The sequence below is a fragment of the Cucumis melo genome, chromosome 2 (assembly GCF_025177605.1).
Source record: "Cucumis melo cultivar AY chromosome 2, USDA_Cmelo_AY_1.0, whole genome shotgun sequence".
In the NCBI taxonomy this organism is placed as follows: Eukaryota; Viridiplantae; Streptophyta; class Magnoliopsida; order Cucurbitales; family Cucurbitaceae; genus Cucumis; species Cucumis melo.
The window spans coordinates 13,198,481-13,327,376 of record NC_066858.1 but is presented as its reverse complement, the minus strand read 5'-3'; the positions used below and the strand labels follow the sequence as shown (position 1 = coordinate 13,327,376).

Sequence of the window (128,896 nt, the reverse complement as noted above, 5' to 3'; positions counted from 1 at the left end):
CATGGAAATGGCGAGAAGTATGCTAAAAGCAAAAAATCTGCCAAACGAATTTTGGGGAGATGCTGTTGCATGTACTGTTTACATTCTAAATCGAGCTCCAACAAAGAGTGTTCCAGGTATGACTCCTTATGAAGCATGGTGTGGTGAGAAACCATCTGTTAGTCATTTGAGAGTGTTTGGGAGTATAGCTTATTCTCATATTCCAAATCAGCTAAGAGGCAAGCTTGATGATAAATCTGAAAAATGCATTATGGTAGGTTATAGTGAAAATTCTAAAGCTTATCGATTGTATAATCCTGTGTCAAGAAAAATTATTATCAGCAGAGATGTGATTTTCAGTGAAGATGAATCATGGAACTGGAATGACGACGTTGATGAAGCTAAAAGTCCATTTCATGTTAATATTGATGAAAATGAAGTTGCTCAAGAATTAGAGCAAGCAGAAATTCAAGCGATGGAGTCATCTTCGTCCTCAACGTCATCTTCCACAAGTAATGATGAAATCTCACCAAGGAGAATGAGGAGTATTCAAGAAATTTATAATACCACTAACAGGATTAATGATGATCATTTTGCTAATTTTGCATTATTTGCTGGTGTTGATCCTGTAACTTTTGATGAAGCCATCCAAGATGAGAAATGGAAGATTGCAATGGATCAAGAGATTGATGCGATAAGAAGAAATGAAACATGGGAGTTGATGGAGCTTCCGACAAACAAACAAGCTCTTGGAGTAAAATGGGTGTACAGAACAAAGTTGAAGTCAGATGGTAATGTTGAAAAATACAAGGCAAGACTTGTTGTAAAAGGCTACAAGCAGGAATATGGTGTGGATTATGAAGAAATATTTGCCCCTGTGACAAGAATTGAGACCATTCGATTGATTTTGTCATTAGCTGCTCAAAATGGATGGAAAGTTTATCAAATGGATGTAAAATCCGCTTTTTTGAATGGACGCTTGAAGGAAGAGATATTTGTTGCACAACCTTTGGGCTATGTGCAAAGGGGAGAAGAAGAAAAAGTGTACAAGTTGAAAAAAGCTTTGTATGGATTGAAGCAAGCTCCGCGAGCTTGGTACAGTCGTATTGACAGTTTTTTTCTAAAGACAGGATTTCGAAGGTGTCCATATGAGCATGCACTCTATGTCAAAGAAGACAAGTATGGCAAATTTCTCATCGTTTCTCTTTACGTTGATGATTTACTTTTTACTGGAAATGATAAATTTTTGTGTGATGATTTTAAGAATTCCATGAAAAATGAATTCGAGATGAGTGATATGGGTCTCATCCATTACTTTCTCGGAATTGAAGTTAATCAAAATGAAGGAGAAATTGTCATTTCACAGCAAAAGTATGCTCATGATTTACTAAAAAAATTTCGGATGGAAAATGCTTCACCTTGCAACACTCCCATGGATGCAAATTTGAAATTGTGCAAGAATGATATTGGAGAAGCAGTCGATCCAAGTTTATATCGAAGCTTAGTTGGAAGCTTAATGTATTTGACAGCAACAAGACCTGATATTTTATTTGCCGTAAGTATGTTAAGCAGATTTATGACAAACCCGAAAAGAAGTCATTGGGAAGCAGGAAAAAGAGTTCTTCGTTATATTCTTGGCACCATTAATTTTGGAATTTATTACAAGAAAGTTTCAGAATCAGTGATGTTTGGTTTTTGTGATAGTGACTGGGGTGGTAATGTGGATGATCATAAAAGTACATCTGGTTATGTTTTTAGTATGGGTTCAGGTGTTTTTTCATGGATTTCAAAGAAACAATCTGTTGTTGCCCTTTCTACAACCGAAGCAGAATATATCTCGTTAGCTGCAGCTGGATGTCAAGCTTTATGGCTTCGGTGGATGTTAAAAGAATTGAAGTGTATTCAAAAATGTGAAACTGTTTTATTTTGTGATAATGGATCTGCCATAGCATTATCAAAGAATCCAGTTTTCCATGGAAGAAGCAAGCATATTAGAATCAAATATCATTTTATCAGAGACTTGGTTAAAGATGGAGAAGTGATAGTAAAATATTGCAAGACTCAAGATCAAGTGGCTGATATTTTTACAAAGGCGCTCAAGTTTGACTTATTTGTTAAATTCAGAGGAAAACTTGGAGTTGCTCAAGTTTAGATTAAGGGAGGATGTTGAAGTTAAATTAATCTAAACTTAATACATGAATTTGCATTATTAAATATGCATGAATATGTGAGATACATGGAATAGTTAATAATCACTAAATACATTGATATATGAATAGTCACATGTATTGATATTTATTGTTAATATACTTTTCTACTAGTATAAATATGTGTAAGGTTTCTCATTTGTAAATAAGAAAGAAAGTAAGAAATTCAAGTTTAAGAAATATTATTCAAGTTCTTTCTTCTCAATTGTGTGAATAAGAGAACAATCTTCTTCTCTTGTTTCTTGATTTGTATTGTAAGGGTCTATTACGTTTCCAACAGTTTTTCACCTGTAGTTCGAGCCGCATTATTCATGCGTGAGTCGAGCTCCCCAGACCCCAGCCGCTTCTCCATCTCCTAGCCGTGGGAGCCACCCTTCTTCTTCCCTTCTTGTATAGCCTAGCCAAGACAGTGCCTCATTTTGGTGCTTTTTGGTGAGTATTTGATTGGTTTAGGTATGCCTATCAAATATTAAATTTTTGGTCTAACTAAATTGATATTGGGTTTTAGTTGAATTACTTATCTTGAAGTTGGATTATTTTTTCCTTAAAGGTTCCATTGGCTAAATTAGAGGATTTATTAATGCTACATTTTCAACCTCAACTTTAGCTAAGTTGATTGAAAAGAATTTTGGAGTCAATAGTCAATAAATTTTATGAATTTTAAAATTACTTATTTTTTCCCCTACTGTTTAGGTTTTGTTTGTTGGAAAATCTGTCAGCTAATAATTAATTACTTTAGTTAATCTCGAGGCAAGAGGTTCTACTACTAGACCTTCGAATTGATTTTAAAAGTTACATGTATTTTGTGATTATGCATTGATAGTAGCTGAGAATGCAGAATGAGATGTTATGGTTGTTGACGGATGTTACTTAAGTGATTTATGGATTTCATGCTTTATGGACTATTTTGATTGATGATTCATGTCATGTTATGTCGACTGTTATATGCTTTTGGATTGTGGTGTATCTGTTAATTTTGTTTGTTAAACTTGTTACTCCACTTGTATTGTGATACTATCTATGGGGTCACTCGTACGACTAGGGGCATTTCTACGGGACCACTGCACGATTTAGGAATGTACCTACGGATCACATGCACATTTAGGGGACAATTATATTGTGTATACGAGGTCACTTGCACGACTTGGGGTGTTTCGACGAGACCACTCGCACGATTAGGGGTGTACCTACGTATTATAGATATGTTTATGGAGTGTGTATCTACGATCATTCACACAACTAGGATGTTCTCACGGAATCACTCGCACAATTTAGGGGTGTTCGTACAGTCTCACCCACCCAAGTGTGCTCCATTGGACACACAATGTTATGATTAAGTTCCTAATGGAAAGTTAATAGATCACTTAGCGGGACTAATTGTGTTTCCCTTATTGGGTATATTTTTATATACTTACTCTTTTCTATGTTTTAGGCAATGGTAGAGAACTTGGAAAGTTGGCGAATGACAGAAAGGATCTGTGACATACTATAAGGGGACATAATTCACCTTTCGCATCTATTTATATGTTTTTCAGTATTTTAAATTTTAGATATTTTATTGTCTCATTTATTTATCTTTATTTCTTTAAAAAGTTTTAAGAACCCGCATATCACGTTTTCAAATTATTTTTGTTAGTTTTAATAATCTTATGTTTTTGAATATTTATTTGGTATTGATTTTATAAGAATTTTAGTTGTCCGTTTTTTCAAGAAAGTGTCTTTTGATATTTATCTTGTGAGTAATGACCTTCACTTAGTTTAAAAGTTCGGATCATTACATGAATAGCCTTAAATCTTGAGAATGAGAATGTATGGATTGTTGCCTTTGGTAGTGATACTGCTGTTAAAGAAGGAGATATTGTCAAGCGTACTAGGTAACATGTATACAATAGAAACGTCTAGGTAATGAGTGTTAATGTTTCATAGGTTGACAAAATCCTTAGGTAATATGTATACAACACAAACATCTAGAGTCAAGTTCAGAAGTTTAACCATAGCAAAACATGTCTAGCTGTGCAAGTGCTTTTGCATGTGTACAATTTCACTGTCAATGCAGAGATGTGAAAAGATGGAATGCAACAAATTGAAAGAGTAAGGTAAGGGAGTACAACAAGAGAGATGCACAGTTTTACAGCAACATTTTTTGCAAAAATGAACAAGTTGGAGCATGCTAAATCTACTGTAAGTTACAAAACCAAATAACTAATTTCTCGATCTTTATTCTATCCTAAAACAAATCTTTTTGGACATAAGACATTGTAATTATGGATTTTGCATAATTAAGCAATAGAAAAATACTAATCACCATTGACAACAAAGCCTAATGGCCAATAAAGTTCGATAATTTATCCTTCAAATATCACAATGTGGATTAATAAAATGTAATGTTGCATCATGTTTTGGAGAATATATAACATTGTATTGATGTCTTGTTTACATTTTGTATAAATAAGTCAAGTGTCTTGAAGGGTGCTTTTGCACTGCTTTATGCATTCTCCTTTCAAATAAGGGAAGACAATAAAATTATATCCTCCCTTGTGTTTTGTATTAATTGAAATATATTATTTTTATTTAATCATTCAATCTCATTTCTCCAAGTAATGAACTATTTATTTTGAAATGTTTTAGATTTAAAAAATACAACCAAATATAAAAGTGGCAAATTACTCTTACTTATGACAAATAACTTACTTTATATATTTAATGATTATTTTTTTTAATTTATAATAATTGTAATGATTTTATATCTACCAAAACGTGTTTAAGTTTTAAAGATGACCAAACAATGCTTAAAAAAGTTGTAAATCGCAACCTACTAACATTTTAAAAAGTGTGAAAAAAGCACTTCAAGACCCAACATGTCAACCAAGTGTATAAGTGCAACAAACTTAATTTCAAACAAACCTAAAAAGTGTTTAAAACGACCTAACAATGCTTAAATGTAAGTTTTTAACTCATAACCTACTAGGAAGTTCAAAAAGTGTGAAAAAAGCACTTCAAGAGCCAAAATGGTAACAAAGTATGTAAGTGCAACAAACTTAGCCTCAAACCATCCTAAAAAATGTTGGAACCGTGTCTAAGTATCATTTGAACTTTGAAAACGATCTAACAAAACTTAAGTGTAAGTTTGCAACTCATAACCTACCAAAAAGTTTAAAAAGTGTAAAAAAAAAACACTTCAAATCCCAAAATAACAACAAAGTATGTAAGTGCAACAAACTTAGTCTCAAACCAACATAAAAAGTGTTTAAACCGTGTCTAAGTATCATTTGTATATTGAAAACGACCTAACAAATTTTAATAATGACCTAACATTAGTTTCCTTTAATTGTGAGGTTAAGGTCATGACATAGGTTTTGGAAGTTACTTTCGTTGTTTTCGTAATGTTTTGATGCACACCTTTGACCAAAAGGCCTTAGAAGAGAGTTTCACATATCTACACATCTCTCTCCACACTCCTTAGAAGAGAGTTTCATCTAACTTTAAAAAATAATAATGAATTTCATAACATTTAAAAAAAATTAAATATAAAAAGAACCTATGAATGATAGACCATGATGTTGATAGACACCTAACTACGATCCATTTTGCATTGCACATATCTGCATTTTTTTTTTGATATAATTTGGATCTAATAGCACTATCGCAACGTGTATCAATGACTCCCACCAAAAATATATTCTATTGTTAATAGACATACTGATCATCATGTACACCATCCGTGTTTCATCTTATTGAAAGTTAATTGAGTATCTCTAGGTACACAATATTTCAAAGATTGAGGTAGTAAAAAAGTTATCCAAAGTGATCAATTACATCTACAATTCGTGTTTTAATGAAAAAGAAAAGCAGTTTTATCTTTTATGAGAAGAGATGCTACAGAATAAAACAAGAATGGAGATGACGACAAAGGAAAATTCGTCAAGAATCAAATTGATTGTAATATATGTATATAGCAGTGTCCAGCTCCGTCCTTGGTGGGGGAGGCCTGAAAGTGCCAAGAAAAGAATGAAATTAAATGAACACTGACAGATGGCTACTCATATTGAGTCCTAACTCCGGGAACCTTTCTTCTTCTCTTTTTCTATTGCGCTTCCGCATGTTCTTCTTTAGGCACTGCCTAACCAGCTATTTTGGTTTCTGAAAAGACTTGAAGGGACCTGCATCAAGCCATATGTTTCCACAATTAGGTAATGTTTGACCATCTCCAATACAAAAAGGAATATATATCAATGTAGAACAGCAGATAGAATCGCAAATAATGAAATCAATTTTGCCTCCCCCCAAAAAGAAAAAAACTACCTTATAATTTGGCAAATGTACGTACGTAGTTATGTTTATGGCTAATTTTGCAGCTTAAATGTTTCAAGGATCGCTTAGACTTGAGAAGTGAAGAGCGCACAGTTCTCAAGGATTAAAGGTGTAATTACCTTCACATGATGTGGCATGATCTTGATATCAAACGGTACGTGAAGCCATGCCTCGGGTGGATGGTACAAAAAATTATCTGCCTTGCTGGTATAAACATCTGCATATTGATGAATGTGATATGCGAAGGCAGATTCTTGGCCAGTATCCGTGAGAAAGGTTGCACCAAATGAGCTATTAAACATTTTCTTCATTGTATCTCGTGAATTCTGCCTCTCCTGGCTCAGTTCTTGCAACAAAGATTTAAAAACATCACTTCTCCGACTATTCCCCACGATGGCATGCAATTTACCGAGAAGTTCTTGGACTATATGGAATTTTGCCTGGCGAATGAAAGAATCAAGAAAGTTTTTAGCGTGAAAAAGAAAGAAAGAAAAAAAAAATAAAGGATTAAAACGTCAATAACATGGTTGGGATGTAACTTCCAAGAATAGAATACAGAACAAAGCTTAAAATGGTCATCAACATGAGAGAACTAAGAAGCTTGTTGTAGATTTAAAATATGACATGAATTCTTGACGTGAACTGCTGACATTGGGAAGAAAAATCTTTGCATAATGATGTACAAGTACCACAGCCAAGAAACGATGTAACTGAAGTGCCTCAATTGCAGAATATACCTGTTCGAAACGGTAGGAATCCTCATTTTGTATACGTATTTCATTCTGCAATACAAACAAAAAATCAGGAAAGGCGTCATATTAAAAGAATCTGAATAATACTTTATGGGTGGAAGAAAAAAAAATTGTAGATAACCAAGTTCAGTAAGCTAACTGGTTATATATGGGCATCAACTTTAGTCCCAAAACCTTCAATGTAGTGAATAATAAATAGTCTATGAGTTTTAAAATATATCTAATAGTTGTATTATTTTTTAAGTTTGGATTTTGTGTCAGATAGGTAGTTGAATTTCGAGAAGTGTCCTAATAAGTATCTGAATTTTAATGTGTTAATAATAAACTTTTAATGTTGTGTTTAAGAAATCCCTCCACTTTAAAAATATCTAATAAATTGAATTTTCAATTAAGATTCATGAAATTTAAAAAATGAGTAACATGTCGTTAAGCATAGATTAGCAGTTAAAGAATCTCCTTCTTGCTTTGAGATCAATCAAATATTCAAATTTCTACCCTCACATTTTTCGCAAAAAATAAAAAGAATAAAAAATAATTAAAAATAGTAGGTCAAACAAGACAAAAAGCTCAGTGACCCGACAAGATTTAATACAAAGTTAGAACTTCTTGATATCTTTGGGCTTGTTTGGGAGGTGGAATGTCGTCAGGATTACTAAGAATTTGAGGGGTGTTTGAATGAGTAAGAAATCGAGGATGGAACGAAAATGGGATCGTGAAGTGTGAAAAGGGTGGGAAAGAGAGTTGAGTTGAAGACGGTGGTAATAAAATGAGTTCGGTATAACAATTTGAGCTCAAAACACTGTCTTCTAAGACCAAAAGGTCAAATCTTGAAACCACACCCCTTGTTGCACCTAAACAGAATACATACCTCCAATTCATAGATGATAGCAGCAGTGCGCCAACCCGCTTTTGAAGGGCCTCTCAGATCGCTAAAAAGGTGATCCCCGAAGTATATAACCTAGTCGGAAGAAACAAATACAAAATGCTCAGGCTACGGCCTGTGGGAGCAATGTCATCCAGATAACACAAAACATTGGTCTGCTTTTTGTCAAACTACCTCAGGACCATTCCACTTGGTAATCTGAAGGAAAGACTTCAGGCATCCGTGGTAATAAATTTTATTTGGAAGGAATGCATCCACCTTTGTAAAAGTCAAAGTGTCCTTTTCTGTGTCATAACAACTAATATTGATGTTTTAGAGAATAAGTAGAATGAAAATAGTCAGTACCATATCTTCCATTTCTCTCTAGAAACATAGAAAAGTAAAACTCTGTATGCAATAGACAGAGGAAAATATAATAATAATAATTGTCTTGTTATCGAATGGAGAAAATACACTAACAGTACGGACTTGCAATCATATTATCAATAAAGTTTAAAGTATTACCATTTGATGCATTTTTATCTTAGGTTTAGACCATTAAAATGTTTAAAAAATAACATCCATAAACAAACGTGGCAGGAAATAGTCATTCAGTCTTGAAAACATTTTACATTCATGATTATATAGATTGGTTGTACAAATGAAACGTATTTCTGACTGTCACTTCACACACGCAAGAGCTTTAGAAAAGAATGACTATACTAACCGAAATGGATGCTCAGATGTGTAAAATTCTGGCTTATTAGCCTTAGCTATCACAACGTCAAAGATTTCTCTCCAAGAATCCTTGAAACCCATAGAAGCCTGATAACAAGCCAAAACATTTTATGCGCAAGATAATGATTACCATACTAAATTAATAAAAACTATCATTATATCTTAAAGTTTGAAACTTCAGTGAAATAGTAAACGCCCAACGAAGATTCTCCAGATTAGACCAACTGAAAATAGATTCCCCTCCCAAATCCTATATGTAGATCAACGTACAATTTTCTAGACTCGTTAGTAGCGATTAAGCCAATTATCTAGACTATTTCAGAAAATTCCTTCCAACCCTATTTTCCTCCTTAAAAACCCTCTTACTCCAGCCTAATCAAATTTCCAAATTGTTCTATCTTTTTTTTTTTTTTTAAATCAAATCCTTAACCTACCATTCAATTTCTCTATGAGTATATTTCTTGTTAGATACCGAACTAATTATACTGGCACCCTTTAATCAAAACCCAACAAGTACTGAATAATTTGAATACATTAACCCAATATTCTCAAAGCCTTACAAACTCTACGTGTCCCATACAATATCAGATTATCATCAAATAATTTAGGCTGTTCGGAAGTTGAAAGTCCATACACTACAATGATGGTAAAAGATCAGTTTACCTCCAACATATAACGCATTCCACCATCCACAAAGTAATATGGAGAGTTCGTCAGTAAAAACAGTTTCTTCCCCTTCTCCTTCAGCATTGTGAGTAAACGCAATAATCGCCCCTGTAGTGTTCAGTCATCACACTTAAGAAACAAGAACACAGAAACAAGATTGGAGTATGCAATTGAAACAGATCATGCTTAAAAATAATTTCCATTCAACTAGAATCGATCCAGAAGTCAAATTTTACGATGGAAGTAAAAACAAGATCCATAACCAATCAGACTAACATTGTTGACTAGGTAAGCATGTGGGTCAGCTATTATTTCTTTATGGGCTAGGCCACTTCGATGAACATACTGAATTGCACGGTTCACATCTTGATAGATGTAGCAAGCATCAAATTCCAGCTTTGCGTCGACGAAATGTTGCACAACATCCGCAATAAGGCATGCCTATTAACCAAAAGAAAAAATGATTATATAAAAATATGACTACACAAGAGAAAAGAAACATTGCCGAAAAAACTAGAAAACTAAGCAAGACTACAGATTTGTGTACAATCGTCAAAAAAGAACTCTTCTTTGAGGGTAGACCAATAATATAAACTTTCTAAATGTGAAACAAGACCTTTAACTAAAGCAAATAAAAAGCAACAAAATGTTCAAGAGATACAAGCTCCCGAAGGAAATGGAAATAGAGGGAAAAAGAAAACTAAATTGGGACTATGAAGCTTATCCATACAAATAAATAACACGCACAGAGAAACATACAAATATGTAGATGAGGAACACCATTTTAATCTGGCTAACTACAGAGCAGAGAAGATTGATTATAGAGGAAGTACGAAGAAATCATTATTGAGCCAGTCAAAAGAAACAGTAGGGAAGAATCCAGAAACAAGTACTAGAAAACGAGACTCCAAATCACCTCAGCTTAAGAGGATTTACGCCATCCACTAAATTTGATGATAAGTTATACAAGAAAAGGTTTCACATGGAAATTACTCTTGAGTATGCAATCTTTAAGCCATTCAGAACTTAAATGTCTATCAACTAAAGTTATCTGATCATTCAAGATAATTTATGCTACTTTTTCTATGACAAACTAAGAGATAACATTCATTACTCATGATTTCCTCACCAGTATATGTATACTTCTCATTGGTTTAGTTCATGAATGACATAACATAGAACTGGAATGGAGCAGGGAAACTGACAAACCTCACTGAAGCAAAAGAAATCCATCAGGCCAACAAGCCCGCCAGCTTGGTCACGCCCAATATGCCGTGTGCCATATATCTCTTTGATTTCTTTCGGGCTCAGCTGCATTGTGCGATTGAAAAGTGAAAAACAAAATAATATAGAGCAACTATCATCTCTAGAACCTTTTGGTAAAAGACCAACTTTCAATGAGAAAAATACGAGGGCATCCATAAAAATAAATAAAGCCCACAAAAGGAAGCAACCCTATATTAATGGGCCCCTAGTATTGTCTCTAGAACCTTATCATTTGATGTCCAGTTAGTGTGATGCCAATCTCAGTTTATATAGTTATAAACTAAATAATTAAGCATGCAAGAGGCAGTTCCTGTTCTATGAAATATTTTGATTTACAAGACAATTGCAATGAAAAAAGTATAAACATATTAAAAAAGAAACATATATTAACAAAACAGGAAATGGATTGTTGCACAATAAGTTGATTCATATACTGGACAGATCTGAAATCACGTTTACTGAAAGAATGGGCATGGTTCAGCCTAATTCATACTAATACAATGGGAATGCTCTTTTTGATCTATTCTTCCTTTTCCTCTGTACTTTTCATTTCATTCGTGTGGCATGATTCTTGAAATAGCTCCATTCCACCCACCCCTCTCCATTTGCAATATTTAAAGTTTATATATTCAGCCAAGGAAAACTTCTCCCTTCAAGTCATTAGTATTTAAATGTTCTCCTTGTTAACAAATCTTCTTCAAATGAATCTACGCTGCTGTTTATGAACAGAAAAGGTTGCAATTAATAACATGCATCTGGTTTAACCTTCTCTGCAGAACTTAAGGGTATTACAAGATCCAGCAAGATCAATAATATCCACAAGGTATTTATTGGAATAATTTCTGTTAGAGGGATTGACAACTTTATATTAATATATTGGTAGTACCAAGGACTTACCTTCCGACGACCAAAGTAGCAACCATCCGGCTCAATGGAACCAAAAAAATCTAACTTCAAGAGGCAACCTTTAAGTTTATCATAGTAAAGGCCTCTAATGGGGAAGGTAGGATCATACTTGAACTTCATGCAAGATTCAGGATATCTCAACTGAAAGAATCAAATAAACTATAAGCAATGAGGAAAAAAAATTGATGTTACAAAACATACAAGAAATGGAAATGGAGACATAGACTAACCTCATTAACCAAATGTTCTTTTGCAAGATCATAAATCAAGCTCTGCAAATTGGCCGAGTAGTGCGCAAGAGTGTAATCGTAGTCAAAACCATACACCTGAATGTTGTCTAAGCTCAAATTTTTATTCACATAGATGCCTAGAGAATAATGACAGTAAGAACAGAAAATTAATCAAGACATCCTAAAGATACAAAATTCAAACATCAGAAGCATCAAGAAAAACAAGTAAAAAAAACCTTCAGGATTCAATTTCGGCATTGACCTGAGGGCCTCGGGAATCTTGAGGAAGCTAAGTTTAGCAGCGTCAAATTCCTGACGGATCCTTTGAACTTCCTCACAATCAGGTTCCACCTCAGCTCCCCTGGTGTAGTCCTCGATTTTCAAGGATTCTTGTTCGATAGATGAAAGTACGCTATGGGTTCTAAAACCTCTGCTAAACCCTAAAGAAGAGATAATTCTCAAAAGAAATGGAACTTGATGTATTTAGCCACTACATTTGGCGGAAAGAGGTACAGATTAAGGGAGAAATGGATGGAAATCAAAAGGAAGAAAGAAGGCATACCATGGGGAGCTCCGGAGCCAAAGTTGGTTGAGTACAGCCGGGAAAATGTGTTAATGGAAAAAGGAAGTGTACGGAACTTGTGAAAAGAGGCCATGAGAGAGAGAGAGAGAGAGAGAGAGAGTAAGTTGTTTGGCGTCAGCAGTGCATAAGAAATCCAAAGATTGGAATGTGGTTGGAGTTGCTTTAGTGGAGGCCTCCGCTGATGAAGGCAGAGGAGCGAGAGAATGGAGAAAGCAGAAAAGAACTCGGTTAAACAAAAACTGGACATAGGGCCAAGGCCAATTTATGTAAATAGCCGCCAAATTGAACTATCGAGTGCCGCCCTTTGTAACCGATCTCCCACTTTTCTTTAATTAAGAAAACCAGTTTTCTTTCAAAAATCGAAATTAATTTAATTACTTCATTTTTGTTTCTAATAAAACAAATTAAAATCGTTACCCAAGGAGCCTAATTTCTTTTCTTTTTTCTTTTTTCTTTTTTCTTTTTTCAAATACAAGAAGAAATTTGAAACATTTTATAACTCAATTAACTAAAAAAAGTACTTACTACCAAATTGAAATTTTATCCGTATTTTATAAATATTTTTGAATAGTTTTACCTTTTGTAATAATTTTTCAATAAGCTTTGTTAAACAAAGAACCTAAATAGAAATAGCATAATTATTCTAAATACGTGTTAATTCAATCCTAGGTGTGTTTTATGCTCAAGGATGGATGGTCAAAAGGAGCACATGCCCCTTCAAATGATTGGTTTTGAACATATGCATACTATAGATATGTATTTTGGTCAAATTTTTTTATCACACATCTTTGTTCGTTGATAGGAATGGCACTCATGGCTTAACCTACAATTTTGAGTTTCATTCTATTAGAGGGTTTTGTTATTATAGTTTTGTAATTAATATACTTATTTTAGATGCTATATTTATATTCTTCTAAGGTTTATCGATATGAATGTTAAATTGCTAAACTAAGTCCATAATTTCTTAAATGGTTGTCTTTTATGGTTCGCTAAATTTTTAAGAGATATTTTTAAATACAGTAAAATAAACTAAAATATTTATAACATATGGCAAAATTTTAGATTCTATTAGTGATAAACATTGATAGACTTTTAATAGTGTCTATCAACATGACTAATAGAAGCATATCAGTGTCTATCATCGATAGATCTACAATTTTGTTATATTTTGTCAAAATTTTCATTTTTGACAATTCTCCAACATTTAATTCTATGTCTAATAATTAGTTTTTAACAAATGTATAAAACATCTACAACTCCTTAGGTCAAGCAGTAGCTATCTCTCTTGTCGAAATAGAAAGGCCGACAACTCTATTAATTGGGATTACTGTTCAATGCTTGTTTTCTTCTTTATTGTTTTTCTACTCTTGAATCACTCTATTCAACATTCAAACTAGTTTTTTCAAGCGCGTAAGTATTGAACAAGAGTTCCCAACAGAGCTCCAAATAAATGAAATACATGCGAAAAGATACAAAGGCTTCCCATTGTTCAGTTCTTTCTGCGGCACACGGTGGAAAAATCCACTTTCTTGCCCCAAGTCACCCAAACCCTAAAGATGGGTGGGATAGTTTTGAAAAGAAAATGTTACTTTTAGGATAATTAAAATCTTTCACGTTGTTTTATTTATCCGAATGTCATTAAGTTAAAAACTTATGTTTTTTTTTTTTTATTTTCAACATTTATATATATAAATATATGTATCAAGTGTGTATCAGGTGTAACATGTGTATATCAAATGTATCAGGTGCATCACTTGGGTTGAACTTGTTTTTCTATCATATCTGCAAAATGGAAAAAGTACACAATCCACATGCCTTCAAATCTCTAAACTCAAATGTAACGACCCAACTCTTTATACTGAGTTGAGGTCGTTACTATTTAAAGGATAATAAAAGTTTCTTAAATCAAAATGAAAAATAACTAATTTTCATAAATAGAAAAAAACCTCAAATACTCATTAAAATTATAAATAACTAATATAAGTTGAAATAAATCTCTAAAAATGAAATCTTAGCTCGGGTCCTATCTAATTTTAAAAGAGTAATAAAAAAAATATACCGAAAAATACTGAAATCAAACTGATAGCATAATGGCGAAAGCAAAACGTTTCCCTATGGCACGCCACGGTCACTTCTTGTCATTTGCCAGCTTCCTTCTACCTTTACCTATAACTTTGTCTAAAAAATTAAACATTAAAGAGTGAGTATAAAAAATATACTCAGTAAGAAACCTACTACTAGTCCTGCTAGATGTCTGTTAACTTCCTATTAGAGTCCTACAAAGTAATACCCTTAAACTGGCACGTTCCCGAACACGCTTATTGTGATCCCGTAGGAACATTTCTGGTCTTTGGTGAACCCAAAGGAACACCTAGGACAAAATTGGTCTTTAGTGAGCTCGAAAAAGACATTAAGACAATTGGGTTGTGAGTGACCCCGTCGAGTCCATCATATACATATCACCTCATACTAGACTGGTGATTTCTGTTGGAATTAATGTCCTAAAACTCGTAGTTTGTAATCATATTCTTTTCAATAAAGTCGTTATTGAGAATTTGAAAACTATATTCTTAAATCCAATAAACATAGATCCCAAGACTATTTTTGAGTAAACTTGAACTTTATGTAGAGACATAAACATGGATTAAGTTCGAGTAAATAGTCTAAATAGTCTATAGTATATGATTAAAGGTTGGACGCTTTATTCAGAAATACTATCGATGCGACCCACTTTGTAAATAATACTAACGATGTATTCCTAAATCGTTCATGTAGAGACATGAAAGAGGGGGCATCATATGTAAAAGGTTTACATAAGACAGAACCATGAAATAGTCATTTTTACGTAATAACGCCGTTTACCGTTTAAAACTGACTATCTCGTATATTGATGACCTAGGTAACTTAATCTTAATCCTGAACTAACTGCGAACTCCTGTTTACACGAGATTATCCTTAGATCTGCACAGATGAAGGTAGCTCATTAGCATTGGCCCTATAAACCTCCCATTTCAGGGATAATATCAGGTGAATAGTTGGAAACATAGGATGCAATACGGAATTCACTCCTACCCGCTTTAGGGTTAGTAGGTAGGTTGTTCCCTTAAAAATTGAATCCAAGTCTTGAACATAGGGGCCCCAACCACTCATTGCCCTGAGAGGGATTTAGTTTATAGATTGGACCTTAAACCAAATGTTCAATAGTGGATCAGTGGAACTTAAGGAACAAGATGTAGTCTCAAGGGTAAAAATGGTATTTTGACCCAGTCGAGGTTACGAACAACCTGTGAAGGATTAAATTACTGATCATGGTTATATCAAATGGACAAAAATATATCTATAGTGAGGGGAGTGCAGCTACGAGACTTTAGTGGAATGACTCGTTAGTTAACGAATGTTGATTAACTTGGTCTAAAAGGGTTTAGTCAGTTAATCCCGGATCGTTGGAGCCCATGATCTATAGGTCCATTAGGTTCCCCTGCTAGCTCATGCGGTTTTAACTTAGAACAACATGTTGGAATAGTTCGAATTGTTTGAATTAGGTAAAGAGAGAAAAACTGATGAATATATGTGATATAATCATCGATTATAGGACTTTATATTCAAATATGATTTGAATTTCAAGAAAATGGATGCGAATTCATGCTCGGGAGGTCGAAATTAGTCAAAATGGACAAAATAGTTAAAAATCAAAATGTTGATTTTTGACTTGAAAAGTCAAAGTTTGACTTTGACTAAAAATGGTCAAATGACCATTTCGCCCTTGACTAAAATTAATGGGAATATTCAAAAAATCTCATTAAATGGAATAGTGAGTAATTCCACTCAATGCTAGTGGAATACGAAGTGTTGAAAAATTATCCAACTAATTACATGCAACTTTGCATGTAATTAGGTTATAAATAGTTCTTCTTTTTCAAGCTGAACATGATTATTTTTTTGGCTATTTTTTATCAAAAACTTCATTCCATATCTCTCTTTAAATTCTTTCTTTCGACGGGTACCACAACCCGATTCTTAGTCTGGAGTATAGCGGGTGAACTCTAGTGGTGATTCCGGGTGTGCGATTGTGAGAAGGTTTGGAGCATTAGGGAGCTTCAAGGGTAAAGAATTTTCTTTTAACCTTAATCATTGTAATTAGGGTTGTCTTAAGCATGTTAATTACTAAAGTGTTTAGTTGCATATAGAGTAATTTTTCCGATCCTGTTTCCACTGCGTATGTATGTTTTCCATCAATTCCGTCGAACTATACAATCATAAAAAGGTAGTGATCCCGAGGGACAACCCATGTGGGTACGACTCTAATAGATAAAGTTAACTAAACACCATATCTATAGCATGTAGCATAACATAACATCATAACATGAATATTAATCACAACATACTTAATCATGAGATTAATATTTCACGTAGTAACATTAACATCATCAATCATCATCATCAACAAAAACTCAATCATAACTATCAGTCATTATCATCATCAACATAATATTAGTCATAAATATCAGTCATCAACATCAACACATTATGCATCTTAGCTACATCAATGCATAATGGAGAAATTACATGCAAGCTCTTAACTTCAATTCAAAGGTCTAGTAGAAGAATATCTTACTTGGAGATTAGCTTAACCAAGTTCTAACAGCAATAGTCAAGCTTTCCCAAACAATGAAGTCTTAAACAGTAAGGGAAAATACTAAGTTCAATAACTTAATTAACAGTTGCCTAAAGGCCCAGAAATCATTTAGTTCAACTTACCCAAAATTGAGGTTTTAATCCAATTCAACCTTAATTTAGGAAAAATTCCAAAGCGCACGATTTCCAGCTAAATCTAACCAAATTAATCCAAAATTAAATATTTAGGATCCAATAATTAATATCTCATGGGTATTACCCAAAACCCATTTAATACTTACCAAAAATAAGGGAAAAGACCAAAATATAGGCTTGCGACTCAAACTAGCTTGGATAGAGAGGAAATCGGCTTGGCTAAGGCAGAAAACGACTGGGCGCGCCTGGCTGAAGGGAACAAGTGGCTCGGGCGGACGACTTGCAGGACTTGCAAGGAAGGATCGGCTACCGTGCGGTTTGGGTTGGGCTCGGCTAAGGCATGGCTCGGGACGAAAAGGAATGGTTCAACGATGATCTCTGATGCGAATTGGACGGAGTTTCGACGATGGTTGCACTCGACGATGGACGGAGCTAAAACAATGTGGAGGTGCGAGGGACATGAAGCGAAAATGGGGTTGACATGATGAACTTTGAAGGGCTTGGCTGAGCCACTTGACCGGCGATCGATGATCGTAAAGACGACGCGATCGGTAGTGTTGACGACGACGGCGGCGGGTGCTTATTGGCGGCTAGGGTTTTTGTGAGGTTAAGGTTTCTTGAAGGAGGAGATGATGAATAGTGAAATTTCACGCCTTCTAAAGAGTCTATTTAAAGCATAATGATAATAATAATAATATAATTATCATTATTTTCCTTTCTTTTTCCCTATTCTTTTCAAAATAAAATAAATCTTCTCTTTCTTCGTTTAAAATTCATCAAATCTCCTTCTTAAACTCAAACACTCTCTCTCTCCAATAACTCTTCCCACCAAATCATCACCTTTATCTTCTTTTATTCTTTTCTCCCAAAATAATATATATCCTTAAATAATTATATTATCTTTATAATATAATTATCTTAACTTCATAATTCAATTAATTATATAATCATATATATAATTAATCATAATTCCCTCAAATACAAATCCACCAACCACAATTCACTTAAAACAAACGATTTCAATCGTTAATTCAAATAATACCAACAATAATTTCAACAAGGTCAAAATTAAACTTAAGGTAATTAAACTTAAAATTACTTAGTGTAGACCATTACATCAAATTTCCACCCACTATATTTTCCCAAATATTCATGTTTTAATTTTATAAAAATTATCAAAAGAAATAGACAATTGAAATATTTTTTAAAAAAGTTATATTAAGTCATTAAATAACCTCGAAATGTTTTAAAAATAAATAAAACCAACCTCACATTATAGAGTTTTCTTCTAATTAAAAAATCAATTATTTAAAAAATTATCAAAACTTTTAATGATATAAATAAGATGTTAGTTTACATGCGTTGATATTCAAGTCAAGAAAAATAACTTTTTTTAAAAGAAAAAGTAATAAATATAAAATATATTTTCACGTGTCAATTCCATGTATATTAGTACCGCTAATAGATCTAAAAGTATTATGTATGATGTTTACAACTTTATCAAATAAGAGAATCACTTTTCCACTTATATATGTATCTTGATGTTGTTACTATCCTACTTCTCTAAAACAAAATTTACATAAGATCACCAAGTATGCATTTGGAAAACAATTTAAGATAGAGAGAAGATTTTTCTAGAATCAATAGTTTCTCTTCCACATACATTCTTTGCACGATAAACAATTTGCAACGTGTTTTATGATGCCAAAATTGTTTGCACATATGTTAGATCTATAAAAACTAGCTATTATCTTTGCATTTTGAAAACATTTAACTAACAAAAATAACATTGAAAAAAATAAATTATCTCTACTTATACAACGATATAAACCTTAGGTAAATTCAAAAGTTTTTGAAAAGAAAAAAAGATTTGGAGTTGATATAAATAATACATCTATGCTTTCTTTTTTGTACATTTAAATCAAACAAGTAAGATCGACATCTTTTAAAATAAAAACAAAATTTGCCACTGCATTATAAGGTTCTGTTTGACCATGTTTTATGTTTTATTTTTTAAAAGATCATCTATTTTATTATTGACATAAATAGAAAGTCAGTTTATTATTTGATGCCCAAGTAGAATATTTCACATACATTATTATTTAACAAAATAAATAATTTAGAGTAAAAAAAAAGGAGGCAAATAAAAAAGAATTCCCAAAAAAAAATTGAAATTGGAATTTAATTTGTACAAAAATGATTATCATACAACAAATAGTACATCTCCTCCACTTGACTTCACGGATTTGCTTTGCATTATTTTCCGTGTTTTCCTTTCACATTTTTTTCCCGGATTAAGAGCGGTAATAAAACAGCCCTAAACATAAATGTGTATATATATATATTAAAAGGAAAAGCAATAAACACCAAAAAAATATATATATCTTTTTTTCCAATGAAACGACGTCGCTTAATTTACAGGCGTCCCGTGTTCGTAGCCGTAGTAAGACAAATACCATCGAACGAATTTCTTCAACCCGGTTTGCAAATCGGTCGTCGGTTTATACCCGAATTCAATCCGGGCCGAACTTATATTCGCATGGGTGAACGGTACGTCGCCGTTTCCAGGCATATCCACGATGTTCTTCTTCGCCGGCGTCTTCAAATGCTCCTCCAGGATACTCACCAACGCCGGCACTGTCACCGGCGACGTATTCCCCAAATTGAAGATCCGATACGGTGCCGGCCCTTTCTTTTTCCCACCCGATCCGGTACTTTTTCCCGATGTATCAAGCGATCCCAAACACCCTTTCACAATATCATCAATGTAAGTAAAATCTCTAGCCAAATCCACCTCGTTCTTCCCTCGATAAACCGTAATCGGCTTCCCCTGAAGAATATTCCGGGTAAACGAAAAATATGCCATGTCCGGTCTTCCCCATGGGCCATAAACGGTAAAAAATCTTAAACCAGTAATAGACAATCCATAGATGTGATTATAAGTATGAGTAATTTCCTCGCCGGCTTTTTTAGTAGCAGCGTAGAGACTCGCGGGTTGGTCAGTACGATCCAATTCGGAGAAAGGGACTTTCTCGTTGAGACCATAAACAGAGCTTGAAGAAGCCCAAACAATAGAAGGTTGAGGATTGGCCGATTTACAAGCCTCGAGAAGAGTGACGAGACCTGCAATGTTGCTATGAACATAAGAATGAGGATTCTCCATTGCGTACCTGACACCAGCTTGGGCCGCTAAATGCATGACGTGAGTAAAAGCGACAATGTCGAAAAGCTTATCCAGTAATCGGGCATCGTTGATATCGCCTTCAATGACGAAGACACCATGGCGGTTAACAAGCGCCTTCCGAGCTTTTTTAAGGGAAGGATCGTAGTAATTATTGAAATTATCAAGTCCAACAACGCCATCACCACGACGTTTGAGTGCTAAAGAAACGTGGGTCCCAACGAAACCGGAAGCACCGGTGACGAGTACAGACATACCACCGGAACGGCTGATCTCGGCGGATGTACGGACTTGTTTCTCCCATTGGAGACCGCCCCATGAGGCGGAGAGATAGCGGGTACCGGAATCGACGAAGCTTTGGAAGCTGAGATAGGAGACGGTGAGAGCGATTAAGAAGAGAGCCCATAAGAACATGGTGCTGGTTGAAGCGAAGAAACGGTAGAATTGACGGTTGATTCCATAGCTTCTTTGTTCGATTTTGAATTTACCAGGGGTGGAAGGGAAGAGTTCTTCATCCAATGTTGGCATTTTTAGGATTCTTTTTTCTTTTAATTTTAAAATTTTAAAATTTTTAATTTAGAAATAAAAAAGTAATGGGGAAATCGGAAAGAAAAGAAAAGAAAAAGAAAAAGAAAAAGAAAAGGGTCAACAAACAAACAAACTGGAGGAGAAAAAAATGGAATAATAATAAATGGATGGAAATGCTAATTAAAGGGAATGGTAAAGAAAAGGGTTATATTTATAGGGAATGAAATGATGTGGATCATTTCCCGTGAAGGCGTTTAAGGCCTCTCACGATTAGGCTGGCCGGTGGAGGCAAAAGATTGATTGATTGATTAATAACTCTTTCTTTTTTTCCTTTTTTTTTTAAATTTTTATTATAGATAGAGAAATGGTCCGCCATTCAAATTTAAGAAACTTTATCAAAATTATTTAAATTATATTCATAAATAATTGATAGGATTAAATTTTGAAACAAGTTTATTGCCGGTCTTGGACTGCACAAGAGAGAGATGCAAAGATGAGATGAGATGAGTGATTCTAGGAACTACCAAATGGATTTCATCAATTTAAAAATAGAAGTAATACTACACATACTATCCATTCATTATGCTAATTAAAATATTACCAATTTTATTACTATTATTATTAGTGGCGATACAAGTACGAGGGTGTCCTGTGACATCAATTCGTTTCTTTCTGTGTTTGTAACACACACATATATATAGTTTTTAAATTTAATTTAACTTTATGGGGGAAAGGAAATTAGGAAAATGTAAATGTGGGATATAGAGTATAGATATATAATAAGATAGAGGGAGTGGAGGGTGTGGGCTATTAATTAGTGGAAAAGCATTGAATTCATAGGGTTGCTCCATTATTGGTGTGTGTTTCTTTTGCTAAAGTATATAAATTGAATTTGAATAATAATGAAGAAGAAACGAGAATTGGGCTTGACTACTCTGCACAACTGACTGACCCCCATAATGCTATTTCACCTCACTTCCCTCCTTCACTATTTTTCTTAATATTCAAATCAAATATTTTAAATTTTCACTCCATAATTATTTTAAATTAATTTATACATCACACTCCACAAATACGTATGAAACGTGAAAATCTAATCAAAAGTAGATGTTTCTTTTTATATTAACAAAATCAAGATTAAAATAATATAAAAAATTCTAAAGTTACTTGACTTTTTCAAACATGAAATGCTCGACACATATCTCGAACATAGTTGAGCTTTGAGTTAACTTGAAACTAATCAAAGAAAAAAAAGTTAATCATATACATTAGGGTATCATCGAACCATTGCAGTTGATTTTTTCACCAAATTGTCACTGAACTAACTATAGTCGGTTTAGTAAATACTTAAACCAACTTCAATCGTCGATGAACAAAAACCGATCAATTTAACTCTTTAAAATATTTTTTGAAAATTCTCGATTTGGAACTTTCTCAAATCGACACCGACTTATTCCTTTCGTTCTTCTCCGACCAACAGACTTCAGATTCATCGGTCGCTTGATCTTTTTATGTATCATACTTATCTCTAGTATGTGTTAGGAGTGAGGGGCAGAGCATTTGATTGTTTCAAGGTGTATATTCCACCAAGTTGTACACATGATCATAAGTTAATAATATTTATAGAGAATTGAAAGGATAGAAAAGGGTGAATGTCAGGGTATAGATAATATTAAGAAATGGAATAATATAATTTTGATGAAGAAGGTGTGGAGCACATGCGAAAGAGTGGGGTAGTGACCAGTGGGTGGTGGGGGGGAATGGGGATCCTTCTACTTTACGTAATATCATTGTGAAAAAAGACGATGCATTCTGACTTTATCTACTTAGCTTATGCATCCTATCAAACTATGTGAATAGTAAAAAAAAAAGAATGTAATTTGCTCAAGATATATTATCCATACTAAGCTATCGTATTCTTCATTGCTTCTAGTTTGAGTTCAGTGGGTAATGATTGTTTGCCTTAAGTTGTTCAAATTCTTTTCTCTTATTCTTCTTCCAAATTCCTCTGCTACGTGTGTATTATTAATTTGCATACCAAAGTACTGGCGGAAGGTGCATGTCTGTCTTATTTTATTTATAAGCATTGATTTGATTTGTTCTTTTCTAGCTTTAAACATTATCAACTTAATACATTTTAAAGTTATCTCAAGATCGAGATTGTTAAAAATTAGATGAGTATTAGAATACATGAAAACTAAAGATAGAATGAAATTAGGATTATCAAGTGCATGAATATGATAGAAAAAAAAGTTGGATTGAAAATTGTGGGTAACGAAATGAATTTAAACATACATTTTGAATTACATTACATCCTATTTTTACTCTGCCATTATAGTTAATAAACGTGTATTTAATTAAAAAACATGTTTAGTTAGTTTAAGGAATGTTAAAACGATAATTTAGTCTTTAAATTTTGTTGTTTTGATAAGAATTTAGTTTATATACTTTCAAATGTTGAAACAATTTAGGCTTTGACTTCATGGATATATGGATTAAATCGGTACTAACTAAAGTTAAAAAACTAATTAAACTGATTACTTGATAAGTGATTAAAAGTAATTTTTAACCTACAATAATTTTAATTTTAGAATAAATTTATTATCAAATTTGTAAAATATAAAATACACGAAAGAAGTTTGATAGTAAAATTTAAAACAGATATATTTGTTTTATATATTAGTACATTTTATGCTATACTCATTTAATTGTGTTGTCACATGTCGAACTTTTTAGGAAAATTATCAAAAATTCAACCAGATATAATAAATTTTGTTTTAGAGTGGTTTTGTCCCATAGAGTTTAAATAATTTATCAATTTTTTCTATTTTTGAAAAAACTCCTACTTTTTATTCTTATTATCTTTATAAAAAAATTCTATCTTCTTCTAGCGTGCGTGATTATAGTGTGATGAAAAAAAAAAGCATTTTAACTTACATCCATTCACTACAAGGATTTGAGGAACTCCTGACACCATAAAACGTCGGTCTTTGTATCCAAAGGTATCAAGACAACCTCTTTCAACGTCAGACGCGTTGTTGGAAAGAACGATAGGATGTATTATGTCGAAAGAGGAATTTTCAACCCTCAAACCGGACAACATCGAAAATGCTTTATTTCCAATGTTGTCAATACCAACGGGTGGTTTACGTCGGCAGTGGTGTGCATTTTTTTTATTAATCTCTCATCTCTTCTTTTAATTTTTTTGTTGATTTTTTTCTTATATGTTTTGGTAATAGTATAATGCAAACTGAAAACAAAATAAAATGCACACAATTACATGTAATTCATTTTTTTTTCAATAAAACAAAATGCCAAAAAAAGAATAAAAAGAAGTAAATCTTTTTTGGCCTTTTGACTATTCAAGGTTTAGGATTAGTGTGATTTTCAAAGGGTGAATTGACACATATTATTATTTGTTAGGTTCTTCAATACCACCCTTTTAGTTTTAACCATTAGTCTAAAAGCAGTGTGAGAATGCATTATGAAACTCATGTTTAAAATATAAAACAAAAAACATATATTAAAATGATTTTTAACAGTCCTAACTTTGTTCTTCTACATTAATTAAGTTTAACCACACACTTCCACTCCAATATAATAATTTCCTTTGATGTGTGTAATTATTTTTCAATAAATATTTGTCTCTTCAGCATCTCTATACCCTACGTGTTTAATTTTATTTAAGTATATATTGCTAGTTTTGGTTTCTTTAAAGCAGCCACTTTATTCTAATTTTAATACTTCAAAATTGTTCCTAAATAATAATCATTCCAACCAACATATTTTAGCATTTCATTTTTAGATTGACTTTTTTAATTAAGTGTTTATAAGTGTAAAATATTTATTTATAAATATTTAGAAAATCAATTCAAATACATACTAAATTTCTAATAATCTTTAAGAACATTTGTAAGAAACGAAAGAAAGAAAGAAAATACATATATAGAATATAATTATTTTCAAATTTTCAAATGGTAGAGACGGAACGTGTGAGTTGGAGATGACAAACAACTTCACCACCCACACACACATATATATAATCTATATGTTACAAATATGCTTTTATTAATTTGTGGAATGTAAATACAATACGTCGTAGAAAATTTCATTGATCATAGATACTAATTCATTACATAGCAGCCATAATTACCATTATATATATATATATATATATATATATATATATATATATATATATATATTTAATTATAATCAACTTGTTAATTGAAAAGATAATAACATCTCATTTTCCATGCCCCCCACCATAACCTGATCCATATCCTCCACCATAACCCGACCCTCCACCTTCACCTCCACGACCACTCGATCCAGAACCCGCTCGAGACCCTGCATATGAACCTGCTTCAGATCCAGAATTAGAACCTGATCCAGAAGAAGAAGAGCTAGAACTAGAACTGGAACTCGAACTCGATCCAGAGCCAGAGCCAGAGCCCGATCCGGACCCTGAACCACTCCCACCAAGTCCAATGCCAATTCCAGTTCCAACCCCAATACCCACCCCACCAAGGTCAAGGCCCAAATCTTTCCTAGCCACTCGGCTTTGGGACACAACAAAGAAGGAGGAAACAAGAAGAGCAGCAAGAACCAAGGATTTCAAACTACCCATTGTTATTAATCAAAGAGGTTTAACTAAGAGAATGAGGAAATCAAAAGAGTATATATTATTGTGTTAAGTGAAGTTAAAGTGAGAAGAAGTATTGGGTATTTATAGGGTTATATGAAGGAAGAAGCAAGGTTGAATATGCGCCATGTGGCATGCGCACATAGATTGCGGCATGGACTAGTGGAGTAGCATGCGCAAGCCGATCTCTCGAGTGTTTTTCTTTCTTCTTTTTTGGCCACTATCTTTTGCTGTTGGTTTGGATTATTTTTAGAGATATATATTTAGGTTCTAATTTGACATTGTGTGGTGGGTAGGACTAGGAGGGCTACATATATCTTACCATAAAGTTGGATGGAAATTTCGAGAAGGTGGTGACTGAGATTTGCATTAAGAAAAAGCAGTGCTAATAATACACATAGAGATATTATGCCTATATATCATAGTCTGCTTAGGTTTGGTCGGTCTGCCCACTATTTATTGGTTTTTTTTGTTCTAACACGATGCAAATGGGTAGAAGTGATTAGTAATTATTGGTAAATTATTGGGCTGTAAATTTGCAATAAGTTTTTTAAGGTATTGAAAAATATAAGGAAAAAAGATAAAATTTTATGAGGAATAAATCTATTCTCTTTTTATGACACAAGGGAAAGAATACTATTCCCTCCAATACAACTATTTTGTTTTAATATAATTTAGATTGAATTACAAACTACAAAAAAATTATTTTCTTTCCCTTGTGATCACAAGTTCTTTATTCAAAAAAAGAATTACAAACTACAAAAATTATCTCTTTTATATAAAATTTGAGAGATGTTTTTAAAAATAGAAATTAAATAATTCCAACGTATTGCATTGTTAGGAAAATGTATTATTTGTTTTTCATTTTGTATGAAATTTATTTCAAGTTATATATAACTTAATTTTGGTCTAAAATACATTATCTCAAAATAGTGAATATGAAAATTAAATACACATATCATAGGTAGGAATTCATGCCTCTAACGATTATAAATTCATATATATATATATATATATATATATATATATATATATATATATATATATATATATATATATATATATATATATATATACTTGCATAGATACATGTGTAGCTTGATTAATTTCTAATAGGCTTGTGATTCAAAGTTCAACCCTATATGTTGTAATAAGAAAGCTTTTATAATATGAATTTAAAAACATTACTCATCGTTTTTTTTTTTTAAAAAAAAGCATTAGTTAATCACCATATTTATATAATATATTAAACCAACAATGCTGTAAAAATATCTATGGTTGACATCTCTCTTTACAAGAGAAGGAACCATTGAAATGTGAAAAGAAAGAGATAAAAGATGTTTTTCAAATGATGGTCATTCATCCAAAATTGTGGTGAAAAATGGTTTTAAATCTATCCACACAACATAAAGCCAAAGTGTTAAAAGATTACCCACAATACTTTTACTGAAAATTTAAAACTAATTAATAAAGATTATTAATTCTTTTGGTTGGCAGTAAAAAGTCTTCTTTTATATATTGTTTCAAACTTTCCTTATTGCTTTGGTCATATTGTTGTGTGTAGTCTATATGGCCGATTGATGGTTTTCCTTATTTGTATGGTCCTTTTTTTTTTTAATCATGTGTGTTTTGTATTTTATAACAAAGAAAAAGAAAAATTTCTAGCAAGTGTGTGTTGTGACTGCATGTTCTTTAGGTTTGTGAAAAAAACTTCTGAATTGCAAAGAAAGAATCACGACTGTTAGTTACTGACATGTAATACAACATTGATTGAAAAGTTGGAATATAATGCTTATGGAGAGTCTAACCACACTATATTGCTGGAGTTAATCAATTCAGGGGAGTCTGTCTTTACAAGGACAGTCAAATCAAGCATCAACTACTAAGGAGCCTAAGTGAGATCTTTTAGTAGAATCCTTGTATCTCAAGATAATCTTTCAAAAGAAAGTTATATACTTGTAATCTATTTATACTCTGGTGAATATATCTTCTCAATTGGGTGTAGTCCCTAGACGTAGGTGTATTGCATTGAATTGGATTACTAAAAGTCTTGTGTTATTACTTTTTTTTTTTACTTTGTTAAATTATCTTGTTATAACATTAGATCCAACGTTATTCCCTTAATCAATATTTATTGTTTTCGAGAGATCTAAATAACAAATAGAAAAGAGCATAATGTTATGACTCATAAAATTTACTGCCAATCTATTATCAGAGTACAAGAAACATGATACATCTAAAATTCAAGTCAATGAAACGACAAGATGCGAATTTGCAATAAAAATGTTCCTATTAATTTCTCAAGATTGATCGAGTTTTTTGTTTTCCATAAAATATGAAGTATTTATTATGCAATCATACACTCAAATATATCCTTGGCCAACTTTAACCCTATATTGTTTTTCCAGATTCATACTTGATATCTAATTTCATGGAAAATTATATTAATATTAATAAAAAAAATCAGTCCCTTTACATTTTCAAGGAATAAAAGAAAGACTATTTACCAATATATGATTGGATACAAATTTGAGTAGACAAAAATTAGACGAAGAAGGATATATATATCTTTGTTACTATAATATGTACCTATATTTTATCCAAGCATAGTTACAGTCTTTTTCTAATTCAACAATATATAAATGTTGGAGAATTTGAACTCCAAACTTTTTTAACTAAAGTTAGATCGGATGATGTCACTCTAGGACAATTTCATTACTTAACAATTTTAGTCCAAACACTTAGAAAATTAAAGTTGTAGACAAGTCGAAGCAAAATATTAACAAAAGTAGTCATCCTTAAAACTTAAAGTGAACAAAATCATAAATTTATCGATACCATGATACAAAGTACTATGCCAACTGTAATTAAAAAATACTTATATGAATTTAAAACATCATTTATCTTTATTCATCCTACCAAATTATCTAATTGACAATGATAATCTTTTATTTTAGCGAAGGAATTATAAAGAGAGGTGATACTGAAAATGCATACAAGTATTACTTGATACCACCGGCTGTGGTTTTTATTCAATATCCTAATTTTCATCCTTTCCACCCTCTTTGCTTTCTTTCAGTTGTTACCGCCTTCACCATAACCATGTCCCTCGCCGTAGCCATGAGCCTCTCCCCCGCTGGCGCCGTTTCTTCTGTCAGAACCTGACCCAGCACGTGACCCTGCGTAAGACCCTGCATATGAACCAGCCTCAGAGCCTGCACCGGACCCTCCATAGCTAGAGCTTGATGAATGTGAGGACGAAGACGAATAGGACCCAGACCCAGAACCGGATCCGGATCCAGACCCGGCTCCAGCACCCGACCCACTTCCACCGCCTACGCCCAAGCCCAAGCCAAGGCCAAGCCCAACTCCCAAGCCACCAAGATCAAGGCCCAGGTTCTTCCTGGCCACACGCCCTGCTTCTGATTCAATCACTGACATACAAAGTACTAAACAGAGAACACCAATAGCTTTGATAGAGGCCATTTTAATTTCGAAAATCTAATAATATTGGAACTTTGAAATTTAGGAAATGGGTTTGTGAATTTGGTAATGTGTTTTAGCAAAATTGGTGGAGGTATTTATAACTTTGAAAGCGTTTTTTTTTTTTTTTTAATTCGTAAACTGTTTGGGGAATTAAATAATTTATAATGGAGAGGTGAGTGTAAATCCTTGTTGTACCAATTTTTGTGGGTGAATGTGGTCGAGGTTTCTTTTAAATTTTAAAAAGATTTCGGCTAGAGCTTGCAACTCCACTAATTGATATGGTGGGTTAGTGTGTTAAAACTAGTTTTGTTATTATGTGTTCTCATTTATTTCATCTCATAAACGACCCAAAAGTTTTGAAGTTGTGTTATTTTTCTTCTGTGTTCTATCTCAATAGATTGCCGCTTTTCATCATACAAATTTGGACAAAGTTGTGTTTGGACAAAATAGTGGGAAGTTAACTTTTGTTTAATTTGATGAACTGGTAGAAGTGGGGTGTTCTATCTCAAGGAGAGAAGGTTATACACTAATAGTAAAAAAGGGTTAAGTTATTGCTTATCTTTACTTAATTAATGCGTTGGGATATTTGTTTTGTTTATAATTAATTAGAATCGTGTTTAATTTGGTTCAATGACATCGTAGATATATATATATATATATACACACACACATATGCGGTTGATGTAATAGAGAGAGAGAATAATTTAGATTAATTGTGGAATAGATGGTGGGAAGCACCAGAATTGTGGTTATGAATTCACAATGTGTTGATAATGGTTATTGATTGCTAATTAATAATTAATTACGGGAGGATAGGCCTTCCTGCATTGACTTAGACTTAGTGGACGACTCACGTTGTATGGATTGATGTTAAAATTATATATTCGATCAACAAAAACCTAATTAAGGCCAACCTTCACGTGGCCATCTTGCTTGATAATTTTGCACACATTGGACTACTGATTGGGTTATTCTTGACTTGGCTGCTATTTCTTCCCTGGCAATAAGGGCATATAGGCAAACAAACCCGGTTCGAGTTTGACTTAATATCCATACAATTATTAGTCAAATTAGTTCAGTATATAACTTAATTGACATGCAAATGTGTTAATGATCAAGAGATTTTTAGTTTTTTATTGTACTAAAAAAAGTCTAAATACCGATTGATATATATATATATATATATTGGAAAGTATAATCCAGCTTCCCACACGTTTTCAAAGATGTCTATACGTGTACCATATAAAACTAATAAAGGGGATTAATTTCATCTTGTATACATAAACATATTTTCACTTTTTAATCCAATAATCATTGCATAATGAAAAGTCTAACCATATACATTCATACATTTGTAATCGCAGTTGTTCTCCACGTCCACTCGATTATATATAGTACTCCTATTGGTGCTTAAATATTTCATTAATTAACAAAACAAAACCTTTCTCATTTCGTTTAAGAACGTGATCAGTAATATATCTATAGTATAAATATATCATGCACACTCGTATAGAATATAATACACAATTTTCTTGTGCATGTAACAACTTCAACTTGAATAATTGTAATAAGGCAAAGTCTTGATTGTCTATTAAAACATATAATCTTATCTACTGATAGATCACAATTTCTCATACATCACATCTATACACGATAAGATTTACCATTTCGATTGCCTCAAATATCTATATTAGAGCAAATGATGTAGATCACATCCATGTACAAAATAATACACCACTCCACGTTATTAACCACTTTAATAAGAACAATTGCAACAAAGGACAAAAGATAAATTGAAGATAAATTACAATGACAAAATAAAAAAACAGCGATTCTTGGTCATAGCTCATTTAGAAAAGAAAAAAGAATATATACATGCGTGTGTTCTCTAGAAACATATAAAAAAATAATGACAAACAGGTGTTCAAATCCAGAATTTAGTTTTTCAAAAACAGTATAATTGATAGCAGTTCTTAAAGAAAAAAGAAAATTAAGGTAACATAAAGAGAAAATGAAATGGAAAATGTTGATGCTATATTCTGAGATAAATACTAACTCAGTCCTCTTGTGTGCAACACCTATAGTTCGAGGTGAAAAGGCTATATACATCAGTATAGTTTGGTACGCCACACAAGCACCGAAGTTAGCAAGAAAATTAAACTGCTTAGGTATAAAAATTTAGTGGGTGAACTTACTACCTCCAAAGTTTACTCTTTAATATTTATAGTGCCGGTCAACTTAGGTCTTTCCTCTTTCCTTTTTTCTTTTTAGGTTTTTATTATACTGGTTTTTGTAACCTAATCTCTAGTTGAGTCTTTTTCGAGATCGGATTTCCATTAGGTTTCTTATGGTCGACCCCAACTTGAGTCCCAGATCCATGTTCACCTTTTTTGGACCCTAATCAGTTTTAAACTTCGTAACTTTAGTTCAAACAATCATGCTTAACTTGGTGAAGCCAATAATATTTAATTAGCAATACATATATACTATTAATTATTACTTAAAAATTCTATGTCAAAAATAAAAAACCAAAAAGTTGAGTGGTACGTGCACCTAGTCTCTACTTTGAATATTCGTCACTGGTTATATAGAACACATCACAATCAAATGATGGAATATGTTTGAATGGAAAATCATATTTTTTACTTTTTTAGATTTTAAAAATTTATACTTGGTTCTCTTTCAACAGTTATATGGGTGCATTTGGGTTAAACAAGTAAACATTTTTTATGTATTAAAATAAAACTATAAATTTCATCTGATCACATGTACATGTGTTACAAGCTTAGTATAAAAAATTTAATTTTTTATAGTGTGAAAACAATTTAGGGGAGTTTTAAAAAAGAAAACTATATTTAGAATATAAGTTCTACTAACTCTGCATTCATATATAGTAAACAGTAACATACGCAGGAAATTGCCTAAAAGCAGAAATACCATGAAAATTCATCACACACACATGATTTACAGCAATATTTTCACGACTGCTAAAACACACAGACACTACGAAACAAAGCTTCCATCTTCTCTTATCTTTTATTTAAATTTAAATACATAAAGTTAGGATCATGACCTAAATCAACTATGCGTAACCCTAATACTTTTGTTATACTTCCTCTTATGATTTTCTTTTTTCTCTTCAGTTTCCTCCCCCATATCCATGACCTTCACCGTAGCCATGACCTTCACCATATCCTTCACCATTACCATTGCTGCCTCCTCTGCCCGAACCTCCACCATATCCCGAACCATACCCCGACCCTCCATTCCTATTTCCACCTGAACCTGAGCCGGCTCGAGACCCTGCGTATGAGCCAGCATAAGAACCAGCTTCAGACCCAGCTCCAGACCCCGAGCTTGAGCTCGAAGAGTATGATGATGAAGATGAACTCGACCCAGATCCTGATCCTGAGCCAGAGCCAGAGCCAGAGCCACTTCCACTTCCACCAATGCCTAAGCCAATTCCAGCTCCGAGTCCAACTCCGAGTCCTCCAAGGTCAATACCGAGATCCTTTCTTGCCACTCGACCTTCAGAAAGAAAGACAGAAAAAGAGAGTAGAAGGCAAACAACAAGAGCAAGGGACTTGATTGAAGCCATTATTGTTTTAAACAAAATCAAACAATTGTGGGACTGTGTTAAAGCTTCTATAGGTTTTAGGGTTTAAAAGGTTTGTGATGTGGGAATTATCGGAGAGACTTGAGGGAGGTATTTATAGCAAAATTTGTTGAAGGTGATAGGACCATTGGTGAAATGGTACGATGAAGTGGCCACTACAAAAGAAAAGAAAAAGATTGCGGAGGGCAAATTATGTGGCTAAGAATTTGCCCAAAATTGTTTGAAGATTATGGCGTTTGGACAAATGTTTTAATATTATCTTGAAGTGGAGGCCGGTTGGTGCCAAAATTTTTAATGTTAAATGATTGAAGTTCATCATTTATAAAAACTAAATGTACAAAATGAAGTGGTGAATTATTGAAGAAGTTGGTGTGTTGAGAGAGTTTGACAATGGAAAGTGGATTCCATAATTGACTTTTTGTTGCCGACTACTGATCCCTAGTCGGTTTCTCCACTAATTTTAGTGCTCTCCAATTCTACGTCTAATATATTTAGATATGCATGAATGAACTGCATTCATTTTTTAATGTCTCAAATTATAAGAAATAAAAAGTATATATAATATTTAGAAACTAAAACCTTGAATATATCTCCAACTACATTCATCTTCTTACCTCCAATTACACATCCAAAAGTTACCTTTTTTTCTAATTTTTTAAAACTGTGGTTTGATTTATCAGTTATGGTTTAATTTAAATTTATAGCTAAACATTGAAATTCTTAGTCGTATATCAACATAGAAAAACAGTTCTCAAGCAAACATTTACGAAATCTTGAAAACAAAAGGAAAATTTGGGGTACACTGAGTTGATTGTAATGGTTAATAATAAATATTGTACAAAAAATGATTTTTAGAAATAATATTTCACTGTACTAATTGCATATTTTAAATAGTTTATTCATGGTTATTATGTTGTAGGTGTTCCAAACATGAAATGAGTTGTAATAATCCACTCTCATCGACTGTTAAATTGGTCTCTTAATCACCCAATACCGGCCGTATTAGGATTGTATATAATTAAATTTTAGTATATAGTAGTCAAGTTTCATTTTGTTCAACGTATGTGTGTATTTTGATGTTTTTCCTTTACGTTTTTTTTAAAAAAAAGCTAGATAAAATGGTTCATAAATGAAAAGGGTATACTTTTTCTTGTTTTTTTGTTTGTAATTTGTATAATATATCCACTGATTTGATCATTATAGACATTTTAAATAATCGACTTTTTTTTTTCTTTTTTTTAGTAATTATACGGTGTAAGTGAGGTAAGTATAATAGACAAAAAATCAAGTCGGCTAATAAACCGAAATCGATCGGTCGGAAAATCGGTTTTGTAAAGTTTTAAATCGAGAATTTTCAAATATTATTTTAGGTGTTAAACCGACCCGATCGACTCTTTAAGTGTCGATGTCGAGGTCGATTTGACACTTTACTAAATTGACTATGGTTGGTTTGAAGTCGAGTTTGTAAATAAAAATTGACTCCAACCGATCGATGTGTGAATATCTATGTTTAAATTTTAGATTAAAACCAATAAAGTAACAATGATTTTTTTTTTTCCTGCATCAAATAAATCTACTGTTTCAGGATATAGGAAGTAAATGAAAAAGGTCTACTGAGAATGTATTAAGTCTAAAAGAGGTTGAGAGATAGTTTCATTATTGGACTAACTTTTCATATTGAATTTGCCAATGAATGACCACATATAACTTTTGATATGGCAAATATGTTAGATTCACTATCTAAAACTGTTAAAAGGAGAATTAGAAGATATATTTGTTCTAAATTAAATGGACAGCCTATCTTTCACGTGTGTTAAGTAAAGTTTCGAGATATAAATTAGCTGGAACAATTCATATATTTGTCCATCCCATAACATATATCTCTAAATTTAAAAGGTTCAATCTCGTTATTAAAGACAAACCAATATTTTTTTTGTATTTTTATAAGACAAAGAGATTATCTAGTAATTTCAATATGAATATATGGATACTAATAGAAAGAATATATATCATGGAGAAAAAAACATTAATCATTCATTTAAATAATTTTTATTTTATTTATCAACGTTTCAATTCTCGATATATTCTTTTTTGAAAAGAAATTTCACAAAGAAAAGTTAACCAAGAACACTAGTCTTACCAGAGAAAATCAAGTCTAGAATAATACAAAAGCCCCATCCACCTCTTTGGACTGAGAAGAAGAGGAGGGAACAAAACAACCACATCCACCATTCACCATATGGCCACCCAAGCCAAATGATGAGCAAGTCCATTGCTTCGAGTGCAGGCACTACCCAAAAGGAACAGTGTACATGTGAAGACAGAGTTAGGACTCAATATCTTCAACAAACCCAGAAGCTTAGACATATCTAAACTCTTATGAGATAAAGCATTTATAATTTCAATATAATCAGATTCAACCAAAATAGGGTATGAGAGGCAAAGGTAAAACAATTAGGTTTCTACAACCGTCATAATCTCAAGGAGCTTAATGGACCATCGGAACTGCATATCATCGCAACCAACATATGAACCAACTTCGGATTCACTGGCTTTATGGTGTGTGACCGAGAGGAGGCTAACAAGATTAGTTAGGTAGTATGTTTTATCGACATATCTTTTCATACATCCTTAATATTGAAATTTCATATGATATTAATATTAATATTTAATTAATAACCATTTGTCGATCAAGAACCCACTTAATTGAATAACCAAATTAGGATAATGGTTCGTCACAACACAATAATCTCTTTTTATTATCTTTGTAACAACAACTATAACTGTAATCTTTTAAAAATGTTACTCTACATTTGATTATTATTACTAAAATTACTATCTATTATAATTATTCATAATTTAATTAACACTCAATACGAAGAACATTTTTATTCGAACTTCATATCTGTGTGTATATATATATATAAACTAGACTAAAAGAACAAAACAGGAGTACAATTAAGGATTCATCATCTATAGCTTATTCATCTATTTGCAAAAGGAAAAGATGACGATAATCCTTAATTAATTTCATATACAAGTTCGATCTCAGTTTTCGCCACCGTTGCCATAACCATGCCCCTCGCCGTATCCATGCCCCTCTCCGTATCCTTCTCCACCGTTTCCCGTCCCTGAACCGGAACCGGATCCCCCGTTTCTGTTTCTGCCCGAACCAGATCCGGCCCGAGACCCGGCATAAGAGCCAGCGTATGAGCCGGCTTCAGACCCAGCGTCGGAGCCAGAGCTGGAGCTTGAGGAGTGTGATGAGGAAGCAGAACTGGACCCAGGCCCAGACCCAAAGCCCGACCCACTTCCATCTAAGCCCAAGCCCACTCCTGTTCCAACACCAAGGCCCATTCCGCCAAGGTCGAGGCCCAAGTCTTTTCTAGCCACACGGCTTTCTGATACAATAACGGACACGCCAAGTAGGAAAGTGACAACGGCAACACCCCTAATGGAAGCCATTATTTGTGTGATTGGTAATTGAACCAAAATTGAAGAAGGTTTTAACGGGAACTAGAATTTGAGAGTAATGAAATGCTTTGTTTTTTGTTTTGTGTAATTTTTGGAGCAGAGGAAGAAGGGGAGATTGGGGTATTTATATAGATCAAGTTGAAGGATAGATTAGATTGAATCAAAATCATGAAATATGGCACTAGTTTTTCGCGTTCTCTGGAAGATGGAGAGGATTTGGACAAGTGTTCATGCACTCCACTTTAGAGTTTAGTGGAGTTCCAGTGATGTTTGCTTTTCCAATCTTTTTAACATATCCACTCAACTTCATGGTCTATAGAGTTATCTATCATATATATATATATATATATATATATATATATATATATATATATATATATTCATATGTTTATATATACACACACCATATGTGTTGCATTTCTAATTCTAATCCTTTTTTTTTTAGTGCAGGGTTGCTCTGACCTTCGTGGAATCAGATTAAAATCATATCAGCATTTATAAGAATGGTCTGAAAAATTGAACTAGATGTATTCAGTTATAATTGTATATTAGAGTAAGTATACGTTAGTAGTTTTTCATATAACGAAATATTATTGTTTATATGTGATATATTAATAAACAATGATATTTTTTTATATTTAAAAATATTTTCTAACGATTTTACCAACTAAAATAATTATTGTCGAGATATTTAATTAGAGTGAGTATTAATAGAAAAACGAATATCAAGCGATTAATTTCTTTTGACTTTTGCATGTCGTCTAAGAGACAAAGAAAAGTTAGAAAAATATGTAACCAAAATCAAACAAAAAGTAAAGAAAAAAATTAAATTAAGATGAAGGAGGCTGAAAAGGTAATATATGTACAGTGGAGAAAGAGAAAAAAGATATATGCAAAATCTTTAGAAGAAGAGATGGAAGAAAAAGAACTAATAAAAGAAAGGGGAAGACTTAAAGTCGTGGCCAAGAAATGGTTGTTGTTGTTGTTGTTGTTGAATTGAAGTGGCCGTGTAGTGATATTTGCGAGTTTTCGGGTCATCTTGCACGTATACTTCCGCTAATGATCTCAAGGATGATGGAGTGGTAAATTAAACTCGAAACTGTTTGAAGACGGAGGAGAGGAACAAAATGAGATGAGAGATGAAGAGTAAAAGAGAGGCAACGATGAGAAAAACGCCGAGCTTCTTCCATTTAGCCTGAAGAGTTTTGAGAAACCCCGTTTTGCAAGAAATGCAATTATAGCACAAATTTCCTCTGTCGTTGTCCCATAAATTACAATCACTGTCGTATGGATTTGATGGATCAGTTGGTCCTCCATTTTTCCTCCAAAATGTTGCGTTTACGTATTCCATTTCGCAAATCGTTGCTGGCATGCAACATCCAGACTAACACACCAATAATATATATATCTCTTCAATTCAATTACAAACTTATAATTATAATTCATGCACAAAAAAGCTTACAATCAATATATATATATATATAAGATGTTAAGAGATTAGTTACTAATAGTAGTTTATAGGGAGGGGAGAATTTACCTCGATGAAGGAGAGTTTCTTGAGGCTAAAATCATAAGATTTAAGCATGAGAGTTCTTGAGACCAAATCATCACAAGCCCCTGAATCATAAATACAAGTCTTAATATCTTGGGAATGCGCTTCATCAAACACTTTCAATCTCAACCATTTGGGTGATGCAGCCACGGATCGGCTTTCCATTTTATACGCCCCAACAAGCGCAAGCCCAACTATGAACATAAGCAACAACGGCACCATCACAACTAGAAGCCCCAAAACGGGGTATCTAGACCTTAGAAAAACCACTGCATTGCTTATGAGAAACAAGAAAATTAAACCAACCCCAATCCCTATTTGGAAACTCGGCAGCTTCAAAATGCTCTCGCACTCCGAATCTCTAACGTAAAATATCCACACAATAAAACCCAATACTGGGATTGACAGTATCAGTGTCATTGTAGCTAATGCCTTCTCCAAGTTGTTGATTTCCAGAAATGGGTTCTTATTTTTACTTGCTTTCGGAATATCATCTCCTCCGCCTCCACCACCGCAGTCGCCTAATTCTTTGTCTTTGCAAGGAGGTTTCTCTTCTACTACTGCCACTACTGCGCGGGCTTCCTCAGCAACTGCGTTGCCATTGTTGTCGTTCTCTGCCATACTACTGAATTAGTGAATGTATTGAATAATCCACAATTGGAATGTGATTAATTATATATGTATATATAAGTTACAAACTGATGTGTTTAATATATAATTATCACGTGTCTTTGTTATAACAAGTCAAAGTGATGGAGGACAAGACACATATTATTGGGGATCGATTAAGTTGATTAATGGAAAGTGTCATGGTTTTGAAAGGAGAAAATTGAGGGTGAGTTTGTTGTAGATGCATGATGAGAAATAGTAGGAGTAAACTAGTTTGAAGAGGACTCCTAATAAAAATAATTTTGAAGATTTTTTTTCTTTTCTTTTTGCTCTTTCATTGACATAGTCCACTATCTTAACTAAATCTACTTTACTGTCCATAAATTTGGGATCTGCCAAAGGATTTAATTCTTTTTTTTTTCTTTTTAATTATTATATATATACAACCATGCGATATTAACTAAGAAGTTTGACTATTTTGAGATGCAATTAAGGTAAAATTTATGAGGAATAATCATTTTCTTAGATTGTATTTTATCGAATAATGTAAGGTTAAGAAAATGCTGTTACTTAAGTTATGCTTTAATTTAAATATATAAAGTTGTTACAATGCTATTTTTATAATTTATGACTATCTTTGACTTTTTGGTTTGGGTCGCCCTAATCCGACTCAATAACAAAGCTAATAATTATGCATATGTATACATCATGATACTTGTCTTTTGAAATAAGTTTTAAGAGATGTGTAGATATATTTTAGCAATTGAAGTTAGGTTAAAAGAAATAGCAATTGTCATGTTTTTACTTACTTTTGGCCAATACTTTTCTATTTATATTTGTTTACATCTTGTTAATAGGAGTTTATTCATCATGGTAAAACTATAAAATCAAAATATACATCTAGTCATTTTTGTAAAAATAGTGTTAAAACATTAAAAAAAAAAAAAATCATATGGAATATGGAAATATCAGAAAATGTTATGAATGAAGAGTAGATAAATAGTTTTCTTTAGTTTATTCTAATGATTCAAAAATCACAACTATATAAATAAATAAATATAATAGGAACATTCTAAAATGGTTTACACTAAAATTGAAAAATAGGCCGTGGAAACACAAAAACTAAAAGTAATGGAGTAGTTCAATTTTTAAGCTAAGAGGGGTTTGAAATTTTCTTATGCAATAAACATGTGAACGATTTTATAGTTTAAAAATGTGCAGCCAAATTCAACAAATTATTTTTCAATCATGATGATATCCATAAAATTTGAGCAATATGTTTTACGACATGTTTTGTATTATATCAACAACATATATATTTTTTCTTATTTTGTAGATTCTGTCCAGAGATTTATTTTCCTTACATTTTAATATGTTTTATTGTAGTGTAGATTTGTTGGTTTGGTTTCAGTGTGGCTTACCTTCCTTTTTCTTGCGTATATTATTTCTTCCTTCATTAATGATATTCTCAAGGTTGGGCTATATAATGTAATCTTGTTTAATTTTAGGATAAGCACTTTTATTAGAAAATCATCATTAACAGTTTTGAACTTAGGAATGATCTAAGCTTCATAACCTTCCATTTATTCTAACTAAAAAGAATTGTTTTTTCCTATTGAATGTTCATCCTAGAGGTTAGTTATTAGGCTTGTTTGGATTGGCGTGAGTACAGCGAGTCACTTAAGAGTGATTATATATAATTTGAGATGATTTTTTTTTTATTATTATTATTAAGGGAAGCTTATTCACATACTTCTTAAGAAAAATTTAGTTTATGAAAGTGTGAAGATTTGACACGTTTAGAGGAAGCTTAAGTACATCGCACTTAAGAAATTTCATATAAAGATTCGAAGAGTTTTATTACGAAAATGAGGGTCGCTCAAATTCAAAAAGAGTCTATGTCGAAACTAAAAAATAAGATGGACGCGAGACACTTAAAAACAACTAATAATGCATGTAGTTGATATTACAATATTGAACTGGATTATCGATCAATCTCCATGTCTTTCTATCTTATCAACGATTATGATATATTTTTTTTAATTCTTGTTGTGAGGATATATACAAGGAAAAGAATTGAATATATATATATAATCATTGAGATTAGAAGGTTTATATTATATACTCAATTTGGGATTTCATATACAATTAAAGTCAAAGAAAAATTCTAAAATATTTAATCAAACATTAATTGAGTGAAAGATAGAGGTTTGTATATAAAAAGTCACTTTCCAACTATAAATGACATAAAAGAAACAGTTTCAAAATTAGCAATAACATCAAATTCTATTTCAAAAGCATAACAAAATATCTATATATATATAAAAATCCCAAGCTTTTAATCAAATTCATTAATTAATATGGAAAGACTTATTTGAAAGACTTTCTCCATCATCTTTTCAAAGACTTAGAAGACCGTAACTCCTTCTCATTCACAAAAACAAACCAAGTCAAATAAAATATAAATATAAATATAGTTTGATTTACAATTGATCAGTCCAACATTAAGAAAACCCAACCGACAAATAGCTACTATCTAATTCTAATCTAATCTATCCAACCGCGTTCAACCCTGATAAAGTCGATCCTGGTTCTCTCAATTCATATACCCATTCCCTTTTTTTTCCATTGTGTTTGTTTGCATAAAGTTCTCCTCCTTTCTTTCTTCTCTTTTTCTTTTTTCGTTTTTGAAAAAATATGACTTTTCTTTTTGTATATCTTTGATTTTTCACCCACACAATTTCAAGTTCCATCGTCACACATTCCTCATCCCCTTCTATTTCAACATTATTCCATTGTTCCATTTCCCACTCTCTCTTTACTTTTACAAAAAATATCTGTTCTCAATCATTTCTCCTAAGTACTTTCTTTACTATCTTTTAAGGCCTTGTGTATCCTCTTTTAAGTACAATACCGAACTTTTTTATGTCCATACTTATTTGCTTACCCCATATTCAGACAAAATAAACCCAATACGTTTCAAAAGTAAACTTTCATATTTGAAAGAGTTCTACCCTTTGTTTCCATTATAAAGATTAGTCGTACTATGTAACTTTTTGGGTTTAGGGGAGGAACGTGAATGGATCGAGATTACATCTGAATAAGAGGGATCCTAAGAACATGAAGTATGATTAAGAGATGCTTAAAAGAATTGAAACTCATTACCTATACCAACAAGGTACATTTCTTTCTAGTGACTCGGTCATAGGAACTCCAAAATTAAGCTTCCTTATCTTAGATCAATTCTATATTGGGTGATCTATTAAGAGTTTTTCAAAGATTTATGTGAGTGAGAACAAAATATGCTAAAAGAACTCTATAAACATTTAAGAAAAGCAAGGACAATGTTGTTAGGACACTAAAGAATGTTAATTAGGGTCGTTAGTTGCCAAATCTAGATTTTGAGCCCTAATCTAAATCTATATGATACCGTTGTAATATTTTGTAGTTTCATCACATAGACGTAAGGTATAATGTGTCGGTCTAAATTTTTCGTTAGGTTACCCTCTCTTATTTCACACTAAGTTATATAACTTGTAGTAGTGTGGTGTTGAGTTAAGTACACTCTAAGTGTCTAATGCATAAGTTAGTATAACCACGTTAGATCATGTGATGTTTCATATTCATGGTTTAGATCATGCTCCTACTGAAAATGAAAATGATATATACAATTTTATTGTATAACCACTTCCAACTTGGAATGATTATAGCAAGGAAAATTATATGATTATTTGTTCAAGCATATCTCCAATGTTATTATATATCATGATTACACTTATACATGAAAAAAATTATATGTAATCGTGTAACCACATAATTTTTAACCTAAAAAATCCTAAGAGCAAAATGAAAATGTAATTAATATTATCTATATCCATGATTGTTATAGATTTAATTGATTCTAAGTAAGAAAACACTTTTTGCTAAAGAGTTTAATCTCCAAATTTTGATATGTAACAAATTAGTTAGTGTGCTTTCAATTTTGTAGCAATTTAATCCCTAATGTAAAAGAACATCAAATTAATTAAATGTCAATTTTTGTTATTTAATGATTTTAACTTTGTATTTTGTAAAAATAATATAATGTTATATTGAATTTCTAATTAGTATATTGATTCATTGATGCTACAAATCACATTAAATTTTAACCCCAATTTCTATGATAAACACTAAATCACTACAAATTTTAAAATAAAAAACCATAACGGGTTACCTAGTAAAGTTGAAAGACTAAATTATTACAAAATGAAAAGTAACTAAAAATATAAGGGATAAAGAGAAGAAATCCTTTTTCTTCCTTAACTAATCGTTGCCCTTTTCATTTTTTCCTTCCTTTTCTTCTAATCTATATTTGTATGGCTTTTACTTTCTTCGGGTAGGATACACGACGACATCTCACAATCCGTTTGGGGAGATAGAATTAAATTGATAACAATTAGAAGTTTAGAAACTAAATTATTATTTTATGAAAATTTAGGAATCAAATAACATGTTTTTTTAAACCTAATTAAATGTGCATGCGTGATTAAACAACCCCTATTTTCCATGACAAGTTTGTACTAACCTAAAAACCACTTCCCCAAATAGAAAACAAAAGGCTTTATAAACGCGTGGAACAAATGACAGAAACAAGAGTTTAGTTTTTACTTTTGTTGTATTTTACCATCCATTGAAACGCACAACAACATCAGCAACCAGAGTTTGAAAAATGTAAATGCACATCTCCCAATAATCCCAACAAACTACCAAAACCAAAAACCTTCTCTCATACCCACAACACACTTTCCTATTTAAAACCAAAAACCGACCCTTTGCCTACGTCTAAGTAAACAACTCAGAACCTTCCTTCAAATCACAGCCGTCGCTTTTGAAGTTTCAAATCCATCAACTAACTCTTCTTCTTCCCTTCCCTTCCCTTCTCCATGAAATATCCAAGAACAAACCCTTGACCTCACTTTAACCAAACGCGCCTTCCCCACCATATCTCTATAAAACTAACCCATATCCCCCATTTCACCTCCATTCTCCTTTCTTCACTCATTTTCCGTTTCTGGGTTCTCCTCTGTTTTCTCTTATTCCAATATCATGGTGAAACTCAGCAATAATCTCGTCGGGATTCTCAATTTCATTACCTTTTTGCTCTCTATCCCCATCATCGCTGGTGGGATATGGCTCAGCCGACAAGGTACATCCGATTGTGAGAAATTTCTCGACACCCCCGTAATCGTCATCGGTGTTTTTCTTCTACTTGTCTCACTCGCGGGTTTCATCGGCGCGTGTTGTCGCGTGAGATGGCTTCTCTGGATCTACCTTTTCGTTATGTTCCTTCTCATCCTTCTTCTCTTCGTCTTCACCATCTTTGCCTTCGCCGTCACCAACAAAGGCGCCGGAAAAGTTCTTTCGAACAGAGGATATAAAGAGTACAGACTCGGTGATTACTCCAACTGGCTACAGAATCGCGTCAGGAACAACAAAGATTGGAACAGAATCAGAAGCTGTTTAGTCGACGGCAAGGTCTGTGCCGAATTCAACCAGACATTCGCTTCTGAAACCGTTGAGCAATTCTACCAAGAACACTTATCTTCAATTCAGGTACGATTTAATTCGCTTAAAAGGAGGATTCAAGTTCTAATTTAAATTTAAGTAAACCACCCCATAAATAATTTCATAAGTAACGAGAGTTTCTGTGTGAATTTTCTGTAGTCTGGGTGTTGCAAACCGGCAGATGAGTGTAATTTCACGTACAAGACACCGACTCAGTGGGATAAACCGGCAAATGTTTCAAGTTTTTCGAATCCGGACTGTGGTTTGTGGGATAATAGACCTGAAAAGCTGTGCTTCGATTGTGAATCCTGCAAAGGTGGAGTCTTGGATAATCTGAAAAGGAACTGGAAGAAAGTGGCGATTATTAATATTGTTATACTTGTGTTTCTCATCATTGTTTACTCCATTGGATGCTGCGCTTTCAGGAACAGCAAAGAGGAGAATCATTATCCTAGATGGAAATGAAGTTATTGAGTATTGATTTTTATTTTTATGTTCTTTCATTGATGCTCTGTTTTTTTTTTCTTCTCTTTTTTTGTTGTTCTAGTTTCCTCAGCTACTTAGGTTTGTATTGTTGACTATTATTTGCTGTGATATATATGAATAAAATTTAGGGACTTTTGTTCTCCTTTGTAATTTAATAATTTAGACTTTTATTAATATTGATTTTTTAATATAAAGAAAAGATGGGTAGTGGTGTGTTTGGAATTGTTCTTTGATTAGTTTAATTACACTTTTTGACTAATAAAAGGTGATTAGTTTTTGCAAAGAAATAAGTTTGTGTACGACAACATGTGACATGGATAAGCATCAAAAGCCTGATGTTGATGGGTTGGACAAATGTTTTTATTTTTGTTTCATTGAAGAGGCAATTATATATTTGTAATGTCTTAATTTAATAATTCATTGCCAAGATGTCATTGTGTTCGGTGCTTTTTGGTTGCATACAGTATTCAAGCAAATCGCAATCAGTATTTGTAATTTTGGTGCGTGGATCTCGTCTGGGTTAGACTTTGGTTGTGTTGTGGGTGTGGTCTTAGAGACACATAGCTTAGATACGACCCATTCAACTAAACACACACAAAAAAAAAAAAAAAAAAAAAAAAAAAAAATTAAGGTTAGATCCTACTTATCTTCCTTATTTGGAGGAGTACCGATCAAATTGGACTATTTATAAACTTAACTATGATTACATGTCATGACATGCGATAGACTAGCTAGGGTTCTAGGTGCTAGTTCGGTCATAGTTTGTTTAGTTTAGTTTAAGTTGGTAAGCTCAAATCCATTCATTAATTTTATATATGGGTGATTAGTAGTTCACTATGAGCATGATTCTTCAACTTGCATCAAATAATATAGTACAAAATAGTAAAAAGATAAGAAAAATAATATGAGATATTGGAGGTTGCCAAAGGTCATATCCTAATCCTGATGGATAAATCATATCTAACTCAAATCTTCTACACATATATAATTTATGGTTCCATATAAAGTGACCTAGACTCTCAGCGAAATATGGTGTACGCCCTAATTATTTCATTCATTTATTTATTTTTTTTCTAAATTTAATAATCGAAAGAAAAACAAATTATTTTGAATGAATATTTTGAAAAGAAAGTGAAGAAGAATGATTTAATATGTTGAGAATTATGTGAAGAAGAAGAAGAGAGGTACGTATGAAAAGGAAAGACTGGTTTGGTATGAGAAAAAGTGGAAATAGAAAATCAAATTAAAGAAGAAGAGAGAGGTGTATTATATTTAATTTTCAATTAAACCAATAAAGGGTGTCTGTTTTATTTATTTATTTATTTATTTATAGAGTTGAAAGAGAAGAAAAAGTAGGATATTTTGGTAATGGACAAAAATTGATTTGGAGAGGAAAGAATTGTAAACGCAGGGAATTGAAATAATGGAGGCCAGTTGTGGATTAGGGCCCATAGGACACTTGTCTCGTCCCACCCATCACCGTCTTGTCCCCCCTGATAAGATTTTATATGTATTACACGTGTCCACATCTCCACGTTTGATATTATCATTTTACGCCACCCTGGTGTTTCTAATTTTCCACTTCACAATTATTAATTATTGGACAAATGATGATTTTAAACTTCGTACGTTTCGTTTTGTTGCCGAAATGCTCTTTTGGTAATTTCCAACTGTTACGAAACAAAAACTTCCATGTTTTCTATCTTATTAAATTTGTGTAAATTTGTTTTAAACCGTTTTGATCTAAAACTATATAAAATAGGGGGTGGAATCAGGCACATTTAGTGGTGGACTCAAAACTAAATATTTAGGAGTGTTATTTATTTCGTACATGTTTTATTGTGTTTTTCGGTAAAAAGGTTAAATTTTTATAAAGAAAGTAATTGTTATCCATCTATTCTGTAATTTCTTTTTTCTTTTCTTTTTTTTTTTTTTTGGAGTTTTACAATGAATTTCATAGTTTAATACAAGTTTATTATTGTCATGTCAGGATTTAAGTTTGGTAGGGCAACTTGGGAGGAGGTGTGATATAATGAGGAGAATAAGCAATATTATTTGTATAGATTAGTTAATAGGATTTTCTACCGTATACTATAATATATTACATAATATTTTTAATAAAATAATGTACATCTAAATATTGATGGTAAGTGATATTAGGTTGTTTTCTTTTTTTTTTTTTTTTTTTTTTGGGTAAAATTGGACCAAATAGCACAAAGTAGAAAATAAATAAAATTTATAGTACAAGAAAACAATATTTGCATAAATAACAATTTATACTGGACATATTAATAATCTTTTTGAAAAATGTCAAATTTACCCTTTTGTTTCCTTTCTTTGATGCTATGCTATCACTAATATATGCTATTAAATATAGGTTTTAATTTGAAATATTGGAAAAGAACACAAAATGGTGGCAGCATAGGAGTATTTTAATATTTTATTAACTTTTGTACTATTATAGAAAAATTCAGTGGAATTTGTGATTCTGATTTGTTATTTCTTTTTGAATAATAAAGAAACAACTTGGGCTCAAAGTCTGAAGCTTCGCAACATAACAAGAGACTGGTCCATGGGCCTACACAAATGAACAAAGCCAGAATATGGCCCAGCCCAGATTAATTTGTATTATTGAATACAACTCAATTGAACTCAGGAAACTTTTCTTTTTATCAAGAGTGGTTTCGTTAGGGCCCGTTTGTTAACGTTTTTGTTCCTTGTTTTCTGTTTCTGTTTCCATTTTTTAAGAAACAGGGGTGTTTGATAACGTTCCTTGTTTTTCGTTTTAAAAAAGGTAGAAACGTTTCTTATTTTATAAGGAATTATTGGGAACAAAAAACAGTAGTTTCTTCTATTCCGTTTCTCAATTACTTTGTTTGGTTTCATTTTCCTCAACTTATTTCTATTTGTTTTCTTTCCTTTTTTTCAATTATTTTTATTGGTTTTTTTCGATTATTTTTTTATTGATTTCCTTTTCCTTTTTCTCAATTATTTTTATTTGTTTTCTTTTCCTCTTATCTCCATCGTCTTTCTCAAATAATCATCCTCTTCCTCTTTCACTCATCGTTTTCCTCTACACACTGTCTTTCTCTTCACCTCTCATCGTCTTCCTCGACAATCCGAACTCATCCTCTTCACTTGACTGTTCCTCTTCGTCAGATCCATAGTTTTTGCCTGATTGTTCCTCTTTGTCGGATCCATAGTTTTCATCTTCGTCTTTGTGCGAATCTGAGTTTTCATTGTGGGTTTTTCTCTAAAGCATCATAGGTAGTAGAGTTAAAGGTTAATTTTTTTTTTTTTGTTTCTATCAATTCTGAATATTGAAGACATAGATGTCACGAAATAACGATGAGGTTGTTGAAATTGATGAATTAAGAAGTGAGTCGACATCATCTAAGAGAAATGGCCCGAGTGAGAGATGATATTGCCCATCAAATTTGGCAACATTTGAAGGATAAATACAATTTTATGTTTGATGGATACACCTATATTTTTGTTTAATGTTTCATTGAAGTAGATGTGAAAAATAAAAAATAAATCTAGAAGAAAATCAGTAAACAAGAAACAATTATCAAACACAATTTTTGTTTCTATTTTTTTTTTCAAGAAACAAGAAATAGAAACAGTTATCAAATGCATTATTGTTTCTTGTTCTAAAAAAAGAAGAAACAGAAAATAGTAATGTTACCAAACAGGCCCTTAACTTCTTGTTTCTCCTTCTTTCAAACGAGTGTTTGATTATAATCATTCTCGTTTCTTATTCTTCAAATTTAAGAAACGTTTCTATGAATTGAACAAAAGTAGTTTCTTCTAGTTCTGTTTTTATGTTATTTGATTCTATCTCAAATATATGTTTTGAAATCTCTAGTTTCATTGGTGAGAGGCATGTTTATATTCACTTTTAGTCTAAAGGTCTAATAACTTTGATGACTTTTTTTTTCCTTTTATATTTCTTAACTTGTTTTATTTTTTCTTTCCTTTTTATTTTTTCATATTTATATCTTCACTGTTTCCTAATTTATTTTTTTTCTTTTCTTTATTAATCTTCCATATATATATTTTTATATTTTTTAATTTATTTTTATTTTTTTTCACCTAACTTTTCGTAATTATATGTTAATTTAATTTTAAATTTTAGATTGATGTATTGTTTGATTTTCAAATTGTAAATCTATTTTTAAAATTTCTTTTCTATTTAGTTATATTTATTTTATACTTTTTATTTATTAATTTTTTATATTTACATATTTAATTTAATTTTGAATTTTAATCGGTTCGATATTTAAATATATATTATTTTTATCTTCTAAATTTAAAATGTGAATAAGCTTTTTAAAATATTTTCTAAGTTTTAAATTCCAATTTCAAAAATTGAAAATATGCATGTTTATATTTATATTGTATTGAACGAGAAGTTACAGACCAATTACAAATTGTCACGTTATATAACAAATTAATGATAAAAATATAAATAGTTGAATTTGGGACTAACTAAAATTAGTTGACATGTGTTCTAAATTAAAATTGAAGACATAAATTTGACCCTTTTTATGACGCCACATGTTTTCATCTTGACTATTTTATTAAGTTAATTATTTTAGTTCAATTAAATATCATTTATTTGGGGCTAAAGTTCAAATGAGCACAAAATTAGACTTAATTTAGCCAAAATGTTAGATAAGACCCAAATCCATATGGTTATGAGATCATGAGTCTGATCCATAGACCAACCAAAACCGAATCTCATAAAGCCCATCAGAAGGCTATAAATAGAGTTCTTCTCATTTGTAGGAATTTGACTACAAAGAATTCTCAACAACGAGAAGACTCCAACTTCAAAAACATCAAGTGCTCCGTTTCCATACAACAAGCATACACATTTAATTGAGAAAGAATTCGAGGATCAAGTACTACATATCAAACCACATCACATAAAATCAACATAAATACAACACCAACACAAGTTCAACTCTACGAAACTCGTTTCTCCAAAACCTCGTGCGAAGAAATTAACATGTCAAGTGAGACCTCTCTAGCTCTCATGTCTCTCTCGTTATCCAAATCTATAAGCAAATCAATGGCACCAAAGAAAGTTGCATCCAAATCTTCTATTACAAAGCATAACGCTTACACGGGATCTGTCATATGCAGTTGTTTTCAAAGGAGATCATCCAAGAACAGGATCAAAGTTTTGTCATCATGCAGGCATATTTAGTATTCTATCTCGGTTCATCTCAGATAGATATTAATAGAAGATTATCACCATCTATCCCAGATATATAGAGATAGTATTTTATCTCTGATTATCTCAAATATACATTAATAGAGGACTATCACATTCCCCTTTCATATGTTGGTATTATCATCACCTAATTAAATCATGTGGAAGGACACATATTGATGTATCTTTGTGTACCTAGATAGACCGTGATAATTAAAATTCAGCAAAGGTAGCAAAAGTAAACTACATACTAAAATAACCAAAGAATGCACAAAGATAGAGATGATGAAGAAGACAATTCACGTGGGTTGGTGGCCGGTGAGTTGTGTTTCACAAAAGTTGTGTGATCGAGTTATTTTAGATATTTCACATATTATGTTTATGTCTTTTAGGTGGATTTTTTCTTTTTCTCAAAATTGTTTATACGGTGGAAATATTTGTTTTTCTATATTTAAAAATAATATGTATTTCCACATTTTTCTACTTGATGAAAGTAAAAATATAATTAGTGGCCATTTGTTCTTTTTTTTTTCTTTTTTATTTGAACAATATGGGGAGAAATAATTGAACACGAATTAATTTATATTAGGGTGGTAAATATAAATGAATACTCTCTGTTTTTTTTTTTTTTTTGATTAAAATGAATACCCCTATTTTTAACTTAGTTATCTAAAGACAAAATAAATAATAAAATTTATTGTTTGTTTTGTTGGTGAAATTAAAATATCAAACAATTAAAAATATAGTTTTAGTCAAATGTTGGTTTAAAAAAGTGACAAAAGACATATTGTTTGAAATACAAACTAATAAATTAAATTAGTGAAATATATATAAATCCAGGCTTAAGATTTATAGATGCATGCCAAACAGCCTTTAAGAATATAAGTGATTTGGATGAGATAATTATTTGTTGTCTTATTGATGTAGAGTGCCTTTATGATGGTTAGTTTTAGAGATTTAAAAGTGATCATTTGGAGAAAGTTATTAAATGTTGTTATTGTACTGTATGGGAAATGAATTTGTATTTTCAATCAAGTTTTAATTATTGTTACCACTTTTCCTTGGCATTGGAAGACATTAAATATTAGTTTAAAAAATAAAGTTTGAGGCAAACAAATAAAATGTAGAGAAAAAATAAAGTTAAACAAAAGGGAAATTTTATATGGTAAAAACTTATGTAGTGATAAAAAAAAAAGAAAAAAGAGAGAGAGAGAGAGAAATAAATATCATAGAGTAAGAAAAATAGGAAATAACCAAAAAATGTTGGAGAGGAAATATTAAAAATATATATATAAAAAAAAACGTTTGCAATATTGATTATTCTCATCAAAATTTTGATAATCTTACAATTTTCACATTTTTATCCAAGTACTGTCTTTCAGCTTTGTTGATAATATCTTTAGAACATCCATGGCTTCATCTTTTTCATGCAACAAGTAAACATGCTCATGCATGATGCAAAAAATACTCTACAAAGGTCATGGTATCTATTTTCCTAAGATCGAGGCATGCATATTTATTCCTTTGTCCACTTTTCATCGTAATCTCTCACAGACTTGTTTCTTATATATCTTGGATCCTGTTTTTGGAATAAGGGAAATTTTCTCAACAGATTTGACTTCTTCTCGATAGTTTGAAATCATTCCAATAATTTTAAACTTCCAATTTCTATATATTTCTATAATTTTTACAATCTAGATAGGGGTGGCAGAAACTTCATTTACAAGATGCAGTATTGTACTGTTTAATAAATGGAAAGAGATGAAGGTATATGGAAAAGTTTGTGTGTGATATAATTGAAACGTAGCAATTAAGAAGGGGTTGGAATAATGTGCATGCTCTACCATGTGCACTTCAACGGCGGAGTATATAGATATATATATGTGGTGGGAGAGAAGAATGGAGAAATTTGAAGCTCTACCAATGATTTAATGGCATTAAATCGATGACTTTCTTTATTTTGTGTATTAGATCCGACATTTGGGCGCCAACCCCAACTACACCATTGACTTTGCTACAGAATTCAGCAACTAAACTCTCTTTCCAATAATACAACCGTGGGTGTCCTTTGTATAAAATATTTATTTGTACAAAAAAAAAATTATTATATTCTATTCGAAAAACTATCGATGCAATCTATCATCTACGGGATATAGAAACATTTTGATATATTTTTTAGAAAATTTTTGATATATTTTCATCTACTCCTTTCAAATTTAACTAAGAATATAATCAGATGTAAATCATTCTTTGACGTCCGACAACATAGAACATATAGAAATTTAGAGGCTATAGAAAATGTTAGACGTAGAGATGGGGTGGAAGTTGCGGATTCCGGCGAATTTAGAGAAGGCAATTTTTGTGGCTGCTAACTGTGACGAAGTACTAACTAAGAAATTTGATTCAACGGGAGGCGACAAAGATGGAGTACGTGGGAGAAGAAGCGGACGAAGAAGAAGATTTAGGCTTTGGTAGTATTTGGATTGGTCTTTAGTAATTGACAGTGTTATTCATCTACCTTTCTATTTAGGTCATGCATGCTTTGATGCTTGAGAAGTTTGTAAAAAAAAGAAAAGCAAGACGTAAATTATGGTAAGAAATTGAGAAGATAAGATTTAAATAATCTATTTATTTTTAAAAGTCTAATTTTAAATTTTATAAAAAATGTAAAGTAGATAAACTAAATGAAAGAAAAAAAAAATATATGAGAAATAAAATGGAATGGAACTTCAAAATTAATTTTAGGCTCATATCACAATCTTCACATCATGGCCTGTGAGTGGTTTGGCTTCTCATTAATTCACATTGTGAGCTGTGAGTGGTAGTTGTCTTCTCATTAATTAGAAAGCATTAATCTCGCATTAAACACCTAAGTGTGTTTTGAACAATTATCTTTCCTACATAATAGTCTATTCTAATTCAACATTAATGACACTTAATTATATGGTATATCAAATTTTGTATGTGAGGACACAATCTTTAGATTATCATGTAATCGCCATATTTATTTAATTATCATTATTTTATTATTTTATTTTAATTTCTTGGGTCAACAAAATTATGCATGAAGTGGTATAATTTTTCATTCATATATATGATCAAGAACTTATATATGTTTTTTTGTATACGGGGATAACCAAACTCATTAATATAAAACATCGACACCTAACAAAAAAAGCAACAATATTTAGAGGTAAATTTCCACACATGTGGTGTATCTTTTGTGTACGTAGACGTTATATAGATCATATATATGTAACATCATGATCTACTTGTTCAGGTAACTTTCTTTCATCCAAATTAGAGTATTCTCTCCATATACCAATATAATTTTAAACATAGATGTATATACTCAAACAAAGTCCCTTATCTTTAAAAACTTTATTAAATGTAAGAAAAGATATTATTTCATTACTTTAAACTTTATTTATGTTTATTAAAAATAAAAATATATATTTCGCACAAACCTGTTATGTTTAGTATGACTAAACTCACATGTAATTAATTAAATGATCACTATAAAATGAGTCCTTAATCATCCAATGTTTAAGTTGATGAGTGAAAGTATAGTAATATTTCAAGAGATTGAGGATAGAATCTACTAAAAATCCATATTAAATTTAATATATATGTATATATCATCTAACGAGGAGATTTGTAGTGCTTTTTTTTTTCTCTTTATTTGAAGATAAGATGGTGAGAAATGTGCAATCATTATGTAATAATGAAAGAAATCTAAATTACTATCAAAGTATGGATACTCTTCTAATTATTATGATCAGTATGGGACACAAAACTTTGGATCATTAAGTTTAGCAGAATACACGTGGAAAGGAGTTGGATTTGAGTTGTGTTCATATGTGTATCATGTTCTTCACTTTACTATCACATGTCAGAAAAGGTACGTTTAGATTTGACATACATTACATATATATATATATATATATATATACTTCCAAAACGACCCTGCCCCCAACTTGTAACACCAAAACAAAAATAAATCTAATGCCCATGCATGCATCCTAACCAATTAGAAAAATCCAAGCACCAATCATTTGTGTCCATCCCATTTAATTTCCTCATTTTTTTTGTACCATTTGTTGGTTAACTTCATATACTAAAAAAGGAAGAGAAGTTTGTACTTTGGAGTAGTAGCAGTAGTTATGTTATCCCTCAAATGTTCTCTTCACGAACAATATGTATAGTTTAAAAGAAAAAAAAAGTATGTTTTTGGGATTTAGAGTGGAAATAAGTGAACTTTTATTGATTTAAGTTAATCAGTTATTTTGCATTTAAATTCAAATGTACATCTATGTAGCAAAAATAATTATTCTAAAATTGATTAATCGATGTTTTTTTAGATTTTATAAAATAAAATATATAAGTATTGAAATCAATCTCGTCTAGTTCACTTTAAATACCTAAGATAAATCATTAAATCACGTCATATATACAATAACATTGTTCGACATCTTAGGAATTAAAAGTGATTTGGAGGAGGTTGAATGATGTGCTAACACCAAATAACTTCAAATGCACGATAACCAAACATATTCAACAATCTCATCTAAACCACTTTATATCCTCAATTATAACAAACAACTTTCATAGAAATCACTCCAATAATTTTTAAAAGTAACAACAAAATCACTTTAAATATATAATAATAGCATTCAACTTTCTTCACATCAAATCAAAATTAAAAAAAATCTTTAATTATTGATGTCTCCAATGAGTTGGTCTTTCCATATATCTGTTACTGTTGGAGTTGATAATTATTCGAAAGAAAAATAAAATTTTGAATAATGCTTACGAGGACGAAAATTTAAATCAACTTGAGTCACATTTATTTGTCTCTGTTAATGAATTTTTAAATTACCATCGAGACAACCTTTGAATTTTTGCCCTAAAGAGAAACTAAAATTTGACAAAGTTAGTTATTTTTTTTCTTTTGGTCATTAGGGAAGATATTGTTGAAAAATAGACTTTCTTGTAGTGATAGTTGTTAAATGCATCAACAAGACAATTTGTATAATATATTGTTATGTACACCAAACAATATATGCAATCATATATATATATATATATATATATATATATATTTATATTTTCCAATATATTACAAGTATATCTACACATATACTTCGGATTTGAAAGGTGTTTGATTTTAGACCACGAATGTGGAAGAAATAAATACAACCTCCTAGACGAAGGAAACATTTAATATGAAATGTTATGCATTAAACATGAATTAATATAAGATAATATTAATAAATAAAAAATCAAATAAAAGTGGGAAAATCGTCAAAATAGCAAATTTGATAAAATATTTAAAAAATAATAAAATTTCAAAATTGATCGATGATATACAATCATATTGATAGATAATAAAAAAACTTTATCTGTAACTATTATCGATAAATCTAAAATTTTGTTATATGTTATAAATAGTTCATTTTACTATATTTAAAAATATCCCATCAAAATAAAAAAATGATGTTAACAAGAGAGGAATTAAATATTTCAAAAATCAGCAAAATGTTAAACTATTCTAAAATTAAAGCTAAAAGGTCTTGACGAAATATTTTAAAATTGGACACTGTAATATGATATACAAAATATTTTTCATGTAAAAAATTTCTATTTTGTAAATTGGGTTTCAGATTTGTCCACCTATTTTAAATGTCTATATTTTTTTAGATTAATTGTTTTAGTATATTATAAATTCTTTTATAAATTTTACGAACTATGTAATCAATTTTAGAACTCCAATCACTTTAAAGGAATAATTTCAACACAATTTACATTCAAGGATCAATTAAAAGATTTAGGAAATTTAGGGACAAACTTACATTTTAGCAAATGAACTTTAAATTTAAACCATAAGGAAAATTATAAGAAATAAATTTGACTGGAAGTTCAGAATATAATGATATGACTGACCTGTGAGTGTGGTTTGTCTTGTCATTAATTTAGATCATAATGCATAATAGTGAATTTGGATCACATTGTGACCTGTGAGTGGTTTGCCTTCTCATTGATTAAAAAGCATTAACCTCATTTATATCAACACAAAAGTGTTGAAAAATTATGCTTCCTACATATTTAGTGTCTTTAATTTGGATGAAACTCTATGAGTGCTTAATTTGCTTTCACATCCATTAGAAAACATTAGGCCTTTCATATCAAACAAAAGGTGTATTATTGAAAAGTAATGTCAATTCCCTATCTACTATGGCTCGTTTAAATCGATGAGATAATAGTATGGATGTCTTAATTCTTAAAATTTAAGATTTTTTTTACCATTTTCTTACGTCATTTTCAAACAATTTTACCAATTATACCCCTACTTTTGTATTTACTTTTCTTTTTCTTCTTTCTCGTTCTTCACGTTTTCATTTTTACACTTTCTCCTCCTCCTCCAACAAGCGTTCAAATCCATTCTAATTCTCTTTTGATATTTCTCCAGCGAGTATAAAATTGTGTCCATAGCTTGAATGTTGCACAATGAGATGGACGTTAGAGAGCAAGAGAAGGGAGAGCGAGATAGAGAAATGGGAACAGAAGAGAGTGGTATGTGATAGAATGAAAGAGCAAAGAGCAAGACCAGTCATTCCACGTGCATATGCAAGGGTTTGCTTTGGTAATTTCACATGGTGTTTGAGGCCAGCAAAGGGATAAAAATCCTCATTAACAAAAACGATGTAATTTCATTTTTCACTATCTGTTCGGATCATCCGTACAAAAAAACCATTAAAAATTAGAGCCTTTAATCTACGAAAATAATTTCACAAGCATGGCTATATCCATTCTTGTGTAGCTTAAACCATACACCAACCAAAATTTATAATGTGAAAGATTGTTTTTACTATCTGATTTTTTTTATAAATATTTTTAATATACAAAGAAGAATGAGAGCATGAGGTTTGATGCCACCAAGTTGAGTTAATATTGATTAGAAGGTAGTCTATTCTCTATGTAGTGGGTTGGGAAAGAAAAATCTTTACACGAAAGTATTACTATTACTATTTAATACTTATTCATTATTACAGTTAGTGGTGGAGCTATAGTGGTGTAGCTTCATATATATTGATAATGTGGACATGGATACAAAAGATTGAAGATATATTCATTTGAATAGACAATCACGTCTTTTTGCCCAAACTCCTCAGTATTCAATAACATTAATGACTTTGTATGGAAAGAGGATGTCCTCAGTATTCAATAACATTAGTGACTTTGTATGGAAAGAGGACACGAATAGTGATGACATTGATGACTTTGTAGAGGAAAAGGAGAGATGACATTGATGACTTTGTAGAGGGAAAGGATACAAATAGCAACGGATGCAGAAATTATGTAAAAATAATATTAAAAAAATGTAATAAAGTTGAGCTTTGAGTCTAATCGAAGCCTTTAAAATTCAACAAAATAATCTAAAAGATGTTCCGAAAAAAAAAATGTAAAGTCGAGAGTAGCCTGAAACACTTGAACTAGAAAAATGGATGGCCAATATGAATAAGATGATCAATATATGAAGGGAGAATTATTGCAGTAGCTTTTATTTTTTCTTAGTTTATTTAAATTTGAACGAAATGCAATCATTGTATAAAGAAACCAACAAACAAAAAATTCAAACACCAGAAAAAGTATAGACACTCTCCTCACTTGTTAAGAGTAATGGGACACAAAGTTTTGGACGATTTAAGTTAAGAAGAATACACGTGGAAAAGAGTTGAATTTGGAGGTTATGTCCATATGTATATCATGTTCATCTTAATTATATTTTTACATATAATTCCAAAACCCCCTGCCCCCTTGTGACACCCAAAATCGAACACAAACTAATTATATATATCCATGGATCTAATTAATAAACCCGATCACACACATCCAAGTACCAAAAAAATAATAATCTCCATCCCATTTCTAGAATTAAAAAATTTATAATCACAATACAACAAAATGGTCACGCTTTATCACATTTGATAACATCGTCATGTTCAGATTGTTGCTCATCATCACGTAGCAGAGGCTGTTCTAGATCCTTCTCAGAATCATCAATAATAATTCCATGTTGTTCATCAGCTGTGACAAGTACTTGTGGTTTCATGCCTTGTACATCTTTAGCCTTACCCCATAACACAATATATAAGCCAATTATGACAGAAATTGCACCCATTAAACTGCCAACGTATAGGTCTTCATGTAGAAATAGAGAAGAAACGAATGTTGTGATGACAGTGCAAACAGGGTTGAATAAGGCAGTGAAAAGAGGGCCTCTTCGAGAAACACACCAAGATTGAACACAAAAGGAGAATGCGGAGGTTGTACCCTGAAGGATATACATATATACAAATTAAGGAAATTAGGGAATTTGAATTAATAAATGGCAATGAATAATATGAACTATACTTACGGCGTATACACAAGTGGCCAATTGTAATGGAGTAGGAAGAGTCCAGACTTTTGTGTTGTCATCTACTAGAACGGTAAAGATGCCATTTAGTATCGTGGCGATGAATAACATCCATGTGCCGGAAATTACTGGGTCTGGACAGTGCTTTGAAACTGGTACCTGTCCAATTTCCGTTTCATTTCGTCAAACAACATGCATTGGACTATTTCTTTCTTATAGAAAATACATTTATTTTTAAGATTAAGTGTACTTTTAAAACCCCTTTTATGAAATTTAGCAAAAATAAAACTAAATAATTTACAAAATTTTAAATCCTCTCCCTGACAGACACCAAAAAGCTTTAAATTTTACTGTATTTAGTTATGAATATTCTTAACAATTACATAAAATGAAAATTTGTTTTTGTTATTTTGAATACGTTTTTTCTTTTTCCAAACAAATTACAAATTAACCTTAACATAAACGGGGTGTAATATCAAAGTGAGAGGATTTAGACGAACCAGCATGATGATCCAAAATGCCCAAAAGCAACTGCTAACAAAGAGAAGAACACAGCCAAGAAACCACGTATCGTGTTCGGGTTGCACGATTCCAAGCATATTGAGAACGGTTATATTTTTAGGTAACATTTGTGAGTTCAGTAATTTAGGGCCTTTTATTAAGGCCATAGAAGCAGCTCCAGCCACACATACAATTGTTCCTACTATTTTCGCTACAGTTCTCCAGCTTCTTGCTCTTATTTTCTCCAATCTGAAACGTTAATTATATTTAAATTCAAAAGCGTACATGGTCATTTAAACTTTGAAATAAACTTTCCCTTTTTTTTTTATAATTTTTTATAATGTCTAAACTTTTTGAAACAAAGACGAAAAAAGAAAATTGAGGTCCGTACGTACCCAACAGTGGCTGCCATAACAAAGGTGATAGCCGGTATCAAATTAACGATGGCACTCGCCGCTGATGAGGAAGATAAGTATAGGCCTTCAAAATAGGCATTTTGGTTCGCTGTTACTCTGCCAAAATCAATTACCACAAATAAGGTAAGAAAAAAATTGCCAAATATTAATTAATTAATTCATTGACACGATTTTTTCCATTCTAATGGGTAGAAGAATGATTCAACCCTGATTGTTGTGCTAAAAAGAATTGATATTTTGTGTTTTTAGAATGGAGTCTATTTTCTTATGTAAATAATGGTAAGACCCAAGATTGTTTGTTAGCAAACAAGATAAGTAAATCACATAAATTCATGCATACCCAACAAGAGCAGTGATAGATATGACAAAAAAGCCTTTGAATCCAATGGAAATCCTGCTGCCACTTTTCCTGTAGAAAAAATAAATAAAAGAATAAATAAGCTTGTTGTGTTAACTATATGAAAAGGTAGAAACAATAGAACAACACATACTTTGAGGACAAGAACATAGCAGGAGCCATGGCTACAGTAGCAATGGCATTTCTATAGAAAACAAAGACTCTGGGGCTCATCCCTTGAAGCAAAGCAGCTCTACTGAAGATAGCAAGAGCAGCAAAAATGCACTGCAAACCCACCATAGCCACGGCTGGCTTGTAATCATCAAAAGAAAAACGCCACGCCATATCTCTCTCTCGAAAACAAAGAACCACACACCACACCTAGCTCTGAAATAAAAATACTGCTCTAATATAACTTGTGTCAAGAATGCCAAATATATGTATATATATAGAAGAAAGTGGAAAATAAGACGAAGGGTGTAGAAGGTAATAAATAATGTGTGAAATGTATAGTCTGTATTTTGTTGACTGTGTAAAGCCAACCCAATAAACGCAGAGTTAGGAGAGCAATATTTTATAAATTATATTATATGCTGTTCATGTGTCTTATATATAATCATTTTCTTTTTCCTTCCTTTTTTGTAATGGACCAGTTGTGGACATTTCCGTATGTGGCTTATATCGTAGTCGGAACATGATTTTCTAAGTCAGCGCGAATCCCACACGGTTGTTTTCACCACCACCCTCATCTTTCCTGTACTCATAACGTTTTTTCTTCTTTCATATAAAATAAAATATAAGGGGTGGGGTCAGGTTGTTTAAAAGTTCAAAAGCAGATCCCATCCAAAGCTAATAGTTCATCATCTCGACTTGATCTAGTCGTTTCATGAATTGAAATTGCGGCATATGAATATCTTAACCTTAACGATGGGTTAGCTCGTTTTGGGTCTCTCTTCAAACCGTTTCATATATAATTCTTAATCTTGATCAATAAATACTAACAATTTTTAAAATTTGAAAAAATTAATTTAACAACCAACTCGTTTTCATCTACACTACATGTTTGATTAAAAAAATAAATGAGAGTGGATTACATAAGATAGAGTATGAGTTGAAAATTGAAAACTATTAAAGAACCACTCTATAATGTAGAATTATTGTTCAAGCATTGAGATAAAAAGGAAGAGATCACATGCTCTATCAATGAATAGACTATTCTCAATTTAAAATAAAAAACAATAACTTATTAGAAACAGTGCCAATACCAACCCCAATCCAACTTGGAGGCTATGTTTTAAAAGGTTGGAATAGCTCAAGTTCAACCCAATTTCAAGCAGTGTTTGAGGCTGGAAAGACTTGAGATCGGGGCAAAACACTATACTAGTTGAAGCTAAATTTATAATTTTGGCATAAATATCAGATGGAATTTGTTTACTGTCATTTGTAATGTGATCCTCACCTCTACCTTGAAAATGAAGGATGAAATCTTTCAAAATTCTATTTAATTTGTGAGTGAAAATGAAGGACCCATTAATCTTTCTAAGTCTCGTGGTGTAGTAAACGATTTCGAGAACATGATTCATGATTCTCTGCTCTTATATATAAAATATATTATTATGTGTGCATTGGTCGTCCATGATCTTTTGCTTCATAATTTAATAATGTTAGGTGTACGATTCATCGTTCTAGTTGGTATTTTTCTTATATATATAAAAAACAATAGTTTAAGTATATATGAATGATTCAACATTTTTTATTATTGTTATTTGATTATTTATTTAGACTTTTATTTGATCCATGATTCTCGTTTTCTTTATCTTTTTTCTTAAAAAGAAAAAAAAAAGAAGAGGAAATTAGTATTAAATGTTTGGTTTAAGGAGGAACACGTATTTAATGACGAACATTTTTCCAATGTATGAGGAGCTAAGTCTTCATTCTATAAACAACAAAATGTTTTAAATGTATATATACTTTGAATTAAGAATTTTAGTATGCAGACTTTATCAAACAAAAACAAAAATGAACTTTTTAATGAACATTGTAGTTCATGTTTGTAGGCTCAGTCAATCTCACTTTCAAATTTAAATATGAATAATGTCAAATTTAAATATGCATGAATGATGTCAATGTATGATAAGGATCATCTAAATCGCAAAAACAGAAACCGTTTCTGAAATGCAACCGAATAAAAAACCATGTGGAACCAACACAAAAAGTGTAAATTAGTTCACTTTAAACAAATTTTAAAACCAAATTAATTTGATCCGAAAAACCTAATTTGAAACCAAACCAAATTTTTTTAAACTATTATATATATATTTACATTTTTATAAATTAGAAGAAAAAAAAAGAGCAAACCCAAACCGTTTTTAATTTTTTTTTTAAAAAAATACTTTATTTTAGCAAATGGCTATGAATAGTAGAGATTTAGATTACTCTATAGTTGGGTTGATGGAGAATGACAGACAAATGTGATGTAAGAAGAGAGCATACAATAATCTTTTTTAGAGTCTTTGTCTTCATGACTTTATTTTGTTATCTATTTTGAGTTTCATTTCCCTTTCTCACTTAGTAAAGGTATTAATATATAATACTATCTTTTCAGTACAACATAATAATAATAATAATAATAACAACAATAAGAGGAGGATAGAGAGAACGAATCTCTTAAGGATGAAATGTCACAAGTTAGGTATTATACTAGTGCCTAATTGACATTATAATCTTTTCTTTTCAATCTACTTTGATTCCATGACTTTAATAATGTCATTGTAAAAAAAGAGATTTCAATTATTAGATAATTAATGCAAAATTTTTCCTAAAAGATGTAACATAATAATTTTGATAATAATATACGATTGATATTTATTATTACTTCTCATTAACTCATAGTACTTCCATCGACAAAAGTTTGAAAATATTTTCCTGACAATAACAGTTTGTATTATTTGAAAATATTTTCAAACAGTGGTATCATTTAAAACAATTGTTTATAATTTTATTTATTATAATGATTTGGCAAAACTAGTTTTTAAATGCAAGAATAATTAAGTTTTGTGGTCACTAAATTTTGAGGTATTTATTGAACTATAAATATGCTAAATAATTAGGGGAAGTCTAAAATTTGAATGTTGCTTGAAGAAAAAATAATCAAGCCGGATTTTAGTTCTTAATTATTTAGTTTACTATAATGGGTAAAAGGTGATAGATAACCAGATTTTAGCTTTTACACTAATAAATGACTAAATAAACCTAACTCACTTTTTAATTTATTCTAAAACTCCATCTCCATTTTGTACTCAATATTAGTATACTTTTTCTTTTTAGATAAATATTTTATGTATTAATTATATACTTTATATATTATCACATGATTCAATTATTTATAATAAGTACTATTTTCCTTACACTTGTATCAAATAATTTAGATTAAATATAATCTATAATTTTCAAACCAAAATTTTTAGTGGTGTTTTTGAAAAATATAACAAACAATAAAGTATTTATAAAGTATAAAATGATTTTGAAAACGAAGGAAGTTTTCAGGCCCACAATCAAATGAAAAATAAATCAAGATCGTTTAGCTCTTTTTTCAAAACTCGTATACATCATTTGATTTAACTAAAACAAATTTTTTCAAGATTCTCTTGGTATACAATTGTTTAGATTTGTTTACACAATGACTACTCTAATCTAAACAATTTTTTCAAGATTCTTTATACACGATTAGTTACCCTAATCTAAACAATGTAAAAATAGTTACCCTAATCTAAACAATGTAAAAAAGAGGGGGAAAAGAAGAAAAACAACTAAAAAAATTAGATTTGGTTACCAAACTTAAACGACGTACAAAATAAAAGGAAAATAAGAAAAATGATAGAAAAAAATCACAGCGGACAAAAAGTAGGAAAATACGATTAGAAAAATTACAAAAATGACTCGAAAGCACAAATCTAAAATATAAGAAAAAAGACTAATTTTATGGGTTTTTGTTAAACATGCTGTTCAATATGGAGTAGTCGGTTATATTCACTAAAATTTACCAATTTTTAAACTATTATAGTAAAATAAAAAAAAATATATATATATATATATATATATATATATATATATATATATATATATATATATATATATATATATATATATATATATATATATATATTATAAATTACATATTAGTAGGAAAATAATATGATTTCTTTCTAAAAGAAATGAATATGAAAATAATAGGATCCTTCGGTTGTGATCGGAAATGTGTTTTAGAAAAGAAAGAATTTAGCTGGAAACAAAACAAAATTTTATTTTCTAAAATAACTTCGTTTTAAAAATTAAAAAACGCATATTTAATTATTTATTGATGAAAGACACATGTATACATAGTACTAGAAATTTTATGGACATACCTGAGCAAAAGTAATGGACACACCCCTCCACTTGATGCACCAGCGCTGTCCCCTTTTCCTCAGCAACACAATGGAAGATCTCAATGCATACAAATTCCAAACAAAATTAAGCTACAAGTTTGAAGCAAATGGAAGCCCAATTACAGGCAAAAAAAAAAAAAAAAAAAAAAAAAAGATAGTATGAAACTTGAAATGGAGGCCTTCATTTTCTATGTACTTATACTTAAAAAGAGAATAGAGAGAAGTAGCAGCGAGCTTGAAGCCATATTTATTAAAGAAGGTTCAACAGCCTCCATTTCCAAAGGATGAAGAGAAAGGGGTTAGATGGGACAATAATAACTTTCCTTTATGGCTATCCCCTCTGGCTTACACACACACATGGTTGAGACTCTTGCTTAACTTTTGACACATGGTCTTTAATTTCTTACTCCCCTTCGCCACGCCTCAAAAACCTTATACTAATGAACGAATTTCAAAATTTTCAATTTTTATATATTTAACCAACAGTGTTTTGAAGAAAGAGCAGGACATGATGTGAATTACTGTTAAAGCTCATTTGAAAGTTTTCCTTCCACGCCTTTTTTAGAAAAAGATACGACAAGTCAAGACTACATCGAACATCTCTAACTAGGATTATATCTTGTTAGCACCCTTGTCGTTTTCTAAATATATCACTAGATGTGTACTTAAACTCTTATGTGTGTGCTCTCTTGTTGAGAATAGACACTTAATTTGATTTAACACTTTAGTATTATAGTAGGGATATATGCCTGTAAAACTAATAAACGGCTCTCCACTTGCACTTGGCAGCACCTTGAGCATGACTAATGTAAATATATGTTGCGTTTACTAAAGGAGTTAAAAGTTTCATTCGGTAATAATTAACTAGTAAGTAATGAACTTGTTTATATAATGGTTACGTTGTAACTGGAATCGTAGTACTATACCCATGTGCTTGCTCGTCGTAGGGATGGGTGGGGTATCTTCGTTTTGTGACTTTGTCGTAATTTGTCCTGATTGGTTGTTGTCGATTTGTAAAAGGATGTCTGTAAATTTTTTCTTTTTGTTATATGCGTTGACGATGATGGTTTATTAATTTCCAAACAAAACAACTTCATTTGATAGTCCTTTAATTTTCGTTTTGTTACTTCTTTTCAGCTAAAAAGAGTTGAGTTGTTAGTAAAAATTTTAAAAGAAAAATCAAACTTGTGAAAGTTATTTTAATGAGTTTTCAAATAGTTGGTTTTATTTCTTAAACTACTGATAAAAGCAAACAATAAATGAAAAAAAATTTATGAATGGAAATAGTGTTCATATAGAGCACAATTTTCAACTAAATTGGTGACCAAAAAGGGGTTTTAATTAGTTTTGGTTTTAGAAAATTAACTTTATATCCTTTCCATTTTTTACTGGATTTTAAATCTATTTTACTTAAAAATAGGTCCTTTATAGAAGGTCTGACATACAAAAATATAAAAATAAATTATCATAAATGATAAAATAAATCTACATTGAGTAAAATTTTTGTCTTCTAATAATTTTTTATCATAAGGCGTAAATAATTTGTATTTTTTTATTATTCTTAGAAAAATTCACAAATAATTTATGATTAAATTTTATAAATAGTTTCATTTTCTACGTTATCCATCGTAATTTTCTAAATATAATCTATGATTTAATTTTCAAAAGTTATTTATTTTTTAAATTAAATGGAGACCTAATAAAATAGGTACGGTTTGTTTCAATTTTTTTCTTCCAAAAACTATAATTAAATAGGGCTAATTTCTTAAATTATCTCAATCTCATTCAAAATTTCTATAATAAATTGAATATATTACATCCTATTTAATTTCTCTCTATAATGTATTTAATGCATCAATCCATTTTTTATTTTATTGATGAATTAATGTTATGTAGTATGTTTAATATGTTAAATTGAGCTTTACAATTGGCCTTCCTCCCGTCAAATTGAATGTGAAGATACTTATCACAAAGCTTTCTCTGTGGTATTTACTACTTTTTATTCTTTTTTCTTTTTTGTTCTTATTATAGTGCATCGTTTTCTTAAACATTTATAATGTATTCTAATATTTTGTCAAGAGAATGGTAAAAATCCTTATAGGGCGAATGATAAATTGGATGCCATCTGGACTAGTTTTGTCCACGTAAAAGAACATTCGAGAAAAATGAACCTCCACGTCTCCACCATATGTTTCCTCCATAGCTGTAGCCTCTTCATGCATTTGGATAAGGGGAAAATAAATGATTATCTCCATGCTTTCTTTCTTTTTTATATTATTCTACTAAGATCCCAAAAGAAACAGCCAAGAAGGTATCCACATTCTGTCTTCAGTATTCATTGCACAAATGCCAATATTTATATTTACATATAAACAACTCTTTTTCAATAAAATTTTAGTAACACGTATTCTAATGCAATTTGGATTCCACAATTGAAATATATATATTTCCTTCCAACCCTCAAATTTAAATTCTACCCATCTCATGCGTTGCAAGGCACATGGGCTAAGTTTTCTCTCTTTTTCTTTTATATATAATTCAAGTATAAAGATAGCACACTTCATATCAAATCATGCATATACTATCACACTATAAATTAAACCTAATTCCTTGTATCCCAGAAACATCTCCATGGCTTTCTCTTCCGGACGTAATCAAACAAAACCAAAACCTTGGGAAAGAGAAAAGAACACTAATAATATTTAAGCTACAATTTGAGTAAATGACAACCCAAGTGTTATTCAATGCTTAAAGTGTGAAATATCATATCAAAAGAGAGAGAGAAAAAAAAAAGCAATAAAAAACAGAGGAAGAGTACCCTTCATAAGTTTAGAATTCAATATTGTAGCAATATTTATCTTGCCAATCCAAAATCTAAAAGCTTGAGAGCAGAAAATGTTTCTTCTTGGCTTTGCAACTCGTTGGCAAATCATCATCTTGTTTGTAAATAAACACAGATTTTAAATCACCAATTGACTAACAAACCTTGATCTAGGTTGGCCTAGTTTGTCAGAATACACGTTGGATTGAAGTTGGATTGGAAGACGTTTTTCATATGGATAACATATTCTATTAATTAACCACTTGTCAGATGGTTTGTTAAAACTTATACATATACTTCCAAAAACCTCTGCCTAACTCGTGATCCCACAAATATGTGGTGAAAATTTTGTAGTTTGCAACACCAAAACAAACACAACAAACAAAAATTAGCCATCATGAATTAGATCCCAATCCCTCAATTTCCTCAAACTTTATCATATTTGATTGTCTCATCACTTTCCTCATCACATAGCAGCGGCTGTTCTATATCCTTCTTCTCTGAACTATCATCAACTTCTTCTCCACGTCGTCGTTTCATGTCTTCAACATCTTTAGCTTTACCCCATAACACAATATATAAACCAATTATCACTGCAATAGCACCCATTAAGCTGCATTGTCCCAATTATTCAAAAAGAGTGAATTAGATTAATGTATATTGAATTTACATTCTTGTTAAATGTAATAAAGTAATTTATTTAGTACCTTCCCATGTATAGTTGTTCGTGTAAGAACAAAGAAGAAACAAGCGTTGTGAGGACTGTACAAACTGGGTTGAATAAAGCAGTGAAAAGAGGGCCTCTTCTTGAAACACACCAAGATTGTACGAAAAACGACAGTGCTGAGCTTGTTCCCTTTTAAATAAATTTGATTTAATTGGGTTTGGAGACTTAAAAAAACAAAGAAATCAAAATTCAAAGTTTAGAATTGACAAGACTTACGGCGTATAAACAAGTAGCGAATTGTAATAAAGAAGGAAGATTCCAGATTTTTGTGTTGTCGTCCACAAGAACAGTGAAGAAGCCTGACAATATGGTGGCAATGAATAACAGCCATGTGCAAGAAATTATTGGGTCAGGACAATGTCTTGAAATTGGAACCTGGGGAATGGAATCAAACTTTTATTTAATTTAGGGTGATTATGATAATATAGAAACAAGGGTTTAGTTCTAAACTATTAATAATTAGAGGAATTTTTTTTTTGACGAACCAACATGATGATCCAGAATGACCAGAAACAACTGCTGACAAAGAGAAGAACACAGCCAAGAAACCACGTGTCGTGTTCGGGTTCGACGGCTCCAAGTATATTGAGAAAGCTAATATTTTTAGGCAAAATTTGTGCGTTTAGTAATTTAGGGCCTTTTATTAACGCCATTGAAGCAGCTCCACCTACACATACTATTGTTCCTACTATTTTCGCTACGGTTCTCCAACTTCTTGCTTTTATTTTCTCCAATCTGAAACATTATGAATATTTCAATTTCAAACCCCCATAGTTAAGTTAATTAAGTTTGTTACGTAAACAGAAGAGTTAAAGAATCTCGTACCCTGCAGTGACTGCCATAACGAAAGTGATAGCAGGAATTAAATTAACTATAGCACTTGCAGCTGATGAAGAGGATAAATAAAGACCTTCAAAATAAGCATTTTGGTTGCCAGTTACTCTGTCAAACGAAACAAAACACCACAAATTAAACTAAACAAAAACAAAAACAAAAACAGGGGTTTCGAAAAGATAAAAAAAATTATTCATACCCACCCAATAAGAGCAGTGACAAATATAAGAGAAAAGCCTCTGAATCCGATGAAAATCCTGTTGCCACTTATCCTATAACAGAGAATGAATAGGTAATTGGACAGATTATATGGGAACTTGTGAATATATTATAATATATTACCTTGTTGAGAAATAAAGCGCAGGGGCCATGGTTAGAGTGGCAATGGCATTTCTATAAACAACAAAGACTCTAGGGCTCATGCCATGGACCAAAGCAGCTCGGCTAAAGATGGCAAGAAGAGCATAAATACATTGTAAACCCAGCATAGCCAATGCAGGCTTATAATCCTCAAAATGCCACCGACCCATATCTCTGAATTTCTTTCTTGGCGTAGTGCTTAGTTTCTCTCAAACACCACTAAATAGAAAGGGTTTGAAGACGGCCAAAGTTTTGTGAAATGTGTTGGCTTCCATGGGACGGATCCACATGGGAGCATAGATTGCCACGTGCTCTCTCTCAAATGGCCTTCTTTTTAACCTTAGCTAGGGGTTTCATTCATATAATTAAACATCTTATAATCTTTTGTTGTTATAGCTAGGCTAAAGTCTAAATTTTTATGGGTATGTTTTTACGTACTGACATAGGGTGTGGACGACTGTTATTTGTCATGTTGTGTTGTGAGGCAAGGCTGAGCAAGAATAGGATAATTATATATGATGATGATGATGATGATCGGTGATGGTGTTTTTCTTTTCTATAAAAAAAAAAAAAAAAGTGCGGCGGTTTTCAGACGTGGCACCACGTAGATCAAGATGATTGAAGTAAAGAAGAGAGGTATCCAACGTGATCTTTTCTGCAAGGGATCATATGTTGATTGATTGATTGATTCTTAGATATCATTGTTAAGATTAGGATGAATTTTTCTTTTCTTTATCATCATTTAGTTTCATTCATGAACATCCTACCTTTACACTTATTTTAATGGAAAAAAAAACTTGAAGATGCAACTAGTCTCTTTAACATTATTTTAAGTAACTTCACATCATATCGATGCACTTAATCATTGTTCTTCTCTTATATATTAGAGTCTTTTTCTTTACAAATTCTTTTAATTGTACGAAGGATTTCTTTAAATCTTATGATCTTAAAGATATTTTGTGTTTTATAATAAAATGTGTTTGTAATGTAATTCAAAACTCATGTTTGGGTTGAAAGTTTTGAACTCAATTTGTACGACGATATAAAACTCATTTCATTCTAAGAGTTTTCAATCCAACCATTTTTTACACTATTTTCATACTTCACAATCTCGTATATGATTGCGGTAATTAAATTACATTACAATCCTTTAAGCAATTCCTTTTAGTTTAATTTAAATTATATATTTTTATTATTAAATTAAGTTCTACTAGGTTGTAAATAGCTATAGAGAATTTTATGTCTTACAGATTTAACATCCACACATCTAAGACAATTGTTTATTTTAGGATGAAATTCTAGATCTATCAAACACACATGAATGAAAACATAAAATAACTTGCACATTAAATTAATTATTTTCATTTTTTTAAAAAAAAAAGATTTTCTGTCAAATAGACTCTTAGATTCCATTTAATAACATATTTTGTTTTTAGTTTTTAAAATCCATACTTGTTTTTACGCCAAATCATTAGAATAATTTTCTTTACCAAAAAAATATGTAAATTTTCAGACCACGAATTGCAAAATCAAAAACAAATTCTTCAAAACTATATGTATATTTTAAATTTTCAATATTTAAACTTTAAAAATGTCAAAACTTTGTTTTTAAAACAATGACAAGAAGTAAATGACATGGTGAAAGAAAAACTATAACGTCCAAGTAGTGATCAAAATAATCCAAATTTTAAAAAGTTTAAAACTTTTTCATCAAAGGCATTGATTTAAAGCATGGAAGAGAAAATGGTACATTTGACCTCAAGGTCGAAAGTACAAATATTGTCTTAATTGGACTTAATATGTATGTTCTTTATGTCTTCAAAAACTAGAAATCAAAATGAAAATATCAAAAAAACTAAAATTAAAAATCAATACATATCAAATGCAACCCAAAGGATTGATTTTGATCATGTGATTCATGGTTGTCCATGACCTTTTATTTCGTAATTTAATCATTTTGGAGATACATACGTGATTCTAGTTTTGACTTTTCTTTAGAGATATATATATATATATATATACTCAATTACTTTTAGTATATGAACTTTTTGTAATTTTATTATTTTGTGTGCATGATTGTCATTATTATATTTTACAAATTTCGGAGATATGATACAATACAATATTCTAGTGGATGTTTTTTTAGAAATTTTTTTTTAAAGTATACATGAACGATTCTCTCTCTCTTTTATTTGATTATTTTTAATCTATAAAACCATGATTCTTGCATTCTTGATCTTATTCTTTTCCATATTCAATTGGTTCAAGGACGATTAAGATATGTAGTGATTAAAACATGTTTATAAAATATATTTATATTATAATGTTTTGAAATAAATCACGTATCAAGATTTTGTAAATACTAATAAGTTTTTTAAAATAATGTTAAAGTGATTCTTTGAAAATCCCAAATAAAAAAAAAAAAAAAAGAGAATCAAGAAGTCTCATATTTCGATGGATTATTCATCTATTTATCAATTAATTTTGAGAACAACCCCATATTATTTCAATCTTTAGTATGATTATATAGCAAAAGAAGTCTTTAAAAGATATAAATAATGTATTGACTATAAAAGTCATAACATACCTTAATTGAATAAGAATTTGAAACAACAAGGGTTGTTTTGATCATGGATATATATGCTACTATATATTAATGGAGTTTTGTTTTGAGTTTGTATTTTTTTTTTTTCTTTTCTTTTCTGATTTAAATTTGAGGCTTAATATACAAATAAATGAAATGCAAAAATGAGGGTTTAGGGGAAAAAGTCTAAATTAGAGGCCGAAACTGAAGACTTTGAAGTTTGTAATATAATCATATGGGTGTTGAAAATACAGGTAGTGGACAACGACGAGTTTGAAATTGAAGACAGATCGGTCCAAATTTCGTAGTCGTTCCGCCGCGGCGAAGAAAAGAAAAAAGACATGAAATCTGGAAAACTTTTCAGCTGCAAAGTATATTTTTAAATTTGAGTTCTTAATTTACACGTTTTTCTTATAAAAATAATATCTGAATTTGGAAATCAAAGTTCAAACCCGTCTGTCGTTAGTACAATTTCATAACAGTTGGCAAATAAATATATATATATATATATATATATATATATATATATATTTTGAGAATGTGAAAATTTTGATAGAAAAACTTTCCAACAATATAATGTATCACGTAAAAGAGAAAATTTACGCAACACATCCATTTGGTATAGTGAATAATTACCATACATACTCCGATGATTAAGTTAGTAAAAAAGTATGAAAGCTATAAAATTTGGGAGTAAAATTTAAATTTATCAAGATAATTGATATGATTTGTTCCGATAAATTTTTTTAATTACTGTAGGATAATCTTATAACCGTTGAAATGCATATCCAATTTCATGTGGTTAGGGTCTGCTTCAACTTGGCCAAGGTCGACATCTCCCTTAAGCCCAATTTGGTGTACTCCAAGAAAATAAAATACAATTTTGTAAATACACACCATTATTTTAGTCCACAGCCTGCAGTCCTACACCGATTGCCCAAACCTCTGTAAATAGACATCGAATGAGCTTGGAGAGTCTTTTACCTGGTAGAAATGAGGGCAGTCTCATGATCCCAAAGTACCCATACAATACACTCTTACATTCCTTCATATCCTAAGCAACATCACGCCCTTCATTTTCATCCATTCTCTTTGTCATCACATCCCACGTGCTAACATTTGCATTATACCCTGCATGAGCCATCCTAACAACCATATATCTTCCCCATGAAAAACTACTTGGTTGCGTGCCTCCCAAATGCACCACACCACCACAATGACATCCACTCCTCTTGCTTGCCATTCTCCATCGCCCAGGCATAATGACTTGACATCGTCAACATGTTCCTATCACATATATAAAAATGAAAAAAATTTAGCCGACTTCCAAAACAAATGTACTAGACATTTCCAATTCACAATGATAGAATGGACACCGAGTATCCACCTCGACTTCCTTTGCTGCCAAATTCGTCCTCCTAGGAGTTATATCATTAAAAATCATCTGATAATATATCTTCACTTTAGGAGGCAACTAACTTTGCCACAAACTTTTCTAAAATAACGGCACCACTGACTTCGTTGTAGTAGACCCCTAATTTGCAGCATCGAACATCCCCAACTTAGACACACTTTTAACCGGGAAGGGGAAATGCTCTTTTCTTTCAAAGGTCCAATACACCTAATCATCCTTATGTAAATAATTACTTGAAATGCCTAAAATTATCTCAGCATCCCACTGTTCACACTCTTTTCCTCCCATCCTCCCTTAGCAAACCTCAAAGATGTCACTGTCTCATCCCTCAAGGACTCTACCTGTACCCGAAATCCAATGATGCTCTTTTCCCACATCCCTCTAAACCTCTGTCTAAATAACTCAAGGCCCACAAAATAGGAAGCGTTCGTGCCCAAAGAAGCTCTGATGGAGGATCCAGTTTGAAAATACCGACACCTTAACACAAACCCTGGAAGACTATTAGGAATCCTCATCAACCTCCAACTTTCCCTAGCTAACAGAAAACCTCAAGGTCTTTTAACCACACCCCTCCGAACTCCTTATCCACATATTTTCTTCCAACTTCACTTAAGATCTTTTCCCTGTCCCTAACTAAACCCCACGAAAACCAGGCACACGTTCTGTTGAGCTCATGACATAGCCCCATGAGAATCCGAAAACTCATAATATATATAGTTGGAAAATTGCATGAGCAACAAACTTTATCAACACCTACTTTTTACCTTGGTACAACAATCGTTCTTTCCACCCTTGAAGAGTTTTTCCCACTTCCTCTCAAACCCTCTAATACAAAATGACTTTATGTCACCAACCTTGAGAAGAAAGCCCCAAATATAGCGTTCCAAGAACTCCGTGGAAGCCAACCCCAAATTTGACCGAATGAACTACTGCATAGTCAAACTCGTGTTCCCTACCATATTCCCTGTCAAGGGTAAAATCTCCCAATTAGGGAACAATATTGAGAAATTTTGCGAACCAAACCGTTTCCGACAACTCATCACAAGTTGCACTCACCGACTACAGAAACTCATATGTAGCTAATACTCTCACTTCACCTTATCATATGACTCGCTTATATCTAACTTGATTGCCACACTTCCCACTTTCCCCGGGTCCTCCCACATATAGCACGTATGCACTAAATAATAATAATCACATCGTAAAGATTAATTAGATGAAAATCGGACATGTTTCGTGGCTCTCCACATTTAGAGATCATTACAATATGAGTTCGATTAAGATTTCAGAAAAAGGAACTGCCATTAAAAATCAATGAACAAATACGACAAGCTTCGTCCCCCAACTTGCGACCTTTTGTTAGGGTCATCCTTTAAGAGCCACCTCAACCTTCACAAGCGTGAACTCTCCCACCAACCCTTGATTATATGACGTAGGAATTAGGGTATTATGCTCAAATTCTTAATTATTAGAATTGGGATTAGTTTCATCGAAGTCCTAAAAAATTAAGAATTTGGGTATAATACCGTAATTCCTACTACATCATTGCTTTTTTTAAAAGAGTATTCCATACAATATACTTATTATCAAAACCAGTTAACTAATTTTTTTTTTTTGTCAAACTTAACAATACCTTATACTAAAAAAGAACCATACCTATCAAATACCTTGTAACAACTAATCATATCAAGCTTATTCAATAAATATTCTTTTAGCCTTGATTTATATCAGGCTTGAATTTCTCAAACACAAAAAATTTCCCAGACACATAAGAATGGGCAATCCCCATCACGCGTTCCATAAGTTCTGTCACCTGGACTTGTTTTAGTCCTGGAAAGAACATTTGAGAAAAATAAACCTCCAAGACACCTTATGTTTCCTACATAGCTATGGCCTCTTCATGGATTGAACTCACAATAAAGAAAATGATTGTCCAATGCTTTTTATTTATAGTAATTACTAAGAACCCAAAAGAAATCCACATTTTGTTGCCAATCTTCAGTACATAAATTCAATATTGTACTTTACATAAGTACAATATGAATTTCACTGTTTAATATCATTCTAATCCTCAAATTTTTCTCTTAAAAAAATTGTGTTTAACTCAAGCAAGGCAAGCACATAGGCAAAGTTGAAACTTCAATTACATATGGTTCTATGATTGAAGCAATAAGATATGAAACTTATAAACGAAAGAAGAATAAAACTCCTTGCATTCCCAAAAAACTTCTCTATGTAAAACTCCTTGCATTCCCAAAAAACTTCTCTATGTTTTCTCATCCACCCATAATGATAATATACATCCCTTGCACATTTCAGATATTACCAGGAAACATTTTAAGAAAACCAAAGCCCTCAGTATTCATCAACTGAAGAAACTAAAATCATGGGGAGGAAAAAAAAATAACACTACAAAAATTAAAGCTACAATTTGAGTATATTGGATCAAATAACAACCCAAGTGTTATTCAGGGCTTGGAGCATGAAATATCATTTCAAAGGAGAAAATGGTGGAAAAACAGGGGAGGAATTGATTAGTCAAGCAGCTAGAGAAGATTTCTTACTCCGTTTTCTGTCTCCACCCTTTACCATTCTTGAGAGAATGTCCGCTTGCTTTGTGTTCCCTTCTTGATTCAGGGTTTTGATCAAATCATCACAGCTGCTCCAATCCTTGGCCCCTCCTTTCTCCATTATCTTGCATAGAATTGCGTATGCGTTAAGCGTCTTTCCTGCTCCCATCAGAGCATCTAGTACCTTCTCATAACTCGAGAACTGTATGTTGCATTCTCTTTCCAATCCAAAATTTAAAAGCTTGAAGGCAGCAATTGTCTTCCCCTTTTCACAAAGAACAGATAAAAGACTGTCAAAATCAGGTGGGCAATTGCAATTCATTAGCAAATTGATTCGTCCCAACCCTTCTTCATCATGACCTCTCATGAAAAGGGCTTCAAGGATTTTGGCAACCAAGTCTAAGTTTTCTGTTATTCCTTTATCCAACATACTATTCATCACTCGGCTTGCAGTCTGCACCCTCCCGTCTGCAAATAGACTTTCCATCACTGATCTAAACAATGCCGAGTCAGGAGAGTGCCCATTTTCAATCATGCTATCCAAAGCTGTTTTAGCATCAGCTGGTTCACCTTTACTCAAGTAACTCTTGATTAGCAACTTGTAAGATTCTGCGTCCCTTGACACACCTCTCCTACCCATGATTTTCAACATTTCAAATGCAAATTCAGGATTCCCTTCTTTGGCATGGCCACGGATTAAATTGTTAAACGCAACCTCATCCTGAATACCCTTCTTCAACAACTGTCGGAAAAATATTTCAGCTTTTCCAGTCTGCCCGTGGTTGCACAGGTACTGAATTATAAGATTATATGCACTAGCCTCCATTTCCAAAGTACTTTGTGGCTTCAATATGATTTCTTTTTCTACAAGCTGGTCAAGCAACTTAACTGCCTTATCATACATCCCAGCTTTGCAACAGTTCTCAATCAGAATACCGTAATGTCCAGCCTCAGTTGGAATGCTTAGTCGAAGCATTGCTTTCAGCACATGCATAGCAGCATCCAAATCACCATGCTTGCACTGGCAAGATAACAACCTCATGAAAATTGAATTGTCCTTCGGAGCAATATACCTAGCCACCATTTCTGTCAAAATTTTTCGAGCTTCAGGCAATTTCTCTGCATCACAAAGACCAGGCAGGAGAGTCGAATAAGTAATATCATTCGGCTTCTCACCAGCAGCCTTCATCTCTTCAAACAATCTCAATCCATCATCTACTCGACCAACGGAGACATAACCTTTGATCATAGTGGTATAGCTTATCACTGTTGGTGCAATATTCTTACCCTTCATCTCAGTAAAGAATTGCTCTGCCTCCTCCATCATTTTGAACCGACAATATCCATTAATCATAGTGTTATATGTAACAACATCGGGCGAAATACCTCTACTCTTCATGTCTTCATAAAACCTCTTGGCTGTCTCAAGCCTCAACGACAAAAAGAAACCCCAAAGCATCACATTATAGGTATGGCGAGTCGGTTCTAATCCTTCATTCAACATAGCATTAAAGTACCTCTTGGCCATCATATACCGCCCCCTCCTCAAAATCACCTTAAACAAAGCATCATAAGATTTATTACTCCTCTCAACACCCAATTCTTTCATCTTTCGAAAAATTTTCACAGCCTCCTGAACTATCCCAGCTTTACCATAGCTATCAATCAATACAACGAATAAGTCTTCATCCCATTCAACCCCCTTATTGGGCATATCAAGAAGTATACAACGGGCATGATTAAGCTTTGAAGCCCCACCCAGAATCTCAATTATTTTCAAATGGGTTTCGCGATCATGCTGAAATAATCCAGCTCGCTCCACCCACCGGAAGAAATTGAGGGCATGTTCCGACTTCTTAGCAGCATGTAACACATTATAAACAAGGCAGTGATCAAATTGAGGAACCAACGAACGAATCGAGTTCTGTAAACGCGTAGTCCATTCACGACTTGCCATCATTCTACAAATAAGATCTTCTAACTTTTCAGTGTTACGAGGCCTACCTCTAGGGATTCTTCCCTTAACTTGCTGGACGCCATTGACAGCCGCAGATTCCGCTGTCTGAGGCAGTGCCGCATTAGAACTGGCGGGTGGATCATTGGGGCTTTCATTTTGAGTAGCCGGGGAGATGGGTTCTTGAGTGGAGCTAAAGAAATGAAGTGAATTGAGAGCAGTTGGTTTCGAAATTGAAGAACTGGAAAGAACCCTGTAATGGGTGAAGTGAAGTTTAGATACAGAAATGTGAGCCATGGATGTTGGAATCGCTGAAAAGGGTTTGTAAAGAAAGGTCGGACAAGGTCAAACCTCAGTGCATTTGAATTTTGTACAGACAGAGATCTATAAACATAGAGAGAGTGACATAGTAAAGCCTGTTTAGGGTTTAAGGAAGAAGAAACCTTTGCTATTTGCTTCTTCAGCCGAAAGAAGAAGAGAGATACGAATACGTAAGGCCCATGCTCGAGCTTACAAGATTATTCAATGGCCCATCGCAATTACTCGGCCCATCAAATCATATAAAATAGGGATAGATGGAAATGAAATAATCAAGTATATAGCAACTTTGACGGACTTTGCTATATTTGATTTTTTTTTAAAATATTGCTACATACTTGATAATTATTCTAAAAATTGCTCCCTATTCTAATTACCCTATAAAGTAATCGGAAATAAAGCATATTAAAATTTAGAAATATTTAGAGGAAAGACGTTATTTGTATACGAAATTTCAGAAATATCCTAAATTTTCAAATTTTTACATAAATAAGAATTCGCTTATTTTTAGGACCATTTTATATTTATGATTAACATTTATTATATGTCAAATTTGAATTTAAGATTTAATTATTTTCTTAATTTTATTATTGCTATCATAATTGTATACATTATAATTTCCTAGATTGTATTTTGGATTAGTATTTAATAATTAAATAAATAAATAAACGTTTTCTTGTATAAATGCAATTTATTTAGAATCAAATAATATATGTTTCAATACGGAAATATTATTCAAAAATATATTTCTTAATTATTCATATTATTCAAAAATATATTTCGTAATGCAATTTCTTAATTGATTTACCTTCTTCTGCTCACGTGGTCCAATTTCTTGCTTACCTTTCGTCGTCTTCTGCTCACGTTCTCCGTCGGAATAATTTTAAAATTCTTCACCCCCGAAAGTCCTTCATCAATTCAATATATTTTGTGTTGAAAATTTCTTTCACAGCTGGATATTTCTTCCACTGTCGAAATCTTTATATTATATCACTGTGTTCAGAACTTCACCGGCGGTTCTATTTCTGTTATTCCTCACAATTATTCTATTAGGGAATACCATCCGCCTTCACATATATCTAGTTAGTTCTATTCCTATCATTACTCCCTTGTTTTGTACTCAATTAAATCATGAGATCATAGTATTTCGAGAACGTCTAACCTTATAGTCACTAAGATGTATTTTAGATTTATAAGTTCTGATACATTAGTTATTTAACTCTTTGTTTTTGTAAATATATACCCCTTCATATTTACCATAAGACATGCATTCGTTCGGATGGCCAGTATTGTAGTCTATTTGTTTATATATATACCCCTTATTATTTACCATAATACATTCATTTGGGCATGTAGTAATAGTTACATATATTTGTAATATGTTTGTCAGGATGGCCAAAATTGCAGTATACTTTGATGGGTTTTTCAATGAATTGCACAATTACGTTAGTTTTAGTGTATCCGAGATTACAGTTAATAAACATATGTGCTAAAAAGAATTTTACAGTAGTTTTAGATCCAAGTTAGGCAGTATTATTGATATGAACAATATTGATATATACAATTGCCTAGGTCCTATACATATGTGCTTATTGTTGTATTCATGAGGATAGGTTATTATGGGTTCTTACTAGGTTTGATTCTGAATATATGTTCAGTAGATATTCCATTAATCAATCATAGACAGGCCACGTTTACTGTTATCAAGGACCTAATTAAGAATAAAATATCTTTAGCTGGTTCTGAATTGTCAACTCCTAAAGATATAGTTCATTTCACACCATTAACGTATCAGTTACCATTTTTCTTTTTTTCTTTAATTCGTAAATGATTTAATATGGGTAGTGTAGTATATTTGGTCAAAAATTTTATGTAAAATAGTAGCCCATTTAGGACCTTAGTGTAATATTTAATTAGGCCCATTGTGTAAAATCATAGGCCAAATTAGGCCTTTTGAGTTAAAAACCCTTAAAATTTATAGACTTCTATTAGCACTCTTATGGTTTATAAATACTATATTAATATTTGCAATATAATCCATAGACTTTTATTATTGACATACTTTAATAAATTTTACTATATTTACGATCTTTTTAAAATATTAATATATATTTAATTAATTATTTTAAATCTAATTGTTCTACTTGCAATTATCCCTACAAAAACTTGAACAAACCTTTGAAACTGCATTAAACTTCATTTCACAGGTTTAGGAGAGATTTAATTAAACATCTTAATTGAATTAATACATCATTTACGCTACTTTGAAAAAGTCATCAAAAATAAATTGTTATAATTAGCCTGACTTTTTTCTCTTTATTTATTAGATTTATTTTTGTGTTAACAAATTACCCACAGCAAGATGAAAAAAAAAATCTATAAAAGATAATATTATTGATTTGTACTAATTAGATTTTGTATACATTTGTAATAAGTTGATGAAGTGGTGGTCGAAGAGTGTGTGTGATGCCCCCAAGTGGTTGCCAAAATGGCAAGTTGATATTAAGATGAAGTGGCAGTGGGGACTGTTTTCATTGCATATAACCCTCCCTTCCCAACACACACATATGCTCCTCATCCTCTTCTCCATCTCTCCGTTTCACCTCTTCATTAATTTTAACCAATTTCCCTCCGCCATTTATTACTTACCAAACTTTTCCTATTCACTCCTCTCTTCATTCCAATCTTTGCACTACTTTCCCATATTAGTTTCAAAATTTCGACAAGTAACAAGTTCGATTTAGAATACACGTGTTTCTTCAAGAAATGTTAAGTAAAACCATTAACTATCTGGTTTTCTCACAATAGTCAAATATGTTGATAAAAACATTAATACTTTTGTCTCAATATGATTTCAATACTAAAGAACTTAGGTAATGGGTTTTTTTTAGGAGAGCTAGGAATAGAAAATGAATTGGATGAGAGATGTCATAAATGAATAATATTGGATTCAAATGGCCTTCTTTATGGTTCTGTCAAGTTATTCAAGCATAATCAATACATTGTTAGAGATTTTGCAGATTCTGCCAAAACCATATACCCTAAGATCCCAAATTATTGAAACCAACCCTTCTTTTAGTTTTTACCCTTAGACATTTTGGAAATAGGTGTAGTTAGTTTTATAGAAATTATTGTCATAGGTGGGCGTATGTTGCATATATACCAAAGAGTTTTGTAGGTTCAATAACATTGATATACCATTTTTATATCATATATACCTTTTAGGCATGTTATTAATAAACCATTTATATGTTCAAATACCTAATCTATATATTTAATTAACAATAATATAGGTTAAAATACTTGTTAGTTGAAATTTTAGTTTCTATACTTTCAATTATTATCCGATTTTTAGTCTTTGTATCTAAATTTGCTTTCTATTGATTTTTTTTTCAAACCTTTTGCTGTTTATAGCATTTTAGTATAAATTTTAAAACATATTCACAAATTGTATTTTTCTACATGAAAATTATATATTGTTATTATCTAACCTAATTAGGGTCGAAATTAACTTTGTTGTAATAAGTATTTAAGAGTTCTTGAAAGTAGAACAACTAAAATTAAACAAATGAAATGATAAAAATTAACCTAGATTTGAACGATTTTTGAAGTATGAGAATTAAAATGGTATTTTAACCAAAGTACATACCTTAATCGTTAACATATATTATATGTACTTATGTTACACTTACTTTCCTTTCTTTATCACAGTACGTCAGATTTAAACTTTACTTACTTCCTAACCTTATTTGAGATAAATATATAATTTGTTAGTAATTTAGTAGGTGTGTTTGTGGGTTCAGTTAGACTTGTTGAAACATTTTTTAGACGCATCAACTCAATTGTTTGGGTTATAAATTTCCTCAACCTAAATAATTCTTATAAAATAATAAAACCAACCCAACCTGATCAGAAAATATCTACAAATCACGAGAATATCTGCATCTTTCGCAATAAAAAGGAAGTGTTATCTCAGTTTTGCAGTGATTGTTACGGACCACGCCTTTTCATGTTTGTTGTACCCAATTTTGTTATTTTTTTCCTTATTCTCTTATAATAATAAATTGTTTAAAAATCTTAGCTAATAGTTTAGGGGTCCCAATGATATGAATATTTTATTTCAAAGATGACGGCTAAGGAAATGTCGATATTATCCTTCATTGATCAAGCAAAAAGTGTCCTAACATAAAAGGATAAATAGGTTTTCTTGGAACAATTAATGACAAAAAAGTATTAATATTACCTTATATTGATGTTCAAAAAAGTATTAAGAAAGACATTATATCTAACAATTTTTATACAGTTTACGATCAAGAAAATATGAATGTGACTTTCGTTGACGGTCAACAACATACAATGTATAAAATTTTCATTCACTCGAATCAAATCCACACAAATGGATTGATAATCCTCCAACTTATTCCAATTAAATTGAGTCTACGACAAATTTTTCGAACTCCCCTAACATCTAGGACAGTGGTTCCAGCTCAGTATTGGCCCAGTCAGGGGACAATGCGGCTCCATGCACAGACGAAGTTTTAGGGTTCCTTTTTTTTTTTTTCCATGTGCGTACCTTATAGCGACAGTACTAATTCTGAAGATTTTATGGATTCAACTTTTGTTTTCTTCTCTTTTTTCCATATTTATTTATGCTGCTGTTTTAATTCTACTGTTTTTCCCGATCAGTTTAAATAAATAATTAAACTTATTCTTCTTTGCCCTAATGCCTATGGTCATCATCACTATTGATATGTATTAAAATTTGCTCTTCTTTCTTTCGTTTTTTATTATAACAATAAATACTATTACAAATACAAATCTTACTGTTCACGTTTTCTAATCTATAAATGTGGTTATTAATTAATGTGTCTTTACAAATAAAGTATATGTCGAGTTTAAATACAAAAGTTTGGGTATTTAAGAACAAAAAAAGAGAGAATTATGTGGTACAAGGTAGGGGTGCTCAAATTGAAATTGGGCAAATTGTTTGAGAATGGGTGAATTATTTGATGTAACCATATGCTATAAGATATTGATGTACGTCAACATAAAATGTCCAAACTCACAATTATGAATGATTTTCCTTTTTTCTTGTTTTTCATATTTCTCTATCTCTCTTCTACTTGGTTTTTAGATGATTGGGCATTCTCTTAATGGATGTATCAATATATGCTTTGAAATTTCAAAATAGTATTTAAAGATGTTGAAAAATAAAATTGACATTATTACTCATTAATTGTGTGTTTGATGTGTCCTTTGCATAGAGAAAAAGAATAACAAGAAAATACTCTACGACGATGGTTACCTTACCCATTAAAGAAATTCGAAAAAGAAATACTAAAAGCCTACCCTTAAACTTTAGGGTTCAGGAGCTATTATAACTGTCCTATAGGATTTTGAATTCATCCATGTAACTCCTTAAATTTATGGGTAATTTCTTAAGGGTTTTGGTAACCCTTTTGGCTTTTATTGTTTTTTTTTTTTAAAAAAAAAAAAACTAATTAAGTCTCTAGACATTCTTTTACATACTACCAAATTTCTTGATTTGGAAAAATCTTGAAAACAAAAATTAAAGTATAGTTTTGAAAAACCTAAATTCATTTTTGGAGTTTGATTAATAATTCAATTCTTGTATTTAAGAAAGATGTCAATTACGATACTAGAAATGGTGAGAAAATCGATTTAATTCTTTTAGGTAAAAAGAAAACGAAAGTTAAGGATAGAACTAATTGCCAAACATGACCTATAAATTATATACTTACATATTGCAAACTAATTCACGAACTGACTGTGTTAAGAAATGGTGAGCCCGTAGTATTTGTTGCACATGTTGTAAGAAATATCTAACGTGTGAAAACGGGGAAAAAGATTTGGTGCCTTGTCAGATTTATTGGTTACCAAATTGCTTGGGAATGGGAATAAGATATGGATTATTCTGAGTTTTACGAAAGATATGATTTGCGAGATTTGATTCTTGTTTGCGGTGAAAACAAAAATTATATATAGATGGTTGAAGTCTTTGGATGAGGCTGTTGCAAAAATTATTGTGCAGGTGAAATTTTTTTGCTACAAAACAGAAGTGTGTTGCTCGTAAGCTGTCTTGGTGAATATTCTAAATATGAAACAACTTGGTGAATGAATTCAAGATATGCAACACACCATCAGTATGAAGATCGTGTATGACACAAGTTATATACAGAACCCTGATCGATCGGATGATTGATGAGAAAATTGATCAAACAGGAGATCTTCATCATTGAATTACTTAATCAGGAAGTATTGAATATGGAAGAGATTTTGATTAGTCTGAATCAAACATTGACTTAGTCGTTATATGTTTGTGTATTCTCTGATAAATATAACTACAGTATAGAATAAGAATTCAAGTGTAAACTCTGTACTGATTATCATAAGAGATTACTTATGATAAGGTGTTAGTAATAAAATCTCCTATCTTGGGTCAAGTATCCTCCAGACGTAGATACAGTGTCATCGAACCGAGTTAACAAATCTCTGTGTCTCTATTGTCTCTACTATATGTGCTTGTTGCTATTCCTACTATTATTAAAAGCACTGATTATCTTCGGCTACAGTTATTGACAGTTGTTTCATTGTTTTTCAAGCTGCACTACCAATATAAATATATATTTATATATGTTACAACCATTACTACCCATGTATTTATGGTCGGATTTTTCCATTGAAAAGAAAATTAATAAAAAGAGAATAAGGAGGAAGGATGAATATAAACAAATAAATGTATTTTGGTCAAAAAAAAAAAAAAAAGTAAAGAAAGAAAGAAAGAAAAATTGATAGGCTGTCCATTATAACATAAAGCTGATGGGGGTTTGGTTTTGAAAAAAAAAATGAAAATTGATTGGAATTGGGTATATTTTTGGTGGGTGGAAGGTGGTTTGGAGTTGGAGTTTTTGTGGTTGGCTCTATATGAATATGACAAAAAAAATTAACGTATAATTGATTGTATTTTATATCTCTATCTATCTATATATATATATATATAACAATCAACCAAGAACTTCTGCTGGCCAACAACTGCCTGTTTCATTACTAATTAATTTATTATATGTGAATGGGATGGCAAAATTAATGCATAGTCAAAAACTTAATTAATTCAACATATATATCCATATTATGCATGGTTTACTTAATATCTAATTAAGTTGAATCAGCTCACACGTAAAAGATCACAATACTGATGCAAACAAAATATACAAATTAAATATTATACCCACACGTATACATAGATGATACATCCACGTCTTTTTTATTCAAAATGTCTACATCTGTGTACCATAATTAAAACATGTTTATGACAGTACTAATACAATTTTAAAATAATATATATTTTTGTTATAGGTTTTTTATTTTAGACTAAACAATGTAATGAAAATAAATAGAAGCAACAAAATAATAATAATAAGGCTTAGACGAAAAATAGAACCCAAGTTCATTTTGGGTCTAGGAAAGAGACTATTAGCTTAGGTTAAGCACGTATGTGCTCGACCTTGACTTTGCAACATAACTTATGAGACATGTCATTGCTCTAGGACCAAAGTGGGTGTATGAGAAGGTTTTCGACCTCAGTCAAACAATATGAAACATACATGCCCCTCGGCTCAATGAGATGAAGAAGTATTTCAAAGCTACTATGTAAAACTATATATCAAAATAACGCTTATTAGGTCAACCACTCCTATAAATACATCATCATATAGCTCTAGAGAAGTAAGTCTATTCATTAACTTGCTATGCATATTCACTCTCGAGGTTAAAGCATTGTACTTGCACAAGTGAACATGTGTCTTTTTATTTTGCAACTCACTCTCTTTCCATATCAAATAAATTTACTGCTTGCTGTTAACGTGAAAGTCAAGTATTGCTTTTCTTGTCCAAATTTCTTGGGTCGACACAGAAATTCAAAGTCAAAAAGTGCATGCATTTATATGTTTAAAAAATAAGATAATTGATGTACTTCTGCCTCAAAAATTTATTAAACATACACGTCAAGTATTTGAAATATGACTAAGAAACCTTCGAATCTACGTTTAGCTTTGTAGAGCTAGTATCTAAAAACATCATCCGTGTGTTAACAAGTATTCAACAAATGTCAGAATGTTCAGTAATTTGACAATACATCTATTATATAAGTATTAGTGTTTCTTTTTCATTAAGTCTATAAAAAGAATTTAGAAGATGATTAATTACGTTGATGTGTGACAACGAATTTTATGTGGTTTAACTAAAATCAGACCTACCCAATTCAAAATGGATACAAATTTTGGGCGAATGCCTACACAGATTCCATTTTCTAGAACTATATATATATATATATATATATCATATATCATATATTTATGCATAATCATCTCTCCTCTTTATTAATCTTCTACTACACCAAAATTTCAAATTGAGAAGTCAAACCTACATTTATTTCCTATATAAATTTTCTGTTTATTAATGGTGTAAGTTAGGTAAATAATACAATTCATACCATATATGTGGCTCATTTATATAACCTGATTATAACCATCGTTTTCTATGTTCTAAAAAAAGCATCATACAGTAAACTTTGATTTTTAGTTTTCATTTGTGCATGCATGATCCTGCCCTTCCTATTAGTATCATAATTTATAAATGTTAGAGAAATATTTTAGGTGTTCATCATTTACATCTCATCAAATTTTATCTTCATTTTTTTTATAAATATTTTAACTATTTATTTGATATGAGTGATGTAAAAAAAATATTATCTATTAAAAAATAGGACATTTTCAAAGATAAATTATTGAAATTAAATTCTCTAATAAATTTATATTTTAATATTATATAATTACATCCTCTTTCATAACTTACAAGCTTTAATGATGATAAGATAGTAAAAAAAAAAAAAACTTAAAAGCTCCATTTATGAAGTAGGAAAAACACTTAAATGCTTTCATTTTACTTACTATAATGAGCTGAAATCAGAAATAAAAATAGAATGATTAAAAAGAAATTAAAGCTCCATCGACCTTGATGTTTGGTGTATATTAGGAGTTATTTGTAGTAATTGAAATCAACAACTCAATTATGTTGCATCCTTCAAATTGTTAATTACAAATTAATATAGGATTGACTATTAAGACATACATAGAGTACGATTTTGTGTTGAAAATACATATATGATATATGTGTACTGCCTATTGATCCTATTTTCGATTCATAATTCCAAAGTTTTTCAACTCTTTTTTAAAGAGACTAAGGATATGTTTGGATTGATTTTTAAAGTATTTAATTTTTAAAATAATTCATTTTAAGATAAATTGAGATGTTTGATATTGGATTAAAATAATTTTTTAAAAAATGAAATTATGAAATAGATCTTACTTTAGAGAAAACACATTTGACTAAATTTTAGAATAAATGTTTATATGGTGTTTAACGAGAAATCCCTCCCAAATATCTATTTTTCTTCCTCTATTTTTTTTATTTCTTTTTACTATCTATTTTTTACTTCGTCGTTCTTTTTGTTTTTTTTTTAAATACTTTGAATATTTTTTTGTGAAATGAAGATGAATGAAGAACGTGATCGAATTGCATATCTTCTTGTCTAGTTGATATTATATCATATAGGAACAATTATTTATCTTATGTATATTTTTCTGTTAGAAATCAATTGTTTTTCTTTATGATTATGTATTTATATTTCAAGATATTTGTGTTTTTAAAATTGAATTGTCAAAAAAAAAAAAAAAAAAAAAAGACAAAAGGAAAATGAAATTAATGTTTAGTTTCAAATAACTAAGAAATTAATAATTTAAAGATAACGTGCGATTAATTTTAAAACATATTTCTGAAAAAAAAGATTAATTCAAAATGTGTGTATTTTTTTAGGCATAGTTGCAAATATAAAAATTATATTCAAAACAATTAAGTATATAGCAACATTTAAAAAAAATTGCAAATATAGCAAAATCTGTCAAAATCTATCAATGATAAGAGTCTATCACTGATAGATCATTTAGCAAATGTTGGTCTATCATTGATAAACCATAAGAGTCTATCAACGATAGAACTATATCATTTATAGATTTTGCTATATTTGCAATTTTTTTAAAATATTGCTACATACTTAATAATTATTCTAAAAATTGCTACCTATTATAATTACCCATTTTTTTATAAAATTAATTTATAATGTTTAATAGTCTTTTTATTGTAATTTGACCTAAGTATAAACATTGTTAGTATAAGACAAACCAAACACAATTTTTCATATAAACATTTATAAAGAGGTCAAACCAAACATGTAAGGGTTTAGATGATAAACTCATTTAAAAAAATGTTTTCTAAAAAATGTATTCTTAAAAGAATATCTTGTTCGTAGACAATAATAGACCCTAAAACTCCAAAAATTAGAAATACCAAAATAGGTAGGAGTTTATAATATGACAAATACCCTAGAAAATATCATATTTGTAAAGCATTAATAGAATACCATATCATATTTTAAATTAATTTAAAATGTTTTAGTAAATAATACCTTTTATAATTATTTTTTGCTATCTTAAGATACTAATAATTTATTAAAATGTATTTTATCATATAATAATATATTTTTTTATACCAACCGTTTATTTAAAGTTAATAAATAACTAATAGGGTTGTTCGTATTTAAATAATTTTATTTAGTAACCGTTAATACTCACATAGAAATACATCAACAAAAAAATATATATTAAAAGTTGTATTAAAAAATTAGAAGAATTGTCCAGAACAATAAATTTGACAAAATACTTATCAAGTATAGCAAAATTTCATATTATATCTAACGATAGACATTGTTAGATACTGATATGCTTCTATCGATCATATTAATAAACAACAGTAGAAGTGTATCAGTGTATATCATTAATAGAATCCTAAATTTTGTTATACGTCGTAAATATTTTAGTTTATTTTACTATATTTAAAAATATCTCAAAATATTATTTAATAAATTAAATACAAAAATAATTACGAATACAAGTTGAATATAAAATGCTATTGACAATATTTACAAGATTCTATCAAATGTAGACACCAATAAAAGTCTATCAATGTCCACAAAATGCGTTAATTAGAAATCTATCATTGATAGAATCTTAACGTTTGTTATATTTTGTAAATATTTTGGTTCATTATACTATATTTGAAGATGTCCCTATAAAATATTAATTTTTATATAAAAAATTTATGTAAAAATAATTTATTAGAGAAACTTATAGAAAAATTATCGTAAATGATAAAACTGAAAATATTTTCAAATATTACAACAAATTACAGTTTATTCGTGATAGATTGTGATAAACTACTATATATATAACTATTTAATAGTAGTGATCTATTATGATATATTATGGATAGTATATGATATTTCATTTTATTTGTAGATATTTTGTTTATTTTGTTATATTTGAATACATTATCTAATTGAAAGATAATGAGTTTTCATTTTGAAAAAGTTGATAAAAATAATTTATAAATGAATCGTAAATGGTTTCTGAGAGAGATGATATTTAGTGGTAGAGATTTCCTGATTAGTAGTAGTGGTAGGTAAAGCAAATAAATTTTGTTGAACTAAACAATGTCTTAATTTTTGTTAGGGAATTGAGCCTTCTACTAATCACGTTTGTATGCATTATTATAATAATTGAATATTAACACATCTGCTATATATAGTTTGAGTTTAATTTTAGTTACTTCGTGACAACTTAATTAACACAAGTCTATTAGAATTAATGAGAATGAAAAGAGGATTGTTGGGTAGGCAAAGCTGATAGGGAATTAAGAAAGAAAAGTGTAAGAATGCATACCAAGTTTTTATTATTTATTTTTTTTAGTGTTTTTTTCTTCAAGATTAGTAAATTTAATTGTGAACTCATCCAAATATTGTTTAATGGACTTTATAAAATATATTCTTTCTCTCTTTTTCTGTCTATGTACATCACTCAATTTCAACAATGACCCAAATGATTACCCATTATATAATAAGATCAAATACATAGTCAATTTTATTTTATAAATTTCATTTTAATGGAAATTTGCACAAAATACTACAAATTAGAAAGTAAATATAATAAACAATATTTGTAAACATGGTAATTTCTTAACAATCATAGGGTAAATTTTTAAAATGCCAATTTGCCTTTCAGTTTTCTTACGGGACATCATGCTTGGTATGTTTTTCATGAATTTATCATTGATATATAACTTAAACTTTGAATTTCTATATGATACAAATGTTGATTGCATAATTTAAAATAAATTAAAAGTTGTAACTATATTAATTTCATTTATACTATCAATGATAGAAGCTATCATGGTATGTTAGCAGTGATTCAAAAGTATTACAGATAGCATGCTAATCAGATCTCTTTTCTTTGTCTATCTATGCTAAAAACAAAACAACTACAATATCACTTTATAATAGCATTATATTGATCATATCGTTAGTATATAATAGCCTATTAGGAATATTACTAATAGATACTATTGATAATATTCTTTTATTGTTATCGCCAGTAGATATTATAAACGATAGCAATAGAAGAATATTATCGATAGTAACTATATATAAAAATATCAAGAATATCCTTTGATATTTATGTTTTTTTTTTTCTTTTAGAAATTATGCCCATGTTCTTTTGTTTCCCCCACTTGGCTACAACTTCAGTATTTCACTCTTGAAAAAGATGTTTTGCTACTTTGATCAATATATCATTAAATTGAATATTTGCCTAAAAAAAATTGGTAAATTGAAGATAAGTCATTGAATATATATATATGAATTATATTATAATTACCATTACACACATAATAATATGTTTTTTTTTACAATAAAGTTTATTTGATTTCTCTTAAAAAAATATTTTTTAAGAGCATATCAATTCAGATTTTTTGGGATTTCGTTGGTTACGTGGTAGTTATTGTTTTTTCTCTCATAAGAAGATTTTTCAAGAAGATATTTTAATTTTTCATTAAAAAGTTCCCTCAAGATCCTTGACCAAAATCTTTAAAGCTCAATCCTCAAATCTTCTAAAACAAACTCTACCTATAAATAGGTGTTTTAATTTCACTCTCTTATGATGAAGAAACTAAACTAATACTTTCATGAAGAATGTATTACCTCTGTCATCTAAAAAAATAAAGACAAAGAATTAGGAAAAATTTTAATAACTGGAAACTTCGATTATCTAAATTAAGAGAAGTTTGATATATTCGAAAGATTCAAATATAGAAGTCAGGATAACATGATACCCAGTAAAAACAACTATTACTAAGAAGAATTTTAAATAAACCAAAAGGACAGAGCACACAGATGTGATAAAGAGAGAAAGAAATACAGATAATAAAATTTTAATAATGTGTGTTTCTAAGATGGGGAATGTTGAAAAGAAAAATGATGGTTAGAGGTGGGAAAATGAAAAAGAATTGATGGGGTTGGGGTTAGGTGTTTGCGTTAGTGGGTTGGTGAGTGTAACTCCGTACCTCAGGCTCACGAGCCACACACCTAACAGTAACGACCCAATAACTATTTTTCTCCTAACAAATATGAACCCTTCACTGCTATATCCCACACTCTCTCTATATTCGGTAACCCCAACTATGTTGTGATCATTTTATAATCCACATGTGTTTATCTTTTGTATTTAAATTATTTGATTTCTAATTCTTTGAAATTAATTATTTTCTAATTAGCTATTAAAGTAAATTAATATCTTATGTTGATGCCAAAAAGTGTATCATCTGTGAATCTGTATTATGAGAAAAAAAAAATTAGTCAATGTGTCAACAAGACAAAAAAAATGAGTATGTGAATGTTCAAATTAATCTTAAGTTTAAAACTTTAGATGTATATATGTCTTTGACCAATGATAACTTTGGTACAGTAATAATACACATCAATAAAAAAAAAAAATCGATAGAAATAGAGATAATTACAAATATAACCATTAGGTTCAAAGTATTAGTATAATACTAGTACTTTTTTTAATGTAAATATAACAAAATATATCAAGTCCGATAGACCATATATTGCAAATACTAGTTTATCACCGATAGACCACAAAAATATATCAGCAATAGAAAAAATGTTATATTTACAATTTTTTAAGAACATTACTATATATATAATTTATTATCATTCCAAAAAATTGCTATAATTACTTATAGAAGTATCTATATAATATAATTTTATTTCTAACATATTTAAGATTTTATTGGTACTTTAGTTTATTTTATTATATTTTATAAATATTTTAGTTGTTTATGTTGTATTTGAAGATGTCCATTATTTTCCGACGTTAATTGAATTCAATAATTAAAAATTTATGTATAATATGATTTTATCCTAATAAATGACAATAGGGGTAATTTTACGTTGTTTAACGAGCTAGAATGGTAAAAAATTATTTTAACTTGGTAAATTTAGTAAAAACAAGAAGATCCAACAAAAATAGAGTAGAGAAATAGAAAAAAATTAAGTCTAAAATTTAGAGTTTTTAGTACATTATTCAATTGTCAAATATGTGATTTATATATATTTAATTTTAAGTTAAACTAAATTTGTAATATAATAAATGTCGTGACCAAGTTTATATATATTATGGGCAAAAATTATCATACAAGTTGGAAATAAACTACTAGACCTCTAACTGCATTAAACACAATTAAATATCAATTAAGATGATAATAAGCAAAAAAAAAAAAAAGAAAAAAAAAACTTTTTCTTTTCTATAATTAGCATTAATTATGTCTTGCACCTGATTACCCAATACTTAATATTAACAATCAATTTATTTATTTATTTATTTAGAAAATTAATAAAACATGAAACAAAAAATTACTTTAAACAAATAAATATATCTATTATTTAAATTAGTTGCATTGTAATGTTTATATATATATATATATATATATATTTTTTTTTTTATATTTTGAATATTTACTACGATATAATAAAAATTCATTATTTTTCACTTCTTCGTATTAATATTAAATTGAAAATATGAAATGTGGATGAAAATTTAATAGTATATACAATTATTAATTTTGGAGGAGGGGATTTTATCATTTTTGAAGGAAAAAGCAAAGAAATAAAGTTGGGGTTTGGGTGTGTGGGGAAAATATCTTGGAAAGAAGTTAGGCCAAAATGTGACGAAGGATTTTTAATCCTCAACGCTGTCTTGTCCACAATTAGTAAAGGATGCGTTGTATCTTTTCTTTGTAGTTAATGAGAAGGTTAATAATTCTACAAAAAGAACAACAATAATAAATTTTTTTCGTACAAATTCATATTTATTTCTTTATATTGATATTTAAACAACGTGTCTTATGCTCTCAACATATATTAACGTTAATATCAACTGAGTTAAACTCTTGTTTAAGATTTTAGGTTATTCGTATTTGGTAGTAGTTGTTTCAAATATGTTTTTGGATGGATGGATTTAGAAAAGGTTTGAGCATTTCCTATTTGCTATATATGTTTTGTATTTTTTTTTCTGTTTTAAATGGGCATTTGAAAATTTACCAATCAAATTCAACTTCGTATCTTATTCTATTTTGGTTTCTGAACTTTTAAAAACTTTTGTTTTAGTCCCTAAATTTTTTAAGAAAGTATATTTTAGTTTATGTCGTTAAGATTCTATTAACTCTTTGATGGGATGATGAAGTCATTTCTATATTTAAATGACTAGATTATCAAATAACACAATCACTCTTAATAAACAAATGGTTTTAATTTTTAATTAAAGACTAAAATAATAAATTGATATTTTATTGGAGAACTCGATAAGTCATTGTCTTCAAGATTTTGATTGTCACCATTTTGACGTATTATTGTTATTCTACTTTATTTTTTCAATTCATATGTTAGAAGCAATGCATCTGCGGACAAATTTTTTTATACTTCAAGTTTGACATATTATATGATTCAGTATTCTTTTTCTTTCTCTTCCTCACAATTATTTCTTATTATTCTTTTTTTTTGTTTGGGTTTTGTGATTTATTGTGAGTTTTTATCTGCAATTTCCGAGTTTATTGTATATATATGTGTTACTTATTTTATTTTTTTAGTTTAAGATTTCAATTTGAAAACAAATAAATAAATAAAGGGTGGGGAGCCCATGAGAGATGTTAGAGACTTAGAGTTTTGAAAAGAAAAAAAAAAGAGAATAAAATTAGTTTTTATTTTGGATTTATAATTTGATTCACATGTTTTGATTTTATTTTTTTCTATTGCATAAAAGGTTTATAAAATTATCAATTTAATTAATATGATCCATCTAGAGCCTAATCATCCAAATATGAAAGTTACATTCATCATTTTGCTAAAGAGTTAACTAAATTCCAACGACATGGACTATAAAGTAAGATTTTTCAAAAGTTTAATTACCAAAATTGGCACTTATAAAGGTTTAGGACCAAATTAAAACAAGATACAAAATTTAAACTTATTTTAACCTTACAATTTTTTAAATTTGGTTTATTGTTTATCAATTAATAGATTAAAATTTTATAGAGTTTTATGATTAATTTTACAAATAAAATACAAAAAGAATTTATTCTCGTACAATATTCTTAATAATATTCAACTAAACACAAGCATCCTTAATTCTCAACAATCTTATTCCTGACTTATTATTTCCAGACATCTTCATTTTTCAGTCTCAATTCCTTCAATCCAAATGACCCTAATAGAAGTCTATCGGTGATAGACCAAATAATTGATAAAAATCTATACGTCTGATATTGATTGATTTTGGTATATTTGCAATTTTTTTATAAATATTGATATACATTTAAATTATGAGTAATTATAATGGGTAGCAATTTTTATAAAAATTATTAAATATGTAGCAAAATTTTTAAAAAATTGCAAATATAGCAAAATATATCGGTGATAGAGTTCTATTATTGATAGACTCTTAAGGTTTATCAGTGATAGACCAACATTTATTACATGTCTACCATCGATAGATTTTGACAGATTTTACTATATTTGCAATTTTTTTAAAAATATTGCTATATACTTCATTGTTTTGAATATAATTGCTATATTTGCAACTATCCCTTTAATTATTATCCTAAAATTGGTACTCGATACAATTACCTTATTTAAAAAAAAAGTGGTAATAATTCATTGAACATATCGTAGTGATAATTATTGTAGACTCGCTTATTTAAAGATAGAGGTTGAACATTTTTTTTCACAATCTTCCTAACCAATTGTACTAACAAAGTACGCGTATTGATAATATATATACGTACATTTGTGTGCTGGGACTTCATTTGTATTTGTTATCGCTGCATTATACCTTGTGAGCTTCATCTCTAGCCTACTTCTTTTAGTTTTATGTTAGTTTTTCTAAGTTGAAATGAGAAAGAGATCCTTGTGACAATGTGATGTTGAGCCTGTCCCACTTTGTTGCCTAAGTTAGTACATGGAGCATATACAATTCTACTAAACACGTGGATATTTCTTACTCTTTTTAATTCTCTCTTAAAAGAGTCATCTAGTGTGGAGCTATTTATTGAATGTTTTTCAACTAGCTAGTTACTTATGAATACGAGTAACGATGGTAATGTTAAGGTCATTTTCAACATTCAAGATAATAGGGTGCTACAACGAGTGCAACTCAACTATTTTCTTATTGGTATATATTTATTGTCTTAATTGTTCGATCCATACTCCTAGACATCGACTTTTCCCTTTTGGGATGAGTGTTTCTTTGTGCTTCCCTCCATGTACCCTACGATATTGGACATGTCTATAAATTTTGGATTTAATTTCTTTTCGAATAACCCTCGATGCGTAATAATTTAGTTTTGAAAATTGTGGGTAATTGTTAATTTAGGTGAGGGATATAAATAAACTGAAATCACATTCGAAATGAGAGAGATATCGAGAACATGAAAGCATGATTAATAAATGCTAAAGAGAATGGAAAATCACTACATATGTCAACTTAGGCACACCTTCATTTTCGATGACTCATTGATAAGAACTTCAAAATTAAGCGTGTGCTTAGCTTAGAACAATTTTATGTTGGGCAACTTTGAATTTGAAAATTTTCAAAGGATGTATTTGAGTGGGGATAAAACATGTTGAAAGAACTCGTGTTAGTCTTTGGGGACAACTTCCACTTTAAATACCTTTAAGACAAGCAAAAAATGTGAAAGTGGTTGGTTGCCGAATCCATATTCCAAATTTTGATATGAATCTTGAACTTGAGGTGTTGCAATAAAAAAAAAAAAGGGTAAATACATTGACGAATTTCTAAGAGATATAATTTATGATTATGATCAATAGACTCTTACTTATGATATGGTCTATTACCGACCGTTTTCAAAAATAAAATCAAAAATTTACCATAATTGTAAACTTGTATTTATATGTATTATATGTGTAAATAGTTTGGATGGATGGATGGAGGAGTTAATAAAATTGGTTTGGGAAACAGAAAATAAGAAAAGAGATGTGGTTAGTTTAAAAAGGAAATAGTCAAAAAGAAGAATGAGAGGCGGGGGGGAGGGCAGGCTGGTTTTTAATGTTAAAGGGTTAGCTTAGGGATGAATAAAGGAAAAGGGTCTTCTTCAAATACCAAACCACCGCCATCTGTCCCCATTTATGTTTTCATCATTTTAACCTTCATTTTCCTCCTAAATCACAATCAACCAACCAACTCTCTTCTTATTCAATCTTTTCCATTACAATGACCAAATATATATATACACATAATAACCCTTGTGAAAATCTAAAAGCTGAAAATCCTTAGAATAACCCTTATGTTATTTTGTTTTTATCTTTTGTTTATTAAGAAAGTTTCAAATTAAACATATATTCATCAGACTATTCAATTTTCATTCTTCCCTCATGGTTGATATAAAAAGACTCCCTACAAACAAACTTTTTCTTTTGTAGTTCAATGCATATCTTTCTAAATAAAGTCATTTCTTTTACAAAAGAAACTAACAATTTCCAATATAGAATCAAACAGATTCACCTTTTAACTTTAAACCTAATTATGTTTTATCAATATATCGAAAAATAAAAAAGAAAAAGAAGAATGAGGAATTATCCGAAAATAACTAGACAGAATCTCAAAGATTTTATCCCAAAATTTATTCTCTATATTTTGAGTTCAACATTTGGTCGAATCACGTACATATGGATGTATCATCCTATCCTTTGCATCGAGCAACTAAACTAACATGCATCATTTTAAGTAAATTGTGTATCAAAAAAACAAAAACTACGTCATTGTTGCTAATTCAATTATTCGTAGAAAAGAATTCATGGCTTTTTCATTTTTCCTCTTTCAAAATGTTATACTTGAAAAGGTTTGAGTTTTGCATTGGTTTGGTATTTATGTGCGTTAAGACATTACAATTTGAGATTTAAGTTTTGTTTGAATTTAGTGTCTATGTTTTATAAAGTTTATATTGATTTTGAGTTGATAAGGTAAGTTTCGTGGGCGTAGCATTGTTTTGTGGTCCATGGTAATTTGTGTCGACGTAAAATGTGTCTGAAACAATAACATAATGTGTGATGTATTTGTAAGGTTGTATAAGCGTGGTAGAGGGTGAGTTGTATTGGGCGGTCCCAGAACACATTCAACCTGACCTTTTAGTAAGTAATTGGCAGTAGTCATCTTTCAAAAAAAGAAAAGAAAAAGAAAAGGAAAAAAGTGAGAGGGGGGGAAAAAGTCTAAAGTAACCCCTATTCTCCCAACCATATTAAGCATTAAATTTAGAGGAAGTATTATGTGCCATCACTACAGCTGTGCCAGAATATGGGTTTGAACATGAGAAACGCGTACATGAGCATGGGTTTTGCCCGCCACGGTTTGCTACTTAAGTACACAATTCCCATAACTCCCGCTTAAAATACACTAATTTTTACCTATTACCCTATACAATGTATTTTATGTATTTATGTATAGGGAGAGGGAGATAAGTGTGAAAAGGAAGGGAAAATGGGAGAGTGATGAATCTGCTCTTGTTCGGTCAACTTCTTTACAAATCGCCAATTTGGTTTCTTCATAGCATTTATATAGGCCGGCCATCGAGAGAAGTTGGACCAACTGATTTGTTTGTTTGTTTGTTTTCTTTTCTTTTATGTTCTATATATAGACTTCCTCACACACACTAAACTTTGTAGGATTTGTCTTAGAAAGAGAGAGAGAGAGAGAGAGAGAGAGCTTTAGGACAGTTTAGAAAAGAAAACATTAGCAAGTGGAAGATAAACCCATTTTTCTCCCTTTTTATTTTGTTTTTCTTTTTTAAATTTCTCTATCAACTGAGATCACTTCAAAACAAGAAGATTACAAGATTCAGAGTTTCGGTTCTCTGTCGTTTTGTTCTTTCTGAATTTCTCCGTTTCTTCAATATAAGGAGAAAAAAAAATACACACAAAACAGAGTACTGAATAGCTGTGTGTAGCTTGAGAAATTTGGGATTTAGCAATGGTTGCTCCATTAGCATCTTGGCCGTGGGAGAATTTGGGGATGTTCAAGGTAAAAAAAAAAAAAAAAAAAAAAATTCTAGAAAATGAAAATGATGGATGAATGTCTTCTTATTGATTTTGCATATGTTTAACTTTTTTTTTTTTTTAAAACTGTCTAATAATGCAGTATTTGCTATATGGGCCACTGCTTGCAAATGGTTTATATACGTTATATGAAGAAGGGAATATCATACACAATTGGTGTCTCCATATTCTTTTGATCTCTTTACTAAGAGTAGGAATTCATGTCGTTTGGAGTTCTTATAGCAACATGCTTTTCTTAACAAGAAACCGAAGGATTCTTCAACAAGGAGTTGATTTCAAACAAATTGATATGGAATGGGAATGGTATATTTTTAATTTCTACATTCTAAATTATAACCTAAACCCCATATGATTTCTTTTTTTTTCTCTTCCCAACTCCCCCAAATATTTACTTTTTTCTTTTATCTTCATAATTTCAGGGATAATTTCTTGTTACTTGAAGCTTTAATGACTTCCATGATGGTTTATTTGTTCCCTTCACTTGGAAATCTTCCTCTTTGGAACACAAAAGGGTTAATCGCACTTCTGATTCTCCATATTGTAATTGCAGAGCCATTGTTTTACTTCTTCCATAGATTATTTCACTCCAACCATTATCTTTTTACTCATTACCATTCTCTTCATCATTCTTCCTCAGTCCCACAGTCTTTTACAGGTTAACCCTTCAATTCTTTTAACTTAAATATCTTTTGGGTTGTTGCTTTTATATTTTCATTTTTAATCTTAAATCTCTGAAAGTTTTGTTTTTCTTTTTCTTTCCCCCCAATAAAGCTGGAAATGGGACAGTTCTAGAACATCTTGCGTGGAGTATCGTAATTGGAGCACCAATTGTTGGAACATTTCTTCTAGGATATGGATCGACTGCTACGATTGCTTGTTACGTTTTGGTATTCGATTTTCTCAGATGTTTAGGGCTTTCCAATGTTGAAATTGTCTCACATCGGTTGTTTGATGCAATCCCAGTTCTTCGATATCTTCTCTACACCCCAACGTAAGAACTCACTACTTATTTTTCCTTTAAAAAAATAAGTGCTTTGTCGATGAAATTGAAAGCCCCTCTGGATTGCTGACACCTTTGCCTCTTCTTATTATATAAGTCGCTTTCAACATTAAAGAGTGACGTTCTAAAACCACATAAAATAGAAAAAGCAAGAAAAAAATTGTATACACACACACACATATTTTTATATTTAATTTGTTTGTTTGTATATTTGTTTTTACAATTGGTCAAAACTGAAAGAGTCATGGTGTTGATTGGGGGACTTTATTAGGTACCATACACTTCACCATACAGAGAAAGAGACTAATTTCTGCCTCTTCATGCCTCTCTTTGATGCTATTGGAAACACACTTCATGAGAATTCATGGAAATTACATAAGCAGAATAGCTTAAATGCAGGTCCGTCTCCCATTCCCCTCTTTAAAATAACTCGAATATTATTGTCTAAACTGCATTTAATCATTGTCATTTATAATAATAACTTAACTTAATTGAGTTTGGGGCTTTCTAATGCCCACTAGTGCCATTAAGATAAAGTATGATTGGACAACAGCAAAAAGACAGTTTTCTTTTTCTTTCTTTCTTTTTTTTTACAATTTCCAGCTTGATTATTGAATAATTGTCATTAATGGGCGGTTACAACTTCTCATTAAAGAGCTAAAGTTGATAAAGAGATACGGCTCTCACGTTAATGCGTCTCGAAAAAGAGTTGTAAATTGTAGATTTTAGGAGTTGAAGCATTTATGATAATGTTATCACATTATTAGAAAGTTTTTAAGGCAAAGTAAATAATAATAATAATAATAATTTATTTTGTGTTTGTTTGTTTGTTTGTTGAAATTAAATGACTAAAAGAAAAAAAAAAAAAAAGAGACAAATATTAGTAGATGAAGAAATTGAATTTAAATAAATTTGGCAGGCAAAAATGGGAGAGTTCCTGATTTCGTATTTCTAGCCCATGTGGTGGATGTGACTTCATCAATGCATGCTCCATTTGTATCAAGATTCTTTGCTTCACGTCCCTTTGTTACAAAATTGTCCTTGTTCCCATCTTGGCCCGTTGCCTTCATTGTAATGCTCATCATGTGGGGTCGCTCTAAAATCTTCCTTTATTCTTACTACAATCTTAGAAATTGGCTTCATCAAACATGGGTTGTTCCCAGGTTCGGATTTCAGGTAACTGCTCAAAAGCCCATCCTCGAATACAGTGTAAAAAGAAGATCAATTCGTTTTTGTCTTCTGCTAACTAATTGTTTGTTTGTGTTGTTGTTGTATTTGTGTTTGTGTTTGTGGTATAGTATTTCTTGCCATTTGCAAGAGAAGGGATTAATAAGCATATAGAGGACGCAATTTTGAGAGCTGACAAGCTGGGGGTTAAAGTCATAAGTCTTGCTGCACTAAATAAGGTAGGTCTTGCTGACTTTATTATTTCTTTACTTCTGATATAATATTGAAATGTAAATTCTGATCATCTCTGAATTGGGTTGGTGGGGGAAATTAATATCTTTCTGTGAGGTTTAATCTCTTTATAAAATAATATATATATTGTGTGTGAGAGGACATGTATCATGTTCTTTCATTTAAGACTTCTGCTCTTAATTAATTATTTTACCTCTCACATACACAATATAATATTATGTTTTTCTGACTCACTCCTAAGTCCTATCTTCAAACATAGAGCAATGCAATAAACTTGGATACATTTGCTATCTAGTCTAGTCCACATAGCATAAAATTATTCAAAAGTATTCAAAAATGGAGTTTTTAAAACACGTTTTTAATCCTTTAAAATTAATTTAACATTTAATTTTATTTATTGTTGTGCAATTTTATATGTTTCTCAGTGATGTTAAAAATTTCAAAAATGATTTCAGCATTTGAAAATTAAATTACTTCTAAATATAATAATGCTTGACTGTAAAATGATTGGTTAAACATCATAAGGTTCACCGGTCGGTTATACATTTTTGTTTGTTTATAGCATGTTTGAGAGTGATTTTAGAATGTTTAAATCATTTTTGTCATTTTTAAATTAGTTCAATACATCATTCATAGTTAAAATCGTGATTTTGAAAACAATAAACTCGATTTTAACGATTTCTTTAGTTATTTTCTTTAATTTATCTTAGCTTCTTGAATTTTAGCAGTGAATAATCTGTGTTTGTGGTTTAATTTTTGGATATACAGAATGAAGCATTGAATGGTGGGGGAACGCTTTTTGTAGAGAAGCATCCAAATCTTAGGGTAAGAGTTGTGCATGGGAATACACTAACAGCTGCTGTTATTCTCAATGAAATTCCAAAGGATGTTAAAGAAGTTTTTCTAACTGGGGCAACTTCCAAGCTTGGAAGAGCCATTGCTCTCTACCTTTGTCGAAGGAGAGTTCGAGTCCTTGTAAGTCTCTCTTTCTTTGAAAAATTATTCAATAAAGTTGTTACTGTTTTTCCTAATAATTTATCCTCTCTTTCTTCTTCTCCAAATATAATAACCTTCACGTTTCTTTGTTTGTTTGTATTGTGAGTATTAAAATTTCATATATCATTATTGGAACTTGGAGTTGAATCTAAATTTAAATTAATAGATTAGAGGAAAGTTGAATCTTTTGATTAATGTGCTTCTTTAATTAACTAACATCTTTATTTTTCCTAAAAATTCCTTGTAGATGCTTACACTTTCCACGGAAAGATTTGAGAAAATACAAAAGGAAGCACCTGCAGATTGTCAGAACTACTTGGTTCAGGTTACTAAATACCAGGCTGCTCGCAATTGCAAGGTAATTATACTTTATATGTATCTATATTACATTTAAAAACACTTCTTAATCACTAAAAAACATGGTAATTAAATAAGTATTTAAAAAATACAACTTACTAAGTTCATGTTTACGTGTGATTTCAAAATCGTCAAAATTATAACTTTTGTTGTTTTACATCTATTTATGGAAACGCCTCATAATCTTATCCTTGTGACATAATAATGATAACAGTGATAATGATATGGATAAATTTAAACAACCAAAAGCCTTCAGCTGTATGTTTTCTTTCTCTCTTTTACGACGCATTAACTGATCATGTAAAAGTTTCAAACAGACATGGATTGTTGGGAAGTGGATCACTCCAAGAGAGCAAAGTTGGGCCCCAAGTGGAACTCATTTCCATCAATTTGTAGTCCCTCCCATCTTAGCTTTCAGAAGAGATTGCACCTACGGCGACCTCGCTGCCATGCGATTGCCCGAGGACGTTCAAGGCCTTGGCAACTGCGAGGTATTTAACTAATTTTTATGATCTCTTATTTTGATACCATATATATAGATGTTAATGTTACTCATATTTTTAACGTTACAGTATACGATGAGCCGAGGAGTGGTGCATGCATGTCATGCAGGGGGAGTGGTGCACCATTTGGAAGGGTGGACTCACCATGAAGTTGGGGCTTTAGATGTGGATAGAATTGACCTTGTTTGGGAGGCAGCACTAAAACATGGCCTAAAACCAGTCTCCACCAAATGAAAATATAAAATCAAATAAATCTTACCCTTTTTCTTTTAATCCTTTCATTGCATTAAATCAAAAAGCAAAAAAAAAAAAAAAAAAAAAAGGTAATTACAAATATGATTTGGTATATGTGAACTAGAACCAGTGAATTGAAGCATTAAATTTCAATATTGCAAAGCCCTTTTTTGTTCTTTGCATCATGTTATTACTTACTATATATGTGTGTGTTTTGTCAACAAAATTAAAGAATTAAAGAAGTAGATGATTATTCTCAATACTTGTAATTTGGATATTCACAGTTTTGTTTTCCTTGACTTTGTTTCTTCTTCCATTGAAGATTTGTAGTGTATTTGAGCAAATGTTACATTTAACTCATCCATTTAAGATTTTGAATTCACGGTTGATTTAGCTTTATTTTAAATCGAGATAATTTATAAGCAATTAAGTTTTTTAAAATACTTTATGGTCACACAGATAAAGAGCTTATTAGGAAAAAAAAAATTTAAAAGTTCAACTACATTTTAACTTATAATTTTTTTTCTCTATTTAAATATAATATTTAAAAGTTATAGCAAAATTTTGGATTTTATCGATAATTTCTATCATTGTCTATCAATACCACTAATAGAAGCATATCGGTGTCTATCAATGTCTATTATTGATAGAATAATATGAAAATTTGCTATATGTTATACCTATTTTGTCAAATTTGCTATTTTTGACAATTTCCAAATAGATATGTAAAGTAATTTTTTATACAATTAATTTTCCAAACAGAATTTACTATAAATTATAAAAAATTATACAATTACATATTGAAAAAATAGTATGCGGATCAGACAACAGACACAATGTCAAGCACAATGTCACACAACAATGTATCCGACAAGATAACAGTTACAAAAACATGTAGAAAAATAATGACATAAGAATTGGTAACTTAATACAAAATCACCTACATCTAGAGACAAATTTCTCAATGGAACGAAACTTTATTATATAAAGAGTTTAACAATCACAACGAAATTACTTATCTAACACGCGAACTCCCTCTTTGATAACTCCCTGTATAGCTTTCTTTTCAACCTTTTAACTTAAGTCTCTCCCTAAGCTTGACCTCCTCTCACTTTCACAATATATGCTTCTTCAAGTTTTGTTTGAGATCCCCTCAATAATGCATAAGCTTTCCCTAAGAGTGAGATCCCCTCACATTCACTCTATCGAACTAGTCTCGGCAACAAGCACAATAATTTTTCACTATCAATACATGAAGGTTGAAGCTTTAATAATCCCTAAGCTCAAAACACGTTCAAACACACATTAAATTGACTTGCTTCAGAAATATATTTTAGAAATAATGAATATTAATTGCAAGAGAATAAAGGAAGGCGTATATGACGGAAGAAACAAGATCCACGAAATATATGAAAATCAATCTTTCATATATGGAAAGAGTACTATTCATAAAGGTCCTCGATGTTTTGTCGTTGACATGTTGTCCATCATGTTGCTCAAACTTTTTATTTTAATAAAATCAACCAACCAATGCATTAACACGTAGAGGAAATAGTGGTACTAGTCCGTTACTTCTCGAACGGTTTTGAACTCTATAAAAAAAATTAAAACACTACATTTTGAACAATTGAGGACCCATTGCCACTAAATAATCCAAGGCAAATTTGGTTAGTTTTACTCAATAATACTTTGCATCTGTATAAATTTGCATCGTTTGGGAGACACAGTGCCCCTCCTAGTCCCATTCTAATGTTAACTATTCGACATCACGAGACTAATTAGTAAAATGTATATAATAACATTGAATCAAAAATAATTTTTTATGGCTTAAATACATTCTAAGACAAATTTTTTACAATGTTTAATTATAATTTTTTTGTTATGATAATTATAATTATAATCATTTAGTTTGGTCTACTCATAAAATATGATATTCTCCTCACTAATATGTGAAAACAAAGATGAGCTACCAAAATGTATGTGTTTGTTCCTTGATTAGTCAAACCAACGAGACAATTACAAATATAACCTTTAGATTTAAAGTATCAATATATATCGTAACATTTTTTATTTATTTGTCTATTTCAATTAATTTTAATTTTTAAATAGTTAGTAGGTTTGGTTTATTTCTTGGATAAATCTAAAGTGTTTTTTTGTTAAGAAAGTGGAGGAGTTTTACATTGACAAGAAAAAAATTAATTTCAATATTAAATATTGCGACGTGTCATTATGAGAAGTCGTAAGGTTTTCTTGTTTTTTTTAGAAAAATGATGAAAATTTATGTTAAGAAGGAAGAAAAAAATTTCATTATTTTGGAGATGGATATAGTCTTAGGTTGAAGAAATTTTTTTTTAGAAAGTTTTTTTTTAGACCATTTAGTTTCCTTCATCGTTTGCAGACCATTTAGTTTCTCTATTATTTATTTATTTCTTAACTACATTTGTATTTCTTACTCTATATATACATACAAGTTCTCTCTCGTGCTCACAACAATAGGCCAGTTTGATGTTTCAATAACATTGTTGGTAGTTTGATTTTAGAGATGGAAGAGTTGAAAAGAAAAAAGCATAACTTAATATAGTATATATGTGTCCATCAACTCAATAACTCAAAACACAAAGTTTGCTATCAAGCATTAGTTGGTGAGAGAAGAATTGAAGAAGCAATCAACTATGTGCAGGCAAAAAAAAGTTGGAAAAGTTCTTTTTTCCACCAAAATTCATCGAAATATCAACTTTGAAGCACAACTAAATTATTAAAATCATTAAATGAACATGAATGGGACTTTCTAGAGACATAATATTTGCTTTTCCTTTATTTTCCGTGCTCCTATTATTATATTATTATTAAACTAAACTTTATTTATTGTTATATTTCATTGCCACTTTTTAAATTTCTATTATATTTTTTGGTGTTTTTTATAGGTGTAAATAAGAACAATATTTATTTGATTCAGTTGCATATAAATTTTGCGTTTAGTCAATAATTTGTTTGTATGTTTATCATATTATATCATAAAACATTTCTTTTGCCCTTTTTTTTCCTTTTTAGTGATTAGTTTATCGAGTTAAAAATTGTAAATTTAAATCAAAATATTAAATAAATAAATAAACTGTAAATTTACGTTTAAACAAGTTAAGAAAAATATATTTATCCTATTTATGGTGTCTTAAACGTAAAATAGCATAGATTTGAAAAACAAAATCTAACTTAAAAAAAATCTCATGTAAAAAGAATCACAAACAATATCCCAACTCTCCTCCCTTTTCTTTTGTTTTCATCTTTTTTTCTCTCTCCTCTTTGTTTTTGTTTACTAGAATTTTGTTGTAGCAACATGGTCAAAGTTATCATTTAAATTTTTTTCTGTTTGTAGAATTATTTTGTTTTTTTTAACATTTTTTTATGTTTCGGAGATATTTTAGGTAATTTCATAATCAAAATCATTCATCGAATCATTTTTTCTCTCTCAAATTATAGAATATAAGATATAAAAAAGCTATAGCAGAATTTTGATATCAATGATAGAAACTGATAGACTTCTATCACTGTCATCGATAGAAACATACCAGTGTATATCAATTTCTATTATTGATAATCTAAAATTTTGCTCCATATTGTTAATATTTTGTCAAATTTGTTATTTTTAACAAATTCTCTTGTGTTTTCTTATTTCTTAATATCACCAGGTGAATATTTTTTTAAAATCTAATTTTGGCAAAAAGAGTATTTTTTGACCAAAAATATTAAAAGCATAGTCATGTCATCCAAATTAATTAATTGATTATATATACTAATTGTACCTTTGGTTAGTGTTTTAAATTATAGTTTATTTGGCTGTTTTTCAAGATGGTATTTTGAGACTTTTTAGTAGAGATGTTAAAAAAATACCGACTAACTAGATCAACCCGAATTACCAAGCTAGATTGGGTTGCAAATTTTCAAAAATTGTAAATCCGATAAGTGTTATTAGCTAGGTTTAGGAGTTGGGTAGGGTTGTTGGCTTTTTGAAGGCTTTTTACTCCAATTTTGAATGAATTTGAATGTAAGCCTAGATCTTACCTGAACTTACCTTCATATATTTGAAGGTAAACATAATTGTATACCTTCGTGTGCTTACCTGAACTTACCCAACTATCTTACAAATTGGATAATCTTACCAAATCTCTAATTATAATTTTTTAATCAATAAAATAATAAGATGAATGAGTCTACAATTACTGCTATATCTATAAAAGAGCGTAAAAATGTATTTGAATATCTTGAGTCTATTGAACGCCAATCTTTGATAATTTTGTTAGCATTGAATTGTTTGCAAATGGATCTATTCAACGATGTAAAAGATTATAATGTCATAAAAGAATCAAGTAAAAAGAGTCATCTAATTTCAATTAGGAATTTGTTAGGACGTTCAGGGGTGGTCCCTCAATTTGTGAATTTTTGTTCATTTTATGACTTCATAACTCATAATCCGATCTCCCTAACTAAATATTTGCAACTTGACAAGTTAAAACAGACTTTTGAAGTACTTAAATATTATTTAATGGATGAAAACGGGGGATTTTTAATTTCGATCCATGCAATAACATCGTTTTCAATACATTTAACTTGAATTGCCATTTTCTGCGTCATAATTATCACAATAATTATTGTGAAGAAACACCTACAAGAATTAGTCTCTCCTGCCATTACTTCATCAAGACCATAAATATGAGCAATGTTGTCGCCTACTTGAAGTATAGGGTATTTACAATTTTTACTTCTCTATTATATTGCTCAATACGTTCACGGATAATATTACTAATTTCATTTATTTGAATGGTTACCATGAGTATTTCGTAATTATCTTTTTTGAAGAAGGACTAATCAGTTAGTTATTTCTTTCATCGTCCCAAACATGCCAATATTAGCACCAGATGGTACTCTAAATTGATCTCATTGTTCATACGAGATTTCTGGAGAAATTTGCACTACAAGAGAGTGGGGGATTCCCGATGCAAGATTACGTTGGAAGAAGCTAAAACAACGTCGAGATCCCTATTCTCAATGTCTTTTACTGCGTCGGGATGCATGTCGGAAGAAACGCATCGGGAGACAAATTCCCAATGTATGACCAACACGGCGTCGGGAATACCTCTCCCGACGTCGCTTATATCGGCGCAATATAACGCGTCGGGAATCCCTTTCTTCCGACGCAGTATACCACGTCAGGAATACCTTCATGCCGACGCAATACCAGTGTCGACAATATAAGGCGTTGGGAATACCAATAGAACTTTCCCAACGTGTCTCATCCTATTCCTGACGTTGTGCTGCGTCGAGAATACCTTTTTTATATGTATTTTTTAAATATATAATTTAACTTTTTTTCTAAAATATTTTTGCTTAAACAAGTTCTCTATTTGTATGAAATAATGACATTCGTTTTGGATTAAATTAAAGCAAATTTAATATAAATTAATAAATTACGAAATATTCATAATTCAAAAAACATAATAGTGTAATAATAAAAACAAAATGTAGTATTCATAATACAAAAAAGCGCAAACAGTCATATATCTCTTAACGAGTCTAGCACGTGCCATTTTATATCGCATGTCCTACATTGATACAAAGGTAACTAAGTTTAGTACATATATCCATATCATAACTTACATACTATCATTGCAAAAACTTGAATAATGGGAATATATATACGTACCGAAAGCTAAGGATCATGTAGTGGTCCTTGCTGTGCCCGAGTCATGTCCTGTATCAGCTTTCACATTTGTTCCATTTCTGAAGCTAACGCTTGGAAATTTCTATCTTGCAATTCAATCCATTATCTTGCAATTCAATCCATTCCAAAGCTTGATCAAGTTTAGCTTGTATTTGAATCTCTCTTTCTGTGGTCGATTGAGAACATGACGTCGTGGAACTACTCGCACTCGTCGTCTTGCGGGCCTTCGACTTGGGTCCCCAACCAAGGCCTTTTGAGTAGCCTGGTCGTCTACTCAACACCTAATCGCATATCTCATCCTCAGAGAGTGGTTGACTACCCTCTGGGGTAAGTTGAGACTAGAGTTCCAGCATTTGATTCTGTAACAAATTTAAAAACTAAGTTAGGTAACGCAAAAATATATAATGAAAGAGGATAATTAATAAGGGCATAAAAGTTCGTTCAATAACTTACATGCACATCCTCTACGTCCGACGATATGAATGTTTCGGCTCGAACGTGTGTTTCCTGAAACAACTCCACACGGTCGACCGACTCCCCTTTTTTCTTAACGAGCTCGTGCTGTCGTTGTAGAAACGACTTTGACCCGCTGCTATGATTGTAAAGCTGCTTTTATCTAGCAGCCTTGTTCGTCCGTGATTGCTTCTGCATGAAAACAATAATATTATTTATTTCTTATACATATTAAAAGTTTGAATCCTAATTAAGCTTGACAAATTAAATACCTGGAATGCACAGCTTATGTAGTGGTCATAGAGGAAGTGTCAATCCTCATGACGTCCAACCAATACGTTTAGTGGGTTGGCACGAGCCTCCTCGGGGTCGCTGTACTTTTCGAAGTGTCTGTGACAGTCGCCCAGGAATTCCTTAAAGGTGGTGAGCATCTGATGCGCCCATTGACAGCAACGTGGCGCTCCAACTCTAAGAGTTGAGATTGCGCACGCCTTCTAGGAGTCGGAGTTGCAGGTGGTTGAGAAGAAGACCCTGCTTAAAATGAAAGAAATTCTTAGACTCACCCGTATTGTCGCCCACGGACGACGATTCTCCCACAAGGTTATCTAAATCGTTCTCAAACTCGAGGAACATAACGTCCGTCTACAGAAAATTATTACGTCCATATGATACAATGCCTGTGAACACAGATAACAAACATTCAATAAGCAAATACGAACACAATCAAATATATAAAATACATAAATATGTGGGTACGTGGGTTGTCACTATAATTCATCGTCGTCACTTGCATGTGACAAGTGTTCATCCACATCGTCGATGAAGTCGTCAGTGACATGACATACAACCGGTCTTTCAATGATTGTGGGATCAACGTCAGTCCTGTAGAGAGTGTCATCCTCAATGTGGTCATCCACTCGGTTGCTTATAACGATTTCTAGTACATTAATGTGGTCGTTTTGAACATCCTCTACTTCTGGCACGTCCCATATATGCTTATTTTAGATGACTTGCACAACTTTCCAATTGCTACCATTTTTTGGGTCATCTACGTAAAAAACTTGATGTGCTTGAGTCGCAAAAGTTACAGGTTCCTCCGCATACCAAAAACAGACGTGTTGACAAATTTGTACCCTAGTTCAACGTGTGTTCTTGGACTTTTGTTTAGGTCGGTGTCATACCATCGAAACTTAAATAGCCATATATTTCTTCCCAAAGGATATTGTACGCGCAACACTTCGTCCAGAACACTGTAGAAATTATTGTCGCTACTTTCACTTGCATTGCTTTCACTAATATCCACTACTCCACTGTTTTGAGTAGTACGTCGAGAATTAAGCTCAGATGTTGAAATTTCAAACCACCCACAATGCATCCATTGTAACAACGGACGTCAAATGATGGTCCACCCTCTAATGAGCTCCAATTTAAATTCAAATATCTCTTGCATGGACACCTTAATCGTCCGTAAGCATCAACATAAAACTTGGCAAATTCTAAAAATTGGATCACTCCCTGTCTATACTCAAGGGAGAACATATTTCTAATTTTCATCCAACCCTTGTCCATCGTTTAAGTCCCTAAAACATAAATAGGTTTGATTAGAAACATATCTCTCTCCCTCTCTCCCTCTTTCCCTCTCTCACATCCATAACTTACTCCACTGAATTTTCACTATTTTTCAGTAATATAAAATCTCTCAAATTTTTCACTAAAACTAACTTCAAACTACAAAAGCTACCATAACTGCAAGATAGCCAACACAACGTAATTATTAATAAAAAAAATATTGTATCTTCACATCCTACCCACCCCTTTCAACAACGTTATGCCTTAACAAGCTATTCTACTACCAAAACTCTTGAAACCATCCCAAACATAAAAAAATTCAAAACAAAAAATGTTACCATAACTACAGGATAGTCATCCCAAATAGAAACAAATTCAAAACAAAAAATGCTGCCATAACTGCAGAATAGCTAAAACAAATATTAACACATATTACATTTTCAATTCAAAACCCCCTTCAAATTTCAATTCAAACATAACACCCCCCTCCCTTTCAAATTTCATTTCACATAACACCCACTCCCCTTTCAAATTTCAATTCAAACATAACCTCCCCTCCCCCCCTTCAAATTTCAATTCAAACAAATACCTAAAAGCCATAAAACAAATTTCAATTCAATTCAATTCAACTTAAAAAAAAAAACCCTAAAACAAATTTCAATTCAATTCAAATTTCAATTCAACAAATTCAACACACATTCAATACAAAAACACAACATACATTCAATGTAAAAATAGAAAAATACCTAAAACAATTTTTTTTTAAAAAAAACCCTAAACTATCAACCCTAAACCTAAAAATTTTAGATTTTAAACTTACCTTAATACACGACGGTAGACGGCGGCAGTGGCAACGACGGCGAGGGCAACGGCGACTGAGCTCAGCGACAGGGCACACGACGATCGTCTCTCCCTTTCTTCTTTTCTTTTTCGTTCTTTCGGTTCTATGATTCATAGAACTGAAATGAATTTAAAGGGGATCTCCCGATGCATCACGAAAACGTCGAGAGATCCCACTTATGGCGTCGGGAATTAAGGACCTCTTCCGACGCATCGATCCTTATTCTCGACGTCGTCCCCGACGCATAAGGCAAAGCGTCGAAGATACATGCCCGTCGTAATTAATTCGTTGTAAATTACGATGAGGCTTTCCCGACGCACCATGACGGAGTCAGAAAAGATCCTTATTCCCGACGTCGTCTCCGACACATAAGGCAAATGTCGGGGATACATGTTCGTCGTAATTAATTCGTTGTAAATTACGACGAGGCTTTCCCAACGCACCATGATGACATCGAAAAAGATATCAGGAATAAGTACCTTTCCCTACGCCTAGAATAATGGGTCGAGAAAAGTCCTTTTGCCCGTCGACGATTTTTCTGCGAACGTCTTCCTCTACATTGGAAAAGTCTCGATTTCTTGTAGTATTGGTTCGTGGAGTTGAACTTGTTTTGATGTTGTATTTATATTGATTTGATGCGATATGGTTCGATCTCTAGAATTTGATCCTCTGATTCTTTCTCAGCTAGATGCTTACGCTTGATTTGAGAAAGCGAAGCACGTAATGTTTTTGAAGTTCGAGTCTTGGAAGAAAGTTTATATCTTCAAAGGAGCTTCAATGTTCGAGGGTTTTCTTGAAGTTGGAGTCTTGAAAAAAAGCTTGTATCTTCAAAGAAGCTTCAATCTTCGAGGGTGGTCGGAGCTTCGATCTTCGAGGGTGGTCGACTTCAGGAGCTGATGAGGCTTCTATCTCTTGAGAGTACTCTCTCGAAACCTTCTAGAATAAAAAATTTCCAACCTCCACAAATAAAGAGAACTCCTCTATTTATAGAGTTCCCTGGTGGGCTTTTATGGACTTGAGCCTAGACTGGTCCATGGACCATACCCATGAGCTCAATCACATAGATTTAAATCATATTTAATTTTAGACTAAATTAAGCTTATTTTTTGGGCTTAATTGAATTTTAACTCAACTAAATAATATTTAATTGAACCAAAATAATTAATTTGATCCAATTGCCATAAAAAACATGACATCATTAGAATTGTCCAATTTGTTTTTAAATTTAATTTGGGACACATGCCAACTTTTAGTTAATCTCAAATACAATTATTTTAGCAAATGACGTGACAATTTGTAATTAGTTCCAAAATTTCTTATTCAACGCTCATCCTCTAAAAAAGATTCTTTGTTGAGTAATAACTAAATTCTTTACTAAAATACTATTTATTATAAATATCAATAACCCATCGACATCAATTATGAAAAAAATTAAATGGCTATTCCATTAGTTCATGAATTCTATCTCTCTGAAGAGAGAGAGAGAGAAGAAATGCATATAGTAACGGAGACGAGAAACAATAAAAAATATCTCTTTTTTGTTGTAATTGGATCCTTTCCATTCTTTTTCGTTCCTATTCTTCTTGCCAAGAAAAAGGATACTTACTAAATAAAAGATTATTTCACTTCCGATAGTCATTTATTTAATGGGTGGATAGGCGTATACTCTCGATCGAAATCGTGGGGAATGCTGATCATTTCTACAAACTAAAGCCCCAATTCGTATTCTTTTGATATTATGCATTTTGCAAAAATGTTCTCATCAAGAATATCAATCAGGTGTATTAAAGTTTCTCAGCAATAATATAAACAAGTGAATGATTGACAAATTGTTAGAACTTTACCAATCATAGGTGTATTTAGTATGCTAGTCAAGCATATCTCAAGTACATCGATCAAGCACAATATTATCAAATATATTAGTCAAGCGTTATCAGCAGTGTATCAAATGTATATTAACAGAGTGAATGTAGGTGGAATGGTCAATGTTGTTATTTTCTAAAACAACGAATATGTAAGTTGTTTATATTTCAATAAGGAAGCTAAAACAAAGTCGCCACCAACAAAAAAATCTTGTAAACTAATTAAAAAAATGACTTGATTTCAAATATAACAAAATATTTATAAATATAACAAAATCTTATTTTCTATAAACCACAATAACCTAAATATTTTCAACCATATTTACAGTTTATAACAATATTTTGAGACATTTTGTTTTTTTATAAAAGTGATAGACATTGGGCTCAAACAATTCCCTTGTGGAGAATTGTGAAATTTTAAAAAATTTAAGAAGAAAATGAGGCAATCTCGTACATAAAATTTTAAACAATTCTCCTCAGGCATTGTGCATAAAATAACAAATTAGCCTTCAAAGTTCAACTACAGTGATCTGTGGCTCTCACATCTCTGATTCGAAGTCATTACACCAAACATTATATTGACTTTGATTTAATTCGGAATAATATCGTTAGCTAATTCCAATTAAGAATAAAGGGTATCTATACTCCTTCTCGCAGTTTTTTGTTATTTCCATAGAAGCTCCAAAATTATTCAAGGAGATCAGAAAAGAATGTACTTTTCAAAAGACTAAATTTTTAGAACACACGATTTGATAAACGCGTAGAAGCAGTGGTATTGCAGTAGGGTCCTAGTAATAAATTAATATAGAGACATTCTGAAGTAGACATCAGCTGCTTACAGAAAGATAAGACAAAGGAAGTCCTCAAGAAATTAAGAAAGAGCAAATAATTTTTGGCATTCATATTGGCCGCTGGTTTTTGTGACCTGGTATTGAGAATGGGAGGACCGTGCATCGTGTGGTTATTGTGGGCAATGGTTTTCGTCATCAGCGCCGGCGGCGAGTTCGTCAAAGTAGGTGTAGTGCTTGATCCTAGTACAACTGTGGGAAAACTCTCCAACCTTTCCATCCAGATGGCCCTCTCTGATTTCTATTCCGAAAATTTCAAATACAAAACCAGGATTTCCTTTATCTTCAAGGATGCCGGAGATGTGGTCGAGGTAGCATCTGCAGCAACCGTGTTGTTAAGAGACGGAGTTGAAGCCATAATCGGACCTCAAACTACAGAACAAGCCATGTACCTAACAGAATTTGGAAGAAAATATGAAATTCCCATAATCTCCTTTACAGTAACTACTCCCTCCTTGTCCCCAAAACAAAACCCATATTTCATAAGGGCAGCCCAAAACGACTTGGCGCAAGTCCAAGCCGTAAATGCCATTATTCAAATGTACGGATGGAGAGAGATAGTTCCAATATATGAAGACACGGAATATGGACGTGGGATCATCACCAATCTAGCGGACGCCTTGCAACAAAACGGCACTCGATTGGTTAGGAGAACCATGATCCCACTGTCTGCTAGTGAGACAGAGATTTTGAAGGAGCTGAAGAGGCTAAAGGATATGCACGAAACCATATTCCTTCTTCACACGAGTGGTTGTGTTGGGCGGATGGTTTTGAGTTTGGCCAAGAAAGAGGGAATGTTTAGTGAAGGGTATGCATGGATTGTAACAAATGGGCTTTCCTCTTTGATTGATCCGATATTGGTTTCCAAAGATTTGGATTCCATGCAAGGAATTGTGGGCATAAGGCCGTACATACCCATCACCCAAAAGTTACAAAATTTTCAAGCAAAGTTCAAGCAACGACTTCCACTCTCACTTTCTTCAAGTAAGATGTTTGAATTCTTTAAAGCTTATTTCTTGATTTTAAATAGAGAAATTTTTACCTATGGACAAAAAAAAGTCTAACTATTTACGAGAATAGCAAACGAAAAAAAAAACACTAATAAATACAGATAGAATCTCTATTAACTTCTATCAGTATCATATCTTATTAGTTTTTACAATCAATTTTTACTTCCATCAGCATCTATATGAGCTAATAAAAAATATACAAAGGATTTTTAGTTCAAGTCATTCTAGAGATGTTCGTAGGATGGGACAGAAAAGGGGATGCCACTTCCCATCCTCATCCCACCCTCTATCCCATTCCTCATTTCCACAATTATAAATATATATTCATACTAAAAGTCAAAAATAAAAATAGGATAGACTTATGGCCTGCTTGGTCGAAGGTTTTGTCTCTTTTTCATGGGGGAAAACCCAATTTTCCAAGTATTCTTATTACCATCAAAAGGAGGGATTTGTTTAGCCATGCAAATGGAATGATTTCTTAAAATCCTCTCCTCTCAAACCACTTTTTTAAATACTTTTTCTTCTTCTTTTTATTTTATTTTGTTTTTATCTTTTCTCATTTCACTTTTAATGTAACTAATTTGAACTATAAGCTCAAAATTAAGACTATTCAATCTAAAATTTTAATTTCAAACTATTAAATCTACATCTCAATTTCATCCAAGATTAAAAAAAAAAAAACAAAATTTTAGACAAATAGAAAAGATGACTTATTATATACAAATAATAAAAAAAAGAAAAAAAAAAAAAAAAAAAACCAACACACATCTTGATAAGGAGGGTAAGTTAATAAAATTAGAACAAAAAGAGATACTCATCTATTTAAGGGGATTTAGATTAAAACTCCTAATTTAATAGTATAAAAAGTAATATAGATACATAAATTTCTTTTAGAATTAGAAATCCTTTGTTTAAGGTGAGATAGATATTAGTTAGACAAAAGGAAAAATTTTAGCTTGATAGAAAGAAAAATGAAACTATTTTCATTTTATACCAAAAAAGAAAAACGGAGGTTAAGACAAGCAACCCTAAGAATTTTCATAAATTCCAAAAATATTCTCTAACATAGGCAAATTTTGCGTGGCAAATACTAATACTACTTTCATCGTCTTCTCTTTCTTCTTTTTTACGATTTATTCATCTTTTCTTACATATTTTTTAGCTCTCTTCCAGTTTTTCTTTCTTCTATTTTATTTCATTTTCTTTTTCTTTCTTTCTTCATCTTCTCTTTCTTTCTTCCAACTCCTTTTCTAGAATATCAAGATCGTTTAAATATCACTTTGATATGATTTAAACGATCGCTTACCTAGTCAACACAGTCATTTAAATTTGAAGTCCTTTTCCCATCGTTTAGAACTACACGATCGTATGAATATGATCTAAACGATTGCTTACCATAGTCAACACGATCGTTTAGCGTGGTCAAGACGATCATTTAGTTTTGAAGTATTTTTTTCATCGTTAAAAAGGACTCCAAGATCGTGTTGATACTACCTATACGATCGTGTATCACCTACATGATCGCGTATTATGATCATTTCGAAGAAAAATTACACTTACACGTGGGTATTTTTGGTAATTTTTATTGTAGGTCTGTGGGTTTTATGCATATTTCAAAAGTAGCGCACCTTCATAAAACTCGTAACTTTGTTTTTCTCTATGTCAATCTCGACATAAAGATGCTTCACAAATTTTAAAAAACTCTTTCAATGTAATTTCTCGATCCATCTCGATCGAGATCGATATCAAGATTGTGTTGTTCTCAATCAAGATTGCCCTGAAAGTTTCTCAACTTTTAGAACAGTTTACTGATTGTGCTTTGTTACGAGTGTTTTCTGTTTCAAGATGCCTGTAATATGAAAGTTTATGTCAATAATTTTGCTTACAAGCTTTGGTTTCTTGGGAGAGCATCAACACGAGAACAACCTTAAAGAAATGAAGATTTAAATAAGGAAAAGTTGAAAATATAGCAATTAGATTCAAAATAATTAAGTATATAGCAACAATTTATTTTTGCAAATACATAGCAAAATTTGTCAAACTCTCTCAATGATAGAAGTCTATCACTAATAGACCATGTTGCAAATATTGGTCTATCACTTATAGGTTGTCACACCTCCTCTTAGATTATCTGCTCTAGATACAGATTTCAATTGACACCATCCACCTCCGGATCCAAAGCAGGCAATCTGGGAGGGGGTGTGACATAGATCATAAAAATCTATCATCGATTCATTTTGCTTTATTTGCAATTTTGAAAATGCTACTATATACTTAATTTTTATTCCTAAAATTACCACCAATTGTAATTACCCTCCGAATAAACTAATCTACATTTTATTTGTGTTGGCTATTTAATGGGATGTTTATTGTGTGTCTATCAAACAAGTCCAACCAACAACCACCTCAACTTATATTGTCAAATTTTGCCATAAATTCAACTTAACCACCATAAACTTATTAATATATAATATACAATCGTCAAGACAAGATGAGACCGAGGAAGATCACCGTAATGAGAGCAAAATAAATTCAAATGAGTCATACCAAACACTATACTAAATTTTCATCACTCCAAGATTGTTGCAAAGGAGATTAATTAACAAGCTCTTATACACACAATTTCATATTTTTGGTAACATGATAATTGGTTAATAATTAAACATAATAGTAATCAGTTAGTTAATTAATACAACATTTTATGGATTAAAATAGGATATCGAAAGGGAAAGAAACTAAAAACACAATGCAATCTCTAACTGAAATGAGCATGGCTTTATCAAATTTTCTGATTTTTTCGGTACTATTTTACTCGAGATGAATCGAGATTATTAAGTTTTTAGGTTTTCTCGTTACAATTTTATCAAGGATGAATAGAAATATATAATTTTTTTTTTGAAAAAAATAAAAAATATTATTTAAGATATGGGAACATTTGAATGATTTTTTTTTAAAGATAAAAAAATAAAATAAGATAGGGAAATATTTGAAAAATGTACAACCTCAACCCCGGTAAAACTAAAACAATCATAAAAATTTTAATATTTTAGGAAAATGTCAGGGCCAATTTCTCCCAAGATTAAATCGAGAAAAATAGTTTTACAAGTTTTTTTAAAAAAATGAGCTTAGTCTTCAAAAGTAAAAGTAAAACCAAAAGTTTGTAAAAAACTCTAACAAAACAAAAAAAAGTTAGAATGTTTAATTTGGGTCTAAATGGCAATATTATGTGTTGAAGTTTTTGATTGAAAGTTGTCCTTGACAAAAATTGGGAATGCATCTGTAACAAACAGCATCTCCCAATCTTTTTGCAGTGCAGGCGTACGATACGGTGTGGGCGTTGGCCATGGCAGTAGAGAAAATGAATTATTCCACCACCCACACCGGAACTGCAACAAGGAAAAAGCTGATACTGCATGAAATTAAGAACACAAAATTTGAAGGCATTAGTGGAAATTTCTCTTTGGTTGATGGAGAGTTAAAACGATCAACTTTTGAAGTGTTCTATGTGGTGGGTGAGAAGGAGAAGATCATTGGGCTTTATTGCCACAAGAAAGGAGTGTATGAAAAATCAATTTCTAAACCCATTTGGCCTGGAGACACAGTCGATCCACCTCGAATTAATTTAACCATAGGAATTCCACTCAAAGGTTTCCCGGAGTTCGTAAACGCCAACATAATCGACCCCCAAAAGTCCTCTGGATTTTGCATCGATATCTTCAATTCTGCTGTTGAAGTATTAGATATTCCCATTCGCCACACGTTCGTTCCTTTTGTGGACCAAAATGGGAAGAGTAATGGATCCTACGATGTGCTTCTACGACAGATTGACATGCAGAAATTCGATGTTATTGTTGGAGATATAACAATAGTTGCAAATCGAACGGAGTTGGTAGACTTCACCTTGCCTTATTCCGAATCCAGGGTATCAATGTTGGTTTCTGAGAGAAATGATAAAAAAGATGAGAACATGTGGATATTCTTGAGGCCATTTGAATGGAATCTTTGGCTTGTTTCCTTCATCTCTTTCTTATTTACTGGCTTTGTTGTTTGGTTACTGGAATGTCGTGTCAACACTGACTTTGGAGCAGGTCCGCCCCAACAACAAATTGGCCTCATCTTTTGGTTTTCCTTCTCCACTCTCGTCTTTGCTCACAGTTAGTACACTTTCATCAATTTAATAACCTTAATTTTGCACTATACAAAATTACACAATTGCAAATGTTATTTACATTATTCTTTTAGGGGAGAGGATATTGAACAACTTATCCAGATTTTTGCTGATCATATGGGTTTTCGTGGTGTTAATCCTCACACAAAGTTACACTGCAAACTTATCCTCCATGTTGACTGCGCAAAGGCTAAGGCCTTCCTTTCTTGATGCAAATGAGATCAGAGAGAAGGGTTACTTTGTGGGTTATCAGAACGGCTCTTTTGTCAAATCTTTTCTAATAACCCAGTTACAATTTGAAGAAACCAACTTGAAAGCGTACGGAAGCCCCGATGAATTTAAGGAAGCCTTGAACAGAGGAATCAAGGACGGTGGAGTAGCTGCCATTTTTGATGAAATTCCTTACATTAAGGTCTTCCTTAGGAAGTATCCTTCTGGGTATCGAATGGTCGGCCCAACTTACCCAACTGGTGGATTGGGTTTCGTGAGTTCTCTCTCTCTATATTTCTCTTTTCATTTTGAATTAGCTCTGTTTTGCGATTTGGGTTGTTTATGAAATTTAATTAATCCACAGGCTTTCCCAAAAGGATCGCCTCTAGTGGCTTACTTTTCAAGGGCAATATTGAATGTGACTGAAGATAAAGACAAAATGAGGGCAATTGAAAGCAAATACTTCTCATCGGATAGTGAAGATACTCCACGAACTCCAGATTCAGCTCTGAATGTTTACAGATTTGGTGGTTTGTTCATCATTACGGCTGTTGCCACATGGTCTGCCTTACTAATATATTTGACCCAGTTCCTTCTCACACATTGGCCCGACTCCAGCAACGACCAGTCTCCATTTGCTTCTAAAATGTTTGAAATGGTCAAGCTTTTCTATCGTAAACATTTCGTCCACCCTTCTTCTCTGCAAAGCAGTCAATCCAGAGTATATTCAGTTTCTGAAATGGCAGAAGATAAGACAATGCAGATTGAGAATGACGATGACAATTCCACTGAAGAGGCAAATATTTTGGGGGTAGTAAACGAAGACCAAGCCGAGGATGACGCCTAATCCATACAAAAAGCCCAAACTTTTGTATGAAATGTGATAAGTTTTGAACTTATTTTACTATGATTGTGAAAGGTCATGAAGTTTAATTTCAAAAAGTGGGGAAACTCTTGAATTCCTGAGACAAAATAAGTGCTTCTTTTTTCCATTTAATTTTTCACATGTCCAAAATAATTTGAATTAAATTTATAATTTAGTACATTTTATAACTAGTAAAATACAACCACCATTTTTCATGATCATTTTTTAATTTAGTGTATATTGTAATAGCTACTGCATATAATTTTCTATTTACCATCATTACACGATTTTCTCCGATTGAAAGCTTTTATTGAAAACAACTATCAATGATAACAATTGTTAGTTCCTATATGTTGTGATCCCTCGTAGATATCATCAATTGTAGCTTTTAATTTGAGAAATGTATTATCATTGATAAGCTTCTATAATTAATATTTTAAAAAAATTTACCAATTAATTGGCCAATGTTTACTTCTTTTACAAATATTTTATGATTGTAAAATATTTTTAGTTTATTTCCAAAGTGGTGCTGCTATTTGGTATAATTTTCTCGTTTCGAACATGTGGTCTCAAAGAAATGCATTAGACATTTGGACCAAGGAAGTGGGCTTTGCTATTAGGAAACAGCAGCCCAAGAGAATCTCAAATGGATCATTCATCAGGCCCAAACGTTTTTGCCGCTACTTTATTCTAATGCTTAATGCTACGTGTCAAACCCTAAAACTTTCAAAGCTAGACGTGGCACACAAATCATCCTACACGTGCATCATCTTCTCTCCAGCTCAACCGCCAAAGAATAACCAAGGACCATTTCGACTCTGTTCACAGAACAAAGAAAAAACAAAGCGCATGGCGAAGAAAATGGTGCATGTCGGAGGCGGCGGCGGCGGCGGAATTGGTAAAAAGAGACTCATCAAACGGAGCAAGAAGAAATACATTCACAAAGTGATCGATTATCTGTTATCAGATTGCTACTTATTTGCACCCCTCCTCATTTCTCCTTCACCCATAAATAATTCTCATGTCACACCCACAAGAGGTTTCTTCCACTTCTCTTCTTCATAATCATACATAGTTTATTTAAGTTTATCTAAATTGGGTTCTTAATTAGGTATCGAAATTAGAGGACGAACAAAAGATAACCGGAGTTTGGTGAAGAAGTTTCAGGATTATTTGAAATCTGATTGCTACATGTATGCTTCTCTGGTTACACCAAAATCCCCCAGACTCAGAGGTACATATACTTCCAAATTTGGTACCATTAAATCAAATAGCTTACTTTGAATTTGTTGTTTGAAATTGAGTTTATAATTTTTGAAAAATAGAGAAGGGAGAAACTGGGCGGGTTGAATACGTAAAGAAGGTATCAGGGGAAGTAGTAGTTATGAGTAATTTTGTGGAAGCTACGGTTAGTGGAACACCACAACGCTCTATCTATTCTAATTCTCCATCTTTAACACTTTCAGGTCCAATTTTCTAAAACATAATTAATTCAAGCTTCTGTTTTCGATTTTTTTTGTTTTATGTTTATATATTTATGGTTGGGTTTTTGTAGGTGAGCGTGACCCAAAGTTGAGGAGGAGGATTGTTGTTGATTGAGCTTTTTTGTGGTCATTGTTAGAACTTTTTTTTGTTTTTTTGCCCCTTCTTCTTCTTCTTCTTCTATAGATTGTGGAAGTTGTATGTAGTAGTACTATAATGCTTTGTAGGAAAAACTGACGTAGGATTTGGGAGCATGAGCTTTGTTAAGTATGTATTAAAAAGATTGGATGTTTCATAATTTAGATCTGACTTGACGTTGAAGCTCTATTAATTAGTCTCTTTACCCCAAAATGTTGAGTTCGTCCTTGTCAATATTGATGCCTCCCCTGCCATTCTAGCCACTACCTACGACGTCCAACTCTGGCCACCACCTTCAGTGACTTCCGGCTGCCACCAACTTAGGCCACAAACTTGTATATACAAACATTTTAAACACTTTTAATTTTAAGAAAGAGTTGTTATTTTATACAACTTTTTTTTTGACTGTCTAGGAAACGATTTTTTTTCAAGTTAATTCAAATCTTACCGACTTTGGTGTTGCAACTGACAGTTCTCTCTAGCAGTCGTAGACTCTCTTAGAATGTTTTAGGTGTTGTCTGATGATTATGAAGGAATATGGTGTCAAATTGTGAACTCTAAATCTTACCAACTTCTATTAGATAGTATTTAGTAGCAAAGGATGGGTCAACTGATAAGGAGATCAAGGTTCATAATATAAAGTAATCAGGGGAGTTTAGATTGTTTATGAAAAGAACGTAATTAAATATAAGAAAACCCAATGCCATATCAAATAGAAAGGTAAATTAGTTCAGGTGTTCGAAACAAAGATCTTTGGTATGTTCTTCGATAATTTGACTTGACCTTGAACATTCTTCTCATTGGGACCTTTTCCCTCTAGCAGTGTGAGGTTTTTGTGTTCGTTTGTACCCTTCCTTTTTTAGGGTTAGGGGGGTTTGTTTGTGATTTGCTTGGTTAGATTCTTTTATAATTTTAGTTGTCCAATATCTTTGGAAAAAAACTTTATTTCATCCATTTGTTTTTATGTCCATATATATATATTATGACTTATGGACTTGGAATATAAGCATTAAGTAATAAATTCGTGAAAAGGAATCACATGGAGTTTTTTGCTTGAATAGAGGCTTGAAGTGTTGTGCATAAATAATTGTTGACACATCTCATTTTCAAGGAAAATTTTTGGAAGAGTAGGTGGGCAGAGGAAAGTAGCAATTGGACTTTTGATGAAAAATGAAATGTCATTACCAACATTATTAAATATAATTTAATTTACCTTTTCTTTTTCTTATTTATATATATATATTATAAATTCCCCATGTAGATTTAACATCCACAATTCCCTCACATCATCATCAATGCGTACACGTGTGCCATTCAAATCTTTGGACCCCTTCTACCTAGTAGTCCACCCTACAAAACATATTTGTGGAAATGCAGTATTTAATTATGATATTTTAGAGAAAGAAAATATATATCCTAACTTTTTATGTTTTATTTTAATGTTTTTGTTCTTATAAGTTTTTTCTTGTTTAATAAATTTTTATTTTTTTTTAAACTAGTGGTGCCTAAAGTTTAGCTTGTAAAACTATCAGACAATGGCCCTTTCTTACTGATATCATGGTGTTGAAATAAAAATTGAAGGATAAGATTACGACAAACACTATCAATAACACTCGGTGAAAAGAATAAACAAATATCGTAAAAGTCGCGATTAACTAATTTCATCATATGATCAATAATAAAAGAGAAGCATATCAAAGTCCATTGTCTACTTGGTTGCTAGTAATAAAATATTTGCAAGTTTTCTACACGGTTAAGTCTTTACATAACGTTTCTTACAGTTGCAATTATTGATAGATAGCGGTTGTTATGGTTTGTTAATGAAACAAACCATAATTTGAATAATTGTTTGTTAATGAGACGAACAAGTGAGCAGGACATAGAAAGATTAGGCAATTGAGTGTGATGTAGTAGATGTATTGGGTTAAAGTATGCTACGGTATCCCTAAGAACAGATAAATCTGCTACTAATTTTGACTTGTGTGTGTACTGAATTATGGTTACAATATGAAATTACACCTTCTACACACTTCACATGGCCATCATTCAATGCTCTTTTGGCAATCAAAAGAGGCCAATACTATCACATAATCCACCCTCATCATGGGACCTCTCCTAGGCTCGTATTTCATTCACTATATATAAATATATCCTATATTACATTAGCTTCGATATTCATGATGTTTAGCTACACAACATGTTCATATTTTATACTTCGAAGCAATGAGATAATGTTTTCTACATTTCTCATTGTTGCTTTATCAATTGTATAATGAATGTTTGTAGTTAAGTGAAAAATAGGCTAAAGTATTCCAAATATTTCTGAACTATAATATACTTACCTTTTCTTTTCTTACGGTTAATTTTTGTTATTTATAGTCATAAATTAGTGACACCAAAAAACCATCATAAATATTAGAAAATTCAAGAAATCCTATCCTTTTTTACCATAAAATATCTGATTGACGACAACATAAGGTTTATGTGTATAATGTAATCAAGTATCTATTATGAAAGGAAAAGATCATTGATTATTTAAATAATGACAACAATCTTATCGGTATTAAATCCAAAAGTTATATAGAATATTGTTCCCAAAGTAAACAATATTATATAACGTATTATTGTTATAAAGATATGTGAAGATTGAAGAGTTATTTTCTCTAAAAATACTGTATAATGCCACCAAGGTTTCGAAATTGGCCATCGAAATTGTTTTATACAGAACAACGATGTGACATGTTAATATTTAACTCTGGAAAATCATTGAGGTATAAGTTAGATATATGTTGAAGACATTATAGGGTATATAGATTATTATAGGAGGATAATAGATAAATGAAGGAACAATGCAACTTTCGTCCTCAAATATAAGAAAGTTATCGAGAAAAAAAGGATATGTAAATTTTCAATATCTTTGATACTTTTTGTTGCCTTCTTTTTCTAGTTGTTTCATTTATGCTAAAGCCACCATGTGTTTTCTATTTTTTTCGAAAATTGAAACTGATATGTTGTTTTTCTTCGAATCCTCAAGTTATTTTATGACACTTTTTAACATGATTAAGACTATTATTATATATATTTTAAAAGAAGAAAAAGAAAAAGAAATAATAATAATAAGGTAGAATTAAAGAGCATTGTAGTAGAAGGGGGGCTGTGATTGACAATAAATGAAAAATGAAGTAGGGTTAAGGTGGTGACTGAAGGATCCAGCCTTAGTGGATTATAAGGAGGTCATATGTTGACTTTTTAGGGGGTATAACTTATAATGAAAATGAACATTCAAATGCTAATAATGCATGAGGGGAAGTGATTAAAATGATTATTGTTTTGTTTCATTAATAATGAACGAATTAATTAGTTGATTAAAGATTAATTAATTAAACTTAAGTAATAATTAAGCCTATAGTATACATCTTTATTATTTGCAAAAATAGCAAAAACAAAGTTCAGTCTACATATATAAATGTCACAAATGTTCTTGTTACTGATGTACTTTTGTTATACTTGGGACACCTAATACTCCTTAATACATCTAATATTCTTTAATGCACCTGTTATTCTTTGATACACCTAGTATACTTGATACTCTTTGTTATACTTGATTCTTCCTAGTACGCTTGACACTTCTTTGGCCTTGATATACTTGATTAGTTTGATACACTTAAATGTTCCACTCATCATTAGTTTGGTGCACCTTATGCATTGTTGATAAACATTTTATACTCTACTAGTACACTCAACAAATTTGATACGTTTGGTGCACGTGATATGTTTGATATACTTGATATATTGCAGATAATTGGTGCACTCGATTGATTAAATACACCTGATGTACATTTTTAAACTTGATTGATATATTTGATTATGATAACTCATTCATCGATATGTTCAACTTTACTAATATATTGTTGATAAAAATTGATAATGCTACATTGAGTTATATTGTTCATATACTTAATAATGCACTAATTTTATACCATCGATACACTACTTGATATAAAATTGATTATATATTTAACCATACATATAATGAACTACAAAAATTCTAAAAAAATTAATCAAAGAAAGCAGAGAGCAGCCACATATGAAGTTAAGTTTCTTGTATCAACAGGCAATACAATTCCTCTTTAAAAGGTGGGAGAAAAAAATACATTATTAAAGGGTAGTTTAGCAATAATAAAAAATTAAAAATGGAAAAATATTTAAAAAAAAAAAGAGAAATTTTGTCCCATATATATTTACAAAATTCTAAAACCATTTATCGTATTTGCTATATATTATTCTAAAAAAGAGCTACCAACTACAATTTCCCTAAAACTTAACCTATTATTACATACTACATTTTAATTCCCTTAAAAAAATAATATTATAATTAGGGGTGCAATATTAAATGATTATGTTCTAAGTTGTACTACTTATTTCCTATGAATAAAAATTTCATATCTATAAAGTAGAGTAATGAATCAAGTCCCGCGACATGCTTAATGTATACTATTTCCATATGCTCTTGCAAAATTACTCGAATCATGGGCTCCGTTTTTTGTGTTTAATTAATATGAAGCATGCCCCTATACTCTATATTAATTAAACGTAACCTTCTCATTTATTATTTATTAACAAATAACAAATAATATAATTATAAAATATTATTTTTTTAAAAAATGTATATAACTTTGATCAATGTGAAAAAGGTGTAAATATCAATGTGAATGAAAATTTTATCGTGGTGAATATAATCTTTAAAGAAAAATTATGAACAACATTGAAACTAAATATTAAGATTCACTTGTGCATATTCATCATTTATTTTATATATTTTGATAGAACTTTACAATATAATGAAAGTATTCATTTAATTTGTTGATAGCAAAATCTTATTTTAATACACTGAGATAAAAATATATCTCTTACTTTTCTTATAATTCATGTATATATAATTTATTTAAAAAAATTATATGTTTAAGAGATATTTTTAAATCTAATAAAATAAACTAAAATATTTATGATATATAGTAAAATTTTAGATTTTATCAATGATATCAGTGTCTATTAATATCTATCGTTGATAGAATCTGAAATTTTGCTATATGTTGTAATTATTTTGTCAAATTTACTATTTTTTTTTATGACAATTTCTCTGTGTTTAATTCATGGCGCGTTTGTAGACTAACGATTAGGATAATTGCCTTCCAAGTAATGGAACCGGGTTATCAACTTACTTTTAGTACAATTTTAGAGATTTTTTTTAAGACAAATAGGCAAAAGACAAAAACTAATTAAGATCTTCCAACCATACAACAAAATATCTAAAATTGATAAGTTTGGAAAGCTAAATCATGAGTAAAAACCTCCATAAAAAATTAAAACTAATTCCGTGTCTAATATTCCCCACAAAAGGAAAAAAAAAAAAACAATTAAAGGTTTAAATTCATCATTCTAATTCTAAATTTTCTTTTTATATAGTTATGGTTATTGGTAGTTTTATCCTGTAAGCTAAAATGAAGAGAATTTGAATGTTTATTTTTTTTTATCTTAAATAGTTAATAATAAATTTTGATTTTCTTTTAATAATGATGTGTCCAAATAACTGATTCATATAAATTTTATTAGGAGAAAAAAGAATTTTTAGAAAATAAATATTTTAATAGATTATATTTGATTAATTAAAATGAATATTTATATTAGTTTTGTTAAATTAAAATGCTAAGTAATTAACTGAAATTATATAAAAAATAAAATAAAAAAAGATTGAAGAGTATTATAGAAAAGGGTAGTTGTTGGTATGAAATAAGGATGTGTATAAATAATTAATTTGGATATTTGTAGCAACTGGATCTGATGGGAATTAAAGACCAATAAATTTGAATGGATATTTTATTTAGGTTAGAAAGGGTTGATGTATGCTGGAATAGACCAATGGGTTTTTGTTTTGAGCCTCTTCTTGTACGATTTATTATTACTGTCTCACACCAACTCTCCTCTTAAAGTAGAGCCGCAAATCACGGGCTCCCTTTTCCTTCTTCTTCTTCTTCTTCTTCTTCTACTACTACTTCCCTTTTCTTCCCCTTCTTCTTCTTCTTCTTCTTCTTCTTCTTCTTCTTTTTAAATATAATTATAACTAAATTACTTCCATTCTTTCTTCCACCTAAAATTCCCAAAATGTTTAACTCTACTCATATTTATAATTAATATATATATATATATATATATATATATATATATATATATATATATATATATATGAAGTTAGCTAAAAAGAGTTAGAAATTAATAAAATATATTAATAAAACATAGCAAAATTTCATATTCTATCAACTATAAACACTATTTTATCATTGTTTATAGAAGATATTAATAGAAAACTCATTAGTCTCTACATTGTTCATCATCGATAGAATCTGAAATTTTGTTGTATTTTGTAATTATTTTTAATAAAATTTCATTTACAATAATTTTTTTAAAAAAATTGCGTAAAGAGATCAGAAAAAAAAAAAAGATAAAAGTTCCTGAACATACATGTACAAACTTCGATAATGGAATATGAGAAGATTTCCGGTACTACAGTAATACGAAATAATTTTTATACTACCTTACCTCCGATTCATTCATTGTCACAAAAGTAGCATTTATGTAAAAATAAATAAATAAATCATTTAAGATTTGTCAAATAATGAATGAAGAATATAACATGTGCAACCGTTTTTCTAAATATTATTAAAGATAGTAGAATTGAGTTATTTAACCCGAGTATCTTATTGAAGCATATGTGTGTCTCGTGAAGATTCATTGCATTAGTAAAATCACATAATTTTCTATATATATATATATAAAAGCTCTACTTTAATTTCAATCAAACTTGATTAAAACAAAAGAAAAAAGAAAAGAAATGTAATTACGATTAATTTAAAGATTGTATTAATAAATTAAATTAGAGAGGTGTGAAGGGGGAGTTGGTGGAAATTAGTGGAGCCTTGGACAACTACTTGAAAAGGGGAAATATTGCAAATCTTGGTAACTTTGTACCCTTATCACGTGGGTATTGTTGGACCTATTTAAATCAAACCAATTATATATACCAAATTGCCTCTAAGGTAAAATTACACTCTTCACAATCTCCACCATTAATTTCACCACATATTTTTTCACGATAGTTTCAACCAGTGACTATTACATGATGTTCAAATGATCTCCACAACTTGGAAAAGAAAAAAAAAAAAAAAGAATTAAAAAGTAACTTAAATTATTATTATTCTTATATTGGATTCTTTTTATGGGGGAGGAGAGTTCAAATCTCATTCATTCATGCATTGCATGTATCTATATATTCATGCCACA

The 128,896-nt window shown here is 31.0% G+C and overlaps 14 protein-coding genes across 19 annotated transcripts; 4 read left to right on the top strand and 10 right to left on the bottom strand.

Annotated features, from left to right (window-relative positions):
* Window positions 1-6,103: 6,103 nt before the first annotated feature.
* Window positions 6,104-12,751, bottom strand: LOC103487320 (uncharacterized). Of its 2 annotated transcripts, none has more exons than XM_051081540.1 (13): window positions 12,480-12,751; window positions 12,154-12,374; window positions 11,918-12,054; window positions 11,679-11,828; window positions 10,725-10,826; window positions 9,792-9,956; window positions 9,513-9,623; window positions 8,839-8,936; window positions 8,307-8,430; window positions 8,118-8,207; window positions 7,235-7,279; window positions 6,617-6,937; window positions 6,104-6,346 (listed from the first exon to the last, which is right to left on the bottom strand). In XM_051081540.1, the coding sequence occupies exons 2-13, from the start codon at window positions 12,173-12,175 to the stop codon at window positions 6,296-6,298; spliced, it is 1,416 nt and encodes a 471-aa protein (XP_050937497.1). In that variant the 5' UTR covers window positions 12,176-12,374; window positions 12,480-12,751; the 3' UTR covers window positions 6,104-6,295. The 2 variants fall into 2 exon arrangements, with proteins under 2 accessions (XP_050937497.1, XP_008443816.1); XM_008445594.3 differs by having other exon boundaries at window positions 12,154-12,357.
* A 6,673-nt stretch (window positions 12,752-19,424) lies between these two features.
* On the bottom strand, window positions 19,425-21,244 carry LOC103487319 (UDP-glucuronate 4-epimerase 1-like). The gene has a single exon (XM_008445593.2). The coding sequence runs from the start codon at window positions 20,977-20,979 to the stop codon at window positions 19,681-19,683; it is 1,299 nt and encodes a 432-aa protein (XP_008443815.1). The 5' UTR covers window positions 20,980-21,244; the 3' UTR covers window positions 19,425-19,680.
* Window positions 21,245-25,028: 3,784 nt separating this feature from the next.
* LOC107990650 (glycine-rich cell wall structural protein 2-like) lies at window positions 25,029-25,830 on the bottom strand. Its single transcript, XM_017044295.2, has one exon. It carries the CDS (start codon window positions 25,607-25,609, stop codon window positions 25,226-25,228), a length of 384 nt encoding a protein of 127 aa, XP_016899784.1. The 5' UTR covers window positions 25,610-25,830; the 3' UTR covers window positions 25,029-25,225.
* A 2,573-nt stretch (window positions 25,831-28,403) lies between these two features.
* LOC103487317 (glycine-rich protein DOT1-like) lies at window positions 28,404-29,185 on the bottom strand. Its single transcript, XM_008445592.3, has one exon. It carries the CDS (start codon window positions 29,108-29,110, stop codon window positions 28,700-28,702), a length of 411 nt encoding a protein of 136 aa, XP_008443814.1. The 5' UTR covers window positions 29,111-29,185; the 3' UTR covers window positions 28,404-28,699.
* Window positions 29,186-31,964: 2,779 nt separating this feature from the next.
* On the bottom strand, window positions 31,965-32,929 carry LOC103487316 (glycine-rich cell wall structural protein 2-like). Its single transcript, XM_008445591.3, has one exon. The coding sequence runs from the start codon at window positions 32,706-32,708 to the stop codon at window positions 32,250-32,252; it is 459 nt and encodes a 152-aa protein (XP_008443813.1). The 5' UTR covers window positions 32,709-32,929; the 3' UTR covers window positions 31,965-32,249.
* Window positions 32,930-35,589: 2,660 nt separating this feature from the next.
* LOC103487315 (putative glycine-rich cell wall structural protein 1) lies at window positions 35,590-36,310 on the bottom strand. Its single transcript, XM_008445590.3, has one exon. The coding sequence runs from the start codon at window positions 36,189-36,191 to the stop codon at window positions 35,775-35,777; it is 417 nt and encodes a 138-aa protein (XP_008443812.1). The 5' UTR covers window positions 36,192-36,310; the 3' UTR covers window positions 35,590-35,774.
* A 703-nt stretch (window positions 36,311-37,013) lies between these two features.
* Window positions 37,014-38,373, bottom strand: LOC103487487 (tetraspanin-15). Its single transcript, XM_051081757.1, has 3 exons — window positions 37,706-38,373; window positions 37,651-37,657; window positions 37,014-37,584 (listed from the first exon to the last, which is right to left on the bottom strand). Exons 1-3 carry the CDS (start codon window positions 38,371-38,373, stop codon window positions 37,288-37,290), a joined length of 972 nt encoding a protein of 323 aa, XP_050937714.1. The 3' UTR covers window positions 37,014-37,287.
* A 4,623-nt stretch (window positions 38,374-42,996) lies between these two features.
* LOC103487314 (tetraspanin-8-like) lies at window positions 42,997-44,541 on the top strand. The gene is made up of 2 exons (XM_008445589.3): window positions 42,997-43,953; window positions 44,065-44,541. The coding sequence occupies exons 1-2, from the start codon at window positions 43,447-43,449 to the stop codon at window positions 44,368-44,370; spliced, it is 813 nt and encodes a 270-aa protein (XP_008443811.1). The 5' UTR covers window positions 42,997-43,446; the 3' UTR covers window positions 44,371-44,541.
* Window positions 44,542-57,344: 12,803 nt separating this feature from the next.
* On the bottom strand, window positions 57,345-64,062 carry LOC103487313 (WAT1-related protein At4g30420-like). 2 transcript variants are annotated; one of them, XM_008445588.3, is made up of 7 exons: window positions 63,692-64,062; window positions 59,440-59,672; window positions 59,289-59,357; window positions 58,928-59,044; window positions 58,532-58,781; window positions 58,032-58,190; window positions 57,345-57,947 (listed from the first exon to the last, which is right to left on the bottom strand). In XM_008445588.3, the coding sequence occupies exons 2-7, from the start codon at window positions 59,628-59,630 to the stop codon at window positions 57,582-57,584; spliced, it is 1,152 nt and encodes a 383-aa protein (XP_008443810.1). In that variant the 5' UTR covers window positions 59,631-59,672; window positions 63,692-64,062; the 3' UTR covers window positions 57,345-57,581. The 2 variants fall into 2 exon arrangements, with proteins under 2 accessions (XP_008443810.1, XP_008443809.1); XM_008445587.3 differs by lacking the exon at window positions 63,692-64,062 and having other exon boundaries at window positions 59,440-60,268.
* A 2,697-nt stretch (window positions 64,063-66,759) lies between these two features.
* On the bottom strand, window positions 66,760-68,925 carry LOC103487312 (WAT1-related protein At4g30420-like). Its single transcript, XM_008445586.3, has 7 exons — window positions 68,437-68,925; window positions 68,298-68,366; window positions 68,086-68,202; window positions 67,746-67,995; window positions 67,477-67,635; window positions 67,241-67,389; window positions 66,760-67,146 (listed from the first exon to the last, which is right to left on the bottom strand). The coding sequence occupies exons 1-7, from the start codon at window positions 68,622-68,624 to the stop codon at window positions 66,960-66,962; spliced, it is 1,119 nt and encodes a 372-aa protein (XP_008443808.2). The 5' UTR covers window positions 68,625-68,925; the 3' UTR covers window positions 66,760-66,959.
* Window positions 68,926-74,841: 5,916 nt separating this feature from the next.
* On the bottom strand, window positions 74,842-77,438 carry LOC103487310 (pentatricopeptide repeat-containing protein At2g37230). Its single transcript, XM_051081539.1, has one exon. The coding sequence runs from the start codon at window positions 77,271-77,273 to the stop codon at window positions 74,991-74,993; it is 2,283 nt and encodes a 760-aa protein (XP_050937496.1). The 5' UTR covers window positions 77,274-77,438; the 3' UTR covers window positions 74,842-74,990.
* A 19,763-nt stretch (window positions 77,439-97,201) lies between these two features.
* Window positions 97,202-102,656, top strand: LOC103487308 (very-long-chain aldehyde decarbonylase CER3). Its single transcript, XM_008445584.3, has 11 exons — window positions 97,202-97,852; window positions 97,970-98,190; window positions 98,307-98,542; window positions 98,659-98,878; window positions 99,159-99,286; window positions 99,807-100,063; window positions 100,186-100,293; window positions 101,075-101,281; window positions 101,550-101,660; window positions 101,977-102,150; window positions 102,232-102,656. The coding sequence occupies exons 1-11, from the start codon at window positions 97,802-97,804 to the stop codon at window positions 102,394-102,396; spliced, it is 1,878 nt and encodes a 625-aa protein (XP_008443806.2). The 5' UTR covers window positions 97,202-97,801; the 3' UTR covers window positions 102,397-102,656.
* An 11,054-nt stretch (window positions 102,657-113,710) lies between these two features.
* Window positions 113,711-120,126, top strand: LOC103487307 (glutamate receptor 2.7-like). Of its 2 annotated transcripts, none has more exons than XM_017044296.2 (4): window positions 113,711-114,669; window positions 118,007-118,849; window positions 118,938-119,347; window positions 119,438-120,126. In XM_017044296.2, exons 1-4 carry the CDS (start codon window positions 113,775-113,777, stop codon window positions 119,918-119,920), a joined length of 2,631 nt encoding a protein of 876 aa, XP_016899785.1. In that variant the 5' UTR covers window positions 113,711-113,774; the 3' UTR covers window positions 119,921-120,126. The 2 variants fall into 2 exon arrangements, with proteins under 2 accessions (XP_016899785.1, XP_008443805.1); XM_008445583.3 differs by having other exon boundaries at window positions 117,986-118,849.
* Window positions 120,127-120,710: 584 nt separating this feature from the next.
* Window positions 120,711-121,960, top strand: LOC103487306 (uncharacterized). 3 transcript variants are annotated; one of them, XM_008445581.3, is made up of 4 exons: window positions 120,711-120,977; window positions 121,050-121,172; window positions 121,264-121,346; window positions 121,494-121,960. In XM_008445581.3, exons 1-4 carry the CDS (start codon window positions 120,788-120,790, stop codon window positions 121,512-121,514), a joined length of 417 nt encoding a protein of 138 aa, XP_008443803.2. In that variant the 5' UTR covers window positions 120,711-120,787; the 3' UTR covers window positions 121,515-121,960. The 3 variants fall into 3 exon arrangements, with proteins under 3 accessions (XP_008443803.2, XP_008443804.2, XP_008443802.2); XM_008445580.3 differs by having other exon boundaries at window positions 120,715-120,977; window positions 121,264-121,404; XM_008445582.3 differs by lacking the exon at window positions 121,264-121,346 and having other exon boundaries at window positions 120,712-120,977.
* Window positions 121,961-128,896: the final 6,936 nt, after the last annotated feature.

Coding starts and splice junctions, on each gene's coding strand:
- LOC103487320 (XM_008445594.3), bottom strand. CDS start 12,747: ATGTCCAGTTTTTGTTTAACCGAGTTCTTTTCTGCTTTCTCCATTCTC. Junction 8,431..8,838: donor ACATCTGAGCATCCATTTCG/GTTAGTATAGTC, acceptor CATCAATATTAG/TTGTTATGACACAGAAAAGG. Junction 6,938..7,234: donor ATTCCTACCGTTTCGAACAG/GTATATTCTGCA, acceptor TTCATTCGCCAG/GCAAAATTCCATATAGTCCA.
- LOC103487319 (XM_008445593.2), bottom strand. CDS start 20,979: ATGCCAACATTGGATGAAGAACTCTTCCCTTCCACCCCTGGTAAATTC.
- LOC107990650 (XM_017044295.2), bottom strand. CDS start 25,609: ATGGGTAGTTTGAAATCCTTGGTTCTTGCTGCTCTTCTTGTTTCCTCC.
- LOC103487317 (XM_008445592.3), bottom strand. CDS start 29,110: ATGGCCTCTATCAAAGCTATTGGTGTTCTCTGTTTAGTACTTTGTATG.
- LOC103487316 (XM_008445591.3), bottom strand. CDS start 32,708: ATGGCTTCAATCAAGTCCCTTGCTCTTGTTGTTTGCCTTCTACTCTCT.
- LOC103487315 (XM_008445590.3), bottom strand. CDS start 36,191: ATGGCTTCCATTAGGGGTGTTGCCGTTGTCACTTTCCTACTTGGCGTG.
- LOC103487487 (XM_051081757.1), bottom strand. CDS start 38,373: ATGGCAGAGAACGACAACAATGGCAACGCAGTTGCTGAGGAAGCCCGC.
- LOC103487314 (XM_008445589.3), top strand. CDS start 43,447: ATGGTGAAACTCAGCAATAATCTCGTCGGGATTCTCAATTTCATTACC. Junction 43,954..44,064: donor AACACTTATCTTCAATTCAG/GTACGATTTAAT, acceptor AATTTTCTGTAG/TCTGGGTGTTGCAAACCGGC.
- LOC103487313 (XM_008445588.3), bottom strand. CDS start 59,630: ATGGCGTGGCGTTTTTCTTTTGATGATTACAAGCCAGCCGTGGCTATG. Junction 59,358..59,439: donor GCTATGTTCTTGTCCTCAAA/GTATGTGTTGTT, acceptor TTTTTTCTACAG/GAAAAGTGGCAGCAGGATTT. Junction 58,191..58,531: donor CATTTTGGATCATCATGCTG/GTTCGTCTAAAT, acceptor GAAATTGGACAG/GTACCAGTTTCAAAGCACTG.
- LOC103487312 (XM_008445586.3), bottom strand. CDS start 68,624: ATGGGTCGGTGGCATTTTGAGGATTATAAGCCTGCATTGGCTATGCTG. Junction 68,367..68,436: donor GCGCTTTATTTCTCAACAAG/GTAATATATTAT, acceptor TCTCTGTTATAG/GATAAGTGGCAACAGGATTT. Junction 67,636..67,745: donor CATTCTGGATCATCATGTTG/GTTCGTCAAAAA, acceptor TCCATTCCCCAG/GTTCCAATTTCAAGACATTG.
- LOC103487310 (XM_051081539.1), bottom strand. CDS start 77,273: ATGGCTCACATTTCTGTATCTAAACTTCACTTCACCCATTACAGGGTT.
- LOC103487308 (XM_008445584.3), top strand. CDS start 97,802: ATGGTTGCTCCATTAGCATCTTGGCCGTGGGAGAATTTGGGGATGTTC. Junction 98,543..98,658: donor AGTCCCACAGTCTTTTACAG/GTTAACCCTTCA, acceptor CCCCCAATAAAG/CTGGAAATGGGACAGTTCTA. Junction 101,282..101,549: donor GAAGGAGAGTTCGAGTCCTT/GTAAGTCTCTCT, acceptor AATTCCTTGTAG/ATGCTTACACTTTCCACGGA.
- LOC103487307 (XM_008445583.3), top strand. CDS start 113,775: ATGGGAGGACCGTGCATCGTGTGGTTATTGTGGGCAATGGTTTTCGTC. Junction 114,670..117,985: donor TCCACTCTCACTTTCTTCAA/GTAAGATGTTTG, acceptor TGTAACAAACAG/CATCTCCCAATCTTTTTGCA. Junction 118,850..118,937: donor CACTCTCGTCTTTGCTCACA/GTTAGTACACTT, acceptor TTATTCTTTTAG/GGGAGAGGATATTGAACAAC.
- LOC103487306 (XM_008445580.3), top strand. CDS start 120,788: ATGGCGAAGAAAATGGTGCATGTCGGAGGCGGCGGCGGCGGCGGAATT. Junction 120,978..121,049: donor TCATGTCACACCCACAAGAG/GTTTCTTCCACT, acceptor GTTCTTAATTAG/GTATCGAAATTAGAGGACGA. Junction 121,173..121,263: donor AAAATCCCCCAGACTCAGAG/GTACATATACTT, acceptor TTTGAAAAATAG/AGAAGGGAGAAACTGGGCGG.